We start from the raw sequence: 144,179 nt of genomic DNA, 5'->3' as shown, positions 1-144,179 counted from the left end.
ATATTTTTTAAACTACTACTAGCAGTGGCATTTTAGTAAATATTACTAACATTGAACGCAACCCCTAATTTAGTAGGTTTTTCGATTGGATTTGGCTCGAGTCCAGATTTGATTTTGACTTGATCTTCTAGTTCCATCGGCTCCTCGTGAAGCTTGATCAACTGGGTCCAAAGCTCATGTGCATTCTTGTACTTTTTTAGTTTACATAAAACATTGTTAGGTAAAATATTACAAATAATTTTACTTACATTTCTGTTTAGTTCTGAGTCCCGAGAAGGTTTTCTCAATATCAGCTAATAATCAAAATTTAGACTTCCTAAGAAACATTCCATTCTTCGCCTCCAGTAGTTGAAATCTTGATTATATGGTGGTGATTCGTGGATGCTCTGTCCTTCTTGAATAGACATTGGTATATGCAAAAAAAAAAAGACAAGAGATAATTTCCAAGACTTTGTCTTGGAGTAAGCAATGTGAGAGATAAGATAAGGAAATATGCGGAAAAAATTATTTTTTAAAATAAAATATTAATAAAAAAATATTATTACAAATTTTGAAAATACACTATTTTGCTAATATTGACGAATGGTGGAAAGATGAAAATGACTTTTTCGAAAATGATTTTGGAGGGAAAAAATGAAAGGCGTACCTGCTTTGATATATATTTTTCTAAAAAGAACCCCCCTTGCTCGATTGGTGGTTGCACTAATTCAGAGCGGTACCTGCTCTGATACCACTTGTTGGATCGTGAAAGTTGATAGAAGGGGGGGGGGGGGTACGTGAATAGCGATTTAAAAAATTTAGTAAGTACGTAGCGGAAAAACAAGAACACAACAACGCTAACACAAAATCAATTTACTTGGTTCGGAGCCTTGGTCGACTCCTACTCCAAGGCTCGCACTCGTTGAGTACTTTCGTTGGACAATCTACTAGCAATTCAAAATATTACAAGTGAAATTACAATTGCTTTAAAGGAAAAATACCGACAACAATAAGGAATGAAAAAGAAGCGCGTTGTTGGAGGACCTTCACAGCGTCGCAGGAGCGCAGCACGACAAAGCAAGCGTTGGAAGATCTTGTTGTTCGTTGTTCTTTGCTCCAGGGTGCATCCTCCTTATATAGGAGGCTCCGAGTGCCTGGAGTGTGATGTAGCTCGTCCAAACATGAAGCTCCACGTGGCGACATAACGAGGGGATAAACTTTGCATCCCGGGCGTCCGGACCTTTGTTTTTTAGCAACCTGCAAAAAACATTAGTCCGATGCAAAATGCAAAACTACCCTGCAAAACAAAGTGTTAGCATAGTTAAGTTATAGGAGTAATAAAAAGCAGTAATTAGATTCCGTCTCCTCGAGACTGGAATCTAGTCACGATCTCAATTTAGTTTTTCGAAATGAATCTAAGTTGGATCGACGCCTAATGTTCCCTTCCCGGGAACGCGTCCTCACAGTCACTCCCCTCCAGTGACTTACCTCAACTTACCTGCTAGACGTCCGATCAGCCCTTCGACCCGTCTGAACTTCGTGTCAGACGTCCAGTTAGCTCTTCGACCCGCCTAGTCTTCGTGCCAGCTATCAGGTCAGCCCGTCGACCTAGCTGGACTTCGTGCCAGACATCAGGTAAGCCCTTTGACCCGTCTGGACTTCGTGCCAGCTATCCGATCGGTTCGTCGACCTAGTTGGACTTCGTACCAGACATCTGTCCAGTCTGTCGACCTGTCTGGACTTTGTGCCAGCTATCCAGTCAGTCCGTCGACCTAGCTGGGCTTCTTCTGCACACTTTGTCAAAGTGTTTGATTACAATGAAACTAACTTAACCTACTTTGTCATTCATCAAAACTTGAGTTAGATCATTAGTGCTAACCGCGCCAACAGTATTAGTTAATGTTAAAATAGTTAGATGCTGCTACACGTTGTACTAACTATTGCAGCACGTTGTAGCAGTTTCTGACAAGTAGCTGCTACAACGTGTAGCTGCTTCTTAAGAGTAGTTGCTACACTGTGTAGTAGTTACTACGGATTAGCATACTACACATTATAGCAGCTACTCCAAAATAGTTACTACAACGTGTAGTAGCTACTGTTGATCTCCAAACAATCATTTCTGACCCATTTTTTTAATATAGTTTACAGAAAACCAAACCATTCGATAGTAACTTGTTTGAATATAAGTTGTAAATCCCTCTAATCTTAATATCTATTATCATGCAGGGGGGGGGGAGAGAATGTGAAAATCTATTGTGCAATTATCTTTTTATCCTCATTGGCCAAACTTTTAACCCCTAAACTTACTGTGTGACAAATGTTTCGAAAGAATTTCATTCATAGTATATCGGTGCCCACACGGTGTCTTCGTCAATCAACCTCATCGCGATGACTTGTTTCTCATCCAAAGCTTTGTTGGGATGTATACTATAAGCCTAACTTTTGTATGAACATCTGTCTTTTGAGATATTTTGAAATGAGAATCACTTTGGTCAAATATCTGCATTTTATATTTATATATATGTCGATGCAGTTATCCATTTAATTTATATTGTAGATAACATGGTGTGTGGTGTCACACAGAAGATCATGTTATTGGCTCCTTATAAATTATAAATAGTAGCTCACAACCTAGATGGATAGGGATAAATCATTGGAACAGTTGTAGTGTAATTTGGTATTAGTTTTTCTTAACTATATAATTACACTAGTACATTATTTGTGTATTGAGCAGGCCCATTTGAGGTTGTTCGATTTATACTAACTATATAAAAAAACAGAACCTCTATTATTATGGATGTGCATATTCTTAATCCTGATATAATAACCAACACATATACTTAGTATTTATTTCTTTAACTTATCAATGGGTGAGATTTATTCATTAAATCAATATGCCCGATAAGTTGGGAGATAGTACCATTTATATAGTGTGTTGTAGATTATAAAGGGGAACTGCGTCTTATTTATTTAGGTTGATGATATCCCCTTGAGGAGCTCATAAAGATTATCATGTAAACCCTGCAGGTGGACTTAGTTCGACATGATAATAAAGTTGAGTGGTACTACTCTTCGAGTCAGATGTTAATTAAATGAGTTGTCAGTAATTTATTTAATTAACGGACATATGATATCTTAAACACACTTATGATAAGTAGGAGCCCATATTGTAATATAGGATTGGTGCGGTAGTTCAATAATGACCCTTTAGTGGTATGAGTTATTATTGATGAACTTGAGTTGAGTGTTCGGGTCGAACACAGGAAGCTCAAGTCCATCAGGAGGCCAAAACCAATTCCTCCTCTCGGTCCCTGTTATAGCCTCTATATAAAGCCTCGCATCCACCCATCCATAATTGAGTTTGGTTTAACTTGGTTTGGTTTAACTTAACTTGGTTTGGTTTAACTTAACTTGGTTTAGTTTAACTTAACTTAGTTTGGTTTAACATAATTTGTTTAGATTTTTTCTAAATAAAATTTTGTTAATTTTTCTTTCCTTGTAACCGATGGCTAATCTATAAAAAGGAGTAGGATGTGGCCCATAAAACCTAACTTTCTATTATTCCATAACTCTCTTCTCTCCTTGTGGTTGTCGCCCCCTCTCCTCCTCCTAGGGCCGGCGGCACAACTCCCCCTCCTCCTCCTTGTGGCCGACACCCTTTCCTCTCCTAGCTTAGGGTCGGCGCCCCCTCCTCCTCCTTGCTTAGGGTCGACGCCCTTATCCCCCTCCTCCTCCTTACTTATGGTCGGCGCCCTTATCCCCTCCTCCTCCTTGGTGGCCGACACCACTTCTTCATCTTGGTGGCCGACGACTTGAAGAAAGGGAAGAAGAGAAAGAAGAGGAAGAAGAGAAAGAAGAGGAAGAAGAAGAGAAGGAAGAAGATTAGAAGGTGCCCCATCCTAGCGACTCCTTTTTGTAGCTGATGGTTTGGAAGAGAAGAAAAGAAGGGTGGTGTTATCTTGGTAGATCGTCGCTCACACGACGTCCAAGAAGAGGAGAGGAATGCGGCAGAAGATCAAGAGGTCTTCAGCTACAAAGAAAGGTACAACTAGTTCTTTAATTCCGCTGCGTATCTAGTTTTGTTTTCTTCGTATTGATTTTGAATACTAACACAAGAGGCTAGCGATCTTGTGCTTCGATCAAGGTACACTTTGATCAATCAACAACATGTGATTGATTGATCAATCAACAACATGTGATTGATTGATCAATCACATGTCTGATCGAGCATGTGAGTTGCTAGGAAAAGTTCTATGCCTGTACACATTTTTGTACAGGGGATTTACACAGAATGGAATTCCCAGCGCCAACAAGCTTCACCTCCGTCGTAAGTATTGTGTTGGGGTTTAAAGTTTTGATTCTTCTTGTTTTGTTTAGAGGTTTGAATTTTTAGGATTTTGATTCGTCTCCTAGCTGCTACAATGGTGTTTAATGATTTTAGGGCTTTGGATTGAAGATTTTTTTTTTTGAGGGAATAGAGGGTTTTAAAAAAGTTTATCTTTATTGTAGCAGCTATACGACAACAACTGCTACAACGTAGTTAAACCCTAATGATTGATACAACGTGATTAACCCCTACAGTCTATATTGGCTTCTCATTATTGTATCAGATACTTGCTCCTAACTGCTACAACGTGATCAGTAGTCATGTTGTAGCAGCTACTAATCACATTGTAGTACCTAAAAGAAATTATAGACATTGTAATGTATCATATTATGGTTAAAAAATAACAGTGTAATGTATCATATTATAGGTGAAATCTAACTGCATTGTAATGAAGGCAACTGAATATCACTAAAATCTTATGTATTTGTTTGACAGAAGGAAATGGCGAGCAAGAGAACCTCTGCTTCCCGTGCGTATCATAAGAAAGTGAATTGGAAAAGTAATCACCCTCACTTCAAGGGTTTTTTTTATCATCACTACACATAAATGACTGACAGATGGAGTTGATCAATGGAAGCCCATTTGCTTAGGTCGTAGCCTGAAAATACAAATATCTGAAGCCTTATACAAAATATGTTTGACAATTGGAGCGTTAAAGTCAGATGTTTCATCTTTCATAATAAGGAGATTAGTTTCACTAAGAAATATGTTTCATTGATTCTTAGACTCCCAGACCAAGGCAATGAAGTAAATTTACAGCAGCATGCAGCAACCCACTATTTCTTCAACACTTCAGTAATGTGGATTGTATATAAAAGGAACTAGATAACAAGATGATCAACCTCAGCAAACAACCTCCATCTGTTGAAACTGATACTCTCTTTTGCCAATTTTTAATATTATATTTCTTTGTTTGTGTTTTATTTACTACTACTAGCAGTATATTTAGATTACTAGTACAATCACTAACAGATTGCGTAGATGATTTTGCTAATTTAGGTAGGTATAATTGGTGTAAGGTTGTATATGACTATATTAGCCCACAGCTGGGGGTCATTGGTGTGATGCTTTCACAGAGACAGAAGTCAGAGGGCCTTTAGGGAAATCAAGCTCTCATGCTTAAAGGATTCGCACATCTCCTGCTGTAAGTTCTTTAATTTAATGAGTAACTCATATAATTTATGCAGAAATTTTTATATTTAACCATTTTTATTGTATTACAGGTGTGGATATGTGTGAACATGTTAGAATAATGGATCCATATAAACAACATTCCCTTCCAAGAATATGTAGATGGAAGTGGTCAGGCTCTTGTGTGGAGATAATAAAGTCTAGGATCGCAGAATTACCTACTACCAAAATAATTGTTGATTTAAGTCCATCGGATCTAGAGACACATCTGCTCTCAAATGAATCCCTAGAAGATGTTGTGGAGCATATAGATCAATAAATTGCTGAGAGGTTTATACAATTAGTTTCTGTGGAAATACATGAACAAGTTCTTGAGCAATTTCCTGAATAGGCAGTGAAGCTCAGGTAAATCCCCAACAAGTTCCTTAGAAATTTCCTGAACAGGCAGGCGAAGCTCAAGAAAATCATGAACAAGTTCCTAAGCAATTTACTGTTGAATGTATTCAGAAGAAAGAGGGTTGTATAAATTATCAAGCAAGGGAGGGCGAAATTGATCATTTGGAGTCTGTGGTTGAGGGCAAGGACCGAATCATTGCCCAGATAGAGACTAGAATTAGTGAGTTAATTGCTCAGAATAAAATCTGTACCAGTGATTTAGAAACTTCAATAGCTGCCAAGGACAAAATAATGGATCAAAAGGACAGAATTATAGATGTAAAATATAAAATTATAGCATAGCAAGAGAGAAAAATCAAAGATCTTCAAAGTCAGTTGTTTGCCAAGGATATAGTGGCATTACCTGCCAATCGGCCAATAACAAGGTCAAAGAGGAGTGCTACAAAGAGAATCACACCCCCCACCCACAAAAGAGATTAAGGGAGTGCCCTTGGCCAAAAGAATTAAAAAAAGCCACTTTCCAAGATGAGCATGAGACAGAAATGACCAACGGCAAAGGAGAGGAAAATATTGAACTTCCTGTTAAAGTTTAAGAAGCCCCTATCTCATCTACTGATGTAGCTGCCACATCTTCATCATCTAAACTCTTGTATACGCTTTTCAAACAAAAATTCAAAATCATGAAGGTATGGTTTATGCTGGTTAAATGTTTTGTCATTTATTCCTATATCACGTATAATTACTCACGCAGAAAACTTGTCTCTATGTATTTATACAACAAGTGAAGTCATATTTTAAGAAAAATAAAGATAATATGGTGGCAGAGGCATTGTTGAAACTGAGTCAGCTAAAGTGAGTCAAATGTTTATTGAGTTATACACTTACTGTAATGTAAACATACGATGAATTATGTTAATACTTCTATTGTGAACACAAGGATAAATTACATTGGAATTATCTTCTTATTGTATAGTCAAACAAACATTTCATATTGTTGAATAAATTCAACCATGGCTTATTTAGAAGTTGATATAACATATTTAATTTCCGTAACTACTCCAATTGTAGTAGCAATATGCATTATTGTTGTAAAACATAATTTATGGACATGTTTTATTTTTTGTTTATGTAGGCTATGATAAAGGCAATATGGTCCAACATAACGATTTCATTGGATATGTCATCTTTCCTTAGAGCAGTCAATTTGGGTTAGGCCCGTCGGGTTAGCTCGCCCCACCAAACAATTTAAGCGGGTTAGGTTAAAATTTTATCAACCCAAGCTCGCCGTAGGTCGACCCGCCTAGGCATGTGACCTGCGCGGGTCGACCCATGGGTTGAGAAACACATGTAAGCTACGTTTTATGCCAATTTATTATCTTTCTTTGTTATAATTTTGAAATAAAAATAGTACTTTTCATCCAACATAAGTACTAGTTTATGTTCATTTATATTTAAAATATATGTTTATGGATACATTTGATTAATGAACCTTTTCAAAGTAAAACGTTGAAGATATAAAATACTTTTTTTTAAAAAATTGATGGGCCCGCGGGTTGGCTCGCTAAATCCGCAACCTGCCTTGAATTGGGTTGGGTTGGAAATTTTTCAACCCGCCAAGTTGATGAGTCAGCCCGCCCAGCCCCGTCCCACCTTGCCAAATGGTTGGCCCGCCACGGGTTGACCCGTCTAACAACTCTATCTTTCCTGTGTGTTCTTAATTGGACTATAGCCAAAGATGGTGATTACATAAATGCATATTTTGCAATCATTGTAGAAGAAGCCAAAACCTCTAGCATACCATATTGGTCATCTATATTTTATCCTGTTGGTTTTGTTGTGAGTATAGCACCAACTCTTGCTACCAAGTTTTTTATTCTCTATATATTCCTCTAACAATGTTTGTGTGCATACACAGGATTTGTTTGAAATGGTGTCTTACGAGGCATTCAGTCTATCAGCAAGCACTAACGATAACAAGCCAATCAGATATATATTCTGTCCATTAAATAATGCAGACAATCATTGGCACCTACTGATTATAGACCTCCAATAAGCTCACTATATGCATTATAACTTCATGGGAGCCTCAGAACTCTACACATCTAAGTTTCAAAGTTCTGTAAGTACTTGTCATGTTGAAGAAATCATTATGTATTGGAATGCACAAGATTTATTTTGGTTACAAACTTCATCCTAATGCAGGTGGTTTTTTTTTTTAAATATGGACCCATCTTACTACGATATGTGCTATCCAGGGCTACATTCCTTAATGCCAAGAGACTTTGACGTATCCATAATCCCGGGTCCAATACAAGTAAAATCATAAGTATATGTTTATCCATATTTTTTATACATCTCCATATTCTTGGTCGTAATTATATTATTAACAATGTGAAATCAACTCTATCTTTCAGGTTAGATTGTGCATTTTTTATTATGCGATACGTCGAGAGTTTAATGTACCCAAGACCAACAAATTTTGGACAAGCTGGAATGAGATAATATAGTTTTAATGTTGATCATAAAATTTTTACTAGCAAACACTGATTACTAACAAGGTGGTGGTGTAAAATTACTGTAAAACTGATTGCACTTTAAGTTACCCCACCAATTTTGCCTAGGTGGTGTAAATATTTTGTAAAACTATTGTAATTATCTTGTCAAGCTACTATAGGATGTAGCAGCTAATATCGAGTAGTTGCTACATATTGTAATAGCTAATCGGTAGTAGCTACTACAATGTGCAGCAGCCAATCAGCAGTAGCTGCTATAAGGGATAAATAAAATCTATCTATTATAAATCACCTGTAAATGTATTGCCAAGTTGGCTAGTGCATGGTGTAGCAGTGAGTCAGTTGTTGTTGCTACAAACGCCTATAGCCACTTAGATAGTTAGTTGCTACAAGTTGTAGCAACTATTTTGACAGTTAACTACTATACTTTGTGGTAGCTAACTGTCCATGTAGCTGCTACAACGTGTAGTTGCCACTTGAATCTTACATTTTTTTAGCAGCTACACTTTTTAGCTGATATTACCCCTAAAAATATTTTTGTTATGTATATCAACTTGGTAAAAAATTATTTTTTAATCAGCAGTAGCTACTATAACGTTGTAGTAGCTAATCGACAGTAGCTGCTACACGTTGTAGTAGCTACAACATAAAGTAACTACTATAGAGTAACTTGTTAGAGTGTATACTAAAAGCCTAGCTTTTATTTTGAAATAAAGAATTACATTGGTAAAAAATATCTACATTTATACTAAGTGTAGTTGTTCAATTAATTTATATTGTAGATAACATGGTGTGTGGTGTCACACACAGAAGAACATGTTATCGGTTCTTTATAAATTATAAACAGTAGCTCATGACTAAGATGGAAAGGAACAAATCATTGAAATAGTCGTAGTGTAATTAGGTGTTAGTTTATCTTGACTGATAAATTACACTAGTACACTTTGAGTGTATTGAACATGATCATTTAAGGTAAGTTCTTTTTATACTGACTTGATAAAAGAACAACACCTTAGTTATTATGGAAGTATGTGCTCTTAATCATAATATAATAACAAGCACATATATTTAATATCTATTTCTTTGACTTATCAAAGGGTGAGCTTTAGCTCGATAAATTAATAGACCCGATAAGTTGGGAAATGATATTATTTATAGTGTATATTGTTGATTATAGAAGGAAACTGTGTCCTAGTAATCTAGGTTGAGAATGTCCCCAAGAGGAGCTTATAAGGATTGTCATGTTAAACCCTGCAGGTGAACTTAGTCTGACATGACAATGAGGTTGAGTGGTACTACTCTTGGACTAAGACATTAATTATAGTGAATTGTCAATAACACAATTAAATTAATGGACATTCAATATCTTAAACACAGGGAGACTAACACACTCATGATGAGAAGGAGCCCATAATATAATTTGGGATTGGTGCGGTAGTACAATAATAACTCTCTAGTGGAATGAGTTATTGTTGATGAACTTGAGTTGTGTGTTCGGGACGAACACGGGATACTCAAGCTCGTCGGGAGGCCAAAACTAATTTCTTCTCTAGGTCCCTGTCGTAGCGTCATTAATGCCTCAAGTCCACTCATGAAAAGCCCTTCTTGGTGTCCAAGAGGGGGTCGGCCCATGGTTTGGTGACCAAGCCATAAGGGTCAGTCAATTCCTTCTCAAAGGGGTCGACCCTTTGCTTGGTGTCCAAGCAAAGAGGGGTCGGCCACAATAATTCATTATAGGAGGGGTGTTTTGAATTTTTAAAATATTCTCTTTGTAGATATCTACAAGTTTTAAAAGAGAAATTTTAAAATTTAAAACTTTTCTTATTTAAATTAGGCCACATGGTTTAAAAGAAAGTTTTAAAAGTTTTAAAACTTTCCTTATATAACCATCCTCATGGTTTTTTAAAAGAGAGTTTTAAATTTAAAACTTTCCTTTTTTATAACCATGTTAAAAAAGAAAATTTTAGAAGAGAAGTTTTAAATTTTAAAACTTGGTTTTAATTTTTAAAACTTTCCTTTTTTAACATCCACTTTAGGAAATTAAAAGAGAGCTTGTAAAATTTTATAAGAGCTTTCTTTCTTTGCTTATAAAATTTTTACAAGAATTATTTTCTTCCTTTTAAGGGGTCGACCACCCTTGCTTGGTGCCCAAGCAAGGGGCCGGCCAATCAATGATTAATCCAATCAATGATTGAATCAATCAAGAGGAAAGAAAAGGAAAAATAAAAGGGGAAAAGGAAAAACAAGAGGAAGATTTTAATTTTTGTAAAAAATCTTTTCCTTATTTGCGTTGGGCAAGTAATATAAAAGAAGGGGAGCAGAGGCCTCATGATCAATTAATTCTTATTCTCTTGTTGGAGCTCTCTATTGTGGCCGACCCTCTCTCCCTTCCCTTTCCCCTTGCTTTCTTTGGTTCCTTGGTGGTGATGGTGGCCGGATTTTAGAGAAGGAGGAAGAAGGCTTTGTGTGGTGTTCATCTTGGAGGATCGTCGCTCACACGACATCCAAGGCGAGGCGAGGAATACGATAGAAGATCTCAAGGTTATTAGCATACAAAGAAAAGGTATAACTAGTTATTGTTTTCCGCATCATGCTAGTTATTTTTCTTTGTATGAATTCCAAACACAAGAGACATTAGATTCTAGTTTTTCGAATTTGTTATTCGAGTTTGTGTTTTTTTTTATTTTTTGAATTTGTGATTCGATTGTTCCTTTTGGTTAAACCTAGAATTATATAAGGAAATTAAATGTTAGCTTTCCTTAAAAGGCTTTGTCTAGGCGGTGGTGGATGCTCCCATACCCAAGAAGGTCATGTGCCTCGCCATGCAGTCCTGGAAGTCAATTTTGGAAATTAATATTTAATTGAATTTATAACATAAGTTGATTTGGATCAATACTGTTAAGTTTCGCTTGCGATCCAAATCTAAATCATTAAGAACAGATAAGTTAAGTTTGGAATCAATAATGTTAAGTTCCATTTGCGATTCTTAATTTAACTTCTAAAGAACACAATAGGTTGTTTAGGAAAGGTTCGACACTTGTACAAATTTTTATACAGTAGAACCGGTACGATCTTCCTAGGACCAACCAACATAACTGCTACATGTTGTAGTAGTTAATCGACAGTAACTGCTAAAGGGGATAAAGAAAAGCTAGATTACAATGTGTAGCAGCTTATTAGCAGTAACTGCTGCACATTGTAGCAGCTAGTCGATTGTTGTTGTACAACTTGTAGCAGCTACTGTTGCACGTGTAGCTGCTATTCAGTAGTTGCTTCTACACAGTGTATATATTACTCCCCCCTTAATTGCTAAAACATGAAAGTGATAAACTAATTACCCTTTTGTTTCATGACCATGACCACTACTAACCCATACTAAGTTTGGGAGTAGCCACTGTTGCTTCGTCTATCAACCTCATTGCGAGGCTTGGTTTTCGCCTTCAAATCTTCATCCCTATCATAAGTTATTTTAATTTGACTCTTCACCTAGGAAGTAAGCATCCTAGTCTTTCTCACTTAGAGTCTTTATCTTGTGAGTCGTGTCAATTAGGTAAGCATGTTCGTAGTTCTTTTTCTCCTCGTATTGAGAGTCGGGTTATGTCTCCTTTTGCTTTGGTTCATTCTGATGTTTGGGGTCCGAGTCGTGTTTCTTCTACAATGGGGTCAAGGTATTTTGTTACTTTTATATATGATTTTTCCCATTGTACATGGTTATATCTGATGAAGGATCGTTCAGAATTGTTTTCTATTTTTGAATCCTTTTTTCTTGAAATAAAAACTCAATTTGGTACTTCCCTTTGAACTTTACAAAGTGATAATGCACGCGAGTATTTGTCTACTCAGTTTCGTACCTTCTTGACATCTCATGGTGTGTTGCATCGCACGTCTTGCCCTCATACCCCTCAACAGAATGGGATTGCAGAACGTAAGAATCGTCATCTCCTTGAGACCACTCGGACTCTTCTTCTCCATTCTCATGTCCCTCATCAGTTTTGGGGTGATGTCGTACTTACTGCGTGTTATCTCATCAATCGCATGCCTTCATCCACTCTCCAGGGTAAAATACCTCATCAGGTACTTTATCCACATCAGTCCCTTCATCCTCTACCACCTCGGGTCTTTGGTTCTATATGTTTTGCTCATGCTCTTGATCCCGGCATTGACAAACTCTCTCCCCGGTCTCATAAGTGTGTCTTCCTTGGGTGCCCACGGTCCCAGAAAGGGTACAAGTGTTATTCCCTTACTCTTCGTCGGTACTTCATCTCGCTGATGTCACATTCTTTGAGTCGGTTTCTTTTTTTGGTCCTTCCGCTTCACAGGCCAAGGTTTCTCCCTCTCCACTTGCACCAGTGACTATTTTTTATCCTCCGGAGGCGCCTCTATCATCTCCAGCCTCGTCTCCTCCTTTGCAGGTTTATCAGCGTCGTCCTCGTTCTGCTTTGCCGCCGACCAACACTGACACTGCTGTGGGCACATCTTTGGAGCCAAGTCCTTCGCTGTTTCCTCCGGTCCCATCTCTTGACTCTGATGTTCCTATTGCACTTCGAAAGGGTATGTGTTCCACTCGTAATCCTTCTCCTCACTATGTTTCTTTAAGCTATCATCGTCTTTCCCCATCCTATTATTATTGTCTGTCTTCCTTATCGTCTGTTTCTCTTCCAAAGACTGCAGGTGATGCTTTTGCCCATCCAGGATGGAAACAGGCTATGCTTGATGAAATGAGTGCCTTACAGAGCAGTGGGACTTGGGATCTCGTTCCTTTACCTCCTGGGAAGTCAGTGGTTGGTTGTCGATGGGTGTTTACGGTGAAAGTTGGTGTAGACGGCACGGTTGATCGGCTTAAGGTTCGTCTTGTCGCTAAAGGCTATACTCAGGTATTTGGATTGGATTATGGAGATACATTTTCTCCTGTTGCCAAGATGTCTTCTGTGCGTCTTTTTCTGTCTATTGTTTAATTCGCCATTGGCCCCTTCATCAGTTGGACATCAAAAATGCATTCTTACATGGTGACCTACTCGAGGAAGTCTACATGGAGCAACCTTCGTGTTTTGTTGCTCAGGGGGAGTCTTCTGGTCTTGTATGTCGTTTGCGGAAATCTTTATATGGTCTCAAGCAATCACCCAGAGCATGGTTCAGTAGATTTAGTACTGTAATTCAACAGTTTGGCATGACTTGAAGCGAGGCTGATCATTCTATTTTTTATCGTCACTCATCTACTGGTTGCATCTATGTAGTGATTTATGTTGATGATATTGTCATCACAGGTAATGATCATCTTGGGATTTCACAAGTAAAACAACATCTTTTTAAACATTTCCAGACAAAAGATCTCGGCAAACTCAAATATTTTCTAGGGATAGAAGTGGCACAGTCTAAAGATGGGATCATTATATCCCAAAGGAAGTATGCAATGGATATTCTGGAAGAAACAGGAATGTTAAACTCAAAGACAGTTGACAATCCCATGGATCCTAATGTCAAGCTCCTACCAAATCAGGGGGAGTATTTTTTAGATCCTGAACAGTACAGGCGATTGGTAGGGAAACTAAGCTACCTTACTGTCACTCGTCCGGATATCTCATTTGCAGTGAGTGTAGTAAGTCAGTTTCTTAGCTCTCCATGCAAAGAACATTGGGATGCAGTGACTCGCATTGTTCGATATATCAGGGGTGCACCAGGAAAGAGTCTTTTATATGAAGATAAAGGACATACTCAAGTCGTAGGATATTCTGATGCAGATTGGGCAGGATCTCCCTCTGATAGAAGATCCACTTCTGGATTTTGTATATTTGTCGGAGGTAACCTTATTTCTTGGAAAAGTAAAAAAAAAAGAATGTTGTGGCAAGATCCAGTGCAGAGGCAGAATATCGAGCTATGACTATTGCTAGTCAAGAACTTATATGGTTAAAACAGTTGCTTCAGGAACTAAGGTTTGGAGAGATTACACAAATGTCACTTATATGTGACAACCAGGCCACTATGCATATTGCCTCAAATCCAGTCTTCCATGAGAGAACAAAGCATATTGAAGTTGACTGTCACTTTATTAGAGAGAAAGTCATATATGGAGAAATATCTACTAGTTTTGTCAACTCAAATGATCAGCTAGCAGATATATTCACTAAATCACTTAGAGGTCCCCGGATTGACTACATATGTAACAAGCTTGGTGTATATGATCTATATTCTCAAGCTTGAGGGGGAGTGTTAGAATAAGTAAAGGGGTATTTTTATCTTTTGGTGTATATCTTCTTTTCTATATAAAGGTCTAACTCATGGGGTTCCCAAGACACGAGATTTTAGGTTTTGCTTTGAACACTAAGAATCAATTTGATATCATGCTCGAAACCATAGATATTATTGATTTAGTAAGAAAGTACATAGAAAATAAGAAAATTTGCAGATGAATTTATTAGAAAAGCTGGATTTTGTAAAAGAAAAGAATAACTGGAAATTACATTAATGTGAAAAAAGATGGCGCTTCCTTCTTTCGGGCCGCCTGCGCTTCCTCCACGTTAATATACTCACTCACTTTTTTCAGCATGTGGTCGTAGTCGCGAGGCGGCTTCCTGATAAGTGGTCGAAAGAAGTCTCCGTCGACTAGGCCTTGTGTAAAAGCATGCATCATTGTTTCAGATGAGACCGCGAGGGATGTCCATAGCTGCTTGGTTGAAGCGTTGGATGTAGGCTCGAAGAGTTTCTCTTGCCCCTTGCTTCATGGAAAAGAGGCTGACACTGGTCTTCTGGTAACGCCGGCTGCTGGCAAAGTGATGAAGGAATGTCGTTCGGAAATCTCTGAAGCTCTTAATTGATCCGTCCGGCAACCTCCGGAATCAGCGTTGTCCCGAATCGGATAACGTAGTGAGGAAGACTCTGCATTTGACTCCGTCGGTGTATTGATGAAGAGTAGCAGCATTATTGAACTTACCGAGATGGTCGTCTAGATCGGTGGTACCGCTATACTCTCCTATCGATATGGGAGCGTAATGCTTTGGGAGAGGGTCTTGTAAGATCGCCTTAGAGAACCGACGATTGACTCGCTCGGGGGATGACTCAGCACGCGGTGCCTTCCCCTTTATGGCGTCCTGCATGGGCGCTTCATCGGACGATCCCTGGTTGGCTAGGGCCAGCTCCGACGGAGTCTGGAATAGTGCCCGATGAAAAGGAATAGCGGCGGGCGGCGCGTCCCCTGGTGTGCCAGTCTGCCCCTTGTTCTGTGCCCAGGTAGAGTATTGTTCCGGTCGGTCCTCCATCGCCGCTCGGCCACCAGAAACTGAGGCGCCCTGCTGCGCTATTCGCTCGGCTTGGACCTTCTGTTGTTGCTCGACCATCTTCGCAACTCGCGCTTGGATAAGTGCGTCGAGCTCCTCAGGAGAGAGCGTCACCATGAGTTGGCGTCCAACTTCTTCCATCTTCTCTGCTCGGATTCAGGTGCGTTCCCACAGACGACGCCAATTTGATCCTGTCCGAACGCTGAGTCGATGGAAATTGGGGGCGTGGCGCTCTCTGATGCCTCCGGATGATTTCCTCAGTGACGTGGACCCTCGGGGAACCTGCAACAAAGCCGGGCCGAGAAGGGGTTCCCGGCGATGGCCCTCCGACGGTCAAGTCAGGCAGCGGCAAGATGAAGCAAAGGCAAAATAACGAGACTGTGACTACAATAGAGGAGAAAAAAACCATACCTCCATCGAAGTCCGGAGGTCTTTATATAGGACCCCGGAGAGGCGCGTGCACACTTCCCGAGGCGTGCACGCTCCTCAAAGCATACCTCAGAATGATTGTGTCAGAAAAGCGTGTCTAACGCCATACCGTAACTGTCCGAGCATATCTCTACCACGACAGTGGAAACTTCTACCGTACGATCCTCGGTACGGCTCGGCCGCCGATCATACTGATTGTTGGCGGCGGGTGTCTCAAGAATGATATCACTAGCTGCCCTTTTTGTCCTCTTCTAAGTATTTTGTCCCTTATTGGGTCGGACGGGATGCCCGCTCGACTTCCAGGGCGCTCGGGTGCGCATGCGCATTGGACCGGGCGAGAAGGCCGCTCGGTCAAATACTCAGACGGGAGTGCGATCTGGTTGACCCACGGCTCGGTCGAGCGGATCGGCCGCTCGACACGACGGTTCCTTTATAAGGGAGCTTGTGAGCGTCGGAAGCTCGACCCGAGGTCGAGCTATCTACATGCCAACCCGGGATTTACTCCGGCCGGTCGGCCAGGTGGCTTCCCTCCCGTTCAGCCGGGACCTTGACTCCCCCTTGTCATTGATCCCTCCCCATGTGAGCCCCCGATTCTTACCACCGGATCAATAATGATATGTTTATACATCTTAAATGTAACTTAGAGTTTTTTAGTGTAATTTTAATTTTTTTAATATTTTATTTTTTTATCATATTGATCTCGTACATGCCACGAATTAACTGAATTTTTGTAATTATGATCTAAAAATTCGATTTGATTTATCAAAAATTTGGTTTCAATCTTAAAGTTAAGGTCTAAAAATTTAATTTAATCTAAAAGTTTAACTTATTCACTTTAACTAACTAATAATTTTTAAAACGGAGCTTGAACTAAATTAATTGAATTATTCAATTTTTTGGGAAAAAATTTAAAATTCTAGAAAATCCAAAAAATTTAAAATTCTAGAAAATCAAACTAAAATTTTAAATCCGATCCATTTATTTAATTTAATAAAATTTTTACTTGTACTTTTTTAAATGAAAAGTTGATTATGTTTACAGCATCTTTGGAGCTCACAGTGATGTAACTCCAACGAAGGAGGGAACGCCTTGGTGTAATTATGAAGAAGTGGCTTCGTGTTCATTGAGAATTGTTGTTTTTTTTAAAAAATTATTAAATATTTTTATTTCTGATTAAAAAAATAGAATTATTAAAATATTAAAAAAATCATTTATGATTAATATTTATTATAATTTAATTATATATAATTATAGAATAAAAAATGAGAAAAATATATATAATAAAAAGTATGAAGCTCGTGAAAGAATTATTAAAAGATTTTTTATAGTGAAAAGATATGTAAAATTTTTATTTTTAATGTAATGTATATACGGTAATGAATGAGTTTATGAAAAGGTTTCACGATTATGAATACATACTATTTTAATTTAACTCTTTTTTTTCATCGCTAGATTATTAATTAAGGAGAATGATGGTAGAATTTTAAAACAAATTAAATTTGATAATATTAATGATATTTGGATTCGATAGATTAAATTATTTAGACACTTTACGTTCGGATTAGCTGTGAGCCAAGAAACACCATTTGCGATTCGTCGGCCACACGAATTATACGCCCCAACAACGGCGGGGCAGGTGAGGCGACCAAGACAGAGATCGTAATACGCAATCTATCGAAAGATCGGGAGAGCGGGAATGGATTGGAACGGCGGCAGCGAGGAGAAGGGACTGCTGTGGCGGCTCCCAACGCTGAAGATGAAAGAGCTGGGAAAGCTGGGTCCTGGTATAGGTTTCGGCGCCGGTTGTGGCGTTGGCTTCGGCATCGGCCTCATGGGAGGTGATGAATATCTTCAGTTTCAGATTATTTTGTTTTTTTGGCTTTGGTCCTCGATTAATCTTATTGTTCGTGAAGACTTGAATCTTTATACATCTTGAAACTGTGAGCTTCGCTCATCCGAGCCACAGCTAATATTTAAAAAAAAAAAAAATTGGCAAAGGGGCTTAGAATATACGCAGCAGCATGAATTGGATTGCGTTCATGTTCTTTTGGTAGATGTCGAACTCGAGTTTGTGCATATACAAGCAAGACGAGCTCTTGGCGCACTAACTGTTTGAAATTTTGACGCAAAAGTTGTATTTTTGTGTTTTTTTGTTGCGATGTTATCTCAATTGAGTGATGCCGTCTCATGTATGTCTGCAATGAGTTCACTAACCTGCCATCTTAGGAGCATGTTGTCTAAATTACCCACCCAAAGAAGTGGGTGATTCTGACGACTAAGAACAGGACTACTATGTTTGAACCCAAGTGGTATTATCTGTTTTGCTATCAGAGTAATCCAATTTTTGCTGATACCGAAATCACACCTGGCGAATGGATTGACTGTCATGATTTTAGATTAGGTCCTTCATTGTCATACAGTTTCATCAGCCCCTGTAACTTCCATCTCATTTTACAGGTGCAGGATTGGGAGCTGGATTTCCTGGTATGCAGCTTGGATTTGGATTTGGAGCTGGATGTGGAATAGGTTTAGGTTTTGGTTATGGTGTTGGGAGAGGAGTTGCATATGACGAGTACCGAAGACATTCAAATGTTGGAAAGCTGTTTCGTGGTGTCCGAAACAATCCGTCTGAGTAAGTTACTCTTATTTCTGTTTTAGCTGGGTTTTTTTTCCCTTTACCTTGTAATTCTGTAGCTCTGCATTTGCCCTAGAAATTGAGAATGTCAAAGGAGCTATATAAACATCCCCTGCGGGCATTGTAACTAGTTCTATTGCTTTTACCTACCCAGCCCTTGACCCTGATGGCTTGACTTTCTTGTCTTCTTTCCTGGCCCTATTTTTCCTGCTTAGGACCTCAAAATGGATCAAACAGAATGCCAAAGAAAAAAGGAGTGGAGTGGGATGTGAAAAAAACTCCTAGCAAGATGAGAAACAATGAACTAGAGCGGCGAAGAGAAGAAAGTAAATGTCTTTAGCACTTTAAATGCCAAGGTTTAACTTATCAGATCAAGCAAGAAAACGCTTACTCCTATGATTCGAATACACATCAATTCTCAATCTCAACTAGTATCTGCTACATTCAGAAAGGTTTGAATGAGATGGATCTTGGAAGTCTATTTTTTACTGGATAATTGATCCCAGGAATGAATGGTTGATCTTCTCAGATTGGACGAAGGATCATTGTGGTTTGAATAATAGTTCTAGAATATCTATATTCGAAAATAGTTCAGTACCAAATTCAATAGTGTAAGAGAGCTTGAAGAAAATTTAGTTTACAATTTGCACCCGTTTTAATGTGTCTAGGTAGTTCTTGCATTGTGTTGGCACTTGGCCTCGGTTAATGCAAATCCTTTCATTTTTCATGTTAATCCTAGATTCCCAATTCTCTAATAGCCTAAGTAGAAAAAAAAGTACCTATATGGAAGGTGGGTCTTTGTGATAGTTAACAGTAAGAAGGAATTGTTTGGGGTCTGTGAGTGTTACTGGAAAAACTCACTTAGGATTCCCGTTTCTCCTTTTTCCTTGCATTATTCACAATTCCATATTACAAATAGATTCTTGACCATTGTAGTATTTACATTATACTTCCTATACTATTTATATATGGGTGGGTGTCTAATATTCCCTTTCACGTTGGATCAAATATATTGTGACAACTTAGTTTGTTATAAATATAGTCAATCTTGGGACCTCTTAAAGGATCGGTGAGTAAATTTGCTAATTGTTTATTGAAGCTAATTCATGTAGGGAAAATCTCAATAGATTTCACTTTCTCAATGATGAAGTGAGAATCAAGCTTGTTCTCTCATGAAACACTAGATTAGAAGGTATGTGCATAATAATTTGGTTATTATGAAAATTTTCATTGAATCCACAGGTCCATGGCATAAGTCAGTCAATAATGATCTAAATAAGTTCATACGTTGCTAACACCATTGCTCTATATTCTGCCTCATCATTTGATTGAGCTACTATATCTTGCTTCTCGTTTTAAATTGGAAATTAAGTTGCTAGGTAGGAGAACACAATAGGCTGGAGTAGATCATCTATCTGTAGATGAGGTTCTCATTCTACATCAATGTATCCGACAATCTGTAGGTGACTTTGATTGTGGAATAAGAGCCCTTTTCCGGAAGTACTATTAAGAAGTTGCTCTTTAATGATCAGAACAAGGAGTCTCTAAAAAGTGACTGAATACTCAAGTTCTTGACTTTTGTGACTATAAGATAATTTAGTTTTCCCATTTATGTTTTAAATTTTCCATGATAAATTAGTGACTCCCCCTATCTAATTACCATTTTGAAATTTGGATTCATAGGAGTATTAGCTGGTCTAGTACCTAATATGTCAATCTCCTCGAGCATGCTTTCCATGAGAGTTGTAGATATCTCTCCTATACGTGCCACCTTTATACCAACAAAATATTTGAGATCGCTAAGTTCTTATTTTAAAAATGCTGGCGGAGATAATCTTTCAATTATGCAATCCCAACTGCATCATCCTTGCCAATGATAATGTGGTCCACAAACAAGAAGAAGAATGCATGCATCTACTTGATTGAGAGATAAGCTGAAAAACTGAGTCATCTGTTGCGTTTATCATTGCAAAATTACGGAGAAGAGCCGAATTAAAGTTGTCAAACCAAGCTCTATTTCTTTAGCTTGTAGATCAATTTCTTTAGTTGGCACAGTTGATTTCTCTTAAGCAACAAATCTGACGGTTGCTTCATATGTACTTCCTTAGTAAGATCGTTAGAAAGAAAAATACTCTTAGTATCTAGTTGGTGAAGAGGTCAGTGAAAAATAATTGCTAATGTGAAGAAGAGTCAGATTAAAGTAATTTTGACCGTTGGAGAAAAAGTCTCTTAGTCCACCCTATATAGCTGAGTTGATACTTTAGTTGTCAAACAAGCCTTTAAGAAGTTTGCAGTACCATTGTGGGAGCATCTGATTGTGAAGACACATTTGCAACCTACTATAGATTTTCCTAAAATAAGGTGTAATTAGTTCCCAAATGTCGTTAGAGTGGTGGGCATTCATTTCCTTGAATATTGCTTGCCGCTAGTTGGGGTTTGAAAGAGCCTCTTAAACATTGCATGAAATTAACTGTAAATCTAGGAAGACAAAAGGTAGAATATTTGGGTTATAATAAATCATATGACAGGAATCGAGAAAGTGGACGTGAAGTAGAGTACTTTTAAATACTTTTACAGAAGCGATGGGTAGATCGCAGTTAGTGGGCAGATTTGAGACGACAGCAAGTGATCGGCAATTGAGTCTTTATAAGCGATTTCATGTTTTTAAGGGGTAATACTTGGAAATAGCATGAACTTAAGCAGTTCCTTGGATTCTAGCTGAAATTTTAATTTGTTTGGATTATATGCACCAGCTGTTGCTGATTACAATCATGATCACATGGAAATAGGCATGTTCGCCAACATTGCGCCACATGTCTAACCCTATCATTACACGGCCTAAACTAAGGGAAATAGGCATGTTTCCCTTCATCTCAATGGCAGAATGTTCCCTAGGCACCTCATGTCACCTGTTTGATTCCATGCCATTCAAGTTACATTAGAAATATATGAAATTTTAACCATAATTGAACCGAAACAAAAGTAGATATATACGATTGAAACTAGTTAAAATATTAGGTAGATCTTAAAACGTGCTCAAACCTTATGCTACTTTATTTGCTTAATCATACTGTCCCTTCAGCTCACATCCTTAGTTGCTTCAGGATGTATACTTTCTTTCGGAACCTTTTCTGCTAGTAATTGGGAATTATGGAAATTAAATTTCCGTAAGCTACTCGAGAATCGTCTCAAACCAATCATCAAATTCACACTTGTTTTCTTATCTTTGTTTGTAGGAATTATGTTGAGGCTCTGTTTGATGAACTTGTAGAAAGTACAAGAAAGCTGATAAAAGCAACTTCTAGAGAGATTGAGAAATGGAGATAAAATGGCAAATATGTTGCTCTTCTCCATGTAAAGGCGTACAGAACTACCCAACCTTCAATTTCTTACGTTGTTAAGAAAAATTAATTGAATATTTAAAGATTGTTAAGTCAGACTACTAGTGGCACGTTTTTTGTGTTTTTTTTCCCTTTGATTTGGTTGTGGTGCAACTTTAAATCATTCTTTTTCTCCACGTTGTATTATTGAAATGGTTGAACTGAATTTGATGGTGATGCTTCCTCAACCTCAACTGATCAGATGGAAAAAGAATTTTGATAACAAGGCTTTTCACAGTTTATGCAGATGCCTTGCTCAAGTTCTTGATATTCTGACAAGATTTCTTACTGTTTGCCATGGGCGAGATGGTCAACATTTGATTGCATCTTATAGTCTACATCTAGAGGTGTCAATAGGCTAGATTTAGGCACGACAATGGCTCCAGCGTGGGGTCGGGATTATTTAACAAGATTATGAAAGTGTAAAAAGGTTATTAATTGGTGTTCTAGAATAAATAAAGAAATATTTAAGTCCATATGATACTATAATTTTTTATTTTTTATTTTAAACTGACATGGTGAGATTCAAGAGAGTGAAAGAAACATATTAGATCAGATTGGGACTAAATTTGATTTATTTAGGTTTATTAATAAGTTTTAATTAAAATTGATGGCTTAAATATTTTTGAAATCTTAAAATTTTAGCATGGATGAGATTATAAGAGTGTAACGAAGTTATTGGTGATGTTCTAGAGTAAATAAAAAAATGTCTGAGTTCAAATATGATGTAAAATTGAAAAAAAAAAAAAACCTATTAGATAAGCTTTGGACTAAATTTGATTTATCTAAATTTATTAATAAATTTTGATCAAAATTTATTAATAATTTAAATGTTTTTAAATAATTTAGCATTGATAAAATCAGGAGAGTGCAAGCAGTTTATGCTCGATATTCAGTAAAGAAATCTTGAAACTTTTTTGAATAGTTTCTCTAGACCAATAGGATCATGAGTTATCAGTTTTGGGATATGGTGAGACTCAAGATAGGAGAGTGAGTGGGTGGGCGATCGGTGGGTGAGTCATCGATTGAGGTGAGGAGAGCCGTCAGAGATCGCATAGCATTTATAGGTGAACGAAAATAAGCATTGAATTTAGAGTCACATCCATTACTTTGTTTTTTTGTTATAGTTTTTAATTAAGAAAAATAATATGTTCAAAAAAAAAAATCTCAATGAAAAATTTAAAGATAGACACATAAATTTATAGGACCCACAAAAAATGAAATGATGAACCATGAATTTATGTGTCTATCCTTGAACTTTTTCTTGAGATTTTTTCCTTGAACATATCATTGTTATTTAATTAATCTGTCTCACTTAATTTGGTCGGTAGTATTCACTCCCACACATGCCTGTACATCAATTGTTATATCATGTATCTTTCATCAATGCCCCTACATATTTATAAGATATGGATTAATTTCTCATACATATTTGTTTCGGTAAATTTATATAGTCGTTAGCTAGAAAATTAATTAAATATTATTAATAACATTTATATATAACAAATTATTAATTAATTAATCCTTAATTCCTTTTTTTTCATGTAGAATTTAAAACTAGCTGAAAAATTTATTGAAAACTTGAAACTAGTTAGAAAATTTATTATGAACGGTTAATGACATTTACTCATAAAAAAAATTAATAATTAATTCTTAATTATAGTATCTTTTCGATGATACTTTAATTAGTTTAGAAATAAAATTAGTATATATATATATATATATATTCTTTCTAAAGAATAATAATAATATAATAAATGGAAATTTTAAAATAATAATAATAATAATAAGGAGAGAAGTACTTTAGAGTAATAACCATTAGACTTAAACATTATTATATTATATTATAATACATGAGTATACACATATTGTATATGAAAAGCTATAAATATATCATTTTATTTTTTAATTAGTATTAAATTTATTTTAAAAATTATTCTAATATGATAGTTTTAGGATAATAATAATAATAATAATAATAATAATAATAATAATAATAATAATAATAATCAATTCGTGACACCATCTCATAAAATAAGATCTACTCAATAATCATTGATCACACATCATACATCATAAAAATTACAATGTCTCTAGTAATAATCAATCTGTGATATCATCTCACGAGATGATAAACCTATTCAGTAACCATTTATCATAGAAATTACAATGTCCCTAGTAATAATCAATCCGTGACACCATCTCACGAGATAATAGATCTATTCGGTAACCATTCATCATATAAATTATAATGTTCCTAGTAATAATCGATAAAGTAATAACCATTAGACTTAAAAATCATTATATTATATTATAATACATAAGTATACACATATTGTATATGAAAAGCTATAAATATATCATTTTGTTTTTTAATTAGTATTAAATAATTTTTAAAAATTATTCTAATATGATAGTTTTATAATAATAATAATAATAATAATAAAACCGTGACATCATCTCATAAGACAAGATCTATTCAATAATCATTTATCACACGTTATAAAAATTACAATGTCCCTAGTAATAATCAATATGTGACATTATCTCACGAGATGATAAACCTATTCGGTAATCATTCATCATAGAAATTATAATGCCCCTAGTAATAATCAATCTGTGACACCATCTCATGAGATGATAGACCTATTCGGTAATCATTCATCATAAAAATTACAATATTCTTAGTAATAATTGATAAAGTGATAACCATTAGACTTAAAAATCATTATATTATATTAGAATACATAAGTATACACATATTGTATATAAAAAGCTATAAATATATCATTTTATTTTTTTAATTAGTATTAAATTTATTTTAAAAATTATTCTAATATGATAGTTTTAAGAAAATAATAATAATAATAATAATAATAATAATAATAATAATAATAATAATAATAGATCCATGACACCATCTCATAAGATAAGATCTATTTAATAATCATTGATCGCACATCATACATCATAAAAATTATAATGCCCCTAGTAATAATCAATCCATGACACCATCTTACGAGACGATAGACCTGTTGGGGCCGATGTGCCCGCTAGAGGGGGGGTGAATAGCGTTTTGTCGCGCTTGCGCCGGTTTGCTTCGTCTTGTTGTTGTTTGCTTCTTGTGATGATGTGCAGCGGAAAATACAATAAACAACACACTACAACGCTAACACGTAGATTTACTTGGTATCCACCTCAAGAAGAGGTGACTAGTCCAAGGATCCACACACTCACACACCCTCCACTATGAAAATCCTCCTTTACGGTAACTACCAAAGGCGGAGAAGCCTTACAAGCTCACAATACAATAATAAGCAAGAATGAAGCCAAATACAAATGACTCTTACACGATTTTATACAATAAAACCCTAGCTTCTTCTTCTTCTTGTCGTAACTCGCCTCTTGACTTGGATGTGCCTCCAAGAATCTTCAAGACTGGCGGGGAGAGCTGTGGAGAAGCTGTGGAAATTGCTCTTGCAAGCTCGTGTAGAAAGGAAATGAGATTCTACCGAAGAAATCGCACACCAAAGCCTTTATCTGCGCCAACGGTCGAATCCCAATCGATTGGATTGCTCCCAATCGATTGGGGAGGCTTTGGATTGATCAGCCGATCGATCCAGAGCACCTCTGTGCTCTCTAGAAATCCTCTGAATTGATTTTCCAATCAATTCACCGTGTTTCGTGTGATTTCCAGAGATATCGCACGAAAATCCAACCTCTCAATCGATCAACCGATCGATTGGAGGCTCCCAATCGATTGGTCGATCGATTGGGAGGCTTTCTGTGCGATCGACAAAGTCTCTCAATCGATCCATGGATCGATTGGGAGAACCCTTTGTCGCGGGTGCTCTCCCAATCGATCAACCGATCAATTGGGCATGAGCCAATAGATCGGTTGATCGATCCAGCTCCTGTGGACTTGCCCAATCAAGTCCAAAACCCCCTAAAACCAACATTCGGTCAATCCATGACCTTTTGGTACATCATGCCTAGCATTCGGCCATACCCGACCAACCTCAAACTAGCCTTCTAACCTCCTCCATCAGCCTTGCATCCCTCAGATATCTCACATCCTTCATGTCTTGCCTTCAGGAGCTTCCTTCGGCCTCATCCTAGTTGTCGAATTATACCACCACACTCGACCAACCTCGAGTGGCTCACCAACATCAACATCTTTCAATATATGGCTTAAAAAATACACCTTCTGTTATTCAGTGTCATTCTGTCGCACCAACGCTGAGCCAATCGCCCGTTCTGTGGATGAAAGGAACATTCAGAGTGGCTCACCAATGATAGACTTTGCTAGTACATGTAAAGAAGTTAGATAATTCTTGAGCTCCTCCAGCGCCTTATCATATAGAGCAGGGCACAGACACCACAAGGACCATGGCACAGCTGTGTGGTCTCCACACGAACTCCTTTTTCTTGCTCTCGGGCAGGGTGACATGACTATGTAGATTTATACGGTCGTGTTCTACTTTGGCACTGGATGGGCTACACGACTGTGTGGATCACACAGATGAGGTCTTCTTGCTATCTGGAAATGTTGCACGACCGTGTGGATCCATACGACCATGCTTTGGTTATTGCTGTTGGAGTGACACGACCATGTGGGTTCACATGGTTGTACCTTGCTCCTTATCCGGTGAAGCCACACGGCTGTGTTGCTTCACACAGCAAGAGTCATCCTCCTCCTTGCTTCTTTGACACGGCCATATAGAGTCATACGACTAGTGTCATTTGTCTTCATTTGCTGCTATCATGAACTCCATTTTCTCTTCAAATTTGACTCCTGCCAACAGAAAATGCACAAAAAGCAGATCTCCGAATAAAGAAGAGTAATTATGTTGAAAATAAGACAAGGGGTATAAAAATGCATAAACAAAGCATGTGTAAAGTATGTAAATGTCGTCAAAACATGTATAAAAGTGTATATAATCTATACACATCACTTGTCAGCGATAGGCTTTGCTAGTCCAGGTAAAGAAGTTAGATAATTCTTGAGCTCCTCCAGCGCCTTATCTTACTCGGCGTCCCATTGGAATTTCATCGCCCGTCGCAGAACCTTGAAGAAAGGATGACTCCGATCAGACGACTTGGATATGAATCTCGATAGGGCGGTGATCCTTCCGATCAGTCACTGCGCTTCCTTTAGGTTGTGTGGAGGTGACATGTCTTGGAGCACTTTCACTTTGCTTGGATTTGCTTCGATCCCTGCTCGATCACTATGTACCCGAGGAAACATCTACTCTTTGCTCCATAGAGGCATTTGTTTGGATTAAGCTTGATTCCGTACCACCTCAGTGTTCAGTAGGTTTCCTCAATATATGCACAGATATCAATGGCTCGAAGAGATTTTATCAAGATATCATCGACGTATACCTCTATGTTTTGGTCGATCTGCCTTCAGAATACCTTGTTCATTAGCCTCTGGTAAGTGGCTCCGACCTTCTTCAGTCTGAATGGAATCCCATTGTAGTAGAAGGTTCTGTCGGTTGTTATAAAATTGACCTTCTCCTGATCCTCTCTGGCAAGCGACACTTGGTGGTAGCCCGGTACGCATCCATCATGCAAATTAACTCGCAGCCCACCATCGAATCCACCATCTGATCAATACGTGGCAGCGGGTAGTAATCCTTTGGGCATACATTGTTTAAATCTCAGAAGTCAATGTAGACCCATCGTTTGTTACCCATCTTGGAGACTAGCACCACATTAGCTAACCAGCTCGGGAATTGTACCTCATGTATATGGTCGGCCTCTAGCAACTTTTCTACTTTCGATCGGATGATCTGATTTTACTCTGCACTAAAGTCCCTTTTCTTCTTCTTTACCGGCCTAGTGGCTGGTCAGGCGTGCGACTCATGTTGTGCGATGGTCGGTGAGATGCCTAGGAGCACGTGCATCGCCCAAGCAAACACATCATTGTTCTACCTCAGAGAGGTAACTAGCTCTGCCTTCCTTTCTGTAATCAGATTGGCCACTATGAAAATAGTTGCTTCCGATCAGCCGGGATGAATTTGGATTTCTTCATTTTATAGGATCGATATGTGATTGGGGTAAATAACACTCATGACTTTTTCATGTTGTTTGAAAAACAGAGAATAACACAACAGAAATAAGGAGATAAACAAAACAACGACACAAGTTGGTTTTACTTGGTTTGGAGTCTTTGATGACTCCTACTCTAAGGCCCGTGATCGTAGATCGCTTTTGTTGGTTAATTCACTATCAGTTTAAATATTACAAGAATATTAAATTACAATTTTGCATTAAGTAAAATATACCGACAACTTAAGGATCTAGGAAGTCGCACTTTCAATCGTCGGAGTCGCGTCGTAGAGTCGTAGGATCGTCCTTGAAGCAGTGCGCAAGAGAAGGATTGCAAGACTGAGTTGTTTTTGAGCATCTAGTTGAGGAGTCCTTTTATGGACTGTTTAAGGCACCTCTACCTAGGGTAGTTATCCCCAAATGTTTGGTGTCGATAACCTCCGTTGTATGCGCTGTTTATCCACCCGAAGGCGCCCTCAGCTCATGGAAAGCACTTTCTATCTAGCATCCAAGGTGCCTTTAAGTGTCTGGAAGACACCTTCGCACCTCTCCACGTGGGCTTTCGGCTAAGCTTTCCGTGATGCCTCCAGCACTCCGGAGGCGCCTTGAACACTGCTCATTTGAGCCTTTTTTGTCATTTTCGCTCTTTACAAGATACGTTAGTCTAAAATACCAAACATACCCTGCAAAACAAAGTTAGAACAGTACATAATGATTAATATAACTATTTGACAATCTCTAGATTGTCCAATTCTGACTTTAAGATTTCTTAAAAATCCTAAGTCGAACCGATATCTACTGTTCCCTCTTCGGAGAACGCGTCCTCACTTACTTCTCTCAGGAGAATTTTTCTTTTGCCAGACTGATCCTCTAGACCATCTAGAGTTTTGCTCGGAGTCCGAGACTTCAAGACTTCATGCTGGACGTCCACTCCATGACCGATCCAGTCTTCCACCTGGTGTCCTCGACCCCCAGGATTTTCACCTAGAATCCTCGACTCTAAAATTTCACCTGGTGTCTAGACCTGCTAAGACTTTATTGTCTAACCACAGCTAGGACTTTCCATAACCTAGGATTACCACCCCCTAGGATCTAGGATTATCTCCCCCTAGGATTTTCCACCTGCCAAAAATGCATTAGGACTTTTATGTAAGAACACTTAAGACTTTCCTGCAAACTCAATCATACTTGTTAGATCACAAGATAGCTTAACTTTGAACCCCTTTGCCATAATCAAAACATAGGTTCTATCATCTAGTGCTCCCTGCACCAACACATTTTTCTTTGTACACCAGCGCCGGAGGTTCTTCCAGGATTACATTTACCTCGAGTCGCTGAGACTTTCGAGCGGCTCGCAACTTAGTCTTCACCATCTCAACGTAGTATCACCGAGCTGCCAGTTAATCCCCTTTAACTTGGCTGACCAAGTTGTCTACGGGAAACTTGATCTTTTGACAAAATATGGAGACGACCACTCGAAACTTGTTTAGGGTCGGTTGGCCAAGTATAACATTGTAGGTGGATGGGATGTAAACCACAATGAAGTTCGTCATCCTCGTCCTTATGAGGGGCTCCTCCCCAAGAGATATGGCCAGCCTTGCTTGGCTGATCGACAAAACTTCATTACCTGTGAACTCATATAAAGGTGTTGTCATGGGCTGCAGCTCGCTACAGTTGATTTAGAGTTGCTTGAATGCCTTCTTGAAGATGATATTTACCGAGCTGCCTGTATCTACAAAAGTACGGTGAATATTGTAGTTATCAATCACCACTTTGATGATCAGGATATCGTCGTGAGGGACCTTCACTCCCTCTAAGTCTCGAGGACCGAAACTGATCTTGGGTTCTTCTGCTACTGCTTTACTACATCCGACGACATGGATTTCCAATCGTCGGCCGTGCGACTTTCGAACTTGGTTGGAGTCACCGTTAATTAGGCCTCTGCGATCATACCTATGTCGCCCCAAGTGGCATTGTTGCGGTTCTCCTCTTCCCAAGATGATGGTCATGACTGCTCAGTCGATGCCCGAGTGGGCCTATTATGGCCTCTTCGTTGGGTCGGCTAGTGGTGTGGCTCAGCTACTAGTCTTCTATCTTCATGTCACCCTCCTGATCGGCTATGATGGTGACGATCCAGATAAGGGGATCGATGGCGGGCTCTTGGTGAAAAAGTTCAGAGAGGCTTCAGTTTGAAAATATAGCAATCTCTGGTGTTATGCGTGTTGGTGCGGGAAGCATCCGACGATCAAACCTAAGTTTTGATAATGACAAAAAATTCAAAGTTAAGATGTGTGGTGATCTAACGGTCTGAATGAGATTGCAGGAAAGTCCTAAGTGTACTTAGGCAAAAGCCCTAACTGTGGTTAGGTAAAGTGAAAACCCTAGGGGGTGGTAACCCTAGGTCATAGGGGGTGGTAACTCTATGCGAAAAGTCTTGGTGGGTCGAGTGCTTTAGGCAAAAGTCCTAGGGGGTAACCCTAGGTGGAAAGTCTTGGTGTCGCGAACCAGGTGAAAGACTGGACCAGCCGGGAAGCGGAAGTCTAGCAGAAAGTCCGGAAGCATCGAGCGCCGAACAAAAGTCCAGTCGATCTGGAGGATCGCACTGGCAACAGGTAAATCTCCTGAGTGGAGTAGGTGAGGACGCGTTCCCCGTAGTGGGACACAGTAGGCGTCGGGTCGACCTAGAGTTTCCGGTTGGAAATCCGAAGTTAGACCCGGACAGTCAGGAGACTGTCAAACTTTCATATTCATACTATTATTGTGTACTAACTTTGTATTGTAGGTATTTTGGGACTAACATATTTGCAGGTACCAAAAACACAAAGTACACCTCGGATGAACAGTGTCCGAGGTGCCTCCATGGGGCTTGGAGGCGCCTCGGGTGCAAGTAGAAGCCAGCTGTCCAGAGGAGCTGGAGGCGCCTTCAGAAGGACTGAAGGCGCCTTGGACCGTGGCTTGGAGGCGCCTTGGAGTGGCGTTGGAGGCACCTTGAGGTGGATAATGAGCAGCGGTCAAAGCTTGATCGACAGTAGATTAATCGGGATAAAACCTTGGGTTGGAGGCGCCTTAAAGCTTAATGAAGGCGCCTTGAACACCCTTTATAAGGGTGTCTTGAAGCAGCAGCCAATACATCTTCTTCCAAGCGAACTTTCTGCTACAAGCTGCCTACGAAACGATCCCGAAGTGCTGCAACGACACCCCGACAACCCGGAGCTTCAGATTTAGTCTTTTGTTGTCGGTATAATCTTTTATTACTGCTTTGAATTGTACTTAGCATGTAATAGTTTTTACGAACTATAGCTGTTGCCCAACGTAAACGCTCAACGAGCGTGGGCCTTCGAGTAGGAGTCGAGATAGGCTCCGAACAAAGTAAATTCTCGTGTCTTCTGTGTGCTTGTGCATTTTACTATTTCCGCTACGTTATTACTCGTGTTTTACGATTCCGAACCGAGTGAAAGCCACGAGCGCTATTCACCCCCCTCTAACGCTTCTCGATCCAACAGTGCGTTGCTACCCAATGATAAGAACAGAAGAGCGCATCCATTGTCGACCTCTAGTGAACTTTGTCTGCTCGGCTTCCACATGCTAGACTACATGTGTACAGGGCTCTGGGTGTTATTATGTTGTTCCCGCATGGGGCCCCTTTGGCGGTTGGAGTGTATGGGTTGTTCGGTGCTCCGGAAGAGCGGCCGGTTCAAGGATCGACTCCTTCCTTCAAGCCGCCTGGGCTTTCTCGACATTAATATATTCAGTATCCCTCTCGAGCAGATGATTGAAATATCTAGGAGGCCTCCGGATGAGTGCCCGAAAAACTCACATTCTACAAGTCTCTGGGAAAAGGAACTTATCAAGATCTCCGGCGTGGCTAAGGGAACATCCATGACTACTTAGTTGAATCTTTTAATATAGGCTCGCAATGCTTCCTTGGGCCCTTGCTTAACCGCGAACAAGTTGACATTCGTCTTTTGAAGACAGCGACTGTTGGGGACATGTTGTAAGAATGCCAAACAGAAGTCTTTGAAGTTGCAAATCGATCCGACCGACAACCTCCTAAACCACCTCTGTGCTGATCTAGAGAGTGTGGTGAGAAAGATCTGACATTTGACTCCATCAATGTACTGATGGAGTGTGGACATATTGTCGAATTTGATCAGATGAACTTCGGCGTCAATCCCCCCCTGTATTCTCCAATTGTTAATGATGCGTAATGTTGCGGTAGCCGGTTATCCAAGATCTCCTAAGAGAACTTCCTGTTTATCCATTCAGGAGAGTTATGGAACCTTGGTGCTTTACCCTTTCACTCGTCCCGAGAAGGCGCATCCTCCGATGAGGATCCTTGGGCCCTATCCGCTCGACCTTGTTCCTCTGAAGGGGTGAGGAATAGCGTTCAGTGGTAGGGGATCGACGCATTCGGTGCATCTCCAAATGTGTCTATCGGCTTGTTGTTCGGCCTGCGAGCGGCAGGGTTTTCTACTCGGCCTCTATGGTCGGTCTATTGGCCTATCGTCGATGCTACGAGTTTATTTGCTTGGCGATTGACCATTGCCTACTGCTGCTTCAACATCTTTGTCGCTCGCGCTTGTATGATCAGGTCCACCTTCTCTTGAGTCAATGTCATGGTGGTGAGTAGTCCATCGTCCTCCATCTTTACATTTCAGATTCAAGTAAGATTCTCACAGACGACGCCAAATATGATCCTGTCCAGAAACGACGAAGATGGCAAGCTGGAGATGTGACTTCAAAGTTGACGTGGCGAAGACTCCACACAGTCCTGCAACATGGAGATGTCAATGCCGGGTTGGGAAGGGATTTCTAGCGTTATCCCTCTAACACTCAAGTCAGTCTCTGACAAATAAGAAAAATGGAGAGCTGTAGCAAAAGCGTGTAGAAAATAAGATTGTGTATACCTCCTTCTGTAAATGGAACCCCTTTTATAGTGTCACTGTAGTGTGAGTACATGCATCTCAAAGCGTGCACACACTTTCCCAAATATCCTATGAAAAGATAAATAAAAAAGTGTACCTGACATCATTCTTTAAGTAATCATGTAATTCTCTAATGTGACATCCTGGAAGCTTCTAAAGTATGATTACATGTCGGACATGTCCTGCTATTAGCGGCACAAACTCCCAAAAGGATATGATAGGGTATTTAATGGGGCCAAGCATAGTCGACCGGAGTCCACTCGGCTAGGCTACCCCCACTCGACAGGGCTTCCCCCACTCGGTAGCATCCTTCAGAGCTACCGGCTCGTCTTTCCTTGCTTCCTATCTACCGTCTGACCAAGCGTGAAGCTCGGTCAACGAGACCAGCTACTGCTTAACTTTCTTGGTGATTGGAGGGTCATTTTACCCGGCCAGGAAATGCCCGGCTTGCTTATCTCCTAACCTACCTTGTACATGTGTGTGTGTGTGTGTATATATATATATATATATATACTGGCAACGTCGAATCTGGAATAACCGGCTCGACCCTATAGAAATTTTCCACCGATAATTAGGTAAATTGGGAAACACATGTGGCAGACAGCCCAGAAGCCCAACATCCCTTAATTACAAGTCTTATTTGGAGGAATATGCAAATACGCCGTAGCTGAGAATTGAACCGTGGGCACCTAGGAGACATCTGAGCGTCATTTCCACTGCACCATAGCCCCGGGGGAGGGCAGACAACATATCAAGTGGCAAAAGGTGATTCGCTCGCCCCCAGCACCCCTGTCAACTCATCCCTAGGCCAACACGAAGGAGGTAAATCACTGGTGGCTACTAGCCATTAGTGCAAGTGGCCAAGACATGGGGAAGGACATGCTCGAACGCATCGAGTTTCGCCCCCAAGACCTCATATGATAATACCTCGTGTCTCAACCACCGTACCTACCCGAGTGGACGAACACATACCCTATCAAAAAGGTAGATCCGCTACCTTAGCGGCCCCCCTAGTGTCGGGGGAGGTTATGCTCGGTCACGCCGAATTTCGATCCCAAGATCTCATATGATAACACCCCAAGATCTTGTGCTACTATCAAACTTCATCATGTTGTTGTCTATATTTCATATTTTTTTAATTTACCTGCTATGAAGTTGATTAAGTCCCTTTCCTTTCCTACGGTGGATTGATTGACAAGGAAATTTTGAAGTTACAGAAACTGATTGCTCAAGCCAATGAAAAAGGTTGGCGTAGAGCTATCCTTCAAATGTGGAAATATGTACAAGCATCATATCATATGAAGTGTTTATACAATTGCTTTTATTGCTTGCTTCTTTAGTACATATAATAATCATGATGTGGAATAAATTAAAATTGAAAATTGTATTTACATTATTTCTCCTGGGTAACGGGTATATCACAATCATGCTGTGGAATAAATTAAAATTGAAAATTGTATTTACATTATTTCTCCTTGGCAATTTCTGGGTAATGAGTATTACACTATTTGAGTATATTGACAAAAGAGAAAAGCTTCTTATGGCAGAAGAGAGAAATCGTCTTCTTCAAGAAATTCTAGATGTGGTTGTCGATACCTGCCAAATTGAGGAACATAGCAATAGTCCACTAAATTCTCCTCCAGAAAAGAAACGTTGTCTGCAATAGTATCCATTCAACCTGCTACTGTTGTCAGATTGCAATCTTATTTGTCCATGATATGCATCTTTATTCAATTTATTGCCTATATTATTTTGTAGGAACAACTGTCTATTTTATTTGATCATTTCTTTTGTGAATCATAATACTCTGATCTGGCCTAATGAACCAACATCTGTTAATAACATTTCTAAATCCCTTTATATGATCTTATAACAACATTCTGTAGCAAATGATATGATGTATATGTGAAGGCAAGCAAGTTTTTTGGTTGTTACTATGTGTTTTATGTTTTCATTTATTCTTTCTGGATTATAGTATTTTCTTTGCTTCTAAATACTTAGTCTATTTTTCATGCATATCATTTTTCTTTGCTACACAAATTTCTACAATGATGAATACTTGGATCGCTCAAGGAACCAAGTTGATCCTTCCTAAATGCTCTGATCACTCTCACCAACCTCCTTTTGATGTTGTGATAATTTTTCATTGGCCAATTCAAATGAGGACTCCGCGTGCCTATTCCTCCTGTTTACACCTACTTCCTCGTCTTTTTCAAAAGAGCAATGATATGCACAAGGAAAAAAACTCAACGAAAATCTCAAGGATAGACACATAAAGTCATGGCCCACCATTTCACTTTTTGTGGGCCCCATCACTTTATGTGTCTATCATTGAGGTTTTCATTGAGTTTTTTTCCTTGTGCATATCATTTTTCTTTTCCAAAATCCCCTTAAACCAATTCGCTCCCAACTCCTTTGTTATCTTTCCCAAACCAAAGGAATCAGACGATATACAATAATCAGATGATATACAAGAGAGTGTGAGTCTTAAAATTCTAGAACGTCTTCGATTCCATCGACAGGGAAAGGAATGTCGCAAATGGTGACGGCTGTAGGGCATTTTGACAAAACCACAAAAGAGATATTAGGACCTACTATTGCAATATCTTATATAGAGTTTGTTTGTGTGCATAAATTAAGATATTATTTTATTCTATTTTTACACGATTTTTTGGATATAGATCATGTCTGAAATTTTAGCCGAGTCTATTAACTCTACTTCAGTTAACAACATTTTGTGCTTAATAATCGGTTACTATAACTTAACAAGTATAACAACTTTTATACTTTACTGCAGCCTACAAGTAAATTTTATCAAGGAACAAAATAAATATAAATTATTAAAGAGACTATTAGAAAATGTTAATAATAAATAATAAGTGTTTGATAGAATTGCTAAAAGTTGGCAAAAAAAATAATAATAAAAATGCCACCAAGATTCGAATAAATATAATAAACACCACATGATAACTATTTTTTTTTTATTCAATGTTTTGTTGAAGCCTTAGCAACCACAGTTCAATCTGCTTTAGAATTTCCAGCTGTTGTCTGAGATTCTTTGCTTCGTAGTCTTTCGCAGCAAGTTCGATTGCATAGAATAAGAGGCTGATGCAGACGACCTTCACAGGGTCAATATTAAGGGATTTGGCAACGTCTCTATAAAACATCACAATAGGTGCAGTAAAATGGTTGTGAAGGATATAGATGAATAGAAGCGGGAAAAAAAATCAATGCACGATAACTAATTGATAACTAGAATTAAGAAAATGATAGGAATTCATAAATACAATCGAGCCAGCCATTGCATTAAGATAGACAATTTTGGTACTACTGTATAAAACATCATACATTCATACGGTTCATGTAATTAGATACAGTTACAAAAGCTCCCATATCTGTGTGAAAGTGAAAGTAGTTGACTGTATCATGACTTGTTAATCCACATTTTCTAGAGTCTATCTAAACATGGTTAGCTAAAAAAAAAAGATAAATCATAATTATTACATGTCAAACCATTCTAAAAAACCAAAATGAGAAAATCCTTTTCCTACAAAAAGAGCCATTACGAAAATTATAATTCGCAAATAAGATGATATATTTTACTATATTAAATCCACCACAACTATTGAAATCATGATGCACGAATAAATGTATTCATTGCATGCCATTGCCGTATTTCTTGCCTAGTCTAAAGACCAATACAAACGTTTTAGGCAAAAAGTAAATCATGATAGACGACAACAACAACAACCAAACATTTTCCCATAAGATAGAATCGATTGTATGAATCTTTTTACGTCATTGAGCTCGATCTCCTATTATATCATCATCTATATTTAAATAAATTTTATCTTGTTTTATTGTTGCTAACCAAGTCTTTTTTGGTCTTCCTCTTCCTCGTTTGATATGCATGTTTATCATATTTTCACATCGTCTAACTGGAGCATTTATTGGTCGTCTAAATACATATCCGTATCATCTTAAACGTGTCTCACAGAGTTTTCCCTCAATAGATGCAACTCCGACTTTCTCTCTAATGCTCTCATTTCTTATTTTATCTATCCTCGTATGACCACACATCCACCTTAACATCCTTATCTCTGCAACTCTCATCTTCTGCTCATGTGCTCGAGTTATAGCCCAACATTCAGCTTCATATAACATAGCAGGTCTAACTGCGGTTTTATAGAACTTACCTTTAAGTTTAAGAGGTACTTTACGGTCACATAAAACACTCGACGCTCCCTTCCATTTCACTCATTCTGCTTGTATTCTATGTAAGACATCTTTCTCAATCCCTCCATCGTTTTGCAAAAATGATCCTAAATATTTAAATCTCTCGGTTCACAACTCGTCCTCTCCTATCTTAACAATTGTTTCATTACTTCTAATATTGCTAAACTTAAATTGCATATATTCTGTCTTTAATCTACTAAGTTTAAAACTTTTCCCTTCTAGTGTTTCCCTCCAAGATTCTAGTTTAGCATTTACTCTTTCACGTGTTTCATCTACCAAAATAATATCATCTACAAACAGCATGCACCACGGTACTGTGTCTTGAATGTGCGCAGTGAATTCGTCCATAATTAGTATAAAAAGATAGAGACTTAGAACTGATCCTTGATGTAACCCTATCTTTATTGGAAATGCGTCAGTTACTCCGCCTAAAGTCTTTACTCTGGTCGTTACATCCTCATACATATCCTTAATTAGTTTAATATATGTTACGCTAACACCTCTCTTTTCTAGAATTCTCCATATAATTTCTCTTAGGACTCTATCATAAGCTTTTTCTAAGTCAATGAATACCATATGTAGATCTTGTTTTTACTCCAGATATTTTTCAATTAATTGTCTAAGAAGATGTATAGCTTCTATTGTCGACCTGCCAGACATGAACCCAAATTAATTTTCTGTCACTGTGATCTCCTTCCTTAATCTTTTTTCTATTATTTTTTCTCAAAGTTTCATAGTATGACTCATTAGTTTAATACCCCTATAGTTTGCACAATTTTGTACGTCTCCCTTGTTCTTATATAAAGGAACTAGAGTACTTATCCTCCATTAATCAGGCATTTTTTTTAGTTTTCAATATCATGTTAAATAATTTTGTAAGTCATTCAATACCTTGTTTCTCTAGGCACTTCCATACCTCTATCGGAATATCATCTGGCCCAATGGTTTTTCCATTGTGCATTTCATTTAAAGTTTGTTTTACTTCTGAAGTTTGAATTATACGATAAAAGTTAAAATTTCTATGCTCATTTGACCTACTTAAATTACCTAAGTTAAGTTGGTCACATAAACCTTTATTAAAAAGTTGATGAAAATACCTCTTCCACCGTTCTTTTATTTCTCCATCATTTACTAATACCCTATTACATTCATCTTTAATACATTTTATTTGGCTAAGATCTCTTGTTTTCCTTTCTCTCGCTTTAGCTATTCTATAAATGTCTCTTTCCCCTTCTTTTGTATCCAATTTTTGATATAATCGTTCAAAAGTTTCATTTTTCGCTTCACTCACTACTTTCTCAGCTTCTTTCTTGGCTATTGTATATTTTTTAAAGTTTGTCTCATTCTTATAAATATATAATTCCTTATACGCTATTCGTTTTTCCTTCACTTTCTCTTGTACTTTCTCATTCCACCACCAAGATTCTTTACTTAGTGGTGCATGTCCCTTTGACTCACCGAGTACACTCTTAGCTACTATTTTCAACTTTGATACCATCTTATCCCATGTTGTATTAGAGTCATCGTATATTTCACCTAATGCTTGTACCTCTACCTTCTCCTTAAATATATTTTGCTTCTCATCCTTTAACTTCTACCATTTAATTCTAGGAATTATATATTGTTTCTTTCTATTAATACTATACTTGAGGCGTATATCCAACACCACTAACCTATGTTAGGTAGTTAAGCTTTCTCCAGGGATAACTTTGCAATCTTTACAACTCTTTCTATCCTTTTTCCTAACCATAAGAAAGTTAATTTGTGATTTATTATTCCCACTTTTGAATGTGACTAAGTGCTCTTCTCTTTTCTTAAAAAAACGTATTAATTAATATAAGGTCATATGCTATTGCAAAAATCTAATATAGTTCTAGTGTGCCTAAAACTAGATAGACAAACAAACATAATCCTAGTGTGCCTAAAACAACTCTCCCTCACTATATGCATCGAGAGAAGACATACACAAGGAAAATTCAATAGGAATCCCATGTTCAATATGCTTAAAATATTAGTGAAGTGTTCTTGGCTGTTCAACATCTTAATTATGATGGAAAGATCTTGTATATTAACAATTATTTGAATGGTACACTTACTTGTAATACAATGACAGCACTTCGTCCACATGTTTCCCCTTCACCCATTCTATAACTGAGGTTGATTATAAAAATTGTTACGACGACTCACATTACATTAGTGAATAAAATGTTTGTATCATATTTGTAGTCAAACACACAGAAAAAGTGGATAAATTGATAACTTGTTGTGATTATAATATTCTTATATACAAATACAAATGATAATACGAATATGACTTTTTGACTACCTATCATTGTTCAAAATTTTAATTTTCTACAGCTTAATCTTTGTTTTTTTATATGCTTTCGTCTTCTTGGCAGCAAATGGATGGTAGGCAGCATTATAAGTAAGAAAATATTCTGGCATTCATATAATTAATCACGAAATATTAAAAAGAAACACCGTACAAAATTGTTCAATCTTATCTCTTTGTAAGGTTAAGAAATAGAAGATGAAGTTAGCTATTATTATTTTCTTGCTCAGAATGTTAATTTAGGTACTGGCTATTCTACTAAGCTTCTTAGAACTTCTTTAAGTCATTTTTATATTTTTTAGTTTTTGATTTTAATCAATATAAATACATGTTGTTTCAATCACGAGATAGATAGGGTATCTTATATGGATCTGGTGTGGATCCAATTATGTCATTCCGGCCATGCACAGTTATAGTGGTCAACTCTATTCTTCTTATTTTGTCTGACTTTTTATTGTTTTTTTAACTATCATAAGAATAGTAGTGAATTCTTGCTTCTCAAATACTACTCTCGAGTTTTGACTACCAAAGGATAGTGTAGCGGGTTTGGGTCTCTCAAATCCTAGTCTTAGATCTCGATTACCAGAAGAATAGTAGTGGGTTCAGACCTCCTAAATTCTAGTCATAGTTTTCGACTATCATAAAAATAGTAGTAGGATTACCTCCTAAGGACTCGAGTGACTCTTTCTTCCCGGACTGATATGCCTAGGCACTTAGTATTTGGCCTTGAACCCAAGGATCGGGGTGCATACAAGTGACTGGGCGCTCGAGAGTATAGTTGGGGCTTATAAGGCATCAGGAGGTGTTATAATTTAGGGCATGAGCGGAATGTAGGGAGGTGAAGGGTCTAGACGAGGAGGACCCAGTGGGATAAACTTTTTGGGCTGCTACATTAATGGGATGATGGCAAGAGAACCACGTTGGTACTTGGTATGGACTGATAGTGAAAGAAAAGAACATAAAGCGACCATCAGAGAAGATTCGCTTGATCACTTCAGCGACCTTTTGACTTGTATTAAATTTGGACAGATATCTCCACTTGAGGAGACTCCAGGATGTGGTCGATAAAAAGATGAAGTACAGAATTCGACTACGACATTCAGATATTCAAAAACCATTATAGTATCGGTCAAAATATAAAAGGAATTCAGAGCTAACTGATTTAAAGGAACCTAGTAGAAAGACAAAAGATCAATCCAAGCAGAGTACTGTGATAAGCCATAAACTTCAGAGTTTGCGACTGATAGACTCTAAAATCTCTAGGAAATATGTTGGAGTCCGCTGAATTGGTGCCATGTCCTTCAGGTGGTGCCGACAAGTATAATTTTTTACAACAGCTCTTATAGTTTCTTTCACAACCACTCGTTTGTACGATGGTAATTCAAGATATTCTCTAATCTCCCTATTTAAACAAACAAAACAAAAAATAGATTAATAAATTTTAATAAAAAAATAATTGATATATTAATAAATTTATTTACTTGTTTTTTTATCTGTAATGTAAAATCTATGATTTTGTCTTGCATCCATTGACAAGCTGCATGAATTCAAATAAAATGTTATATATATAATAATAATAATAACTGAATTTGATAATAGATATCGTGCTTATTTCTAGTGAAGCAACAGTGATTTGATCACTTAATGCTAGGTGGCAACATTTTGTAATCCATTGAGGTGCTTTTATCTGCATTTGTAAATATATACTTGTCAATATAGGCTCTGTTTTGGTCGCTGGAATGATAAGTCTTCCTATCCCAATCGTTGGATCATCTTTATCCAAAATCCCTGTGTGCCTAGCATTTTCCAAAATATTGTAAACTTTTTCATTGTAATGGCGTGCCAGAATTGTTGGACAGATGTTGGTAGTTGGATGAACCCTAGCTGGAATCGCCGGACAGATACCGGCCGAAATCGCTGGGCGAATGATGGCTGGAATCACCGAGGGTCGTCGTCCAAATCAGAAAATGATCCATCTGCTCATCATGGTATTTTCCCTGTTCCATGAGAATAATTAATCAATTCAAACTGTTTTAAACATAAAATAAGAACAAAGCTGAACATAGATAAATTGGGTTGGTTGCAAAATAATTCAAACAAGTAAGAAAAAAATCCCTAAAAACAACATAAATCTGTAAGAATGTCACAACAATGAACATTGATAAAAAAATTATGAAAACCACTTCTAGCCGGATCACAAGAAATGCAACCACCGGTCATGAGAAGAAATGCAATAGATAAGAAATGTAATAGCAGTCACCTCACCTAATTAACTGAAGATAACTCACTTCTGTGGTAGTAATGGAGCAATTTTTTTCTTGCATAGAGAAGCTTCATAATATTGAGGATCCTCAACAAGATTTCCTCACTAAGATATGTGGACATCGTGCATTTCAATATTGCAACATTTTATGATTTTGATATGTCAGATCAACAATTAATAGGCCTATAGGAGTCCACTTTGTAGTTTTATATTCTGATGAAAACAACTTACTTATATAAAAGAGCAATAACAAAGAATTGTAGCCCACTCTCATGCTAAAAAAAATTATAAAGCTATGAGAACTTGTGAGATGATGTGGATCAAGTCCTTATTAGCACATCTTGAGTTTTCAGATCCTTAAAAAATAAATGTGTAGCAATAATCAAGCTATTAATCACATTCCAAGCACTCCAGTATATGGTGTCGTTAATTGCCATTTCATTTGAAAGACTACTATGTCCAAGTATATCAACATGTCATACACTTCTTTGAAGAATAGACTAATTATATTTTACAAAGCCACTTAGTCCACCAATGAACAGGTTGCGGTACAATTAATAAAAAAAACCCTTAAACAAAAATGCAACCACTGGCGAACGTATTCGCCTTCTTAGGCAATAGACTAGAAATGTAATAGCAGTCACCTCACCTAATTAACTGAAGATAACTCACTTCTGTGGTGGTAATGGAGTAATTTTTTTCTTGCATAGAGAAGCTTCATAATATTGAGGATCCTCAACAAGATTTCCTCACTAAAATATGTGGACATCGTGCATTTCAATATTGCAACATTCTATGACGTTGATATGTCAGATCAACAATTAATAGGACTATAGGAGTCCACTTTGTAGTTTTACATTATGATGAAAACAACTTACTTATATAAAAGAGCAATAACAAAGAATTGTAGCCCACTCTCATGCTAAAAAAAATTATAAAGCTATGAGAACTTGTGAGATGATGTGGATCAAGTCCTTATTAGCACATCTTGAGTTTTCAGATACTTAAAAAATAAATGTGTAGAAACAATCAAGCTATTAATCACATTCCAAGCACTCCAGTATATGGTGTCGTTAATTGTCATTTCATTTGAAAGGCTACTATGTCCAAGTATATCAATATGTCATACACTTCTTTGAAGAATAGACTAATTATATTTTACAAAGCCACTTAGTCCACCAATGAACAGGTTGCGGGACAATTAATAAAAAAAAACCCTTAAACAAAAATGCAACCACTGGCGAACGTATTCGCCTTCTTAGACAATAGACAAGAAATGTAATAGCAGTCACCTCAACTAATTAACTGAAGATAACTCACTTCTGTGGTGGTAATGGAACAATTTTTTTCTTGCATAGAGAAGTTTCATAATATTGAGGATCCTCAACAAGATTTCCTCACTAAGATATGTGGACATCGTCCATTTCAATATTGCAACATTCTATGATGTTGATATGTCAGATCAACAATTAATAGGACTATAGGAGTCCACTTTGTAGTTTTACATTATGATGAAAACAACTTACTTATATAAAAGAGCAATAACAAAGAATTGTAGCCCACTCTCATGCTAAAAAAAATTATAAAGCTATGAGAACTTGTGAGATGATGTGGATCAAGTCCTTATTAGCACATCTTGAGTTTTCAGATACTTAAAAAATAAATGTGAAGCAACAATCAAGCTATTAATCACATTCCAAGCACTCCAGTATATGGTGTCGTTAATTGTCATTTCATTTGAAAGGCTACTATGTCCAAGTATATCAACATGTCATACACTTCTTTGAAGAATAGACTAATTATATTTTACAAAGCCACTTAGTCCACCAATGAACAGGTTACAGGACAATTAATAAAAAAAACCCTTAAACAAAAATGCAACCACTGGCGAACGTATTCGCCTTCTTAGGCAATAGACTAGAAATGTAATAGCAGTCACCTCACCTAATTAACTGGAGATAACTCACTTCTGTGGTGGTAATGGAGCAATTTTTTTCTTGTATAGAGAAGTTTCATAATATTGAGAATCCTCAACAAGATTTCCTCACTAAGATATGTGTACATCGTGCATTTCAATATTGCAACATTCTATGATGTTGATATGTCAGATCAACAATTAATAGGACTATAGGAGTCCACTTTGTAGTTTTACATTATGATGAAATAACTTACTTATATAAAAGAGCAATAACAAAGAATTGTAGCCCACTCTCATGCTAAAAAAAATTATAAAGCTATGAGAACTTGTGAGATGATGTGGATCAAGTCCTTATTAGCACATCTTGAGTTTTCAGATACTTAAAAAATAAATGTGTAGCAACAATCAAGCTATTAATCACATTCCAAACACTCCAGTATATGGTGTCGTTAATTGTCATTTCATTTGAAAGGCTACTATGTCCAAGTATATCAACATATCATACACATCTTTGAAAAATAGACTAATTATATTTTACAAAGCCACTTAGTCCACCAATGAACAAGTTGCGGGACAATTAATAAAAAAAAACCCTTAAACAAAAATGCAACCACTGGCGAACGTATTCGCCTTCTTAGGCAATAGACAAGAAATGTAATAGCAGTCACCTCACCTAATTAACTGGAGATAACTCACTTCTGTGATGGTAATGGAGCAATTTTTTTCTTGCATAGAGAAGATTCATAATATTGAGGATCCTCAACAAAATTTCCTCACTAAGATATGTGGACATCGTGCATTTCAATATTGCAACATTCTATGATGTTGATATGTCAGATCAACAATTAATAGGACTATAGGAGTCCACTTTGTAGTTTTACATTCTGATCAAAACAACTTACTTATATAAATGAGCAATAACAAAGAATTGTAGCCCACTCTCATACTAAAAAAAATTATAAAGCTATGAGAACTTGTGTGATGATGTGGATCAAGTCCTTATTAGCACATCTTGAGTTTTCAGATACTTAAAAAATAAATGTGTAGCAAAAATAAAGTTAATAATCACATTCCAAGCACTCCAGTATATGGTGTCGTTAATTGCCATTTCATTTGAAAAGCTACTATGTCCAAGTATATCAACATGTCATACACTTCTTTGAAAAATAGACTAATTATATTTTACAAAGCCACTTAGTCCACCAATGAACAGGTTGCGGTACAATTAATAAAAAAAACCCTTAAACAAAAATGCAACCACTGGAGAACGTATTCGCCTTCTTAGGCAATAGATAAGAAATGTAATAGCAGTCACCTCACCTAATTAACTGAAGATAACTCACTTCTGTTGTGGTAATGGAGCAATTTTTTTATTGCATAGAGAAGCTTCATAATATTGAGGATCCTCAACAAGATTTCCTCACTAAAATATGTAGACATTATGCATTTCAATATTGCAACATTCTATGATGTTGATATGTCAGATCAACAATTAATAGGACTATAGGAGTCCACTTTGTAGTTTTACATTCTAATGAAAACAACTTACATATATAAAAGATCAATAACAAAGAATTGTAGCCCACTCTCATGCTAAAAAAAATTATAAAGCTATGAGAACTTGTGAGATGATGTGGATCAAGTCCTTATTAGCACATCTTGAGTTTTCAGATACTTAAAAAATAAATGTGTAGCAACAATCAAGCTATTAATCACATTCCAAGCACTCCAGTATATGGTGTCGTTAATTGTCATTTCATTTGAAAGACTACTATGTCCAAGTATATCAACATGTCATACACTTCTTTGAATAATAGACTAATTATATTTTACAAAGCCACTTAGTCCACCAATGAACAGGTTGCGGGACAATTAATTAAAAAAAATCCTTAAACAAAAATGCAACCACTGGCGAACGTATTCGCCTTCTTAGGCAATAGACAAGAAATGTAATAGCAGTCACCTCACCTAATTAACTGGAGATAACTCACTTCTGTGGTGGTAATGGAACAATTTTTTTCTTGCATAGAGAAGTTTCATAATATTGAGGATCCTCAACAAGATTTCCTCACTAAGATATGTGGGCATCGTGCATTTCAATATTGCAACATTCTATGATGTTGATATGTCAGATCAACAATTAATAGGACTATAGAAGTCCACTTTGTAGTTTTACATTATGATGAAAATAACTTACTTATATAAAAGAGCAATAACAAAGAATTGTAGCCCACTCTCATGCTAAAAAAAATTATAAAGCTATGAGAACTTGTGAGATGATGTGGATTAAGTCCTTATTAGCACATCTTGAGTTTTCAAATACTTAAAAAATAAATGTGTAGCAACAATCAAGTTATTAATCACATTCCAAGCACTCCAGTATATGGTGTCGTTAATTGCCATTTCATTTGAAAGGCTACTATGTCCAAGTATATCAACATGTCATACACTTCTTTGAATAATAGACTAATTATATTTTACAAAGTCACTTAGTCCACCAATGAACATGTTGCGGGATAATTAATAAAAAAAAACCCTTAAACAAAAATGCAACCACTGGCGAACGTATTCGCCTTCTTAGGCAATAGACAAGAAATGTAATAGCAGTCACCTCAACTAATTAACTGAAGATAACTCACTTCTGTGGTGGTAATGGAGCAATTTTTTTCTTGCATAGAGAAGCTTCATAATATTGAGGATCCTCAACAAGATTTCCTCACTAAGATATGTGGACATCGTCCATTTCAATATTGCAACATTCTATGATGTTGATATGTCAGATCAACAATTAATAGGACTATAGGAGTCCACTTTGTAGTTTTACATTATGATGAAACAACTTACTTATATAAAAGAGCAATAACAAAGAATTGTAGCCCACTCTCATGCTAAAAAAAATTATAAAGCTACGAGAACTTGTGAGATGATGTGGATCAATTCCTTATTAGCACATCTTGAGTTTTCAGATACTTAAAAAATAAATGTGTAGCAACAATCAAGCTATTAATCACATTCCAAGCACTCCAGTATATGGTGTCGTTAATTGTCATTTCATTTGAAAGGCTACTATGTTCAAGTATATCAACATGTCATACACTTCTTTGAAGATTAGACTAATTATATTTTACAAATCCACTTAGTCCACCAATGAACAGGTTGCGGGACAATTAATAAAAAAAACCCTTAAACAAAAATGCAACCACTGGCGAACGTATTCGCCTTCTTAGGCAATAGACAAGAAATGTAATAGCAGTCACCTCACCTAATTAACTGGAGATAACTCACTTCTATGGTGGTAATGGAACAATTTTTTTCTTGCATAGAGAAGTTTCATAATATTGAGGATCCTCAACAAGAGTTCCTCAATAAGATATGTGGGCATCGTGCATTTCAATATTGCAACATTCTATGATGTTGATATGTCAGATCAACAATTAATAGGACTATAGGAGTCCACTTTGTAGTTTTACATTATGATGAAAACAACTTACTTATATAAAAGAGCAATAACAAAGAATTGTAGCCCACTCTCATGCTAAAAAAAATTATAAAGCTATGAGAACTTGTGAGATGATGTGGATCAAGTCCTTATTAGCACATCTTGAGTTTTCAGATACTTAAAAAATAAATGTGTAGCAACAATCAAGCTATTAATCACATTCCAAGCACTCCAGTATATGGTGTCGTTAATTGCCATTTCATTTGAAAGGCTACTATGTCCATGTATATCAACATGTCATACACTTCTTTGAAGAATAGACATAATTATATTTTACAAAGCCACTTAGTCCACCAATGAACAGGTTGCGGGACAATTAATAAAAAAAACTCTTAAACAAAAATGCAACCACTGGCGAACGTATTCGCCTTCTTAGGCAATAGACAAGAAATGTAATAGCAGTCACCTCACCTAATTAATTGGAGATAACTCACTTCTGTGGTGGTAATGGAACAATTTTTTTCTTGCATAGAGAAGTTTCATAATATTGAGGATCCTCAACAAGATTTCCTCACTAAGATATGTGGGCATCGTGCATTTCAATATTGCAACATTCTATGATGTTGATATGTCAGATCAACAATTAATAGGACTATAGGAGTCCACTTTGTAGTTTTACATTATGATGAAAACAACTTACTTATATAAAAGAGCAATAACAAAGAATTGTAGCCCACTCTCATGCTAAAAAAAATTATAAAGCTATGAGAACTTGTGAGATGATGTGGATCAAGTCCTTATTAGCACATCTTGAGTTTTCAGATACTTAAAAAATAAATGTGTAGCAACAATCAAGCTATTAATCACATTCCAAGCACTCCAGTATATGGTGTCGTTAATTGTCATTTCATTTGAAAGGCTACTATGTCCAAGTATATCAACATGTCATACACTTATTTGAAAAATAGACTAATTATATTTTACAAGGCACTTAGTCCACCAATGAACAGGTTGCGGGACTATTAATAAAAAAAACCCTTAAACAAAAATGCAACCACTGGCGAACGTATTCGCCTTCTTAGGCAATAGACAAGAAATGTAATAGCAGTCACCTCACCTAATTAACTGGAGATAACTCACTTCTGTGGTGGTAATGGAACAATTTTTTTCTTGCATAGAGAAGTTTCATAATATTGAGGATCCTTAACAAGATTTCCTCACTAAGATATGTGGGCATCGTGCATTTCAATATTGCAACATTCTATGATGTTGATATGTCAGATCAACAATTAATAGGACTATAGGAGTTCACTTTGTAGTTTTACATTATGATGAAAATAACTTACTTATATAAAAGAGCAATAACAAAGAATTGTAGCCCACTCTCATGCTAAAAAAAATTATAAAGCTATGAGAACTTGTGAGATGATGTGGATCAAGTCCTTATTAGCACATCTTGAGTTTTCAGATACTTAAAAAATAAATGTGTAGCAACAATCAAGCTATTAATCACATTCAAGCACTCCAGTATATGGTGTCGTTAATTGCCATTTCATTTGAAAGGCTACTTTGTCCAAGTATATCAACATGTCATACACTTCTTTGAATAATAGACTAATTATATTTTACAAAGCCACTTAGTCCACCAATGAACAGGTTGCGGGACAATTAATAAAAAAAACCCTTAAACAAAAATGCAACCACTGGCGAACGTATTCGCCTTCTTAGGCAATAGACAAGAAATGTAATAGCAGTCACCTCACCTAATTAATTGGAGATAACTCACTTCTGTGGTGGTAATGGAACAATTTTTTTCTTGCATAGAGAAGTTTCATAATATTGAGGATCCTCAACAAGATTTCCTCACTAAGATATGTGGGCATCGTGCATTTCAATATTGCAACATTCTATGATGTTGATATGTCAGATCAACAATTAATAGGACTATAGGAGTCCACTTTGTAGTTTTACATTATGATGAAAACAACTTACTTATATAAAAGAGCAATAACAAAGAATTGTAGCCCACTCTCATGCTAAAAAAAATTATAAAGCTATGAGAACTTGTGAGATGATGTGGATCAAGTCCTTATTAGCACATCTTGAGTTTTCAGATACTTAAAAAATAAATGTGTAGCAACAATCAAGCTATTAATCACATTCCAAGCACTCCAGTATATGGTGTCGTTAATTGCCATTTCATTTGAAAGGCTACTATGTCCATGTATATCAACATGTCATACACTTCTTTGAAGAATAGACTAATTATATTTTACAAAGCCACTTAGTCCACCAATGAACAGGTTGCGGGACAATTAATAAAAAAAACCCTTAAACAAAAATGCAACCACTGGCGAACGTATTCGCCTTCTTAGGCAATAGACAAGAAATGTAATAGCAGTCACCTCACCTAATTAATTGGAGATAACTCACTTCTGTGGTGGTAATGGAACAATTTTTTTCTTGCATAGAGAAGTTTCATAATATTGAGGATCCTCAACAAGATTTCCTCACTAAGATATGTGGGCATCGTGCATTTCAATATTGCAACATTCTATGATGTTGATATGTCAGATCAACAATTAATAGGACTATAGGAGTCCACTTTGTAGTTTTACATTATGATGAAAACAACTTACTTATATAAAAGAGCAATAACAAAGAATTGTAGCCCACTCTCATGCTAAAAAAAATTATAAAGCTATGAGAACTTGTGAGATGATGTGGATTAAGTCCTTATTAGCACATCTTGAGTTTTCAGATACTTAAAAAATAAATGTGTAGCAACAATCAAGCTATTAATCACATTCCAAGCACTCCAGTATATGGTGTCGTTAATTGCCATTTCATTTGAAAGGCTACTATGTCCAAGTATATCAACATGTCATACACTTCTTTGAAGAATAGACTAATTATATTTTATAAAGCCACTTAGTCCACCAATGAACAGGTTGCGGGACAATTAATAAAAAAAACCCTTAAACAAAAATGCAACCACTGGCGAACGTATTCGCCTTCTTAGGCAATAGACTAGAAATGTAATAGCAGTCACCTCACCTAATTAACTAAAGATTACTCACTTTTGTGGTGGTAATGGAGCAATTTTTTTCTTGCATAGAGAAGTTTCATAATATTGAGGATACTCAATATGATTTCTCACTAAGATATGTGGACATCGTGCATTTCAATATTGTAACATTCTATGATATTGATATGTCAGATCAACAATTAATAGGACTATAGGAGTCCACTTTGTAGTTTTACATTTTGATGAAAACAACTTACTTATATAAAAGAGCAATAACAAAGAATTGTAGCCCACTTTCATGCTAAAAAAAATTATAAAGCTATGAGAACTTGTGAGATGATGTGGATCAAGTCCTTATTAGCACATCTTGAGTTTTCAGATACTTAAAAAATAAATGTGTAGCAACAATAAAGCTATTAATCACATTCCAAGCACTCCAGTATATGGTGTCGTTAATTGTCATTTCATTTGAAAGGCTACTATGTTCAAGTATATCAACATGTCATACATTTTTTTGAAGAATAGACTAATTATATTTTACAAAGTCACTTAGTCCACCAATGAACAGGTTGCGGGACAATTAATAAAAAAAAATCTTTAAACAAAAATGTAACCACCGGTGAACGTATTCGCCTTCTTAGGCGAGCGTACAAGAAATGCAACACCTGGTGTGAAGAAATCATAAGAAATGCAAAAAGAAAGATCGACATACCACTTACCTCAGTTTCCACAGGGCACCTCAGTTTCCACAGGACCAAGCGAAGGAAGACCGAAGACGACCTAGAGGGTTTGATCCTTCGAAGGGATTTGTTGGGAGACTATAGCCTTGGTTATGGGGCCTTGGGCTTTGGGCCTTGGGCCTTGGGAATTTGAAAATATGATGCGCTTTTTGTTGGGAGAAATATTTTGGAAAAAAAAATAATGTGTTAGTTTTTATCGCCAAGAGGCAGGGTAAATTCGACCGGAGGCTCAGGGAAAGGCTTCCTTCCTCTTGTCTCGTTCCGTTGTTTCTATCGAGATGGCGTCGAGGCAGATGGAGGCGATCCAGAGGAAGTTAGAGCTTCTAAACTACCCTTGATGTAACGCCCCGTCCCATTCGCTCCTCTTCGCCGGCGTCGAGCGATACGCCCTGCTCGAATGGCTCTTCTTCAGGTACCCGTCGTAGATCTTCTTCTGCTCCCTTCACGCAAATTTCGAACCCTAGCGTCCTCCTTCTTCTATTGGTTTGCTGTGCACCTACTTTTATGGGATCTGAATCTGGTGTTGAGCAAATGTCTGGCTTGATTTACAAGAGTTGGAGGTTTAATGTTCAATTCTGGAAACAATGCTGACTTTGGTTTCGCCTTTTTTTTTACTGTACTAGAATCCTGAAGTTGATATTGTTCCTGATCTATCTTATATTTTGGGTCTGAATATCTTTCTCTTCTTTTGCTTCTCTTTCCCTGGAAATCTCTCCTTTTTCATTCTGAATGCTATATTTGTAGGCATCAGATTCGATTCTTTCTTTCTTTCTTGGTAGGCTATTAGGTGACAAGTCTCCGTTTACTCAGCAGAATTGGCAAGGAGATAGCATGGACCGTGATGAGGAAAATACTCGAATTCAACGTGAGTTTCCTGTCGACTGCTGGTTGATGACTTATTCTTATCTAACTTATCCAATTTATTTTATGAAATTTATGAAGTCCTCCTCATTCCTTTTTTTGCCTTTGATGGTTGTTATGAGTGTCTATAGGCATTGAAACCCCTACTTTCAAGTTGATCCATTTTTTCCCCATAACTTTGCATAATTTTCTGGAACCTAACAATCTCTACAAACATTCATGGTCCCGTAGGATCATATATGCCAATTGTGAAATCAAAGCATTTGGAGCCATCGTATAATAGTGCTTTTACTAATTTATCATAAAGAGTTTACTTTTCATGTCTTTCTTCTCTCTTCTTCTACTTGTCTATTTTCTTTATCATACTCAGAATATGAACAATGATATCATGTGAAGTGATTACAAGAATTTGCATATCAACTGCATAATTGTTTTTTTGTTAGTGCAATGATGCCCTTCGCAATCAAGATCCATCATGAGTTTTGATGTTTGGACAAAGAGTTCAAGTTAATATCATATTTATATTTGATATGTATAATGTCGTACAAGACTTGATCAAGACTTAATCTAATTGGATCAGCTAGCGAACAAAATGATTTTTAGTGGCTATGTACGTGTTGACTGATGAATTATTCTAGTTGATTGATGGTGGTTGAGTCAACTAGGCAGCGGACTCAAGCTAATTAGCCAACGGATATAATGTTTTTGTTTGTGGCTAAGTTGATTGGACAGACAATTGATTTCTTATCAGTGACTAATGAACAATGATAGTCGACTAATGCTACAACAAAAAAGGTAAAGGGAGTCTTTTATCTTTGACCTAATAACTATAGTACATCGATTTACCATTGGTGGATTCCACTTGACTAATTGACATCAATGCAGCAGTAACAAAGAGAAGTTGAAGAAATGAAGCCTATAAAAGGACCGAGGGGAGCATTTAAATGCTAACATCCTTGAGATATTCTTTTGATCATTTGCTCCTTATTCTGCACTCTTCCTTCTCATCTTTGAGCTTCAATTATAATCACTTAAATAACTTCTAAGAGGTTTCTCCGCCTTCAAAAGAAGTCCGAGAAGGAGACAAGCTGGTAGTGTATTCGGGAGTGACTTGCTGATGTGTCATAGGTCATGGAGTAGGAATCAGAGTTTTGAACTATGTTAAATCCAAATGTTAGCGTGTTTGCTTTTGTGTATTTCATTTCAATTGCATATTGTATTTGGATTATCCTTGCTAATCTTAATTGTCACTTGCAAGAATATTTGGTATCTCCCCCCTCTAGCTTATCCAGCATCCATCATACTTGTCTTAATATCTTTGTCATGTAAACACACCTAATATATAGTATAATGCCTTTTTTCCTTGAAAAGGGAAAAAACAAATGGCAGTATACATTAGTTAGGAAAAATTGTGGCTAGGATGTAATGACAATTTGAAGTATTCTTCCCTTGGTATTCACCAACCAATATGTTGACTAGCTGACATCTTTACTTGATATTCAAGGTAAAAGAATGGAAGACCATTAAATGTTGTAAACTAGATAAGATCATCACTAGTAGGCATAATTATCTGAATAGTAACAATTAGTATATTGTGTTCCTAAGGGAGCATTACCTTTGAGTTAGCGCTATTATTTCTTTTCCAATATCAAATGACTTACAAACACAAGGATTGGACATTTAATTCAATAGCTGAATGTGAATCAAGAAAAAGTTTGAGATTATAAAATTATTCAAAATATTAATTATAATGTTTTATTTTTATTTTCATAGTATTTCACTACCTTTAATAAGGGCAACCAGTGCATGGAGCCCCGTCAATGCAGGGTCCGTAAAGGGTCAAATCATATTGGGTATATGGTGTGCATTCTTATCCTACACTGTAAGAGGTTGTTTCTACGACTCGAAGCCGTGACCACAAGATCACACAACAATAACTTTACCGTTGCCACGTCTCCCTTTCATCTCACTATCTTTGTTATTATACAATATTATTGTATGTCTCTATGTCCACTCTCTTTGCCCAAGTAACATTTGGATATGTTTCTTGACAGTTTCCCATATCCCTTTGCAATTGGTTTTGATCTAGAATAATTGAAAGTGGTTAGGTGTTATTTGATTGCTTCATTTTGATGACATAAAGGGTAGTCCAGTGCATGAAGCTCCTGCTAATGCAGATCCCAGGGGAGAGTTTATTGTATGCAACCATATCCTACTTTGCAAGAGATTGTTTCCAAGATTTGAACCTGACCTCCAAGTTACACGGCAACAACTTTATCATTATGCTAAGTTCATCTTGATGACATGTTTGATGATAAAGATTGATGATAAAGATTGCTATTTAGAATATATAAAGCTGCATAGAAACATTTTCTATTTGTTTATAATATGTTATCTAACGATGTTCATTTATATTCAAGATATAACAACTTTAATATATCATAACTAATTTTGCAAGTAATATGCTGCTTTAATTGCAAATAATGTGTCTGTCCTGTTTTCATGTCTTCTTTTGGTGCATGCATTGTCCTTTTCAGTGAATCAGAAAATTGTTTTTTTTTTTTAATTTTGCAAACTTAGCGGAGATAGCAAATTTTTTGGGCATTACATGCTCAGTTGACATTGAAGCAATACAAGTGAGTGAATACACCATTTAGCAATCAAAGTCGCTTTGATATGTTAGCTGACAAAAACTGTTAGCAGCATGCAAATAAGAAGTGTCATTATCATCAGGCAAAAAAATTTCTTTCCTGTTTACATCTAGTTTTGTATACACTTTCTGACTTACATGCTCACATAAGTTACCATGTATGATGCTCCTGGCTCAATTGACATGAAGAATACTAATGCTTTCAACCTATCATCAATTTAACTACATGACATAGAAATTTTTTTTTCATGTTGATTTAGGTCTCACACTCTCACATAGTATGTTAATTACATGGTGGCTAATTTACTTCTTGGAACAGTTTCACTATAATGACAGTAACATGATTTCCTTCATAGAGTTATTCCTTTTAACAGGACCCCTTTGCATATACTTCCTACTAGTTTTTTCTTTCTAAAATCTACCTTTTGTATGGGACATAGTTGCTCTATCAACAAATGGGAACTTAATGCAATTTCAAAATTTTAATAGTTGATGAGGATAATGTCTCCATAGGATGGGTGTATGATAGATACCTATTCCGTCAGGCTATTATTATGGTGTTGTATATGCTCATATTCCTATTTACTTATATTCATTGATGAGATTTTTAATTTTTAATTATGGCTATTTTGTAGCTTAGGAATGGAAATTAGGCCCTTAGAAAAAACATCACTTTCTTTATAATTCCTTTCTTCTTTTGAGCTATTAAAGAAAATGTTAGCATTTGTACAATTAAATAAAATATGATGAGCTCCAAATTTGAGTTAGTTACATTATTTAAAAAAAAAAAGAAAAAGGAAAAAAAAAAATCAACTATGTAATGATTCAGGCAAGGTATTGATTCAAGTGATATTTATTTTGTTCTTCAATAACATCCTTATTCCTTGAGCAGTAAAGAGTGATAATGCGAATTGGAGAAGTATGAATCTACTCAACTTTCCTCATCTCCTATGTGGTAGTAGATGAAAAAACTTGTAATTACAGTGAAAGATGACAGAAAGTAGAATTGTAGTGAATGCAACTGTTTCTCACTCTCCTCCACTTCCTTTGATTCCTCCTCTCGGCCTCTCCTATGGCTGCCACCTATTGTGCCTGCTTGTTTTGTCCACTTCTTATCCTCCTTCGTTTATAGGCATCAAAATGGCTAGGATTTCTGTGTCATTGTCCTCAAACATTTTCTATAACTTCTGGCAGTGTCCACTTGTTTGTTGGTAGTAAGCCAGAAAAGTCCATGGATCTGTCTAGGATGGTAGATCTATGGAATTTTGACGTGCTTAATATTAATCTAATCTTTTGTTAATGAGAGTGAAAATGTTGAACTTCTATAGTGGTTTTGCCAGAAGTGTTTGGGGATTTATTGTTTCATCTGGTTGCATTGAGACCATGCTACTTTGCTTTGTTTCAGGGAAAAGGTAGCTATGAGGAACGTGTTGAAATGCTTCATCTGATTGTAGATCTTGTTGAAGCAAGCCAATATACTGATAATCCTGAATGGAGGTCAGCAGTATAGTACCTTAGTGTTCTCAAAATTTCAGTCTTCATAATGGTTCATCTATTTTCTGTTTCATCCTCAAGGAATAGGAACACAACATGCAAACAAACTAGACCTTACAAATTCTGAACACTAATAGATTTGTCTTTTTTTGGCAGTGTTGATGAACAATTAGCTAAGGATGTACAGTTAGTAGATTCAATTGCAGAAAAACAAGCTCAAATATTTGCAGAAGAGTTGAAACTTTTTCCAGCAGATGTACAGATTCAGTCTGTCTACCCCTTGTAAGCAATATAAGATTTTGATCTGAATCCATAATACTAGAGTACAGAACTGTCAGTAGCATGTTTATAAGCAAAACAAATGAGTATATTAAACTACGAGCATATCCCAAACAGTTTGTTTCATTTTGTCTGTTCTTGTTTAGGTATGTAATAGGATATACAGAGAACTGTGCTGTAAATATTTAACTTTTAAATATTTCACATACTAATGTGGATTGCTATGTATGTAACATGTTTTTGTATATTCATTCAAGCTCTTGGTTTTTTCTCATGTATTATTGAAATATTCAGATGAGCATATATAAATGTAAGCCCAGAAGATATGCTCATAATACAAAACTTCTGGCTGTCTTTTGGGTCATAAAAAAGTGGGCTTTGAAACATCTAGTCTGGTTAACAGCCTTGTGTGCTGCACTATTCTAATTAGTTACTAACATCTCAAGTAGATATCCTAGTCCATTGTCCATTACAGATTAAATTTTCCCCCCCTGTAGCACATATTTTTCCCCCTGAACTCATATTTTTAATTTTATGAGTTCTAGTAATGAATAAGAAGTGCCTCTTTTTCAGGCCTGATATATCTGAACTGGAACTAAAGCTTAGTGAACATTCAAATAAACTCTTAAATCTGCAGCAGATGGTTCAGAAATTAGCATCTAAGGTACTTGAATCTGTTCTCTCTACAATCAAGTCTTCTGGAGGAAGTGAAACAAGTAGTTATACAAGCAAAATTTCTGCAATTTCCATTTAACTTCACTCAGATCCTATTGAACCTAAACTTCGAAGTAATGCACTGGTGATTGTTTTCTTGGATTATCAACCATATTTCCATTAGTGATTCATCTAAAAGGAACCTAATCCTATCTGGTTTTATCTCTTTGTTAGTGTATGCTAAAGTTTGTTATTGGTGGTGTTAACCAGTATGATTACAATCCTAATGAAGACTATACGGAGGTAGAGCTAAAGCTGAGGTCACATTTGGAGTCTTTTCTTGAAACTGTGAAGTCTTTCAATTTGATTTATACAAAGGTAATATGCTGCTTTAACTTCTCTTCAATTATTTTTGTTTTTAAGTATGTATAGCTTGAAGAACGAAAGGGCATTCATATATCAGAAGTCCATTTAAACAAATTTGATGATTGAGGAAAACCTGCTGAAATTCAGACCGCTTATTGCTTGGTTTCTTGGACATGTCCATGAGATTTACATGCCCCCATGTCAGTTTCTTCTCATGTTTCTTAATTTATTTTGCCTAATGTATTACAGGAAATTCGCCCATGGACTCACATGATGGAAGTGCCACAATTACATGGGTTTGGTCCCGCTTCTAATCGTCTGTTGGAGGCTTATGATACACTTCTAAAGGTATACTTAGTATGTGGGTTTTGAGTTTTCCAAAAATTGTTAGTTGATCCACTTTACACAATCATTTTTCCAAAGAAGTGTCATTTTCCTGAGTCCATTATGTACTCATCCTCTCAGAGATGCAAACTTCATACTGATACTCAGAAAATAAATATGCAAAATAAATCAGAGATTCCATAGTTGGAAAAATAGGAAAAAAGGAAGGCATAATTTGAGTAAGAAAATATTAATCTTTAGGAGAAATCCTACCTATTAGTATTTTGTCTCTAGATATAAAGGTTTTATGCCATAATTTTTTAGGAGGCCGTCTTTATCCCTACGGTAGCTTGGAGAGTGTCTTAAACTCTTTTTTATTCATTACAGTTGAAAATTAATTTGTCTAACAGGGACACAAGTACTATGTTATCTTTTATTCCTTTTCTTCTTTTGTGAGTATCTAACAGCGCAAGTGTCATCATACATGTTCAGTTGTCTTCTTACTGAATATGTTCAAACCTTAAGCTTCCTGAAAATATTTGTCCTAACATCAGACAAATGATAATGTAGTTCTTGAATTGGAACAATTATTTGCATACTGTGTAACATGTCTTACATCGTGCATTGCAGTTTTTGGGAAAACTTGAGAAGTGTTCGGGAGTCATATGCGGCTATGTCTATTGGATCTGTATCGACGACCCAAAGAACCATCCTCAATCACCAAAATAATTTTGGATTGTGGATCTGCTCTGACATTTTTGAACCGTAGTCTCTCCATCCTCTCGACTTCTGTGGCCAGGGAGCAAGGGAAGGCCCTATGAATTGGAACATATCATGGAGTTAGAGAAATAGCTTCAATTTAACTATGCTACACGCACATGAAAATCACTCATAAGTGAAGGTTGTTGTGACATTCATAAAAATATAAATCAGTTGTTGGAAACAATAGTGTATCGATATAATTACCAGCCCATCAGTTACTTTGGCCGCTGTGCGCCATATTGGACATGATAACCGTGATGTAAGCTGATTTCCATGTTCTTCCTGTAGCAAAAAAAAAAAGTTGCATTTGATGCATTACAGTTATCTTTGGTGCATTCCAACAATGTTTGGCCACTAAGACTGCCAGAGTAGAGTCTATCATCGACGACACGACGATGCCACATCAGAATGTAACTATTTCTCAAAATACTTCAATTTACTAGACGATATCTTCTCACAGGTCTACACTTTTCCCTCTCTGAATCGTGGCTTGTGTCAGCGACCTCGCTATAATTAAGAACAGCAACAGCTTCTCTAATCTCAAAGATCTTGCATGTTGGACCATGCAGGTTTTGTGTTTCTTAAACCGTGTACAGAGATGCATACAAAGAGTTAAACTGCATAAAATAACAAAATATAGACTCGTAGCAGTTTCACCTCCCTTAAAACCTTAGGATTTCACTAATTTGTAATTTACAGATTAAAAGAAGCCTTTTCCATTTTTTTTTTTTTAACTCTTTAAACACCTGACCTCCCCTGGATCCCCCACCTTACTGCCTGAACCTAAATTTGAGATGATGTTGCATTTTGCCTGACTCAATTCCCTCAGTTGAAGGAGTTGCCCTAGTCTCTTCTTCCACCTTACTGCCTGAACCATATGCTTGTTCTTGCTTGATTCACTTCTGATGTTGGTGACAGTATGAATCTATCATATAAATTCTTGCTCTTTTATATATTGTTTCAGTTGAAATGACGAATAGAGTGGTAGATTTACCTTCATTGCTCCCCACTGAACTTTCATCTTGCCAATACAACAAGTCTCCGGCGAGAGCAAAGACTTTAAGAATCTTGACGATGTGTTTCCTCCTCATGGCTTTCTTGGGCACACTGGGATGTTGGCCTTGCTTCCATCAAACAATGGGCACACACCCATACAACCATTTCCTCGGGATGTAAACCACACTAAGATCATTCATGGCTACTGAAGAAGTATTCAACAGTAAACATGATATGAATCTAACTTAAATTTTTTATTAACCATATCAAAATAACTTAGCTGAATTTGACTATTTAGTGCGTGAATGCACATAGAAAAGGTCTAGTGCAAAAATGGTAAAAAAAAAACTTTGTAAATCTTTAAATGAAATTGACCACTGATCCGGTGGTAAGGATGGGGGACCCGCACCGGCGAGGATCAACGACGCGTGGAGGTCAAAGGTCAAGAGGGACGACCCTAAGGTCCTACCGAGCGGACAGGTCATCCGACCGGCTGGCCGGAGATCTTCCAGGCCGAACGAAAGACAACTCGACCATGAGTCGAGTTTCCTACGCTTAAAGGTAAAAGAGCTTATGTGCCGAGCGGACAGGCCGCTCAGCTAGGTCACAGATCAATGTGGCGCAATCTCATCCGAGCACATGACCGGGGGTCTTCCCGCTCGGTCCAATACACCCACATTCCTGGATGCCAGGAGCGCCGAGCGGCCGGCCCGCCCGGCCTGTGAATAGACGAACGACACAAAAGGATAAAAGGGACAGCTGGTAACATCATCCTCGAGACACTTGCCGCCGACAAACAGTATGGTTGTCGGCCGGACCGGATAGAGTATCGTACGGTGGAAGTTTCCACTGTCACGTCAGAGATATGCTCGGACGATTGCGGAATGACGTCAGACATGCTTTTCTGACACACCCATTCTATGTATGTTTGGGGAAGCGCGCACGCATCGAGAAGCGTGCCCGTGCCTCCCCGAGGTCCTATATAAGGACCCCCAGACTTCGACAGAGAGAGACATTTCTCATTACTGTAGCCACAGTAGTGTTATTATGCTCCTCTTCTTCTTCGCTGCCTAACTTGAGCGTTGGAGGGTCGTCGCCGGGAAACCCCTCTCGACTCGGCTTCTTTGCAGGTTCGTCGGAGGTCCACACCGTCAGCAGAAGACAGCGGAGAGCGCCATGTCCCCAGCGTCCATCGACTCAGTGTTCGGACAGGATCAACCACTTTACCTCTTACTTGTAAATCTTGTTTGCATGAATACCCAAAATTTGTTTTCCATAGGGCATATGCATTTTTATTTGCAATGTAAATTTGATTTGCTTGCATCTATTAATTCATATATTCATCATGAGAAACACCATCCAAATTGAGGGGACTTGAGCTAGGTAGCACTTAGAGTATTCATATCAATTTTTTTAAATACAAAATTTACCTTAAATTTTATATTTTACGTAAAAAATCTTTACATCAACTACTTATCAATACCCTAAATTTAGATTTCAGGTACAATACTTCTCCTAATTTAGTAAATGAAATTCATTTTTTTAATATTAAAATATTATTTAATTTGGGAGAGAGAAAAAAATAAATGGAATAAATTGAGTAATGGTAGATATTAAATAGGGAGAGAAAATAATAATAAAAAAATAGAAAAGAGAGAAAAAATAATAACAATATAAAGATAATGAAAATTTTAGGATAGCTAATTTAGTATATAGTAAAAAATATTATCTAAATTTAATAAAGTTGATGATTTACCTAAATTTTACTCTACTCATCTACTTTCCCTAATTTGAATTTTGAGCCACTTAACCCCAATCTAGCGTACTTTAACATTTAAAATACACAAAATGATCCCAATAAATAATATAAATATTTTAATGAGCTTATTATTAAAAATAAATTAATTTGATAAAATAAATAAAAAAATTTATTCAAGTTTCCGGGCCGTCATATTGATCATCCCCCTGATAAAAAAACACCTTTATTAAAAACTTATATTTATTATATTTTTAATTAATCTAATTTTATTAGGGCCATATACGTTGGGCTTCCAAGTTCCAACCATCTTACCCTTCCGTGCTGCGCTCGCCATCGCAATCGCAATCGCAATCGCAATCGCATCCCTCTCCAGTCTGACGCTCGCTCGAACTTCCCAGTTCCGACGCCTCTTGCCGCGCTCATCCCATTCCTCTCTTTCGTTGCCTCCCGATCGATCTCTTCTGAGCCCTGATGGGTGACCAGATCAGGCATCAGCTGTGATGATTTGCCTTCGTCGAATCCGATTCCAGCCCGACCGACGACTTAGAGCGCCCCCTCACCTTGTTCTCCTCGTGCCGCCTCCTAGGTCATCATCGCCACCCTGTCCTCGTGCCGCCTCCTAGGCCACCATCGCCACCCTGTCCTCGTCGTCATACGCTCTGAAGGAGGCGGCGGCGGCGGCGGCTGGAAGTTAGCAGACATCGATTCAGGTTTTGCCGTCCAACTCTGGCTATATTTAATGCACTGATTCACTCTTCTTGAATTTTATCCCTCCTTTTGCATCCCGTTTCCTAACAGGCGCGGCGCAGGAGAGAATTTGTTCTTGGCTTCTCAAGGCACGGACACTGCTCGCCGAGGTGGCTTCGCCTCTCATGAAGCCTGGACAGCGGGGGAAGCATGCTACCGATAAGGATCCTGGGGACATAGCCGTCGAAGAAGAGATCTTTATGGCCTCAGAGATAACGGTGAATCGGGACACTCCAGATGGGTATCTTTCGTTTTGCTGCTACCATCTCCATCGAGCAATTTGGGAGGTGAGGAGGATGCTTTCCTTGTGACCTCAGGATGCAAATGATTAGTGGCATCCTCCTCGTCGTTTATGGTGCTATCGGGTTGCTGATTTTTAATCCGTTGCATTCAAGGAGTGTGCAGGATGAGCGGTTTGATGGGGCGGAAGATGCAGAAGATATTCGAAGCGCTTGCCCCATCTACCACTAGGAATTACGGTAGGAGCTTGCTAGAGTATTGCTGCTTTAGGTACTTATCCCAGGATAGCTCCAACGTCCATCCAAATTTAAAGGTCTGTGAATATATTTTTCCTTGAAAAGTGTTTCTTCTTGTCAGTGATATATGGTAGACCAGCTTATTGGCATTACTTAATGATCGGGTTGAGATTTGCAAATGGTCATCAGTTTAGAGACTCTTTCTTGAGAATACATATCTACATTTTATGACTCAAGCTGATATACAGAATATTGTCAGTATCTTTTCCCTTTGGTGTTTTTGTGATTACTTCAGTTATTGCTACTACTTCCAGCTATGTGCATGTGGTGCTTATCACGGGCATTTTGCATGCTGTAGAAAATGTTGAAGTTTCTCGGTGAAGAAATGTTGAACCATTATTATGAGATGTGGTGGAGTGACCCCAAAATTCCTTGTCTCAAGCCTTCGCCATTGATGATTCTTTTAGTTTTTCTAATACCAGATTCTCCGAACAAAATAGATATAAAAACTTTTCTTAAAAGGAAAGATCTGGTTAGGTAGTTGTCAGTAAACAGATGTTCAAATATAGTAAAGATAGTGAATAATTATGAGTTGGAAAAATGAACAGAAAAACTGAAGTACTTGCTTAAACATGAATTATATGACATGAATGAGAGATCAACACAATATTAATTAGAAACAAGAACTCCAACAAGAGATATAGGAAATTTTCTCGTTGGAATTGAAAGATTTGGAGACAAAGAATCAATTTGTTGATGTTGGTGGTTGTTGAAGTGATGGAACAATAAGGAGAAATAGTAACTTTTAGCCATGAGCCTCAGACTCACCTTGAATTGCCTTAGGTTGCATTTGGTTCACACAAATCACTCTTGAATGTTGATTATCAATCCAATCAATTCCATTGTTTGGTTTGTATTTATTAAGGTGGAATGAAATTAATAAATCCCTCAAGAATCAGAATCAACATTCTGCACCTAATTTCTCAAATTTACTCATCCAAATCCAACTCATGCCCTCCTTGTGTACCTCCCCCATAGTTGCCGTTGAATGCCACCCTCTTGTACTCCCCCCACTACCTCCATTGGTCATGGAACCCACCTTGTGTATTTCTCCATCTCTTCCTACACCTTCCTTATTGAGCTTGAATCCGCATCCTCACCAAGTGTTAGGATGTATACTAAAAGCCTAGCTTTTGGTATAAACATTTATTAGAAATAAAGAATCACATTTGTCAGATGTCTATATTTATGATAAATGTAGTTGCCCATTTTAGTTTATATTGTAGATAACATGGTGTGTGGTGTTACACACAGAAGATCATGTTATCAAGTGCTTTATAAATCATAAATAGTAGCTCACGACCAAAAATGAAAAGGGACAAACCATTAGTACGGTCGTAGTGTAATTAGGTATTAGTTTATCTTGACTATATAATTATACTAGTACACTTAAAGTATTGAGCAAGACCATTGAGGTAGTTTCTTTTTATACTGACTAAATAAAAGAACACGACCTCAGTTATTATGGAAGTGTGTGCTCTTAATCCTAATATAATGACAAGCACATATATTTAATATTTATTTTTTTAATTTATCAAAGGGTGAGATTTAGTTCGATAAATCAATAGGCTCGATAAATTGGAAATGATATTATTTATAGTGTGTGTTGTTGATTATAAAAGGAAACTGTGTCCTAGTAATTTAGGTTGATAATGTCCCCAAGAAGAGCTTATAAAGATTGTCATGCAAATCCTGCAGGTGGACTTGGTCCGACATGACGATAAGGTTGAGTGGTACTACTCTTGGAACTAGATATTAATTAAGTGAGTTGTCAGTAACTCATTTAATTAATGGACATCCGATATCTTAAACACAGGGAGACTATCACACTCATGATAAGAAGGAGCCCAAAATGTAATATGAGATTGATGCGGTAGTGCAATAATAACTCTCTAGTGGAATGAGTTATTATTGATGAACTTGAGTTGTGTGTTCGGGGCGAACACGGGATACTCAAGCTCGTCGGGAGGTCAAAACCAATTTCTCCTCTAGGTCCCTGTCGTAATTTCATTAGAGCCTCAAGTCCATCCAATAAAAGCCCATCTTGGTGTCCAAGAGGGGGCCAACCTAAGGCTTGGTGACCAAGCCTAGGGCCGGCCATATACTTCTCTAAAGGGGACGACCCCTTTGCTTGGTGACCAAGCAAGAGGGGGCCAACCACATTATCCAAATAAGAGGGTTGTTTTGAATTTTTTAAATCTTCTCAGAAAGTTACAATTTGTAAAAGAGAGATTTAAAATAAAACTTTCCTTATTTGAATTAGGCCACATGTTTTAAAAGAGAGTTGTAAATTTTATTAAACTTTCCTTTTATGTAACCTTCATGGTTTTAAAAAGAGTGTAATAAAATTTATATAACTTTCTTTTTATATAACCATGTTAAAAAAGGAAATTTTATTAGAGATGCTTTAAATTTTAAAACTTGGTTTTAAATTTTAAAACTTTTCTTTTTTTAACATTAGGAATTTAAAAGAGAGAGTTTGTAAAATTTTATAAGAGCTTTCCTTCTTTGTTTATAAATTTTACAAAATTATTTTCTTCCTTTTAAGTGGCCGGCCACCCTTGCTTGGTGCCCAAGCAAGCGGCCGGCCAATCAAGTCATTGATTGATGATTGAATCAATCAAGAGAAAGGAAAAGGAAAATTAAAAGGGAAAAGGAAAAATAAGAGGAAGATTTTAATTTTTTATAAAAGTCTTTCCTTATTTGTCTTGGGCAAGTAATATAAAAAGGGGAGGAGAGGCCTCATGTAATAACAATTCATATTGTATTGTTGGAGATCTCTCTTGTGGCCGGCCCTCCTTTCCTCTTGCTCTCTTTTGTCTTTTGTGGTGGTGGCTGAATATTAGAGAAGGAGAAGAAGTTCTTTGGGTGGTGTTCATCTTGGAGGATTGTCGCCCACACGACGTCCAAGGTGAGACGAGGGATACGACAGAAGATCTCGAGGTTATTAGCATACAAGGAAGAGATATAACTAGTATTTAATTTCCGCATCATGCTAGTTATTTTTCCTTTGTATAAATACCAAATACAAGAGGCATGCGATTCTTATTTTTCGAATTTAGTTTCGATATTATGTTCTTTTGTTTTCTTTTCCTTGTGATTCGATTGTTCTTTGTGGTTAACCTAGGGTTACTATGGGAAGGTTAAATATCTAATTTCCTTAAAAGGCTTTGTCTAGTCAGTGGTGATTGCTCCCATATCCAAGAAGGCCAAGTGCCTCGTCACGCAGTACTGGAAGCCAATTTTGGAAATAAATATTGAATCGACTTTGTGACCTAGGTGATTTGGATCAAACGTGTTAAGTTTCGCAGGAGATCCAAATCTAAACCTAAAAGAACATATAAGTTAAACTTGGAATCAAACGTGTTAAGTTCCGCAGACGATACAAGTTTAATTTAAAAGAGCACATGGTAGCTAGGAAAAGTTCAGACCTTGTACAAAATTTTTATACAGTGGAACCATTAGGTTTTCCGAGTAGCAACCAACAATTGGTATCAGAGCTAGGGCTTGTCTCTGTGTATTTGGAATTTAGGTTAATTATGCACATGTCATACATAATTTAGGCAGGATAATAGTAGGATGTGCTAATTCTGTGGTTGAAGGCTCCAACTATTATGACTTATGTGTATTGTGTGTGATTGGACCCTCGGACATGTCGAGGGCATATTTATGTGTGTGTGCATGATTGTAATTAAAAATACAGCAGGAGCTGTATTTAGTTTTATTAGGATTTTATTTTTGATCTAGATAACATGTACATTCCATTTATGGAATATAGGATTGATGGATGTAAATTTATTTTTATGATTGATCTAGATTACATGTACATTCCCTCGTGGAATATAGGATCAAAATATAAAATTTAATTTCTGTCGCGGATCGTTTTCTTGCGAGGCGTGGGATTTTTTGAGGACCAGAGGCGCAGCGGAACAAGGAGCTATTATTTGTGTGACCAAAGGAATATCATCTATTAATTTTATTTGTCAAAAAGTTAGGTTGACAAGATAATAAAATTAATGGGTAAAACCTCCTCTTACAAATGCTTGATTTTGTATACGTTCACACTAACGTGACATGCAAAATTCTCGGTATTTGAGGTGTTGGTAAATTTAAATAATATTGTTTGAGGAATCAATATTATTCTAAATTTAGAGTTTTTGACCAAATATAATCATTGATAAAAATCTCTTTTGCAAATGTTTGAATTTGTATACGTTCACACTAACGTGACATACAAAATTCACGGTGTCTAGAGGGATTGATGAATTTAATATCATTTTAAATTCTGACCAAGTATTTTGTGATTCTTAGGATCCCCTTGTTATAATAGACAATAGACTTAGTGGTCCCAATTATGAAACAAAACTTGGACATTGTCAAACTTCTTGAGGTCTGTCTTAGCGTGCTAGATAATGATTCTAGTGAAGAGGAGATTAAGTTTCATAGGAAATGGGTTAGGGCAGATGTGATGATGCGGAGTTACATTTTGACTTCTATGTCAAAAGTGCTGCAACATCAGCATCAGGCCATACCGACTGCCTATGACATGATACTCAATCTCTCTTCGGACACCAGAATCAGGCTGCTAGGCAAGAGGCCATGAGAAACTTAATAATGACCATCATACCTGAGGGGAGTATCTTCAAAATAATGGTTCATTTAAGTAAAGTAGACTGTCCTCATAGGAAAAAGAACGATAGAGGTATATCTTATTCTCTAGTAGTCGAAACATGTTTAGTGGTGTTATCTACCGGTACCTGGTATGTAGATACGGAAGCCACTGATCATGTCTGTAATTCATTGCAGAGGTTCCAGGAAACTTGACGACTACATGAAAAGGAAATTGCCATCTACATGGGCAAAACTATGAAAGTAACGGCTGTTGTAGTGAGAGAAACTTATTTAGGAATAAAATATTATTTTAGAAATTATCATTATGTACTAAGTTTTAGAAAGAATATTGTTTTCAGTTTCTAAAACTTTTATGAATGAATATTCTATTTCTTTTGATGACAAAGTTGTTGTCAAGAAAAACAAGGAAGTTATCCATTCTTGTACATTGGTGGACAATTTAAAATACTCTTAATCCAATAACTCCCACGATGCAATAAATGATAATTAAGAACTCATCTTCTAAAAATTAATAAGAGAAATGAACTTTCAGAAATGAACCAAACATATCTTTGGCATCTAAGGGTAGGTCATATTAACTTAAGTAAGATTCAAATGTTATTAACCAATGGATCTTTGGGTTCATTGGTGGTTCATGTTGGTTGCTACTCGGAAAATCTAATGGTTCCACTGTACACAAATTTTGTACATGATCTGAACCTTTCCTAGCTATCGTGTGTTCTTTTAAATTAAACTTGTATCTCCTGCGGAACTTAACACGTTTGATTCCAAGTTTAACTTATATGTTTTTTTAGATTTAGATTTGGATCTCCTACGGAACTTAACACGTTCGATCCAAATCACCTAGGTTATAAATTCAATTAAATATTAATTTCTAAAATTGGCTTCCAGTACTGCATGGCGAGGCACTTGACCTTCTTGGATATGGGAGCAACCACCACGGACTAGATAAAGCCTTTTAAGGAAAGTTAATATTTAATTTCCTTATATAACTCTAAATTAACCAAAAGGAACAATCAAATCACAAGAAAAAAGAAAAAGAACATAACATCGAAACTAAATTCGAAAAACACGAATCGAATGTCTCTTGTATTTGGTATTTATACAAAGGAAAATAACTAGCATGATGCGGAAATAAAATACTAGTTATACCTCTTCCTTGTATGCCAAAAACCTCGAGATCTTCTGCTGTATATCCTCGCCTCCTCTTGGACGTCGTGTGGGCGACGATCCTCCAAGATAACACCACCCAAAAGAGCTTCCTCCTTCTTTGTTATTCGGCCACCACCACCACAACTTAAGAAAAGAGAGCAAAGGGAAAAGTAAGGGAAGAGAACCGACCATCAAGAGAACAATGATGCAATCCATCTTCTTCTTCTTCTTCTTCTTCTCCTTCTTGTATCCGGCCACCATGAGAAACCACAAGAGGTGTGGCCGGCCCTAGCATAAAGAAAAGCTAGGGGCCGACCCTTAGGAGGAGAATAGAGAGAAGAGAAAAGGATTCATTAATTCATAAGGCCTCTCCTCCCCTTCTTTTATATTACTTGTCCAAGGCAAATAAGGAAAGATTTTCACAAGAAATTAAATTTATTCTTAAGTTTTTCCTTTTCCCTTTTATTTTCCTTTTTTCTTTCCTCTTAATTAAATCAATCATCAATCAATTAAACATTGATTGGATGATAATTTAATCCTATTGGCCGACCCCTTGCTTGGGCACCAAGCAAAGGTGGCCGGCCACTTATAGGAAAGAATAAAAACTTTTTATAAAAAATTTACAAGAAGAAATCTTCTTATAAAATTTTACAAGCTCTCTTTTCTAAAGTGGATGTTAAAAAAGGAAAGTTCTAAAAATTAAAATCATGTTTTAAAACTTCTCTTATAAAATTTCCTTTTTTAACTTGATAATAGAAAATTTAAAATTTAAAACTTATCTTCCCTTTTTTCTTAAACCATGAGGATGGTTAAAAAAGGAAAGTTTTAAAACTTTTAAAACTCTCTATTAAAACATGTGACCTAATTCAAATAAGGAAAGTTTTAAAAAATTAAAATATCTCTTTTAAAACATATAGTTTTCTACAAAGAGAAGATTTTAAAAATTCAAAACAACCCTCTTTGTTTGAATTATTGTGGTCGGCTTCTACATACTTGGGCACCAAGCAAAGGGCTGGCCCTTTAAGAGGAGATGTGGCCGACCATTGCTTGGTCACCAAGCAATGGGCCTACCCCCTTCTTGGACACCAAGATGGGCCTTTCTTTGAATGAACTTGAGGCTTTTAATAAGGCTACGACAGAGACCTAGAGGAGAAATTGATTTTGTCCTCTCGATGAATTTGAGTATCCCATGTTCGCCCCGAACACACAACTCAAATTCATCAATAATAATTCATTCCATTAAAGAGTTATTATTGCACTACCGCATCAATCCCATATTACATTATTGGGCTCCTTCTTACTATAAGTGTGTTAGTCTCCCTGTGTTTAAGATAACGAATGCCCACTAATTAAGTAAGTTACTGACAACTCACTTAATTAATATCTAGCTCCATGAGTAGTACCACTCAACCTTATTGTCATGTCGGACTAAGTCCACCTGCAGGGTTTAACATGACAAACCTTTTGAGTTCCTCTTGGGGACATTCTCAACCTAGTTTCACTAGGACATAGTTTCCTTTTATAATCAACAAGACACCATATAAATAATATTATTTCTCAACTTATCGGGCCTATTGATTTATCGAGCTAAACCTCACCCATTGATAAATCAAAGAAATAAATATTAAGTATACGTGCTTGTTATTATATCAGGATTAAGAGCACACACTTCTATAATAACTAAGGTCTAGTTCTTTTATAAGTCAGTATAAAAAAAACTTACCTAAAATGGTCCTACTCAATACACTCTAAGTGTACTAGTGTAATTTTATAGTCAAGATAAACTAAAACCAAATTACACTACGACTATACAAATGGTTTGTCCCTTTCCATTTTTGGTTGTGAGCTACTTTTTATAATTTATAAAGAGCTGATAACATGATCTTCTGTGTGTGACACCACACACCATGTTATCTACGATATAAACTAAATGGACAACTACATTTAGCATAAATGTAGTCATTTGACTAATGTGATTCTTATTTCCTACATAAATGTTTATACCAAAAGCTAGGCTTTTAGTATACAACTTAACAATCTCCCACTTATACTAAAAGACTATGTTGTCAACAATGCTGCCATACATCTGATTCCCATCCCTTCAACATGCCGATCAAAAGCTCCCGCTAGAAGGGCCTTAGTGAAAGGATCTACCCGGGGCACCTACTGATGCATTCTTGGCGACAACATCTTAATCTCACTTTACGATGTCTCGTATCGGGTGGTTCTTACGCTCAATGTGATTACTTGCCTTATGGTCTTGTGGTTCTTTCGAGTTTGCTACTGCACTACTATTATCACAAGAAATTGTAATAATCTTGGACAAACCAAGAATCACATCTAAGTCCATCTTGAAGTTTCTGAGTCATATAACTTATTTAGCTGCCACAAAAGCTGCTAAATACTCAGCCATCATGGTGGAGTCCGAAAAGCATCTATGCTTAATACTCCTCCATTGTTATGACTCCACTTCCTAAAGTTAACACAATACCCTAAGGTTGACTTCCTATGGTCCCTTTCTTACTGGAAATCCGAATCCTTGTAACCCACAGGGAATAAATTATCTGCTTGGTAAACTTAGCATATAAACTCTAGTCCTTCTCAGGTACTTATATATGTTTTACCGTAATCTAATATCCCTGTCCTAGATTACTTTGATATCTGCTGACTATGCCCTCGGCAAAACAAATATCCTTTCTTATACAGAGCATTGAATATATTAGACTTCCTACAGCCGAAGCATTAGGAACTGCCTACATCTCATTTATCTCCTTTGATGTCTTCGGAGATATCTCTTTAGATAAAGGTACTCCGTACTGAAAAGGCAAGAATCCTTTTCTTGGAGTTTTAATGCTAAAACGAGTTAGGATTTATTCAATGTATGAAGCTTGGGATAAGTGCAACATCTTTTTCTTGCGATCCCTTATTACTTTGATCCCAAGAATATTTTCGCATTTTCCTAAGTCCTTCATATTGAATTTCTTGGACAACTTTACCCTTACGACTGACAATATTTTAATATTGTTGCCAACTAGCAAAATATTATCCACGTATAGTATAAGAAATATCACCACGTTTCCGTCACAAGACTCATCCAAACACTGAATAAATTCATGATACTGGATTTCCTTATTAATCCGGATGTTCCAAGATCTTTGAAGCTTGCTTCAGTCCATTGACCAATTGAGCTTTCAAACTAGATGCTCTTTGCCTTTTTCAATAAATCCCTTTGGATGCTGCATATGAATGTTTTCTTCAAGACTTCCTATAAAGGAATACTGTCTTGACATCCATTTACCAAACCTCATAATCCATATGAGCAGCAAAGAATCCAGATAGACTTAAGTATGACTACTGGTGAAAAAGTTTTCCTTTTGCAACTAGCCTTGCTTTGAAGGTTTTCACCTTCCCATCTATCCTTCTTTCTTTTTCATAGATCCACTCATATCCTAATGGATTTTACACCATTTGGTGGTTCTACCTGCTCCCAGACCTAATTAGAATACAAAAATTCTATTTTGGAGTTTATTGTACTTTGCCAAGATACTGCATCTTTATCTTGGAATGCTTCGTCATATGTCGAGGGATCATGTTCATATTTACCATGGATCAAGTCTGAAGACTCTCCTACTAACATGAATTTAATAGGTTGCCTTACAACTCTCCCACTACGACAAGACATTTCCTATAATTGTGTATTATTTATGACACGTGTTGCAGTTTCTTGTGGTATCTCATCTTGTACTGTTGGTACTAAGTTAGACGTGTCCTCTCTTATTTTCTTGAGAACAATTTTATTTATGGGCTTGTGGTTTTAATACATAGTCCTCTTCTAAAAATCATGCATTGATGTTAACTATGACCTTCTGATCTTTTAAGGACTAAAATTAAACCACCTTTCGTTCTTATAGGATATTTCATAAACATGTGAACTTCTATACGTTATTCTAACTTGTCAGTATCTCTTTTGTACTGAACAACCCTAAATCTGAATATGTTTCAGACTTAGACTTATGCCCATTCCATAATTGTATGGAAGTAGAGGATACTGACTTTAGAAGATACTAAGTCCACTACCGTTTTTAGAGTATATCCCTAAAACGAATTTGGTAATTTTTAGAATAACTCATCATCTATCTAATTATTTCCATAAGAGTCTTATACCTTTGTTTTGTCACACCATTCTGTTGGGGTGTACCAGGTGCAAACAAATTTTGATTGAATCCCGACCTTTCCTAAACTCTCCTAAGAGGTACTCGCCACTACTATCAGACCGTAGTGACTTGATACTTTTACCATGATGTTTCTCCACATCAGCCTTGTACTCTTTGATTTCATCAAAGCACTCAAACTTGTGATGCATCAGGTAAATGTATTCATATTTCAAATAGTCATAAAAAAAATGAAATATTTGAAACAACCTCTTTCCTGGATAGTCATAGGTCCATACAAATCAGGATGAACCAATTCCAACAAATCTTTAGTACTATACCCCTGTGTTTTAAAAGCTCTCTTGGTCATTTTATCTTCTAAGCAAGATTAATAGGTTTGAAACACTAATGAACCCAAAGATTCATTAGCTACTAACCTTTGAATCTTACTCAAGTTAATATGACCTAGCCTTAGATGCCAAAGATATGTTTAGTTCATTTCTAAAGGTTCCTTTCTCTTATTAAATTTTAGAAGATGAGTTCTTAATTACCATTTATTGCATCGTGGGAGTTATTGGTTTAAGAATGTTTTAAATTATCCACTAATGTACAAGAATGAATAACTTTCCTGTTTTTCTTGACAACAACTTTGTCATCAACAGAATATCCATTCATAAAAGTTTAGAAACTGAAAACAATTTCTTTCTAAAACATAGTACACAAAGACAATTTCTTAAAACAAAATCTTATTCCTAAATAAACTTCTCCCACTGCAATAGCTGCTACTTTTGTAGCATTGCCCATATAAACGGTAATCTCTTCTTCGTGTAGTTGTCGAGTTTCCTGGAACCCCTGCAATAAATTGCAGACATGATCAGCGGCTCCTGTATCTACACACCAGGTACCGGTAGATAGCACCACTAAACATGTTTCGACTACTAAAGAATAAGATATACCTCTATCGTTCTTTTTCCTATGAAGACAGTCTACTTCACTTAAATGATCCATCATTTTTGAAGATACAATCCCTCACGGGTGTCCCCTTAGTTATGATGGTCATTATTAAGTTTCTTATGGCCTCTTGCCTAGCAGCCTGATTCTGATGTCTGAAGAGAGATTGAGTATCATGTTATAAGTAGTCGGTATGGCCTGATGCTGATGTTGCAGCATTTTTGATATAGAAATCAAAATGTAACTCCGCGCCATCTTATCTGTCCTAATCAATTTCTTATGACATTTAATCTCTTTTTTACTAGAATCATTATCTAGCATGCTAAGATAGACCTCAAGAAGTTCGACAATGTCCAAGTTTTGTTTCCTAATTGGGACCATTAAGTCTATTGTCTATTATAGCAAAGAGATCCTAAGAATCACAAAATACTTGGTCAGAATTTAAAATGACATTAAATTCATCAATCCCTCTAGACACTGTGAACTTTGTATGCCACGTTAGTGTGGACGTATACAAATTCAAATATTTGTAAGAGGGATTTTTTTTACCAAGGATTATATTCGGTCAAGACTCTAAATTTAAAATAATATTGATTCCTCAAAACAATATTATTTTAAATTAACCAACACCTCAAACACCGGTAATTTTGCATGCCACGTTAGTGTGGACGTATACAAAATTAAGCATTTGTAAGAGGAGGTTTTACCCATTAATTTTATTATCTTGTCATCCTAACTTTATGACAAATAAAATTAATAGTTGGTTTTCCTTCGGTTACACAAATAATAGCAGTGACTCCGTTGGGGAGGATACTATTAAATGTGCCTAAGTGTATACCATTACTTGGTACTTAGTCCATTAAATAGGATTGTGCCCCTTCAGTTGGAGAAGATCACACACTCCTAAATAATTTCCTATAACCATCCATTTAGGAAGTTTGTTCTAGTGATCTGCAAGCAAGCTCATCCGTTGTGGAGGAAGACACTCAGAGCCGACACGCAAGTTTATTTGCATCACTTACAAACCAGTAATGGAGACCGTGGAATTTATTTAAATCCTTCTCCCACTTAGTTATTTAAAGTGAGGAATTTTAACTATGCTAGTCATGTAAACTAACAAACACACACATCACAGCATAAAAGACAATAAATAAGAAAACAGATTCCCAACTATTATGGCCTTTATCCACAGCTGTCTCTGTGTGTCGCCAACCCTAGCTGCTGCCATCTTTGGCCACCGCCATCGGGTCTAGTTGTCGTATCCATCTTGCTCCTTGTTCTGCTGCGCCTCTGGTCTTCAAAAAGTCCCACGCCTCGCAAGAATCGATTCGCGACAAAAATAGAATTTTACATTTTCCGATCCTATATTCCATGAAGGAATGTACATGTAGCCTAGATCGAACATAAAATAAAATTTACATCCATCGATCCTATATTCCATAAAAGGAATGTACATGTATCTAGATCAAAAATAAAATCCTAATAAAACTAAATACAGCTCCTGCTGTATTTTAATTACAATCATGCACACACATATAAATATGCCCTCGACATGTCCGAGGGTCCAATCACACACAACACACAATAGGCCATAATAGTCGGAGTCTGCAACCAAAGAGTTAGCACATCCTACCATTGTCCTGCCTAAATTATGTATGACATGTATGCATAATTAAACTAATACCAAATACATAGAGGCAAATCCTAGCTCTGATACCAATTGTTGGTTGCTACTCGGAAAACCTAATGGTTCCACTGTACAAAAATTTTGTACATGATCTGAATCTTTCCTAGCTACCGTGTGTTCTTTTAAATTAAACTTGTATCTCCTGTGGAACTTAACACGTTTGATTCCAAGTTTAACTTATATGTTCTTTTAGGTTTAGATTTGGATCTCCTGCGGAACTTAACACGTTCGATCCAAATTACCTAGGTTATAAATTCAATTAAATATTAATTTCCAAAATTGGTTTCCAGTACTGCATGGCGAAGCACTTGACCTTCTTGGATATGGGAGCAACCACCACCGACTAGACAAAGCCTTTTAAGGAAAGTTAATATTTAATTTCCTTATATAACTCTAAGTTAACCAAAAGGAACAATCAAATCACAAGGAAAAAGAAAAAGAACACAACATCGAAACTAAATTCGAAAAACACGAATCGAATGCCTCTTGTATTTGGTATTTATACAAAGGAAAATAACTAGCATGATGCGGAAATAAAATACTAGTTATACCTCTTCCTTGTATGCTAAAAACCTCGAGATCTTCTGCCATATATCCTCGCCTCCTCTTGGACGTCATGTGGGCGACGATCCTCCAAGATAACACCACCCAAAAGAGCCTCCTCCTTCTTTGTTATTCGGCCACCACCACCACAACTTAAGAAAAGAGAGCAAAGGGAAAAGTAAGGGAAGAGAACCGACCATCAAGAGAACAATGATGCAATCCATCTTCTTCTTCTTCTTCTCCTCCTTCTTGTATCCGGCCACCATGAGAAACCACAAGAGGTGTGGCCGGCCCTAGCATAAAGAAAAGCTAGGGGCCGACCCTTAGGAGGAGAATAGAGAGAAGAGAAAAGGATTCATTAATTCATAAGGCCTCTCCTCCCCTTCTTTTATATTACTTGTCCAAGGCAAATAAGGAAAGACTTTCACAAAAAATAAATTTATTCTTAAGTTTTTCCTTTTCCCTTTTATTTTCCTTTTTTCTTTCCTCTTAATTAAATCAATCATCAATCAATTAAACATTGATTGGATGATAATTTAATCTTATTGGCCGGCCCCTTGCTTGGGCACCAAGCAAAGGTGGCCGACCACTTATAGGAAAGAATAAAATTTTTTTATAAAAAATTTACAAGAAGAAATCTTCTTATAAAATTTTACAAACTCTCTTTCCTAAAATGAATGTTAAAAAAGGAAAGTTCTAAAAATTAAAACCATATTTTAAAACTTCTCTTATAAAATTTCCTTTTTTAACTTGATAATAGAAAATTTAAAATTTAAAACTTATCTTCCTTTTTTTCTTAAACCATGAGGATGGTTAAAAAAGGAAAGTTTTAAAACTTTTAAAACTCTCTATTAAAACATGTAACCTAATTCAAATAAGGAAAGTTTTAAAAAATTAAAATATCTCTTTTAAAACATATAGTTTTCTACAAAGAGAAGATTTTAAAAATTCAAAACAACCCTCCTTGTTTGAGTTATTGTGGCCGACCCCAACATGCTTGGGCACCAAGCAAAGGGCCGACCCTTTAAGAGGAGATGTGGCCGGCTATTGCTTGGTCACCAAGCAATGGGCCGACCCCCTTCTTGGACACCAAGATGGGCCTTTCTTTGAATGAACTTGAGGCTTTTAATGAGGCTACGACAGGGACCTAGAGGAGAAATTGGTTTTGGCCTTCCGATGAATTTGAGTATCTCATGTTCACCCCGAACACACAACTCAAGTTTATCAATAATAACTCATTCCACTAGAGAGTTATTATTGCACTACCGCACCAATCCCATATTGCATTATTGGGCTCCTTCTTACTATAAGTGTGTTAGTCTCCCTGTGTTTAAGATAACGAATGCCCACTAATTAAGTAAGTTACTGACAACTCACTTAATTAATATCTAGCTCCATGAGTAGTACCACTCAACCTTATTGTCATGTCGGACTAAGTCCACCTGCAGGGTTTAACATGACAAACCTTTTGAGTTCCTCTTGGGGACATTCTCAACCTAGTTTCACTAGGACATAGTTTCCTTTTATAATCAACAAGACACCATATAAATAATATTATTTCTCAACTTATCGGGCCTATTGATTTATCGAGCTAAACCTCACCCATTGATAAATCAAAGAAATAAATATTAAGTATACGTGCTTGTTATTATATCAGGATTAAGAGCACACACTTCTATAATAACTAAGGTCTAGTTCTTTTATAAGTCAGTATAAAAAAAACTTACCTAAAATGGTCCTACTCAATACACTCTAAGTGTACTAGTGTAATTTTATAGTCAAGATAAACTAAAACCAAATTACACTACGACTATACAAATGGTTTGTCCCTTTCCATTTTTGGTTGTGAGCTACTTTTTATAATTTATAAAGAGCTGATAACATGATCTTCTGTGTGTGACACCACACACCATGTTATCTACGATATAAACTAAATGGACAACTACATTTAGCATAAATGTAGTCATTTGACCAATGTGATTCTTATTTCCTACATAAATGTTTATACCAAAAGCTAAGCTTTTAGTATACAACCTAACAGTTCAAACCTGTGAATCTTGCTCGGAAGGTAAAATGACTAAGAGACCTTTTAAAGCACAGGGGTATAGAGCCAAAAATATGTTAGAATTGGTTCATTTTGATATGTATGGTCCTATGACTATCCAGACAAGAGGTAGTTTCGAATAGATGACTATTCGAGATACGGGTATATTTACTAGATGCGCCGCAAGCCTGAGTGCTTAGAGTACAAGGGTGATGTGGAGAAATATCATGGTAAAAGTATCAAGACACTACGGTCTGATCGTAGTGGCGAATACCTCTTAGGAAAGTTTAGGAGCTACTTATCAGAGGTCAGGATTAATTCTTAACTGTCTACACCTGGTACACCCCAACAGAATAGTGTGGCAGAACGAAAGAATAAGACTCTTATGGAAATAGATCGATGATGAGTTATTACCAAATTCATTTTAGGGATATACTCTGAAAACGGTAGTGAACTTAGTATTTTCTAAAGACAGTACTCTCTACTTCCATAGAATTTTGGAATGAGCATAAACCTAGTCTGAATTTTATTCAGATTTATGGTAGTCCAGCACAAAGGAGATACTGACAAGTTGGAATCACATACAGAAATTCGCATGTTTGTAGAATATCCTATAGGAACGAAAGGTGATTTATTTTATAGTTCTAAAAAGATCAGAAGGTCATTGTTAGCATCAATGTCCGATCTTTAGAAAAGACTATGTATTAAAACCACAAGCCCATAAAATTGTTCTCGAGAAAATTAGAGAGGACACGTCTAACTTAGTACCAACAGTGCAAGATGAAATACCACAAAAAACTGCAACACGTGTCACTAATGATACACAACAGACAGTACTTCGTCGTAGTGGGAGGGTTGTGAGGCAACCTGATAAGATTCATGTTTTTGGGAGGGTCTTTGGACTTGATCCCTGGTAAACATGAACCTAATCCCTCGACATATAACGAAGCACTCCAAGATAAAGATGCAGTATCTTGGCAAAGTACAATGAACTTTGAAAAAGAATCTTTATAATTTAGGAGCTAGTAGAACCACCAAATGGTGAAGTTATTAGGATGTAAATGGATCCACGAAAGAGAAAGAAGGATAAACGGGAAGGTGAAAACCTTCAAAGCAAGGCCTGTTGTAAAAGGGAAATATTTTGCTTAAGTCTATCCGGATTCTTTGCTGCTCATACGGATTATGAGTTTTGGCAAATGGATGTCAAAACAGCATTCCTTGACGGAAGTCTTGAAGAAAACATCCATATATAGCAACTAAAGGAGTTCATTGAAAAAGGCAAAGAGCATCTAGTTTGGAAGCTCAATCGGTCTATGGACTGAAGCAAGCTTCAAGGTCTTGGAACATCCGGTTTGATGAGGAAATCCAGACTTATGAATTTATTTAGTGTCCGGATAAGTCTTGTGTATAGAAAAAGAGTAACAGAAACATGGTGGTATTTCTTGTACTATACGTAGATAATATTTTGCTAGTTAGCAACAATATCAAAGTATTGTCAGTCGTAAGGGTATGGTTGTTCAAGCAATTCGATATGAAGGACTTGGGAAAATGTGGACATATTCTTAGGATCAAAGTAATAAGGGATCGCAAGAAAGAGATGTTGCGTTTATCCCAAGCTTTATACATTAAATAAATCCTAACTCATTTTAGCATTTAAAACTCCAAGAAAGGTTTTTTGCCTTTTCGGTACAGAGTACCTTTATCTAAAAGAGATGTCTCCGAAAACATCAAAGGAGATAAAGGAGATGTAGGCAGTTCCTTATGCTTCGGCTGAAGGAAGTCTAATGTATTCGATGCTATGCATGAGACAAGATATTTGTTTTGCCGAGGGCATAGTTAGCAGATATCAAAGTAATCTAGGATAGGGATATTGAACTGCGGTAAAATATATATAAGTACCTGAGAAGGACTAAAGTTTACATGCTAAGTTTACCAAGCAGATAATTTGTTCCCTGTGGGTTATAAGGAATCGGATTTCCAATTAGAAAGGGACCATAGGAAGTCAACCTTAGGGCTTTGTGTTTACTTTAGGAAGTGAAGTCATAACAATGGAGGAGTGTTAAACATAGATGTTTTTCAGACTCCACCATAAAAGCTAAGTATTTAGCAGCCTCTGTGGCAGCCGAATAAGTTGTATGACTTAGAAACTTCAAGATGAACTTTCAAGTGATTCCTGGTTTGTCCAAATTTATCACAATTTATTGTGATAATAGTGATGCAGTAGCAAATTCGAAGGAACCACTAGCTGATAAAGCAAGTAAACACATTGAGCGCAAGTACCACCCGATACGAGACATCATAAAAAGAGGTGAAAATGTTGTCGCCAAGATTGCATCAGTAGATTACCCGGCAGATCCTTTCACTAAGGTCCTTCTGGCAAGAGCTTTTTGATAGACATGATGAGGGGATGAGAATCAAATGTATGACAGTACATATGAAAGCATAGTCTTTTAGTATAAGTGAGAGATTGTTAGGATGTATACTAAAAGCCTAGCTTTTGGTATAAATATTTATTAGAAATAAAGAATCACATTGGTCAAATGTCTACATTTATGATAAATGTAGTTGTCCATTTTAGTTTATATTGTAGATAACATGGTGTGTGGTGTCACACACAGAAGATCATGTTATCAAGTGCTTTATAAATCATAAATAATAGCTCACGGCCAAAAATGGAAAGGGACAAACCATTAGTACGGTCGTAGTGTAATTAGGTATTAGTTTATCTTGACTATATAATTATACTAGTACACTTAGAGTGTATTGAGCAGGACTATTGAGGTAGTTTCTTTTTATACTGACTAAATAAAAGAACATGACCTCAGTTATTATGGAAGTGTGTGCTCTTAATCCTAATATAATGACAAGCACATATATTTAATATTTATTTCTTTAATTTATCAAAAGGTGAGATTTAGTTCGATAAATCAATAGGCCCGATAAATTGGGAAATGATATTATTTATAGTGTGTGTTGTTGATTATAAAAGGAAACTGTGTCCTAGTAATTTAGATTGATAATGCCTTCAAGAAGAGCTCATAAACATTGTCATGCAAACCCTGCAGGTGGACTTGGTCCGGCATGACGATAAGGTTGAGTGGTACTACTCTGGGAACTAGATATTAATTAAGTGAGTTGTCAGTAACTCATTTAATTAATGGACATCCGATATCTTAAACACAGGGAGACTATCACACTCATGATAAGAAGGAGCCCAAAATGTAATATGGGATTGATGTGGTAGTGCAATAATAGCTCTCTAGTGGAATGAGTTATTATTGATGAACTTGAGTTGTGTGTTTGGGGCGAACACGGGATACTCAAGCTCGTCGGGAGGCCAAAACCAATTTCTCCTCTAGGTCCCTGTCGTAATTTCATTAGAGCCTCAAGTCCATCTAATAAAAGTCCATCTTAGTGTCCAAGAGGGGGCTGGCCCAAGGCTTGGTGACCAAGCCTAGGGCCGGCCATATACTTCTCTAAAGGGGCCGACCCCTTTGCTTGGTGACCAAGCAAGAGGGGGCCGGCCACATTATCCAAATAAGAGGGGTTATTTTGAATTTTTAAAATCTTCTCATAAAGTTATAATTTGTAAAAGAGAGATTTTAAAATAAAACTTTCCTTATTTGAATTAGGCCACATGTTTTTAAAGAGAGTTGTAAATTTTATTAAACTTTCCTTTTATGTAACCTTTATGGTTTTAAAAAGAGAGTAATAAAATTTATATAACTTTCTTTTTATGTAACCATGTTAAAAAAGGAAATTTTATTTGAGATGTTTTAAATTTTAAAACTTTCCTTTTTTTAACATTAGGAATTTAAAAGAGAGAGTTTGTAAAATTTTATAAAAGCTTTCCTTCTTTGCTTATAAATTTTACAAAATTATTTTCTTCCTTTTAAGTGGCCGGCCACCCTTGCTTGGTGCCCAAGCAAGGGGCCGGCCAATTAAGTCATTGATTGATGATTGAATCAATCAAGAGAAAGGAAAAGAAAAATTAAAAAGGAAAAGGAAAAACAAGAGGAAGATTTTAATTTTTTATAAAAGTCTTTCCTTATTTGCCTTGGGCAAGTAATATAAAAAGGGGAGGAGAGGCCTCATGTAATAACAATTCTTATTCTAAGGTTGGATCTCTCTCTTGTGGCCGACCCTCTCCCTCTCCTTTTCTCCTTGCTCTCTTTTGTTCCTTGGTGGTGGTGGTGGTGGTGGTGGCCGAATATTAGAGAAGGAGGAGAAGTTCTTTGTGTGGTGTTCATCTTGGAGGATCGTCGCCCACACGACGTCCAAGGCAAGGCGAAGGATACGATAGAAGATCTCGAAGTTATTAGCATACAAGGAAGAGGTATAACTAGTATTTAATTTCCGCATCATGCTAGTTATTTTTCCTTTGTATAAATACCAAATACAAGAGGCATGCGATTCTTATTTTTCGAATTTAGTTTCGATGTTATGTTCTTTTGCTTTCTTTTCCTTGTGATTCGATTATTCTTTGTGGTTAACCTTGGGTTATTATGGGAAGGTTAAATATCCAATTTCCTTAAAAGGCTTTGTCTAGTCGGTGGTGGTTGCTCTCATATCCAATAAGGCCAAATGCCTCGCTACGCAGTACTGGAAGTCAATTTTGGAAATAAATATTTAATCGACTTTGTGACCTAGGTGATTTGGATCGAACGTATTAAGTTTCGCAGGAGATCCAAATCTAAACCTAAAAGAACATATAAGTTAAATTTGGAATCAAACGTGTTAAATTCCGCAGGCGATACAAGTTTAATTTAAAAGAACACATGGTAGCTAGGAAAGGTTCAGATCTTGTACAAAATTTTTGTACAGTGGAATCATTAGATTTTCCGAGTAGCAATTAACACCAAGTTCTCCTCGCTCCTTAGCTAGTGCCCCATCTGCTTCGGTCCTTCCCTTATCCAATCAAAGTCATCATTGCCCACTGTTGTTGCTGCTACAACCTTGCGAAGATCTTCTCCTTCCTCATCATCCTTGGACGTGCATTACTTGTCCCCATAAACTCGTCCTCCTTTGCTTCAGCTCCACTCTCACTAGACCACTTCTCCCTAACTCTCGTGGCCATAGTGGTGGCGGCAAATGCTACGACAAGGTTGTTCCCCTCTCATCAAGAAAAAACATCATTTTAGACTTGGTGATGTGCTAGGTGTGCCCTTGACTGAGTGGTGATGGTCAAACGACAACCACGATGCCTACATCCTTCAACTGAAGAACACACTCTAGGTGATGCCCTTCTTCAACAGTCTTGGCAAGCAGAAGCTCTCCAAGGTGACCAAAGTTCTTCCAAATTGTGGTTAATTTACTTTCTTTTTTCTCTTCCATTTCATTTTATAGTCCAACCAAAAAATAGGAATGGATTGTTAATGTTTTCAAGGAAGGGGATAAAACCTTTGGGCACTACACACAACAAGAATGAAGAATTTTTTCCTCAAATGCTATTAACCAGTAATTGTTTAATGGACATTCTTATTAGTTATCACACATATATATATATAGCATACTTATTAACACGTTCATCTAATGACACAATAAACATTCAACTAAAATGACTTGATTCATGAAAATGTATCAAAAAATAGAATTATTCTAGTGTACTATGGTCAGTTTGTTTGACCGAATGATCCTATTTCACCATTCTCTGCCTTACTATGTATCCTATGCCTGCATCAATTAGTCAATTGGGCTTAATTCCTTCTATGTTATTCTTTCTTATGAAAGATTCACTTCAACCAAACCACATGATCCATGGGAATCAATTGAAATTTTGTGACTAATTTCATGTGATCAAGTCAACCAGCTTTGACTTATCGCTTCGACTATTTGATCTAATTTGATGGTTCCTATGAGAAGATATCCGCATCAGCATCAACAGGTTGATTGGTTCACTCAGTTCCACATCACAATCACACAATTAGTAAAAGGATAATTCACATCAAGGTGACAAGGTTTATTGAAGAAATAATAAGGTGGAGTGACAAAGACTCTTTGAAGTCTTTCAAACATTAGGTTTAGTGGGAAAATATATGAAGAAATATAATTACTGATCCTATTGTGGAAAAAGATATTCTGTGACACTGAAGATTACATTTGACTCTTTATGGATTTTTAGATATCCATTAAAAAGTCCTTCCTTACTAATTTTACTGAAGAAAATCACCACAAGCAAGAAGTTGCTGGATATTTATTGTCTGTATAAAATATCACTTTGTCCAATATTATTTTTTGATATATAATTCTGTAACTCCATGTGAATTATTGAGAATCTTTTTTTTACTGGAGACTTATTGATTAACAAATGCCAGGAACTAGTATTTCAGAGGCTTATTTTTGTGACTATGCTTGCATGGGAGGAGCCATATACTAAGGAAAATTCACAATTTTTGCAAGATAACTCTTCCTTCCAGGTTAGTTTATCACTGTGTAAATATATTGATCTATAGCATTTTAAAACAATATGATGTGGAGTTTCAGTATATTGATCTATGGCATGTTTAACACAACACACTGTAATAACAAATAAGGCGTATGTTTTACACCTTATTTATGAACAAGAGTTATTTCTTTCAACCGTTATCAACATACATATATTATTGTTCTTTTTCTACATTTTGATGATTAAACAAGGTTGAGGATGTTATGCAGCTTATGCTATTTTTGTACAAGGTTACTTATCTTGGGACAACATATGACTTGAGTGCATAATGTTGAAATATGTTGCAGTAGCTGGCTCTAGATGGTTGATGCTTTGCATAATCAGGATGATTTGTTAAACATCAGAAAATAATCAAACCTTTATTTTATATTATATCCTTTGCATCTAAAACGGGGAGATTTGACGCAATGGTAAAGTTGCTGTCATGACTTGGAGGTCACGAGTTCGAGTCTCGGAAACAACCTCTTGCAAAATAGGGTAAGGCTGCGTACAATAGATCCTTCCCTAAGACACCGCATTGGCGGGAGCTTCGTGCACCAGGCTACTTTTTATCCTTTCCATCTAGGAATTAAGAATCAGAAAAGTATATAACACTAAAAATGTAGAGACTTAGTGATTGTAGATGCTAGAAAAAGAAAATTTAAAGACCGGGTAATGTTAGATGTATAAAAAAAATGAAAATTCAAAGTATCTTGTTAATGATAATGCAATTAAGGAATTTTTTTGTAAAAAAATATTTCATGACAATTTCTATAAAAAAATTTGGCTTTAGAGATTGAAAATTGTGATAGATTTATGAATTTTAGATTTGTTTGTAATTTTAGATACACTTAATAGAGTAAAGACAAAATATGATGATGAGTTACCAATAACTGAGAGCTTTAAGCATCTAGAATCGTTTTTGCAAAATGATGGTTGAAATAGAGGAGGGTACCTGATGCTCTTTGTGATAATAAGGTACTTGTAAAACAAAGGGAAAATTTATAAAGTGATGATATACTTATGTTATATAAAGTTGAATATTGGGTTATGAATCAGACAGAAGATAAAGAGTCGCAGAAATGAGGATATTAAGGTGGATGTGCAGACATAAGAGGATGGATAGATAAGAAATGAGAACATTAGAGAGAGTCAGTGTCGCACCTACCGAGAGAAAGTGATGGCAAAGAACTTTTTTTAAAGAATTGAAGGTAAATAAAGAGTAGTTCCGAATGATGATCCCATTGAGGTTTAAAAGAATTTAAGAGTTTTAAAGTATAATTTAGTAACTAAGTTATTTATCTAATTTTGGGGAATTAATAAGATATCTAAGGAATGGAGAAATAGCCTTTTTGTCCATATTTATGAGAATAAAGGTGATATACAATGTTCTAATTATAGAAGGGTCAAGTTGATGAGTCCATGAAACTTTGGGAAAGAGTTATTTCAAAGTGAACAAAAAATGGAAACTAAATATTTCTAAGTGTTAGAATAAGTAAAGGGGTATTTTTGTCTTTTGGTGTATATCTTCTTTTCTATATAAAGGCCTAACTCGTGGGGTTCCCAAGACACGAGATTTTAGGTTTTGCTTTGAACATGGTATCAGAGCCAAAATCCTAATTTCTTTCCTCTTCCCCGCCGTCTTTCCTTACTGTGCCCTAGTTTTTCCTTTTCTCCACAAGATCGCCGCGACGCCATCCCCCGGATGATCTTGGATGCCGGTGATATTCCACACGAGCCGTCAACTCTGATGTCGTCCACACAGTGCCCTAATTTCTTTTCGCCTCCCTCTCGCGCTTGTGGAGCACGCCGCACCACCCACTGCTCGTAGCCGTCGAGCTTCCGCCTCCCTCTCGTGCCTGTGGAGCACGCCGCACCACCTACTACTTGTAGCCGCCGAGCTTGCACCACCCTCTTCGGTGTTTTTCATCTCCTGATGTCGCCATCTTCATCAACTCTCGGACAACAGAAGCTTTATCTCCTGATGTCGCCATCTTCATCAACTCTCGGACAACAGAAGCTTGCCGCCGCCGTTCCCATGAGCTAAAGCTTCTCCTCTCGCGCCGATCTTCCGCCGCTCTCTTCCCTCTTGCGACGCCGAGCTTCCTTTCTTCCAAGCAACCTCTGCCGCTGTTGGTTTTTTCTTCTGCCCTGTCACCAGCAGCCAACAAGCTTTATTCATGGCTACGTCCGGCGCCCCAAAACCAGATGCCTCAATCTTTACTAACCATATCACTACACCATTTTCTTCCGAGCAGTTGGACGGTAAAAATTATATCTCCTGGGCATCTCACATTGAGCTTTGGCTTGTTGGACAGGGTTATGAGACACATCTCACTCAAACTGAAGAAGATATTCAAGTCGCCGATCGTCCTCTGTGGAAGAAAGTTGATGCTCAGTTGTGTTGTATTATCCGAGCCACCATCTATCCATCTCTTAGGAATGTCTTCCGTACTCACAAAACCTGCAAATCTGTTTGGACACAGGCTCAACAACTCTTTACAAACACCTCTCGGCGCCTCTATCAAGTTTGTGAAGATCTCATGACCATCCTCAGCACGCATCAGATTAAGGATTCAATGTCAACTTATCTGGGTTCAGTCTCTAGCCTTCTTTGTGACTTCAATGAACTGCTCTCACTTGCGGCCAATCCTGTTGAAGAGCTTGAAAATCGGAAGAAATTTTTTGTCTTTGGCTTTATATGGTCTGCCCACAAATTATTCTCATGTCCGTGATCAGATCCTGGGCAGCCCCACAGAAGCTACCATGGACAATACCTGAGCGACTCTTCTCCGTGTCCCGGCCAAAGTCTTGACGATGCCTTCTTCTGTTCCTGTCGACTCGTCAGCTTTGGTCTCTCGACACAAAGGACCTCCACCTCGCAAGGGTGGCAAAGGACGTCCTTGGTGTGATCATTGCCACCAACCGGGACACACGATTGATAAGTGCTGGAGTCTACATGGTCGTCCTCCTCATGCTGCTCATATTGTTCAGAGTTCTGTTGCTCCTTCAGCTTCCACTTCACAGTTAACACCTGATTCGACTTCAACACCTTCCTATACTGACTTTCTGAAATGGTTTGAGGATCGATAGGCTTCGGGTTCCACTGCTACCATTGCAGGCGCTGGTACTTCCTTTGCTGGCATATCTCGTTTTTCGGGTCCTTGGGTTCTTGATTCTGGGGCCACCAATATATCACTGGTAATAAATCCCTTTTTTCCTCTCTCACTACTTCTGGTAATTTACCAATGGTCACCATGGCCAATGGTTCCCAAACTCAATCTCAGGGTATTGGTATTGTTCATCCTTCTTCATCTCTTTCAATTCATAATGTTCTTTATGTTCCCGGAGCTCCCTTTAATTTATTGTCGATAAGTCAACTTACTCGATCTCTTGATTGTGCCATTTCTTTTACTAACACGTCTGTTTCCTTACAGGACCGGAGTACGGGGAGGATGATTGGCTTCGGATGTGAATCTCATGGCCTATATCGGCTTCAACAACCCTCTTTTGTTGGTTCGGCGGCGGCATCTCCACTTCTTATTCATGCTCAGTTGGGACATCCAGGTCTTAATTGTTGGTGCAATCGATCTCCAAGGTTTTAATGTCAGACAAATATGTTTAAGTATGTTTAAGTATGGTGCTTGATCAAGGGAAGTCTTAGTTGTAGGCTAGGCAAGGAGGGAAATCTCGGTATATCGTGGAAGCCAGGTGGATAGGTCTGGAGGACTTGATCCCTGGATAACCGAATACTGAGTCCTAGTTGTAGGCTAAGCAAGGGGAGAAATCTCTGTATATCGTGGAAGCCAGGTGGATAGGTCTGGAGGACTTGATCCCTGGGTAGCCGAATACTGAGTCCTGGTGAGTGAAGCCAGGTTGAGAAAATCCTAGGGGGTGGTAACCTTAGGTAATGAGAAGTCTTGGAGGAGTGAACTCCAAGCAAGGTTGATCGGATGGTTTCCGGTCGACTGCGCGCGGTCAACCGGACCAGCGGATCTCGATAAATCTAGGTTTAGGTTTACCATTGTTTTCTGTATTACTATTATTGCTGTTGGCTAATATGGTATTGCAGGAAAAGTTTTAGTGGATCAGGTGATCAGACACTGAGCAGGCAAAAGTCCAAACATGTCTGGAGGATCATGTTTGGCAGGTAAGTTAAGGTAAGCAACTGGAGGAGCGACAGTGAGGTCGAGTTTCCGAAGGGAACAACCTAAGGTCGCTGATCCAACTGAAGAAACCGGGAAAGTTTCCAAGTTGAGATCAAGACAGTCCTACTGTCTTTTATATTACTCATGCATTATATTACTGTTCTAACCATTGTGTTGCAGGGATACTTTGCTTAACTCTGTGTTGCAGGTTTAGCAGGATCGGTCGACCGAACAGAGGGATCGGTCGACCGAACCAAGTTGACTCAGCACAGATCAGTTCTGTTAGCAACGATCAAAAGCAAAAGGAATTTAAGCTGATCGGTCGACCGAACAATCAGTATTAATGATGCAGTAAATGCAGAACACGACAAATCTTGACGAACAGGGAAGGATCCTGTTCGGTCGACCGAACATAGGGATCGGTCGACCGAACCCTTAAAGACCATTTATTGCCAGAGGATTGAGCCAGCGTCAGACTCCAGCTGGAGGGGATCGGAGCTGGTTCGGCCGACCGAATAGAGGGATCAGTCGACCGAACCTACAGTACTCCTATAAAAACAGGCTCGAGGTCAGAAGCAATAGATAACTTTCTGATCAAAAACTCCTGCTCTAAAAACGACTCGTCTTCATCTGTGCAGCAAGCTACATTGTGCAGAAGTGCCGACCTAAGCTACATCTTTAATTCACTTGTCGGTAAACTTTATTTTACGCTTGTATTTGTAATTCATTTAAGCAAGATAGTAGGTTATTACTATCTTGCTCCATTGTACGATCTACTTTTTTCCGAAGAATTTCGGAAAGAAGAGTTTTAGTGCTTTGTCCATCGGTGCGGTCAAGGACCGCGGACCTTCGAGTAGGAGTCGAGCTAGGCTCCGAACGAAGTAAACAAATGTGTCCCTTTTCTTATTTCCGCTGCACGACTTTGATTTAAAAGAAAAGAATAGTTTTTAAAAGCGCGCGATATTCACCCCCCCTCTATCGCTCCAAATGATCTATCATTAATAAGTTGACAAAGACACAATGAGTTAGTTGCTGACCATATTGATATTATCGAGCATCCAAAGATTAAGATAAACTGGCCTATGGAAACTAAAATAATTAAGGTGTACACAAAAAAAAATGGTTGGGTTTTTAAAGTAAAATGAGTTTAATGGTTATTATATGTACAAGCATCTACAGGTGATGAATTAGTTGGTTATCATGTCATGAATTTTCAAAGTGGTTCATCCTCAAAACCAAGGGCCATCACATATGACAAACATACAGAGTATATATCCTGTAGTTATAGAAAATTTGAATTCGAGGGCATTCCATATAAGCATATGTTAGCTTTTTTCTATATCAACCAAGTGTTTCTACTGCCTAATAAGTACATACTCAACAGATGAACAAAAAATGAGAAAGTTGGGGCAATTTATGCTTTTGGTGAACAAACTTTCATTGGCAGTTCAGATGCGAATTTGATGTCAAGACACTGGAGGTTATCCTATAAAGCTTCAGTAGTGATCGATGATGCATCTTTGACTGATGAGGGGACAAACTTCTTGGATGAACAATTTGATTGTATATACAATAAAATTCAAGAGATGAACATTAGTAGAAAATGTGACAATCAAAGTCAAAGGAAGAAAGCTATCGATGGGGCCCCCTCTATTGTTGATCCTTCTTTAGTAAGGGCAAAAGACTGTGGGAAAAGATTGAAATCTTTAAAAGAGATGTCTACCTCAAAGTCCAGGCTATGTCATGGATATGGTCACCAAGGTGTCTCACACGACAAGCTCAACTATCCATTATTGCAGCAAGGGTATGCACCCATTAATTATGCATTTGTAGTACAATGTTATTCTTGAATCAATGATTTTTATTCATTAATAGTAAATTTGATGACGAGTCGATTGTCAGATCAACTGCTACAGATAAAGATAATACCAACGATGATGAATCATATGAAGAAGATTTGACATCAATAGCTGGTACTTTCAAAGTTTTATTTAACTATATTACTGTATCCTAATAAATTTTATCTTAAAATTATCTGTGTTATTATAGGTTCTAACAACTTGCCCTTTGAGTTATAAAGCTAGGTTGACCAAACTCTTGGTGAGTGGTTATTACTTATTACAGATGGTTTTCCTTCTACTCTAAATCTTACATTGTTATTCCTTCACTGAATTAATGACAAGTTGGTGGTGTAAAATTATTGTAAAACTGATTGCAATTCAAGTTATCCCATCAATTTTGCCTAGGTGGTGTAAATATTTTGTAAAATTATTGTAAATATCTTATCAAGCTATTACAAGGTGTAGCAGCTAATATCGAGTAGCTACTATACGTTGTAATAACTAATCGGTAGTAGCTGCTATAAGGGACAAATAAAAGCTGGATTAATCTATTATAAATCACCTGTCAATGTATTTTCAAGCTGGCTAGTGCACATTGTAGCAACGAGTCGATTGTTGCTGCTACAAACACCTGCAACCACTTGGACAGTTAGCCGCTACAAGTTGTAGCAGCTACTTCGACAGTTAGCTGCTACATCTTGTAGCAGCTAACTATCCATGTAGCTGCTACAACGTGTAGCTGCCACTTGATAACTTGTTTTTGTAGCAGCTACATTTTCTAGCTAATATTACCCCTAAAAATATTTTTGTTATGTATATCAACTTGGGAAAAATTATTTAAATTGTTTTTAATTTGCAGTAGCTATTATAACGTTGTAGCAGCTAATCGGCAGTAGCTGCTACTACAATGTATAGCAGCTACAACATAAAGTTACTACTATAGAGTAACTGCTACACGTTGTAGCAGCTAATCGGCACTAGCTGCTACAACGTGTAGCAGCTTATTGATAGTAGTTGCTAAAGGGGACAACATACTATCTTATAATCTTAATTATTTTTTTGATAATATTTAATTTTATTGGTTATATAATTTGTAGCAAACTTGCCAATTTATGGAGCTTCAATTTTCCATATTCCATTAGATGATAAGTCATTTCAATTATATGATTTATGCTAAAAGGTTTAGCAGTTACTTTGATAACTAGTTGCTACACGTTGTAGCAGCTACTTATACATTTAACTGTTGCACGTTATAACAACTAGTTAAAGACTTCAATAAACCTTTTATTACTATTTTTTGTTATAAATTTGCAGGAAATTTGCCAAATATTATTTTCCACAAACCATTTGATGGCAAGTCGTTTTAAAATATGTTGTAATTTCCTCTAATCCTGTTATATATTAATATGATTTATAATATGTACAAACCCTAGAATTTTATGTTTTCTAATAGATCGATGGTCGCTTTAATAGTTGTTTCGGTGCTTCATGAAGGTGTCGGATTATTCCTCCTCCCCAAATAGGAGTGTGTGGTTGAATAACAGCTTGGACAAAGATGAGACGCTTGCTCCATCCTCCGATGTTTATGAGACTGACTTTACAGGTCTGTGAAAGGGAGACTATCTTCGAGTTGGCTCGATTTAATTCAGCTTGTAAGGACCTCAATTTATTTGCTTGCTGCTGTTGTGATATAAGTCGTCCATTTGCTTGGGTCTTCTTTGTCAGGATGGTGATAGCGGAAGCATGCTTCAATCCCAAGTCATCCAATTCGGCGGTCCTTTGCTCTAAGTTCAAATAGCTTTTTCCCTTAAGGCAACCTCGGCTCAAATTTGGGAATGAGCAGCAGATAGACGCACTTCAAGTTCTAGTTGTTATGAGTGATGAAGATCCAGAGCTTGCATCACCTCTGCTAGGGATCACTCTTTCTCAAATAATAGATGAGCCCAAGGAGGAAAATATAAATTCATAGCTCTCGATAATATACCCAGGAGAAGATGGAGAAAGAAAAGGTAAGATCAGTGTAGCGAGAACGAACCAAGGTCAAATCCCCCTTTTTAATCAGGTCATGAGACACAGGATGGGGGTCACATGATGACTGTAGCCGATATGAAGTTTCGGGAACGATCAATGTTTATCAACTGGATGGAGAGGATGACACGGTAGTCAAAGTCAAAGTAATGTGACGGTCAAAAATCTGGGTCAAAGTTAAATTAAAGGAATATTCCTTACATAAGACGGGGGTTCCCCAGCAACAAAGTTCCTGAGTCTAGCCCACATGGTCCCAGAGTAGGATGCTCGGATAAGGTCGGCCGGCCACAAGCTCGAACAGATCTAAGAAAGCAACAGTACTTTAAGACTAAGGAAAAATTCAGGGAGGCTCGACCGGTTAGGAGGTCGTTTGGGCTCGAGATACTTAAACCTTAGCAGACTCCTAATATACGATTGGCCAAACAGAGGTTGATCGAACATAAGGCTTCCTGAATGTGCTCGATCAGTTAAGGGAGGCTCGACTGGTTAAGAGGTCGTCCGAGCTCGAGATAGTTAAACCTTAGCAAACTCCTAATCTACAATCGGCCAGATAGAGGCCGATCGAATATAACGCTTCTTGAATGCGCTCGATCGGTTCAAGGAAGCTTGACCGGTTAGGAGGTCGTCCAGGCTCGAGGTACTTAAACCTTAGCAGACTCCTAATATACAATTAGTCGGACAGAGGCCAATCGAACATAAGGCCTCCTAAATACGCTTCGATCAAAGCTTAGGCGAACCTAGGAATACTTAGCATCATACAAAGATCCTAATATACGATCGGTTGGACAAAAGCCGACGACTAGATGCTATAACGGTGCAACAGCTAATTTGATAGATAACTGCTACAACTTATAGCAGTTACTTCGACGGCTAGCTGCTACAATGTTGTTGTAGCTACTTCGACAGGTAACTGCTATAATGGTGTAGCAGTAACTTGGACGGCTAACTACTACAACGTTGTAGCAGCTAATTGAAAAGTTAACTGCTAGAACGGTGTAGTAGTTACTTCGACAGGTAGCTGCTACAATATTGTAGCAGCTACTTCAATAGGTAACTACTACAACGGTGTTGCAGCTACATCGACGGCTAGCTGTTACAACATTGTAGCAACAACTTCGAAGGTGTAGCAACTACAATGATGTAGTAGCTACTTCGATGGTTAGCCTACTATATCATTGTAACATCATTGTAGCTTCTTCGTAGTTTTAATTTCCTCTATTTATAATATGTATTGTTTATACATGATTCTAAGTGATATATATAATACAGGGCAAAACATATTTAGCTTTATTGGTTAGTAGCCAGGTGTTTATGACACATGGATAGAAGCATCTACATAAGTTAATCATTTTAAGGACGTTATACACTAGTTCTTCGAGAGTAGATGCTACTCATGAGTCCACTTTAAAGATATTCCTTTACGAATATGGAAGCTTATGTTAGAACTTAAGGAATGTCCTAAGGCAATCCCTTTAAGATTTTTTTTCTATTTATTTGATAAGTATAAATTCACTATTTGAGTGCATATTATATGTTTGATTGTCTTAAACTCATTTACTGAATGTTCGTAATATAATTCATAGCATGAGAGAATTTTTTATTGGATCGCAACTAGTGATTATCTCTACATGTGCAATTATGAATATATTAAAATTTTCCTAGTTGTCGAATTGATGTATTCGGACACCATCAATTCTGTAAGACTAGCATGAGTTATACTTCTTGGTTCGACTAAGTAGCTATTTCTCACTAGTTGGAGATATTGGTTATGGTAACTAGTTCATTGGAGTGATTTGTTATAAGACTTTATATGGTTCTCTACATATATATAGATATATCTGTGAAGTTCTTACTACAGCACGAGTGCAAGTTTCCTTCGACTTAAGGTTTATAAGTCATCTTGGTTATGGAGACTTATGCTTTGACATTTTAAGCAAGCATCTCATTGAGATATGGACCCGGGATGATTGGGTATAATTTGAAGTGTCTGAAGGTGTTTGGATAGCCCACATAGGATTCACCGCTCCTTGCGAGGAGATGTATACCCTATAGGCACTCATTGGATTATTACTCACAGTCTTTGGCCAAAACATCACATGTTAAGAGTGCAAGACTCTTGTATATATATAAAGTAATTTGAATCCGCAGAACGAGAAAGTATTACTTGGGCTAGGTGTGAAGTAGTTAGCTAGTGGGAATAAGATACATAGACAATGTCCTGAACCAAGTGGGTATAAGACGAGTGAAAAGAACGAGGCACGACTCACTGTAGCTGCTGAAGGATTTAGAATTAATTTTAAGATCAATTATGATTTTTTGGCTAATTGGGGATCATGATGTACTACTAGGTGCCACTCATGATCGTTCTATAATTAATTAGTTAATTATAGATGACCAAGATAAACCGGGAACCTATTAGGTCACATGCACTAACGAGTCTCTAAAAGACATTAAACAAGTTAAAGAATAGGATTCTTAGATCAATAGATAAATGTTTGGTTGGACCATACATAAAACAAATATAGAAATATTTGTCACAATGGAAGCGTGGATGAGCCACATCTATTATGGAAGAGTTGGACCATATTTGATTTAATCATGAATTAGTCATAAACTAACTTGGTTTAGTTGTCAACCAAACCAAGGAGTTAATAGGCTAATTTTTTTGTTAAGAGATAATAGGTTGGATTTGGGCTTTCTAATCCAACTCATTAATGAGGGATATATATTAATATGGTTAAGAGAAAATTAGACACATGAGATCATTAATTAACTTGTAAATTTTTTATCTAACAATCCTTTTTGATTCGGTCTAAGAGATATATACAATTATACATACAAACAGATAAGTAAAACTTATATTTCCAGGTGGTGCGGTGCTGATATTTGTCTTTGTTTAGATGATAATGCCTCATACCTTAGAAATGGGTTTTAGATAATAGGAATATTAATCAGTGCACATTAGGAGTGCCAGTGCTAAACAAGAATGGGAATGACCATAACCCTGGTTTTCTTGAACCAAATCCAGTGAGTGCCTGGATATATTTGAATCAAAAATGACATAACTAGAGTTGTTATTCTCCTAGCGAGTATGCCTCAAATTTCATGACTCTATGTACTGGATTTGATGAGAAAGTACAAGGATACTAGCAAAGTTCCATAAATTTGAACCAAGTGATTTTTTTTATTACCAAACTGCAAGAATGAGTCCCTGCCTAAACCCAGTGTAAGTGGATAAGGTAAAGCACATAGGAAAATTCAGTCTTCCTATTCTAATGGTGAATAAAGCAAGAGATAAGGTTAATTATATATGGACAAAACACAACCACAAGAATATATATAATTAGCCAAGTAAATGTGGCATTCAAAGATTCAATTATTACTTTACACATTATTTTACTTGGACATTAATTGAGCTGGCATGATGGTAATTTCAACATGCTTAAGGATCTGATCCTCTGAATATGTATTACATTTCATGCTTTATCTAAGGCACGATGATTAATTGTCTTATTTAGCTCCACATGCTCATTATGTTTATTCATATGACACACACTATAGCACTTCATAAGGTAGAAGCTTAGTCAGTGTAAAACACAGATTTTCTACCAGTAAAACCATTAAAGAGTTCATAGATGGAGAAATTAATACCTTGAAAAGATCAATATTGCTTGGGATTCCTTTGATCATAGCTGCATCAATTGTTGCTCGAGTCTTCTCCACTATTCGACTTTTCACTTTGCATGTCAATGCTGCCCTCTCAACAAAACTTAGATCACCTACAACAAGGTTTTTTGCCAACACAATCCCACGTTTAACTAAAGAATTCCTCCAGAAGGTGACCGACATGTTATCTGACCAACTTGGTGATTTCATCCACTTGCGCAAGTACACACTTCCATCTATGTCAAACACATGAATACTAACATCAGAAAGGTCTTCAACAGATCTACTCCACTCAACTCGTTGATAATTTGTTCGCTCAAACTTTGTTATCAGTGGCCCACCCCAAAAACTTAAAGCTAAAGTCTGCAAAACCACTTCACCATTAGGAAAAGTCCGTAAATATGAGAACTGCGCCAGTTTAGCTGGATCCTCTGACAGTCTTCTTATAAACTGAAGACATTGTAAGTTTGTAACCTTGCTACACTGTTTGCTGTACTTCTAATAACTCGTCTCCTTCCTTTATGAGAACCATATACATAATGGATTAATGGGTCATCATCACTTGGTCCATAATCACGTACAAACTCATACATTGAGATAATTTCATTAATGGAAGCATGCAAAACGTCTTGTCTAATTTCACCACCCAAATCAATAAATTCAAGGATCCAACTGAACTGATATAATATGATGTCAGAACTATGATAAAGTCAGGTGTATAGAAAGCAAAACTTTAATAACCTGTAAGGCTATCACAATTCAATGTGAAGCTAAAAGAGAAATCTAAATGTCCAAAATTTATATTTTGAGTTAATACTAATCACGTTCAAAATACTTATTGATGTTTTTATGTTCATGACAATGTACTGTAAGCTACATTATGGCCGAACATGGATTAGAATCTAAAACAAGTTTATGCACTTTATATCATAATGCATCAAGGGAGAATGGAAATAGATGTGTAAGCATATAAAATTTACTCACTTGAGGCCACTAGTAACAGATACAGCAGAATCAAAATTTTTTGACTCAAGTGGTCCAACTTTTGTTTTATCAACCCGTGAACCATGATGCATGAGTTCCAATCTCACTGATTTTTTAGTACCTGTCAGTCCAATGGCCTGCCAATATCAATGGAATTGAAAAGACAGTTGGGCTAATATCTCAATAAGTTGGCTAAAAAATGACTGTCAAATATACTAGAGTTGTCTATTTTCATCCAAATCAAATTACATTATAATTATAGAAAAAAGACATACACATATGCAAGTGTTCGCAATGAGAAGAGTTCAGCAGGCAAATAAGCATGACAGCATACTACAACCTTGAGAAAGTAACATATATGTGCAACCTAATGTCACAAATGTAATTACTTAGCAGACAATAACCAGGTCTAAAGTCTCATTCCCAGCCAGGGTATTGGTCCTCAGCAAGAATGAGAAATGTCAACCATGCTGGTCCTTGGAAAAAGACAGTTGATTCATCCAAAAAGAAAGGTTGTTTACCTCAAAATATAATGCCCTATCAGTTAGAGTCAGATTTCCAGGCCATGCAATGTTATCCTCCCATTTTAAAACAGGCCGCCTCCTGCTTGAGCCAATGCACAAAAGTTGCTCATTGGGCAGCACATTGTCTCTGTTTTCGTATGATTGTCTTGCCTGATGTACCCTTTTTACAAAGTACAAGCAAGTGTTTAGTGAAAAGAGAACTAAAAAAACATAGATTGTTTAGTTAAAAGAGAATTACAAAGTACAGAGAAAACAAACTTGGATGAAATGAAACATAATAGGGAAAGAATACAAGTCTTCCCCATCGAAATAAACATCAGCAAGCTATATATCCAGAGCAATATGGCTGACAGAATGATGTATTATGAACTAGATGCAGTCATGCAAATAGACTGTTAATAAATGTATTTGCACACAAATTAAAAGTTCAGACATACTTCAAAAGTTCAGAAAGATATGTTGTCCATAAACTATAAGAGATGCCTTCTTCATCTCCGACCAGTGCCTTAAAGAGATGGTGTGCTGTTGATATGTCTGCCACGCCTGCAATAGTTGGAGCTATTCGAACAAAAGCTTCTTCTCCAATTACTTAGCCCTAAGTTAAACAATTCCAGTTATCAAAAATAATCTTTCATTTGACAAATTTAAACATATAAATTTGCAGTGAGATAAGGAAATTACTCACTAAATTAGCAGGACAAATGATCAACAGAATTTCCTTGAAAATACAGAACGTTGCAAACTTGCAGCACCAATGAACAAAAAAATGCATAGTCGGAAAATAGCTTTCTCAAAGTCCTCAACAATAAACTTCATCATGGACCATGTGGAAGGTACAATAAGTTGTGAAATAATGAGTCTCTACCTCCACTACCAGATAAACAGCTTTTAGTTAACAAATAAGAGCAGGGGCTAACAGAATAATCAAGAGCACATCATCAAAATCAACTCTTCATATTTGTTCCAATTATATGTTGTCTGCTACATGTATCTTATTCCTTCATGAAGCTCCATTAATTATTAAGATTCAAATCAATGAAATAATATTTTTAATAGATTAATATGTTCTTTAGCCTTCCTCTATCCATTATATATTACAGCTTTCTCTCTAATAGATTTAACTCTTCTAACTATACAATCTATTCACCTTTGAACACATCCATACCATCTCAACCTATTTTTCATTTTCTCATTTATTAAATTATGCCTAATTATTCTCGATATTGATATTTCTTATTATATACTTTCTAGTAACTCGACACATCCATCTTAGTGTTTTTCATCTTTGCTACTTGTTTATGTGTTGCTTCCTAATAGCCTAACATTCAATCCATAAAGTATGATACCACAATCTTATAAAAAATTTCTTGTAGTCCAAGTGGCACTCAGCAATCACGCAAGACTCAAGAAGGCTTCTCTTAAATTCAACCACTCATTTTTCATCCAGCTAATAATGCCTTTACTAATCCTCATTTCTTGCTGAATTAGATCCTAATAATTTCAAATACATCTTAACTATTATATCTATTCTTTTCTTATTACTAAAATTATATTTAATACATTGCAATTTTTGTTCTACTTATCATAAAACATTTTTACCTTGAAGTTTTTCTCCATGACTTGATCTTTGAATTTAATTTAATTACACTCCCATCAAGTAACACTCTCATTTCCAAAAAACATACATCAAGGAGGTTTCTCTTGGGTATGATTGATTTGATTAGTTCATCTAGTATTGACGAAAACAAATAGAGACACAGTGAGATGACCCTTAATGTAATCTATAGGAAAATCATCTACCACACTCTCAATCTCAAACACCAGTACCAATATTATTATACATGCCCTCCTTGATACATGATCCACCCAAAAACACCTAGTGAATCTTTCAGTTGAATCAGTCTCATAATCATAGAAAAACATTGAATTCTTCTCTTTCTCAATTATAAATAACTCGATCGGTGTTTCGACATCAATACCCTTTTGTTTATCCCTTAGCTCTTTCTCAAAGTTTCTAATATCTCTTTTTGTGCAACCTAGATGCTCATACCCTCTATAATTTATCTCTAATATTCGAATTTGTTGACAAGTTGACACATTAGCCTCTGAAAACTGTTGAGTTAATACTTTCTTGGCTGCAGAAATATGCCGATATGAGCGTAGCAAATGCACATTTGAAGGAGTGGAGAGTAGATGATTATGACTTTCCATAAATTTTGTGATAATCCAAATTGGCCCGGTCTGTTCTTTAACAAATGAAAGTTTTGACCTACATCCAGTGCTTACTTCGCCACGTGCTCTTTCCTTTATACTGTCAACTTGTGCTTCTTTTTTTCGTTTATCATCTGTATGTCCTTCTTTAAACCATACAAATTATTTCCATCCAACTTCATTTGTCCTCTTATTTTTCTTGTTGTTGCCTAATCTTGTACTAAATCTAGCTTCATGTGCATATTAGTTATAGAATGAATATGTCTCCTCCAATGATGCAAATTCCATCCCAATTCATGGTTTTCGATCTTCAGCCACTTGGGGAATGTATAGCTGATTAGCATCACAGGTTTCTTCCATTACTAGAGAATGACATAGTTAGCTTAAAATAAATTTAAAAATTTCAATCGTATATGAAGATTAATTAGGAGAAAATATATTATAGAGGAAATATTTAAATACTCGTAGAGGTAACTACGCTAGAAGGCTATTTAAAACCATATAAACCCTAAAATTCTAAACCTTACCCAATATCTCTTATCCTCTCCCTCTCCCCTCTCTCTTTGCCACTGCTAACAAGGGGAAGCCCTTCCCCTTGTTGTCGTGACCACCACAAGGAAGAAATCTCTTCCTTGTGTGCTTCTCTTCCTCTTCCTCTTAATCTCTCTTCTTCGCTCATGGCTAGTAAGTTCTGAAGGAGAGGCTTGTACTCAAGGAGTTGTCTTGAGGAGCTCGACATAGATACAAATAGAGGCGATGTTCGACAATGTCGCTATGGTTGATGTCCTTCTCATTACAGGTCATCTGTAAGGTACACCTAGCGTAAATTTACTTTTTGCAAAAAATTAATTATGCAATCATGTTTGACATTATGCGTGTGGTGCGTGCGATGTAATAATTTAGGAATTATTATTGTTGTATTTTCCGCTGCGCATATTTACGAAACATGTTTTAGCACACACTGCATCAGACATATCCCAACACCTTGCACGTTGTAGCATAAATCCTTCGTTCCTTCTAATATTCCTTTAGGATCACGATCGGGAATTACAACTTACAATGAAATGATTTACCATTGGTTATGAAATGCAGATGGAAATGATGTTTGGCAAGTTACCTGCAAATTATATAAGCAAAAAATGGTAGCATAGCAAGTATGGCTTGTGCTTGGTAGTGTGTGTGTGTGTAAAACAGACAGTGAAGGGGAAAGACTTTCGATCAAGAATGGAGAAAGGGGGGCTTTTACACCAGCGTCATCTTTGTGTTTAATGTGCGGTTTGGGGAACTTCAGTCAGCAGCGACGGAAGACAGCGGTGAAGGAAGAGACGAAAGCAAGAGAAAGAGCGGCGAGGGAAATTTAGAATTTGGGAAAATTCGTACGCTATTGTTTTGAATAAAAGGCAGAAGTGGAGAGAGAGTAAAAGGAACATTTTTTCCCAAAGAAATCGAGTATATATATATATATATATATATATATATAGAGAGAGAGAGAGAGAGAGAGAGAGAGAGAGAGAGAGTCATCACCGGATGTAGTAATAGTTTGTAAAATCATGATTTTAAATCATATGATCCTATAGTAGAAAGTACATATTGATTCTGGTTCGTGCATAATTGATTTTTGTAGTAGAATTGGAGTAAAATTGGTAGATCAGAATAGGATCGATAGAATCGTAATATGATCGGAGCATGATCTATAGAAGTTTTGAGAGTGTATAACTTTTGACTTATGTTGAACTATGAGATCTATAATTTATCAAATCGAAACTCATTCAAATATTTATAATTAATTTCAATATTTATCCTTAACCGTCCAATTTAGAATAAAAAAATATCATTTAAAGTATTTTCGATTAATCTTTTTTTATTATCTTTTCTTCGTTTGTAGACTTAGGTCATGACTTTGAGACTATTTAAATATTTATTTAATTATTTTGAATTAATTTTTATCAATAATATTATGTCGAGTCTTTATAAAATTATTTTCAACACTTTGTTGGCCTTTACATTATTTTATATTATAAACCAAGGGACATTCTTAATGTTTATTATTATTATTATTATTATTATTATTATTATTATTATTATGTTAATAGGTATTTTATATTTATTTTATGATATGAAAATTACTAATTAATTTAAATTTGTACATATAATATATAATATATATATATGTAATTGAATTTTTTAGATACTTTTTAAATTATTAATTATATATCATAAAATAATTTTAAAGGTTTTGGTAACATCATACAATTCTACACGATCTAATTTCGACATTCTAATCTACAATTGACTCTACGGATCATAATTCTACCATCTATGGATGTCACAAATCAACACAAACAATAAGTTTATAAAAGCCTAGATGAAATATCAAAATAGATAGATAATTATAATATATAATTATTTTATTATTGAACTGATGGTTTATGTGGAACTGATGTTAAGGAGCTAGACAAATCCCCTGATCAGTAGTCCCTTCCATCCTGCCTGCTACTTCCCTGAACCACATCTCATATCGCATGCCCGTCGGCCCGGAGGAAAAATGGTCCAATTTGTTTGCCTTTGCCATCAGCCCATTCGCTTCTGTTCAAAAGGATGCATTTATTTTAATTAATAATAAAATAAATTGTTAAATTTAATCTATCAAAATTCAATTTAATTGGGTCTGAATGGTAAATCGAGTTGGACTCTAATAAATCAAAAAACATTATAATTTATTAAAATTATAATAAAAATGTAAATGTATTAGATTAATATTGATAGGTGCATTATACATACTAGCACTAGCAATTGTGTACACACGTCTTAGAGAAAAGAAGAATTATCTTATAAAAAATGTATTGCCCCTACTTTTATTTATTTTAGTGGAGGTAAAATTCTAATATTTTTATAATTTTATATACCTCTAGGGGTACTTGTAAAAAATTGAGATGGGGCATCTCTCCCACCAAAGCTATATACGTAGCTCCGTCCTTGGTTGCATGTATAATATAATACATGAACACGTGTGAATAATAGACTCTCCTTCATACAAAATTAATTTAATTCTTTATATCAGATATTAAACTGATAAGAATAAATACTACACTTAATTTTAGCAAAAATGTCGCCTATAAATTTGATAAGGGTGCGCTAGACCTATGCAATAGTGCAATGTTAGGGTAACACTCTAAAATGTAAACAACAAGCTACTGTAACAGAAAAAAGCCAAGAAAAGTATGTTTTATAACATCGTCGACCCAAGGTATTTATAGAAGTTGCTCGCAGTGTTACCAATTCTAAGATATGGAACTAAAGATAACTCTAGATTTCTAATTGATTAATAAGAAAAATCTCAATAATACGCAGTAACTGAGTCTCGAACTTTAGATTCCTGGTTAATTAATGAGAAAAAAATCCCAATAATACGTCGCAGTTGAGTTTCGAACTCTAGATTACTGATTGATGCATTTGTAAAAATTACTAATAAATCTTAGAATTATTTTTGATGTGAATAGAAAAAAAGACATTAATGTAATTTTATTTTGGGCAAGACTAATATTTTTATAATTTTATACACCTCTTGAGGTACTTATAGGGCTGTAAGCAAGCCGAGCCGAGCCGAGCCGAGCTTTAGGGTGTTCAAGCTTGTTTGATAAGATAACCGAGCCGAGCCGAGCCGAGCTTAAAATGAACCAAGCTTTTGAAATGAGTGTTCAAGCTTGGCTTGGTTTATTTTTTATGAGCTTGAGCTTGTTTGAAACTTGGCTTGAGCTTGGTTCGTTTAGATGTTATCAAGCTCTCAATTCAAGCTTGGCTTGAGCTTGGTTCGAGCTTGGTTTGTTTAGATGTTATCAAGCTCTCAATTCAAGCTTGTTTGATTGTTTGAAACTTTTAATTGTTTGATTGGTTATTAAGATTGATAATTTAAATTTATTTATTTATTTTATTTTATTTTATTTAGCATATTGAAAAGAATTTTATTAAATATTATGAACATTGTTCACGAACGTTGTTCACGAACATTGTTCACGAACGTTAACGAGCTGAACACATATGTGTTCAAGCTTGTTTGTTTAGCTTAACGAGCTGTTCAAGCTTGTTTGTTTAATTAATCTAATGTATATTGAACGAACATAAACAAACTCTTACCAAGCCGAACACCAAGCTTGTTCACGAACACTTGGTTCATTTACAGCCCTAGGTACTTATAAAAAATTGACTATGCATGGCTCCACCCCTGGTTGCATGTGTAATATAATATATGAATACGCGCGGGTAACAAACTCTCCTTCATAAAAAATTAATTTTATTATTTATATCAGATATTAAACTGATAAGAACAAATACTCACTTAATCTTATCCAAAAGGTCCAACTCAATCCAAGGGGGATTGTGGGTTTGGCGGGTCAACTCGCAGGCCCATCAATTTTTTAAACAAAATTAAAAAATATTTCATATCTTCAACGTTTTACTTTGGAAAGGTTTCATTAGTCAAATGTATCCATAAACATGTATTTTAAGTATAAATGAACATACACAAGTACTTATGTGGGATGAAAAGTACTATTTTTATTTCAAAATTATAACAAAGAAAGATAATAAATTGGCATAAAACTTAGCTTACATGTGATTTTCAACCCGCGGGCCAACCCAAGCCCGTCTCGGGCTGACCCGCACGGGTCGCGGGCCTAAGCGGGTTAGCTCGCGACAAACTTGGGTTGATAAAATTTCAAATTAACTCGCTTAAATTATTTGGCGGGGCAAGCCAATCTGATATGCACAACCTAAATTGACGGCTCTAGGTGTGTCAGACCCATGCAATAGTGCAATGCTAGGGTGACACTCGAGAATCTAAGCAGAAAGCTAATGTAACAGACTCCTACTTATTAAAAATTAATTTAATATCATACTTGATTTTAGCCAAAAAGTCAAGAAAAGTATGTTTCTAACATCGCCGATAGAAGATATTTATAGAAGATTCTCTGCTCGTAATGTTACTAATTCTAAGAGGGCATTTGGTTTAGGGGAATAAAAGTGGGGAATGGGAATGAGAATTATTGATTGACATTGTTAATGTTTGGATTATAGGAATAAGAATACAAATAAGGGAATGAATCCTTGAAATTGAGTAATAACTCATTCCCATGTACCTCCCCTTCAATGAGTCGTTATCATATTTTCATCAATCAAAATATTCTCTTAATCCAAAAATACCCTTGACCTAAAACTAAATTTTCTCCCTTAATATCAAATATCAAAATATATTTATTTATTTTTTCTTTCATATCACTTCTCTCCTTGTTCTCTCTCATCATATTTTCTCTCTCATCATTTTATCACACACTTTCTCTCTCCTTAATCTCTCCTATCACACTCTCTTTCTCTTTTTTCTCATTACACTTTCTCTCTCCTCAATCTCTTCCATCGCACTATCTTCCTTCTTTTTTCTCATCATACTTTCTCTCTCCTCAATCTCTCCCATCACTCTATTTTCTCTTTTTTTCCCATCACACTTTTGCACTCATCACACTTTCTCTCTCCTCAATCTCTCTTGTCACACTCCCTCCTTTTTTTTCCTCAAGACACTTTCTCTCTCATCATACTTTCTTCCTCATCATATTTTCTCTTTCTTCAATCTCTCCCATCACACTCACTGTTCTATTTTTTTCTCATCACACTTTCTCTCTCACCATACTTTCTCTCTCCTCAATCTCTCTCATCACACTCTCTCTCCTCATTTTTTCTCATTACATTTTCTCTCTCTTCATCCTCTCCCATCATACTTTCTCTCACATCATATTTTCTCTCTCATCATGCTCTCTCCTATCACACTCTCTTTTCTCATTTTCTCTCATTACACTTTCTCTCTCTTAATTCTTTCTCATCATACTTTCTCTCTCATCATTCTCTTTCATCATATTTTTCTCTCACATTCATCTTTCTCTCACATCTAAATTTTTCTCTTATTTTCCTTTAAGGGTAAAAAAGGAAATTTTGATTTATTCCGATAGAAAATATATAACTAACCAAACATTACTTTTCAGAGTGATATTCATGCTCATACTCATTCTCATTCCACAATACAATGATTCTCTTTCATTCCTATTCCTAAGAAAGAACCAAACGCCCCCTAAGATGTTGGACTAAAGAGAACTCAATTTTTAATTGATTAATAAGAAAAATTCTCAATAATATGCAACGCAGCTGATTCTCATTCATTCCTATTCCTAGGAAAGAACCAAACACCCCCTAAGATGTTGGACTAAAGAGAACTCGATTTTTAATTGATTAATAAGAAAAATTCTCAATAATATGCAACGCAACTGAGTTTCAAATTCTAGATCACTGATTGATGCGTTTGTGAAAATTATTAATAAACCTTAGAATTATTTTCGATGTGACTAGAAAAAAAGACATTAACGTAATTTTATTTTGGGCAAGACTCTAATATTTTTATAATTTTATACACCTCTAGGGGTACTTACAAAAATTTGAGGTGAGGCAACTACCCCACTAAAGCTATACTTGGCTCCACCCCTCATTACGTGTGTGATATAATACATGAACGCATGCATGTAATAGACTCTCCTTCATAAAAATTTAATTGATAAGAATAAATACTATACTTAATCATAGCCAAAAGGTCGCTCATAAATTTAGTAAGGATGCGCCAGTAGACCCATGCAATAGTATAATGCTAGAATCTCAACAATAAGTTATTGTAACGAACTCCCATTTATTAAAAATTAATTTAATATCATACTTCATCTTATCCAAAAAGGCAAGAAAAGTATGTTTTCTAATATTGCCGACCCAAGGTATTTATAGAAGTTTCTCTACTCGCAGTTTGTCAATTTTAAGATATGAGATTAAAGATAACTCTAAATTTCTAATTGATTAATGAGAAAAATTCTCAATAATACGCAGTAACTGACTCTTGAACTTTAGATCCTTGATTGATTAATGAGAAAATTACTAATAACATGTCGTAGTTGAATTTTAAACTCTAGATCACTTTGATAGATTTATTGAAATACTAATAAATCTTAAAATTATTTTCGGTATTAATAAAAAAAGATATTAATATTAAATAATAGAAAAAAAGATATTAATATAATTTAATTTTTGGGTTCATCAAAATTAGTTAGTAAAAGTTACAATTCTTTATAAAATAGTAAATAATAAAAGTTGGATAGTAATGATAAATAATCAACCAATCTAAAATATATATAGATATATAAAAATTACTACAGTCATGAGAAAATATCAAAAAAAAAAAAAGTTTAGAGATTTGGAACGTAGAGCAATTAAATCATACCGATAATCATCAAAACAATACATTGTTTATGGTACGACGTGCATGATTGCCATCAACTAAAGCATTATATTTGTGGTCTGCTCCTAATTAACTCAAATTAATCCAAATAGCTAGCATATAAATTAATCTACTAGATATAATTATAATTAGCATGTGCGCACATGATCCTCTATATCCCATTATATATCCCCTCCCTGCGCTTCGGATGAATGAATCCCACCCACTCTCGATCTGTTTCGCACGGAATCCATTAAACAACGTGCATGTACAGCCATGGATTTCCTGCCATGATATCTAATTTCTTTCCCACACATTTCCTGTCAATTTAACTTCTTCTTCAATCTGTTGTTGTTTTGTTGTTTCTCTAGTTCTTTTGACCATTTTAAGTTATAACTTATAATAGCATTCCCAGTCAGATCAATAGCATGCCCGAGCAGTTCGATTCACCCAACTACTTAACCTACCTCGATTAGCTCCACCGACTTGTCTAGCTCAACCTATTTGCCAACTTATAAGTCAACTAACCCAACTTGCCCGTTATCGCTCAACCAACTTGCTCGACTTGACCAACTTGCATTGCTTATTTGGTTGATTTACTTGATTCGATCAACTTGACTAATGCATCCAAGCAATCCACAAACAATTCACTTAGTTTGAATTGACCCATCTCGTGCATCCTGGCTAACCCAACCAACCCATTTGGCTCGATCCATTTGCTCGATCTGCCTTGTTGCAAAAAATCACTATTCATCCCCCTAACGATGTCACGGATCTCAACATGCACTACTCATCACATCTTGTTTGTTTAACTCACTTAACCTTAATGGTTTATTTGGCTCAGCCAGTTGCCTCAACCTAGCTATTTGATTCGACTTAATCAATCCCCTCAGCTCGATTGATCCATCAAGCCCAAATGACTGTTTTAGTCCAACTAGCCTAACTTAATTATTTGCTCAACATGGCTGCTTTGTCAAACCTAGTCAGTCCGCCCAAATGCAACCTTAGCAGCTACCTAATATCTAAACCGCCTCAACAACCATAGATAATATGCTTGGAGCCTCCACGGAAATAGCCGAGTTGGTATTCGGATGGTAGATTTGCACCACAAGAGTAAGAGTTATTCCCATGGAATTCATTCTCATAGATTTAAATGATCCTCCCACCTAAGATGGATACTCCAATTTATCTCTTTTCATTTAGTTGTGGAGTCAACGATAAAGGACTCACCTTTTACACCACAGATGATATGCTTGAATCAAAGACTTTAGTGAAAAACTTTGCTGCGTTCCATTATTATAGATCATACATAGGGATAATATAATTAAGCATGAAAAGTTCCACCACTTGTATTAAGAACATATTCTAATACATCTTGTCAGAGCTAAAAGATATGTTTAGTTGTAAAAGAGATGTGCAACTTGGGATGCAAGTTGAAAGTTTGTATCTGACAATTCTGACTAACAAAGTTCTAAACCCATCTGTTCATTTGATGTTTAAAGATATAAGGACAATTAATCAAGGGCGCATTTAAAGGTATGAAATTCTCAAAAGACTTATTTAATTTTTAAATATTTGGCACACTTATTTCTGATTTTATTCCTTCCGGCAAAATTGTATTTGAATTTCATAATTTTACATGCTTAACTCAGTTGACTTTATTGAGGCAAACGGTTAATGCTAGTTAATTAAGATCGGATGAAAACTGAAGGGGAAAGTGTTTTCTTACCATGATCTGTGAAGAGATACGAGGTCACATTTAATAAGGCTAATATGATTCATGCATGCATTAAACAAGTAGCTCTGGGTTTCTATAATACTAGTAAACTGAAGTCTTACATTCAAATAATTGCGTTGCAGTTTTCAGCAAGCTATATATATAAAATTAACTTCTTCATATATTAGGATTTTTTGTTGAAGTTTGTGTCATATTAAATAAATAGAGCTAAAAGGTAAACTTAGTTTTACAATCAATTATTGTATCTATTGTTGAGACATTAATATGGAAATCTATCAAAAGGTTTTTCAATGCTAAACACCATATACAATAATATAATATGGAAAATAAGAAAGGAAAATAATGCGAGGAGGAAGACATTGGAGATGTCCCAACTCATCCAACTTGTTCAAATTTTGAATGCTAAACCCCTATGAAATTGTTCTTTATTTATAAAGAATAGGTGTCCTTGTCAACTTTGGATTTCTTTTCGAAGAGTAGACTATAAGATCTTATGACATTTGACTTCATCCTCCATTATATCCTTATCATATTCTATCATTATTAATTAAATATCTAAAATTTAAATTCTACGATGCATTGTAAGGATTTTTTCTAATAGGATGATAAACCTAAGAACGTTTATCATTTGGATGGACATCCGCGAGTACTTCTCAATTTACCATGATAATCTATGAAAAATTTTCATAGGACTAAATCAGTCACCTCAAGGATTAATCGGTTCAAATAATTAAATCCTTAAATTATCAAAATATTTATTAATATTTATTGATCGTCTAAATATATCTTAATTCATCTCTTAGAGTTTTTATTATTAAGTATAATTCTTACTGATCCTGTCCGAACGAAGGAATTCTGGAAAGTCGTGGATGGGGTGACTATTCAAGGGCGGAGCCACATTCTAAGCTACCCGGGTTGTAGCTCGGGTAACTAACGACCGTCAATAAGAAAAAAAAAACTTAAGTTTATCTTGAGAGAAAGAAAGCAAACGAAAGAGAAGGAGAGAGCAGCTCGGGTGATGGTATAAGCGTAGCCCACAGCCCGGGTAGATTACCCGGGCTGGCTCCGCCAGTGTGACTATTGACGGGATGAAGATCTCAATCCTACAAAACAAAACCAAACTAGGGAAGGAGTCCCTAACGTTGGCCCTCCGATGCTCAAGTTAGAATCAGGAAGAGAACGAGTATTTGAGAAATAGATGAATCTTGCCCTTCTTTATACCTGGAGTATCATTTTATACATTTCTTTGTGATCGTTCATCTGCCCTTATTTAATGATATTAATTGCCAAAGTAAGGTTTTTTTGTCTTGACTTCTGCGCATTAATGATAAATGGAGTGTTCTTCTTGGTCTTGGCTTCTTCATATTTAATGATAGTAGACGGAGTATTCTTTTTTGTTTTATCGTCTCCTCCTGTGTAATGTCATTCTCAGCTAGACGAGCAGTTCGAGCGGCTCGCTTTCTATCGACGGGCGATCCGAGCGGCTCGTTTTTCTGCCGACCGAAACAACCGGCTACGGATTTGTCCATTCGTCCGATCGGCCAGGTGATCCACTCAACCACTTCTTTTCCGACCGGGCAAACCAAATAGCCACCTTTGGCCGAGACTCTTTCTATAAGCCCTGATATTTACCGTCTTGATTTTGATCGACACGGTGTCAATTGACCCGTGACATGTGGTCGTGGACTCCCATTTATCGCCGCATCACTTACTTTCTCTATTATACTGACTAAATTATATTCTTTATTTTTTATTATTTTTATATTTACTTCTGTCATAATTAAATATTCAATTTCATATAATATAATCATTTTTTTATTGATCTTTTTATCTTTCTAAAATATGTTGGATGGAATAACGATTATCTTACTTTCTATATTAATTCTATTGATTCATACATAAATACTGGGAGTAATATTTAAAATATATTGATTCCAAAAAATTACTAAGAAATAAAAAAGTAAACGACATTATCAAAAAAATATTATTAATTTAAAATTTTTTCTCTAACATTAATTAAATAATTATTTAAATAATCCAAAATCCTAAGATCCAAAGAACATAAACAAAAAATTCTTAACCAACTCAAAATTTAAAAAAAAATTATCCTAAAGGGATTTACAATTTTCAGATCCTCCTATATCAAATACTTAGAACTCTTACCAAAATTATAAAATTAAATTAAAATAAAAAATATTGTTAATTTTGAGCTTTTAAAACATAGAAATACCAAAAGAAATTGGGCTTAAGAATATTTTTCATATTACTGCAGAAACAAGTCGATCGTTCTTGTTGCTCCCTGCAAACTGGACGGCGCCGCGGCGGAGTCATTGCTCTTATTGGGACCGTACTTATCTTACATTTGTTTCAAATTCCGGCGAGAAGTCTGACGAACAAAGCCTTCAAAATTTAGAATTTCATTTTACATCACGCAGTCAACGATCAACAGCTTGCACAAAAAGCTCTATAGAACAGGCAAGGAAGGGGGGAGGGAGAGAGAGAGAGATCAACTATTCAAGCACCACCAACTGCAATATAATTGTAGCTTTCCTAAATTTAAGGACCAGGGACTGGACTGGGACAGCCCACGTCGCTGATATAGACACCTTGCTAGCTTGGTTGCCTACGCGGGCACTGATTCTGATGGCCGATGAAGCTCAATGATGCGAGCGTTTGGTGGCTGCCTACAATTCAGGCAGCTAGCTCACCTAACTGCGTCTGTCCCCAGTATACCGGAGTTGGTCAGGCCTGTGACAGAAGCAGTGAGATAAGCCAGCGGATGAATGGAAAAAGTTCTCCGAGTCAAGCACACAATGCGAATCCTAAGGGCGTTGGGGAGCGAGCAAAGAGGATCGATTGACTTGGATTCCAGCCAAAAAGGTTGTCCATTGTTTATGCTCGATAGCGTGGTAGGCGTACGTGCAAGCGAAGCGGAGGGCAATAGAATACTGCAACTTAGCTTTTGGGAATCAAAGCAATGGAGGGAGAGAGTGCAGGCGTGGCCTCGGGAGAAGGTGGCCAGGTTAGCCTTGATAATAATGGAGGCAAACCTCCCTCCCATTTATAAGTAGCAGTTGCTTTGGCAAGGCAAGTCAAATTTGCCACCTCTCCTTCTTCTTCTCCTTCTTCTTCAGCTGAGGTATTCTGCTCTGTTTTAAAACGGATAGTCTGCGTCGACTGATTTCATCCGCCTCCAGGTTCGTGATTTCCTTGGTGATTAGATTGTGGAAATCTTTCTGTTCTTCTGGCGAGTGTCGCGGAGATTTAGCGTGAGAATTTTGATATTTGGCGTCCATTTTGTGGAGGTTTCGAGAGTCTTTCTTCTCCCTTCCATTTTGAGCAGTTTGCAGGGGAGAGAGAAAATCCAGAGCTTTTAATGCATTATTCTCTCTGCAAATCCTTCGTTGAATTTATATCTTTTGCAGTTTATTGGACACTTTCTTTCTTATTTTATCCAAGAAATTTCCTAACTTTGTTTCTCCTTTGACAATGCGCCGCAGATTTTACACTAGGAAAATTAAACAGAAACTCGAGAAGACAGAGAGGTCGAACATCGAAAATGTCGCCTCGTGATCAAATTTCCATTAGAGATTTCGAGCTTCATGATGGCAGAGAAGACATCTTCTTCGACTCATTCGACTTCCTCGAGACTTCTTTGGACTCTGAACCATCCACATCTTACCTGGACGAGAAGATTTCTAAGGAATTTTGGGCAACAGAATTGTCGGCTGTTCATGAAAGATGTCAGAAATTCTTACGCGAAACAGGCTTCGACAAACTATTCTCGACGGAAACAGGATGCCCCGAAGAACCAAAAGTAGGAACGAATGTTTCACTGCAGCAAATGGAGATCCCTGTCGACAGTGGAGAGGATCATTCCATTTCTATGAAGACTGAAGGAACAGAAACGACGATGCTGGCTGAACTTGGCTCAAATAGGGCATGCATGCCTGGTGGCGTGCACACTGATAAAGCTGTGAAAGGAAACACAAACCGAAGAAAAAGATGGTGGGCGAGCTTGTCGACAAAGAAGAAAGTAAGCTTCCATGATAGCACAGAGATCACAGGATTTCGCATGGTACAGGAAATTGCTGCACACAAAGGTCTGATCAGGACCATGAAGTTGAGCCCCTGTGGGATGTATCTGGCCACTGGTGGTGAAGACTCTGTTGTTCGGGTATGGCGGGTCAGAGAACTCGATGATCTTAACGTTGAGGGAGTTCCACTGCATGAATATTTTGGGCATACCAGCGACATCTTGGACCTGTCATGGTCTAGGTCTAATGTAAGCTTGCCGTCCTTAAAAATCATATTACTTTGTTCCTAGGTTGAAGATAAACACGCACAACTTTCATGCAGTATCTTCTTTCAACATCCAAGGACAAAACTGTTCGAATGTGGAAAACTGGCTGCAAGAGCTGCGTTAAAGTGTTCTACCACAACGATTATGGTACGTTCCTGAGAAAAGGGCTATTATTATTACAGTATGAACTGATTTAATATGAAGAGGAATTGCATGGAACAGTGACCTGCATTCAGTTCCATCCTCTGGACGATGCGTACTTCATCACTGGCTCAGTGGATAGAAAAGTGCGCATATGGAGCGTCGACGAGAATATAGTGGTTGATTGGGTTGACACAAGGAACATTATAACAGCCATATCTTACCAAGCTGATGGAAAGGTATATATATATATATGCTCGATAGACTACGACTGTTTATTCTCAACAAGTTTTTTTTCTCATCTTATCCACTATTTCTTTTTACTCGAGCAGGGTTTTGCTGTTGGAACTCTTTCTGGAAACTGCCTCTTCTATGTCTGTTCAGGTACTTCAGCCACCAGCACTAATCTTTCATCACCAGCCATGGCCGATCTGGAGTTGGACAGACAACTCTATGTGTGGGGTAAAAGCAAGTCGCCTGGCAAACAAATAACTGGTTTGCAGGTACAATATACATCTAATTTTTAGCGTTGTATTTTGAAAATCAATACCACATTAGTGTTGTATAAATCATAAAATCAGCACAATTGTGGTGTTAATTTTTATCAATGGTCGATTCTGTAGATATCTTAATTTGTCGAACTTGTTCTTCCAACAGTTCTGCCCTGGAGACTCTGACAGGATCATGATCACATCACTCGACTCTAAAGTTCGTATTTTTGATGGATCTAAAATTGTACAGAAATTTGGAGGTGAGGAAGCACTGCTTTAATTTGTTTTGTTCTTCTTCTTTTCTTACTTATGATCTTCTTATTAGTCTGCTTGGTCATGCAGGAACCTGGAAATCTAGAAAGAACCATGCAACCGCATCCTTCACGGCTGATGGCCGGCACATCGTTTCAGTCGGCGAGAAATCGAACATCTGCATCAGGGAATACTGCAGTAGCATGGGCATTCGGTTCAAAAAGGCCACCAAGGCCGAGCATTTCTTTTCTGAAGGTGTGACAGTGGCTGTTCCATGGGTTACTGCTTCGCACGAGAGCAACACGCCTTCTAATTCCATTCCACTCGCTAAATGCCGGAACCAAAGTTTGTTTTCTCTCGGATCCTGTTTACGTTCCAGTGCTGCCGGCGCTGCGAGTGCTTCGGCGACATGGCCGGAGGAGAAACTCGCTGCAGTCACTGAACACTGTCTGGCCGTTGCTACCGGAGGCTGCGATGGAATGATCAGATTGTTCAGCTACCGCAGATTGCCGCAGATTGTTTAGATAACGAAGGCAGTACTGCTTGGCATGGTTGTTTATTTCCAGATTTGGGTTCGTTTTTCCCTGCCGAACAATGGATTCTTCGTCGTCTTTCTCGGCTCTAGTCGACAGTTTTCCAGTGCCATGGATGGTACTGAGTGAGGTCGGGCAAGAAGTTCTACTTTTGTCGTCATCTGTGGAATGGTAAACTTCGTTAGATTATCTTGGCAGGATTCTTTTTCTTTTTTTTTTTTATTTTTTGCCCGTTGTTAAGGGAACTGATTTGTATACCGTGTAATTAAGGCCGTGATTATCGTGGTCGATTTAGATATATATTTTTTCTCTGTCCAAGTAAACATAATCACAATCAATAGCAAGATTTATGTTTGTTATAACGAAATATATAGGGAAAAATTAAATAGACACCTTAAATTATGTAAATAAGTTTCATTTGATGCTTTATTTTAAAAATAATCCTTATTTTAGTGTTGAAGTAGAAACTACAACTAAGTACTACACCATGTAGATATTAAGTTTCCGGGTCTATGGTGTCATAGTAGAATATTTATATTATCTTTCAGACACTCACGATTCGATCTTCAGATATAGTATATTTATAGAATTTTTTTTTTAAATGAGGCACGCGACTAAAAGATGTTGGGTTTCTGGACTGCCTACCGTGAGCACTTTTCGATTTACCCTGATAGCAAGTGGAAAAATTCTATAGGACCATACTGATCACCCTAGAGATAGTCAATGAGATATTAAAATTATCATTTTTTTACACCATGTAGATTTACCCCTAGAGCGTAACTGAGTCGGTATTCAAATGGTAGAACTTACATCAATAGATTTTAGTCGTAGCTATGATAAATAATCCTCCTATTTAAGGGATACTTAGTACCTAATTTATCTCTCTTTATTTTACTGTGGGATCGATGATGAAAAGTATTTGACATGAGCGTTATAATGTTTTAGCTTGTAGGTGTGGAAATTAATTTTTTAGCTGCTATAATACATAACATAATATAATATAATGATATTGTAGTATTATAACAACTGCTACTCTATCAAATTCTTGAATTCTAAATACCACTATATTAACCTACTCTTTATCAACTTAATTAAAATGATTTAATTTTAAAATAGTCATAGGAGCTATTAAATAAATGCTACAACACTACAGAGTATTTAATTAACTGTTACGTATTGTAATAGTTAAGTAGAAACTTCTACAAATTATAGTAGTTAATCATGAGAAAGTAAGGAATAATATCTTAACAATTACTTGATAGTTATTAGACGTTATAATAACTATCGAATATTACTTTTGAAAATCTATGCAATATGTCGCTCGTCTAAGTATCTATCTATTTTTCAGGCAATAATGTACTTGGCTAGGGATGAAGGGGGATACAAATTGAGGGATTTATGGTCCTAGAATTCTACACTATTTTCCAAGTCTTTATGGAACATTTATAGAAAGAAAGACTCCATGTGGGCGAAGTGAGTTCATCACCAATACTTTCAAAGTGTTGGTGTGTGGAAATGGATGGTGAAGCCGGCGGACAACCACCCTCTTCTTAAGCGACTGAGCCAAATCCGTGTTCAGATCTGAATTTCAATAGACTCTACACAATAGGTTAGGTGTCTTCTACAATCGTGGTTTGATATAGAAAATGTGCGTAACCATAGTGTAAATGAGGCTTATGACTATATGATACCAAGATGCATAATGAAGACTTGGGCACCTGTGACTTGGAAATCATACATACTACCAAAGCATTATTTCTTTTCTTGATAACTTGCAAATAACAAAGTGCGAACAAAAGACAGATTGACTTATGTGGAACGCAAACTTTGTGTATTGTGCCAACAAGTAGAAGAGAATGCAACACATTTGTTTTGGGAATGTTTGATGATTAGGCCTTTATGGGGTAAAGTACTACCATGTTTGTGCATAAATATCATGTTGGATCGAAAGTATAAGAGAGGTAGATAGTGTTCATGATTTTTTTTATATTTTTCGTAAAAACTGAGAGCAATAAAAAGTAAAGAAATAAAGAGTCAAACAAATAATCGTTAACATTTTATTTTTTACTTAATTAGAAGTTTGTGACGATTCCTACTCTAACGTCCGTACTCGTTGAGTGTTTTCGATAGATAATCTACTAAATCTTCGAATGATTACAAATGTATGAAATTGAAAGTATAATAAACAAAATGATTATACTGACAACTTAGAATAGTATTTTAGGCGTTGTCGTTGGAGCCGTGTGTGAGCGTCGTTGAGAGCTTTTCGAAGTACCGCGCAAGCACGTAAGCCGTAGACGAACATTGTGTTTAGCTAATGGTCGAATCATCTTTTTATAGCCAAATTGAATTTGATCCGATCCTCCTTGATTTGTCGACTGATCCTTCTGAATCAACCAACTTCCTGTCCAAATGCTGTCGTTTCGGATAAAATCTTCGTTTGGTAGACTAATCCCATACCGTTCGGTCAATCAATCCTCTGATCCTCTCAGACTTATCTGATCCGATCAACTTGCTATTTATCCATCATTCGATTGACCAAATCTCCATGTTCGATGGACCGCACGGTCCCTCAGTTGAATCTTCACCGTGAGCTGAAATGAAGACTTGGGCACCTGTGCATAATGAGACTTGGGCACCTGTGATCTGGAAATCATACATACGACATCATTTCTTTTCTTGATAACTTGCAAACAACAAAGTGAGATTATGTGGAGTGCAAACTTTGTATATTATGTCAATAAGAAGAGGAGAATGCAACACATTTGTTTTTGTACTGTTTGATGGTTAGGCCTTTACGGGATGAAAGTACTGGCATGATTGTGCATAAATATCACATTTAGCACCACGCTGGAGATGATAAACAGCTTTAAGTTAATGATACTTGGCTAAATAATGCTAGACTACTCAGTCGAACTTATTTGTTATATCTTAGTTGATAAACTAGGAATCAGAAGCAGTACGAAGGACAGGAATCAGATATTAAGAGATTGTTTAAAAAAATTTAAACGCATGTATTTAGATTTCTATATAATTCTCTCGTAAAATTTTGACATGCTCAATATATTTTTACCTTCATTCAAAAATAACTATCGCATAATACTAATAGTTTTTATAATAATAATAATAATAATATATGATAAAATGGTTAAAAAAATAAAAAAAGAGTAGCGTCTTTTTATCACTGGCACAATTTAGGACACCCTTTATTGTTGCCCACATAGAACAAATTATAAATAAATCGTGACAAAATCTCCTCCACGTGATGGTTTGCCCGCATAGAACAAATTATAAATAAATCGCGACATGCTCTCCCCCTCCACGTGACGGCGCACTGCCAGCTCTCTCGTGCCTCCCAATCAACGCCCGCCGCATGCGGCGGTCAAAATTGGCCTAATTTATTATTTATTTCTTTCAGTGTGAACTAATTTTTTTCATTTATAATTTGAAGTTTTATTATGAATTAAAATTCATTTTTAATATTTATTTTATTGCAGATTAATAAATATAACGGAATGTATTGATTACACAGAATGAATTGAGTACTTGCCCCAACCAATTGGTCATCATCAGGCATCATGTCCGAAGGACACGACAGGCTGGATGGAGTTCATGACCCTGCCCCAACCGTATAATTACCAAACTGCCACTCCGCCCTATCATTCTGTCGGTGGACGCGTAATGATCTTTTTGTTAATTTAAGAGCAATTGCATTTTAGCATATCTAATTCCACCGTTTCTCATTTTGCTCCTCGCTGTCGCCGTTGTTTTTCCCTTCCCTTTACCGTTGTAGTTCCATTGGGCTCCTTATTTTCAAAATTATTAGATGCGACACTGAAAGACAAATTGAAATGACGTGACGTGATTAATCATTTCAGCCCGCCGACTAAGCTATTCATCGAGGACATTTTATCAAAATACGCCCCTTGAGTAGGAATTAAGAGGAGTTATTTTATCCTCTCAGTACGGTACGATACGATAATTAAATCATGAGATATTGTTACATGAGATATTGGGGTCAAAATTTAATGTGACTGAACATAACCTTCTTTATGTCTTGACCATTTACACTAATGGCTAGTAGCCACCCGTAATTTACATCTTCCGTGTGGCTATCCGTGATTTACATCCTCCGTGTTGGCCTAAAAACGGATTGACGAGGGTGCTGAGGACGAGCGAATCGTCTTTTACCATACAAAAGGAGTTATTTTAGTACTTATCTCGTTTCTTACCTAATAATAATAATAATAATAATAATAATAATAATAATAATAATAATAAGTCTATCCTTTAATCAATTGACGATATTATTTTAACAATTCTCATATCCTTATAAAAGTGCTGAAATTAATTTTTTATTATTATTATTTATATTAATCGTCATTTTAATAATCTTTATTATTATTATTATTTATATTAATCGTCATTTTAATAATCCCTTCGGAGCGACTCTATAAACTCTAGAGAGAGTTAAATCACATTTTAATCGAAAAATCTTTCTAAATGAGGGGCACGAGACCAAGCAATTTATCATAAATTAAACTGTCTTTTTATTAACAAGCCATGCATGAGTGCTAACTCAGTTATGACAGTAAAAGGTAGAATCTGTCGTCCCAATGACTAACATGGTCGGCACCATGAGGCTAGTATTCTTAGGTCCGTTATGAGAAAATAATAATTCTCAATACTGATCTATCACTAGAGGACTTAATCATGACACCTTGTCCTCGGTTGAGTACCAACTCAATTATGTAGCAAAATGCGACTCGCTCATTTCAGTGCCCCGTTAATCCATCCTTAGGCAAATATGGAGGAGGTGGCCTGTTACAGACGACTACTAACTATTGGTGCAGGTGGCCAAAGCATGAGGAAAGATATGCTCGAACGCATCGGAATACCAACTCAATTATGTGGCAAAATGCAATTCGCTGACCTCCAACATCCTCGCCAACATAGAGGATAATACAATTTAATTATGTGGCAAAAGGCGATTCGCTCACTCAACGCCTTTGCCAGCCTATCTGGAGGCCATCACGGAGGAGGTAAATCATAGATAATTATTAGTCATTAGTGCAAGTGGCTAAGACTTAGGAAGGACATGCTCGAACACATCAAATTTCGATTCCAAGACCCCATGTGATAATATTCCATGCCTTAATTATTGCACCAGCTCGAGGGAACGAATACAACTCAATTATGGTTCATATGGAGGAGAGGATGTCTTCTCGGAACGGTCTAGTGACTAGCGCATGAGGTGTTGCCACCATAAGGTATGGAGTTCAAATCTCGATAAAGTTGAGGTAAATGCTTTCCTTATGTGGTAGGCACTATTCCAAAAGTTAGTAGTCGTCCGTGATTTAACTTCTCCGTATTGACCCTGGGACGGATTAGTGGGGACGCTGGGAGTGAGCGTACTCGCCTTTACTCCTTCGTGTTAGCTCTGAGACGGATTAGTGGAGACGCTGAGGGTGAATGTATTCATCTTTTGACACCATATTGAGGAGTGGGGTTGGTAGATGAAATGTGTTTATAAGAGTTTTAGAATATTTATCCTTAATAAAATCCTAAACAAAATGGAATGCACTCAGATGCAGATTTAGGAAACTCCTGATTTAGTAAATTGATCTAAATATTTCTTCTGGCCAACTTTTATTATTTTTTATTATGGTAAGATGTGCAATAAAATAAATGATAAAGCGATAATTTATGAATTCCAGCTTTTAAAATGAGAAGTTAATAATTCTCTGTATCTTTTCAGAATATAACTTGCAACATAATTGGCATTTATGCGGACTAATAAATTGAAAGAGTATGAATGCCACTTTTTTAATATGTTCTTTTTAGACCTTATACTTTTGATAAATCTCACGAAATTTGATTTTATAGCCATAACAAACCGTTTGTTTTTGACAATGATGGCATTGTGGAGGATTAGGGATGTGCTATTTTGATTTCCATTTGATGAGTAATGTAATTGGAAAAAAGTAGAATAAGAACAATATAATTAGGTCGGGAAGGAAAATTGAATGCCATCCGCCATTTTTGTTGTTCGTCGGGATCGAAATCTAAATGCGGCATGCTCCATCGATGCTTCTTGCCTTCTTCGATCTCGGCGCCTGCGCCTCGGCCCTTCGCCAGGGATTCGTTGATTGAATTCGCCGCGAATCCCTGGGGAAACCAAATCCCCACTTTGATGTGGTTTTAGGCTACGGGAGGCGATCAAAACCCTTCTTTTACTGCCGCAATCCCTTTCCTTTGGCTTTGGAGATCTCGGCGATGCCTTCTGCCCCCTCTTTCGATGGCGCGAAAGCCGAGGAGGCCCAGGAATCCCAGTTGTAAAGCGTCATTTGGATCATGTGCTGTTGAGGGTAAGTTGCAGTGTGGAGATTAGGGCCTTACATTTTTTTTCTTTTTCTTTTTTTTTCCCCTTTTTGCTGGTTCTTGTTCTGGAAGCTTTGTGTTTGTTTGTTATTTTGATTTGGGATTTGGGGGATCGGTTCTATCTAGGCTCTGAATGTTGCGAATGACGCGGGAGAGCTTGATCAGAATCGCATGTTTGTGCTTGGTTTGCATGAAATCCTTGGTCTGGAGCGCCACAGACCCGGGAGATTATGCGATTCTCGACGAATTCAGGAAAGGGTTATCTAACGCGGAGCTGCTTGGATGGCCGACGAACAATAAGGATCCGTGCGGCACTCCTAAATGGCCTCACGTCTTCTGCTCTGGCTCTCGGGTCGCTCAGATTCAGGTCCAGAACATGGGGTTGAGCGGGCCTCTACCTAAGGACTTCAACAAGCTCTCTATGCTGAGCAATATCGGCCTTCAAAGGAACAATTTCAACGGACAGTTGCCGTCTTTCAGAGGTTTGTCCAATCTGCAGTATGCCTACCTTGGAGGCAACCAGTTCGACACTATTCCTTCGGATTTCTTTGTCGGCCTCACTGCTTTGCAGGTTCTGTCCTTGGATAAGAACCCCCTGAATCAGAGCACCGGATGGGTTTTACCCTCAGATTTGGCGAATTCAGCGCAGCTGGTGAATCTGTCACTCATTCAATGTAACCTTGCTGGTGAAATACCAGAGTTCCTCGGAAGCATGAGCTCTTTATCTGCCCTGAAACTTTCTTATAACAATCTAATCGGCAGCATTCCAGCAAGCTTCTCGGGTTTGCCTCTGCAAATTCTGTGGCTTAATAATCAGAATGACCCAGGGTTGTCTGGTCCAATTGATGTCATTGCACAAATGACAATGTTGAATGATGTTTGGCTCCATGGGAACCAGTTTTCAGGATCTATCCCCAATTCAATTGGTGCGTTAACTTCCTTGTCACGACTTTGGCTTAACAACAACCGATTTGTTGGTCTTGTTCCTGAAAATTTGACAAACCTGCCACAGCTCAAGTCATTACAATTGGATAATAATATGTTGATGGGAGCAATTCCAAAAGCGAGCTTCACTAACTGCACATATGCTGAGAACTCATTTTGCCAATCTAAACCAGGAGTGCCTTGCTCACCAGATGTGACTGCACTTTTGTATTTCCTTGATGGAGTAAACTTTCCACCAAAGCTTGCAGATTCTTGGTCCGGTAATGATCCTTGCACTGGATCTTGGTTAGGCGTTTCTTGTTCCAATGAAAAGGTTTCAGTTATAAATTTGCCAAACAGTGAGTTAAATGGCACCATCAGTAAAACTCTGGGCGAATTGGATTCTCTAGTGAATGTTTTTCTAGAGGGAAACAATCTTATTGGCTTAATACCTAATAGCTTGGCGAGTTTGAAATCTTTAAGAGTGCTGAACCTCTCTTCCAATGATCTCTCACCTCCGGTGCCAAAATTCGCTAGCAATGTAAAGGTCCTACTAGATGGAAATAAGTTACTGATAAATCCTTCGCCACCAGGATCTCCCAGCATTGTTTCTCCTAGCAACTCTCCTCCAAGTGCTGATACCCCATCAACAGACTCACCAAAGGCTCCTGGAGCGCCATCTTCCTCATCCAGTTCAAGTGATATTGCAGGAAGTTCTAGAAAGCCAAATGTTTTATTTATCATCATTCCAATTGTGCTTGGAATTTTAATAATAGTCCTTGTCATGCTACTTTGTTACCGGCGTTGGAAGGGCAAAACCTCTGTAACAGCATCAACAGGCTCCGCCACAACTCAACCTAGTAACTCTTTAGGTCCAGCTAATTTAGATAAGTCGGTGGCAAAAGATAATGCCAATAATAGCATAGCCACCAGCATCACTGACCGTTACAGCCAAAACAGCAGCAATACTACTAATACCTATGCCATAGATTCAGGAAACTTGATAATATCAGTTCAAGTTCTTCGAAGTGCTACAAAAAACTTTGCTTCTGAAAATGTGCTTGGTCGTGGTGGATTTGGTGTGGTCTACAAGGGAGAATTGCACGATGGGACGATGATAGCAGTTAAGAGAATGGAGTGTGTTGTTTTAAGTAACAAGGGTTTAGATGAGTTCCATTCAGAGATTGCTGTTCTTTCAAAGGTCCGACACCGTAATTTGGTCTATATTTTGGGTTACTCTGCAGAAGACAATGAGAGACTTTTAGTATATGAATACATGCATCAGGGAGCTTTAAGTAGGCATCTTTTCCAATGGAAAGAGCTGGGGTTGGAGCCTTTATCTTGGAAAAAGAGACTGAACATTGCATTGGATATTGCTCATGGGTTAGAGTATCTTCATAACTTGGCTCACCAGTCCTTTATCCACAGAGATCTGAAGTCCTCGAATATACTATTAGGAGATGATTTCAGAGCAAAAATTTCAGATTTTGGATTAGTGAAGCTTGCACCTGATGGGAAACAATCTGTTGCAACGAGACTTGCTGGGACCTTTGGATACTTAGCTCCAGAATATGCTGGTAAATTCATGAACTATTTTAACACTATCATTAGATCATGCTATGACCATTGTCAATTTATGATTTATGGCACTTTGCTTACTTGAATTTAAGTTATTGGCATATTTGGTGTGTTATTCACAAACGAATAAAGTTTTGTTGCAAACAATATGTGCCACACTTGATGCACTCAGGAAACAATTAAAGTATCCTGATTGAAAATTTGTCACTCCTTTTCTATTTGCACTTTGCATTAGGATGTAGGTGAGCGTTGAAAACTGTGATGCTGGAAGTTGATAACGATTTCTCATTTTGTAACACTGCAACATCCTTTTTTATCTTGGTTAATCTAGGTATCCACTTTGAACCGACAAATTTGGGAGGCGACCAGCCCAATCCCATGAAAGTTTTCCACTTGCCACCAAGGTAAATTTGGGAAGTGTAGGTGGTCTTGATGTATGGCCCATCATTACAAGCGGTTTAAACACCGCGGGAGTATAATATGCCTTGCGAGAGAATCGAACCCTCGTTGTGTTCTAGCTCGTACCGGGGGCAACAATATATACATACTTGCTCCTATTTGAACTGAATATCTATACAAGCATATCCCATGAGATTAGAAAATTGGACATTTGTTTTTTTAATATAATATATATTTCATGAGATTATAATTTTTTTTTTCAAACTGAATGGAAATTAATACATTATTTTCTGCACATTGTTGTGTTATCTCTTAGTTATATTTAGAAAAGAGAGTAAGATTTTGGATATATGCTACTGATTAGTTCATCATCTAGATTTTTTTTTTTGGGGATCCTTTTGATTTTCCAAGTTGTTTGCTTTGGTTCATGTACTGGCTTACTCCCCAATCTGAAATTTCAACTCGTATTGCATTTTAATGTTCTAGGGCCTCTAGCTACCTTTGACAAATAAATATTTCATTGAGTGCAATACTATTGTTGAATTTTGGAAATTTAGTACTTTAAATTCAAATATTGCACTTTTGTCTCTCCAAGGCTAAGTCACACATTTATCCAAATCTTCTATTGTGTTTTCTCAGTGACCGGAAAAGTGACGACAAAAGTTGACGTCTTCAGTTTTGGTGTTGTTCTCATGGAGCTATTGACTGGTATGATGGCTCTAGATGAAGAAAGGCCTGAAGAAAGCCATTACTTGGCTTCCTGGTTCTGTCGCATGAAGACAAGTAAAGATAAGTTAAGGAGCATCATCGACGCATCTCTTTCTGTTACAGATGAAACTTTTGAAAGTTTTGTTGTCATTGCTGATCTAGCAGGCCATTGTGCTGCTCGAGAGCCTTACCAGCGACCTGAGATGGGGCATGCTGTTAATGTGCTTGCTCCACTCGTCGACAACTGGAAGCCTGTGAATGACGACCAGGAGGAAAATTTAGGTATTGATTTTGGTAAACCCCTTCTTCAGATGGTTAAGGGATGGCAAGCTGCTGATGCTACAGATGTTAGTTCTGCTAGCCTTGATGATAGTAAAGGAAGCATCCCTGCAAGGCCTGCTGGATTTGCAGAGTCTTTCACTTCTGCCGATGGCCGATGATTAAACCTTCAAATGATAGTTTCCTTGCTTTTGTTTCTACTTCTTTTGGTATTTGTTCTTAAATATCTTGCAAGTTCTTTCAGATAGGTGTCTTTCAAGTCCTTAAGGCGATCAATTAGAGTTTTATGATTGTTGTTATGTTCAGTCAGTAAGAACTGTGGGGTTTGTTTCTACAAGGTATAATCGACTGTCTGGATTTGTTGTAAATAGAAAGAGAAAGTCCTAAACTCTTATTATATAATCAACAAGTATATGCATATCTTGTTTCGGGCAAATGAAGAGCAATCTGATTCATGCACTGGTTTAATGATGCACTTCTAGCTATTGTTGGTTCTTGTGATACTATGTCTGCATCCTCACAATAATTCATGCACTGCTTCATGTTCTTGAGCATCCCTAATAATCTTTATTTGAATGCTGATCAAAATAGTGGTAGTTCTTTGTGCACTCTCTTCGATTATTTGATTTGATTTCTCCTCAGGTTGAAACCTTTTCTTGTACCAGTATATTTCTTCTCCAGATTATATTTCATCATTGATTGTTCAATATATAGATGATTATTGGAGATCTAATGTCTTGCAGCTTAGTGAAGACCCAAATTCGCCATCACACATGGAACTAGATGAGTATAATTGAACCCATTGGGTAGACGCGATTCTATTGGGGCTAGGATGAGCATTGATTCATGCAGAGAGGAGGGTTTGCAGTGTCTAGGTGTATTTGATGGAGACAATTAATGGGAGCTTTAGTTGAGCATAAGGAAGCGAGGGAATCAAGCTCTAAGAGGCATATTTGAAAGAGAAGAAAAATATTGTGATGGGATTTTTCTTAAGACCTTGAGGGAGATGGCACATGGATGATCTACTAAGTTATCCATCGGATAAGATTGGAAAATTTGAAGAGCTTATTCAAAGATTTGGATCTTTTCTACGAGGAGTTATTGTCTGGATTTGTGAAAATATTAACTTGTAAAAGTCCTCAATCTGAATACAAGGAGCCTTTAGGGTAAAAATCAAATGAACATCTTTATATTGGAATTGTTAAAAGGGCAATTTTTTTATTTATTACCAAAACAATACTTTATTCTATTTCAACCATTTTTATTTTCAAAAATATGTTTGATGATAGTATTGTAGCAACTATGATTCATAACTTTTTTTTATTTGATAATTTAGATGTTGAAATTTTGTCCAACTGATTTTGAAAGTAAGATCCTCCTAATTCACCTATCAGTAACACAATTTATATAAAAAAATCTTATTAAAATCGTAAAAGAATTTTTATTTTGTTTATTATCAAAATAACACTATTAAAATATGTTGGGAAAAGATAATAAGTGCACAATGGCAGGCTTAAGGTGGTGGAATTTTTCTTGGCAATAAATAAAAAGAGTGTCATTATTTTTGGAATCATAATATGAGCGCCTCTCTTTTATTTTTTATTTTTTTAATCAAAGAACGTCTCATCCCATCAACCCCTTATAAAATGATATAGGTACTCTCTAGTAACTGCTTGACATTTTTATCTTCTATCACACATATTACATCCTGAATTGGTAAGTCAATTATATGAACATGACAAGTCCGCATTGTAACAGCTATGAAATTATAACTGCTACAAATGTTATAGTAGTTATAACAGCTATAGTTTTGTATCAGTTACAACATGAATGTTATTGAGCAAGAGTGCTGTTAGGCGAAGCGATGAAATTAATGTTACACTTTAGATGGTGAAAGTCCAGTAGCCGAAAGAATCACTAGTTTACGTTTTGACCCGAGTAGCATGGGGCACGTGGAATCCCGTGTGAATCAGTAAGGACCACCTTGCAAGGCTAAATACTCCTGGGTGACCGATAGCGAAATAGTACCATGAGGGAAAGGTGAAAAGAACCACCCCCATCGGAGAGTGAAATAGAACATGAATCTACATGGTAGCAATTATGAAATCGTTGTTGCTATAACGTTAATGTTAGGTAAACAAGTCAAGTCTAGGTTCTGGCAGCTACAGTTTTGCAGCTGTTACAATATAAATTGAAGTAAATATGAAACTATAGGTACTACAATATGAATGTTGTTGAATAGGTTAAGTTCACTCAATCGGTTCAGGATTTAAACTTAAAACCGGCCTATCAAAAAACCAAAAATCAGTTGAATATTATACTTGAGGGCAAATGTAGCATTATAGGGGGCTGGTGGAACTAAACACTCTTTTAATAAATAAATGAAAGAGGAGGGTGCTCAGACCTTCCCTTTGATTTTTGTCCATTTTTCTTAATACCTCAAGGGAGATGATACATAGATGATTTACTAAGTTATCAATGGGATGAAATTGGAAAATTTAAAGAGATTAAAGAGCTTATTCAATAATATTTTATTAAACGACGTAAACAGGTTTCATTATTACCTATTTCGCGTGTGTAACTTTCGTAATTCCAAAAACACAACACATTTCTGTTATAGCCCTCCTTTTTTCCCATGTGAGTTTGCATGCGTGTGCCTCCAAAACTTTACAAAAACCTTTGTAAAATTTTAAAATTTAATCTCTCTCAATTTATGTTTTCGAATTCAAATTTAAGAGCATAAATATATTAAGGAGGTTTTCAAGAGTATATTAGTTTTGGTTTGATATGATTTGGAATCCAAAACTAGTTAATGAACTTACATCATTTGAAAATTTAAAAGTTTGATATTTTTTGAACCAAAAGAGTCATAGAAACCCACTAGTGGTGTTGGTTAGTAAGTGTTAGTGTTCTAGCCTTATAATGAGTTTGCAATAAATTTTCTCTAGTCTTCATAAGTTTTAAAAAATTTATTAATCTCAATTTATGTTATCAAATTCAGGTATGAGGGCATAAATGCATTAAGGAGATTTCTAGGTGTAGTAATTAAGAAAAAAAAATCATCATATTATTGAATCTAAAATTGATACTTAGAAATACAGAGTATAAAGTCTTATATAGTTAAGTTACGAAACTCTAAACCCTAATTATAAAGGGGAAAAGACTAAATTTTCCTAAAAGTTATAAATAAATAAATATATATAATCTAACATCCTCCTCAAAATCATGATGTTACAGCTAAAATCATTGAGAGTTTATCTAACAAGAAATGAAAGCATGAAGCAGAATGTACTTTGGTAAACATATCAGTAATATGTAGATTTGAAAGAATAAAAGGCAATGTGATGATGTCAATGTGAGGATGATGGCGAGTAATGTGACAATCAATTTTAATATGTTTCATCCGCTCATGAAAAACTAAATTGCGTGTAATTTGCATAGTACTTTGATTATCACAATATAGTGGAGTAGGTTGATGAAGAGATATACCCATATCCGCAAGCAACCAATGCAACCAAATTATTTCACAAGTAGTTGTAACCATGACATGATACTCAGCTTCTGTGGAAGATCTAGAAATAACATCTTATTTCTTACTCTTCCAAAAAATGAGGGAATCATCAAGAAAAATATAGAAGCTAGTGGTAGATTTGCGATCTATAGGATCACCAGCCCAATCAACATCAAAGTATGCACACAACTCTAGAGATGATGTAGAAGGAAATAAAAGGCTTTAAAATTGAGTGCCTTAAAAATACTTGAGAATATAAAGAATAGCAGTCCAATGAATTGTAGTTGGTGCAGTGATAAGTTGACTAACCATATGAATAGCATATGCAATATCTGGACGAGTCACAGTGAGATAAACCAACCTTCTAACAATTATTCTATACAAACTAGGATCCGACAAAGAAGAGCCATCATATGGAGAATATCGAGCATTAGTCTCAATAGAAGTATCAACGACTCTATTATTAGTAAATCAAGCACGCTCAAACAGATCAGATATATATACTTTGACTCGGATAAAAGATAACCTTTTAGGGAATAAGCAACCTTAATGCCCAGAAAATAGCGTAGTATACCCAAATCTTTCATAGCAAAACAATGAGCTAACTAAAACTTCAAGGAAGCAATTTCATCAGAATCATCACTAGTAATAATCAAGTCATTAACATATAATGATAAAAGAATATGACCTACACTCATACATCTAACAAACAATACTAAATCATGATTACTAAAATGAAAATCAAGCGAAGTAATCACTGTTGAAAACTTCTCAAACCAAGCACGAGGTCCTTGTTTGAGACCATAAAGTGTTTTATAAAGCTTGCAAACTTTACTAGGTTAGTGTGAAATACTAAGAGGAGGTGTCATATAAACTTCTTCATGAAGATCACCATTTAAAAGTGCACTCTTGACATCCATCTGAGATATTCTCCATTGACAAATAGAAGCAACAACAATTAGAATATGAACAGTCATCATTTTTGCAACATGAGCAAATGTTTCTTCATAATCCATGTCATACTCCTGAGAATAACATTTAACAATAAGACGAGCTTTGTATCATTCAATAGATCCATCAGATTTAGTTTTGATCTTATATACCTAACGAGAACCTATAGTGTGTTTTCCTGATAGCAACGATACCAAATCCCATATATGAGTCTGATATAAAGCAGTTAATTTCTCAGCCATAGCACTCTGCCAAAGTGGGTTACAAACAACTTCTCTATATGATGCAGGTTCAGAAAGACAATGAACAGATGCAACAAATGAAGTAAAAGAATAAGAATAATAAGAGTAAGTAAAATCTAATAGTTTCATAGACTTACAAACATGAGTAGATTGACGAACATGGAGAGAAGGATCATCCGCAACCTCGGGAGATGATTGGCTAGTGTTGGTCCCAGTAGGTTAGCAAGAGGGGGTAAATTGCCTAAAATCAGAGTTGAAAAAAATCTTTTGCTTTGCTTAGCAAGGACACACAATTAATTTAAACAAAAATGAAGTGCATAAAAATGAATAACTAAAGAAAGAAAGTAAGAAGACTTGATTTACTTGGTTATAACTTAGGTGATTGTTAATCCAAGGCGTTAAAAAAGTTCTATTAGAAATACTCTTTTGTTGAAAGCGGAGTAGCCTCTTACAGACGTTGACAGCGCAAGAAAAAGACTAGGAAAGATTACTGTAGTTGTTATTTAATTCCTAGCTCTGAGGGACTTTTTATAGCTCCTCGAAAATCTTATCCATGGTTTGAAGGCGCTTCCAAGATAGTCCAAGGTGACTACAATGTGACAATTTTTATCGCCGAAGATAAAACTTTATCATCGGCTAACGATCATTGAATGCGCCTTCAACATGTTTGAAGGCGCCTTCCATGAGGGTTCAAAGGGCCCTTCCATGAGCTTAAAGGCGCCTTCCCCTAGCAGTTGCTGGTAGATTCTAGCAGCTTCGTGTGGGTGATTTCGGTCATCCGAAATTGGGCTCACCTAAACCTATCTTCCGGTCTTCTTCTCGAGCAGACTTCCGCTCCGGCTTCTCATCCCTCGGAAGTGTCATGCGCGTCCTTCTTGTCTGCCAGTGTACTCTTCCGTAGCTTCTCATCTCTCAGATGCACCGAGCTTGTCGGCTCCTTTCCCATGCCATCCTTCTTGTTCACTAAATCTTCCACTCGACTTCTTGTGTTCCTAAGTTTCTGCACACTTAGACACAAGATATCAAACACAAACAGAACTTAACTTAACTTGGTTGACCACATCAAAACTACCATGGAATAACAATCTCCCCCATTTTTGATGCGCATCAACCCAAATTAAAGTTAGGGTTAAAAATACAATACAATAATTAAGTGAAGAAAAATGCAATGATACTAATTATTTTGCAAATTAGTGTAAAAAATAAATTTTTAATTTTCCAACTCCCCTTAACTTATATCTATTTTCTTCCTTTTGATCACATAAAAAAAAATTAGGAAAAATAAAATAAACAATTAGAAAAATTTTAAAAATTTAAAAATAATTTTTAGGATACCCTATTTTTACTAATTAATCTTTTGTTTTGATGAAAATAATTTTAAAATTATTTTTCAATTTCAAAAATCCTAAAATTTTTTGTCAAACTTAAATAGTGTAAGTTAGATCAGTAGAAAAATTTACACAGAAAGATATTAAATGATCTAGCAGAAATGATTTATTTCAGTAAAGTAACATAATTTTCAAAAATAAATCTTAAAAATATATTTTCAACTTTAAAATTTTTACTAATTTTCTTAGATGTGTAAAACATATTGTTTAATGCCAGAAAATTTAAATTTTCTTAAATTATTAATATTAAAAATTAAAATTTTAGAAAATAATTCATAATAATTCAGATAATATTTGAAAATATTAAAAAAAATTATTATGATAGAGAACATCATGTTTTATCACAAAAAATAAAATTTTTTAAATATAAGTCTAAAAAATATTTTTAATTTTAAAAATATCATTTTCATTAATAAATTTATAGAAAATAACTTAAGGGTAAAAAAATTAAAATTTTATTGTTTGTAGATAATATTTTCATTTTATATAGATAAAATTTTGAGTAAAAAATTTGACTAGAAAGTTGACAAAATAATTGTATTTACTAAAAAAATAAATCAAGCAAATTAATTTTTTAACATGTATAGAAATTAATTTATTGATCTAAGTATGATTTTGATATCCAAAATAAATTCTTTCATACTAGATTAATCAAAAAATTTTATGGTATATAATTTCTAGAAAATTTTCTAATTTGGTCCTTGTGAAATTTGAAATGTCAATTAAGCCATTTAAATTTTAAATTTTGAAGTAGATATTACTTGGGAGTCTAGAAAAGCCATGAAATGTGCCAAAGGGTTTTGGAGATGGACTTGAGTCTAAAACCTAGGGAATTGGCACAATTGAGGGGGCATTTGGTTTAGGAGAATAAGAGTGGGGAATGGGAATGAGAATCATTGATTCTCATTGTTAATGTTTGGATTATAGGAATAGGAATACAAATAAGGGAATGAATCCTTGAAATTGGGTAATAACTCATTCCCATGTACCTCCTCTTCAATGAGTCATTACCCTATTTTCATCAATCAAAATATTCTCTTATTCCAAAAATACCCTTGATCTAAAACTAAAATTTTCTCCCTTAATATCAAATATCAAAATTTATTTATTTATTTTTTCTTCATATCACTTCTCTCTCCTTGTTCTCTCTCATCATTTTATCACACACTTTCTCTCTCCTATCACACTCTCTTTCCTCTTTTTTCTCATTACACTTTCTCTCTCCTCAATCTCTTCCATCACACTCTCTTCCTTCTTTTGTTCATCATACTTTCTCTCTTATCATACTTTCTCTCTCCTCAATCTCTCCCATCACACTCTTTTCTCTTTTTTTCTCATCACACTTTCGCTCTCATCACACTTTCTCTCTCCTCAATCTCTCTTGTCACACTCCCTCCTTTTTTTTCCTCAATACACTTGCTCTCTCATCATACTTTCTCTCTCATCATACTTTCTCTCTTCTCAATTTCTCCCATCACACTCACTGTTCTCTTTTTTCCTCATCACACTTTCTCTCTCATCATACTTTCTCTCTCCTCAATCTCTCTCATCACACACTCTCTCTACCCTCATTTGTTCTCATTACATTTTCTATCTCTTCATCCTCTCCTATCATAATTTCTCTCACATCATATTTTATCTCTCATCTTCTCTCATCATGCTCTCTTCTATCACACTCTCTTTTCTCATTTTCTCTCATCACACTTTCTCTCTCTTCATTCTTTTTCATCACACTTTCTCTCTCATCATACTTTCTCTCTCATCATTCTCTTTCATCATATTTTTCTCTCACATTTATCTTTCTCTCACATCTAATTTTTTTCTCTTATTTTCCTTTAAGGGTAAAAAAGGAAATATTGATTTATTCCGATAGAAAGTATGCAACTAACCAAACATTGCTTTTAAGAGTGATATCCATGCTCATACCCATTCCCATTCCACAATACAATGATTCCCATTCCGATTCCCATTCCCATGCTCATACCAAACGCCCCCTGAGTTGAGTTTCATGCATGAAAATATGATTTAGATTCATATTGCATAAAAATTGATTTTTGATGTATAGATATCATATAAACTAATGCTATGAATGCATTATGGTTTAGTATGAGCAAATACATCAAAAGGAAACTAAAACTAGGATTTTATGTCAAGATTTAATTAAATTATTTAGCTAGTTTTGAATTTTATATCAATCTTAAGATCTGTGATAGATATATTTTTATATATATTTATATATATATATATTTATATATATTTTTCTCAAGTAGACATTAGTAAAATAGACCTCTCCACAAAATTTGTGGATTTTTGAAAGTCTGTAAAATTTTTGGTGCATTTCTGAAGTTGGATCAGAAATGTTAATTTTTTTTGCCAAAATAGAGTACTAGTAGACTGGTGCAGATACTAGTCGACTGATAACAATATTTTTTAGCACAGAATATCTTTGTAAGCTCATTTTGATGAGGATAATCGACTGGTAACAATATTTTTTAGTACAGAATGTCTCTGTAAGCTCATTTTGATGAGGGCAGTCGATTGGAGCCTATATCAGTCGACTGATACAATCTGAAACTATTTTTCAACATTAGAAATTGATCAAAAATATGATAAACATGTATGTAATCTTATGGGGAATTAATGCACAATGTTTATGGTCACTGGAGGTTAAAGAGTCCAATAATTGGGATATTATTGGAGCTCTTTTTGATGTATGACAAAGGGGGAGAATTTTAGGTTTAAGTAGGAAACCTACATATCTTTACAAGAAATCCTAGTTTAAGGGGGAGCTTAGTTGTGTTGGAGCAATATCCCTTAGGTCAAGGTTGACCTGGTTGACTAAGCTTGAGTCTTGGTCATGGTTTCGATGTTTGCCAATACATGCAGATGACACATGAACAATGCAGGTGCAGTTGTTCATGTGGGGAGATGTTTGGTGCAATTCCCCTCTGATCAGGGTCTGATCAGGTTGGTTGAAGAAGAGTCAAGTAGGTCAAGGTTGACCAGATACTTGACTGGGAAGTCCTAACTGGGATGTTAGGCAGAAAGAAAATCCTGGTGAGTGAAGCCAGGTGAAAGACTTAGTGAGTGAAGCTAGGCAGAAGAAAATCCTAGTGAGTGAAGCTAGGTGAAAGTCCTGGTGAGTGAAGCTAGGTAGAAGAAAATCCTAGTGAGTGAAGCTAGGTGAAAGACCTGGTGAGTGAAACCAGGCAAAATAGAAATCCTAGTGAGTGAAGCTAGGTGAAAGACCTGGTGAGTGAAGCCAGGCAGAAGAGAAGTCCTAGTGAGTGAAACTAGGCAAAGGGAAGTCCTGGTGAGTGAAGCCAGGCACGGGGAAATCCATATGGGTCAAGGTTGACCAGACATCTGGTGAAAGTCCAAGTAGGTCAAAGGGATTGACCGGATACTTGGCACGAAGAGAAAAAGTCCAAGTGGGTCAAAGGGATTGACCAGACACTTGGTGAGAGAGTCCTAGCAGGTCAAGGGTGACCTGATGCTAGGCATGACGAACCAACAGGTCAAAGGTGACCGGATGTTGGTTTGGGAGGCTTGGGACTTGGTTTTGGGCAAAAATCATCAGCTGGATCGATTGGCTGGAGCCTAATCGATCGACCGTCGATTGGGGTGTCCCTGCAAGAAGCTTTCGTCCCAATCAATAAGTGGATCGATTGGGAGGAAGTCGCGAGCGCACAGTAGCCTTCTGGATCAATCAGTGGATCGATCCATAGGTCTCAATCGATCAGTGGATCGATTGGGAAGGTGCTGTGTGTCGCGACAAGCCTTGGATCGATCCACTGATCGATCCAGGCGAATTTCCAGAGCACAGAGGCGCTCTGAATCGATTCGTGGATCGATCCAAAGCCTCCCCGATCGATTGGGAGCATTCCAATCGATCGGGATCTGACCGTTGGCGTCGTATTTAGCTGCAGGCGAGTGCTTCTTTCAGCAAAACTTCACCGATTCATCTCAGATCACTTCAGCGCTTCCACAGCTTCTCCACAAAGATCAGATTGCCAGTTCTTGAAGGTTCTTGGAGGTTTTTCAAGTCAAGAGGCGGATCTACAGCTGAAGAAGAAAGCTAGGGTTAGAGTTTCTATACTCATTGTAAGCTTTTGCTTGTATTTGTGTATCCTTTCGTTTTCTTCTTGTAGTGTGAACTTGTAGGGCTTCTCCGCCTTCGGTAGTTACTGAAAAGGAGTGTTTATTAGTGGAGGTGTGTGTGCGTGCGTGGATCCTTGGACTAGTCACCTCTTGTGAGGTGGATACCAAGTAAAATTCCAAGTGTTAGCGTTGTATGTTTTTGTTTCTTGTATTTCTTTTCGGTCCCAACAAGTGGTATTAGAGCAAGGTTGCTCTTCACCGGAATCATCGCCGGAAGGGGCAAACAAAACAAGCAAAGCTAGAGGGTGAAGAAGTTGGAGCAAATTCATCAAAGTCGAAGAATTCAAGAAGCTCAACTTCAAGATGCAATTCCAAGATGGACTTGGATTTGACACAAGGGTGGCTCCACCATACACATCCACAAGCTTCGATTCTTGGAAATCAAGAATCGAAAATTTTCTTATGATGGAGATAGAGCAATGGTTTGCTCTAATGGAAGGCTTCAAAGCTCCAACAAATTCCAAGGGCAAGCTTCTCAAGAAAAGCAAATGGAGCTCGGAGCAAATTCAAAGGAGCGAGGCAAATGATAAAGTGACCAAGCTTTTGGTCAACTTATTTCCTAGCCACATTTTGGCTCAAATCAGAGAATTCAATGATGCCAAGGAGCTTTGGAGCAAATTGGCAACAATCCATGAAGAATCCTCCACATCCGGGTCAAGAGAAGATGAGGATGAAGAAGCTTCCACCTCCACAAGTCAAGCAAAATCGAATGGAGGAATATCTTCGGATCAAGAGGAAGCTTCTACCTCCGGATCAAAAGGAGAAGATGTCACCCCTACAAGCAAAGGTATAAACATTTCAATTAATGATAAAAATTATATCATATGCTTTGAATGTAGGGAACATGGGCATTACAAAAGTAAATGCCCTAAATTGGCCAAGAAGAAGGGCCAAGTGACACAAAAGGGCAAGGTGAAGCCCAAGGAGACCATCCCCAATACAAAGAAGAGCAAGGAGCATATTATATGCTTCTCTTGCAATCAAAAGGGGCATTACCGAAGTCAATGCCCCAAGGGGAAGAAGATGGTCAAGGCTCAAGTAGAAAGCTCAATTCAAGGGGGAGCCTCTAAGGTAAAAAGAAAAGTAACTTTCATTGAGCCTATTCCCTTGCATAATGGTAAAAAGCATGCTAATTCAAGTTTATATCATTTTAATGCTATTTATCATGAAAATAGGAGGCATGATAAAATTAAAGAAAATCATGTAGCTTATCATGCTAAGACTACCACACCTAGGATTAGGAAGATAGATAAAAATCTAGGCAATCACACTAAGGACCATAGTTATAAGCCTAGAAACAAAAATGCTCATGGGTGTAATGAAAAATCAAAATATAAGGATTTAATGATAGAAAATCAAGTCTTGAGGTCAAGACTTGATAAAATGGAAAAGACCCTAAAAAGGATGGAAAATATCCTAAAAGGGCAAAATGAGCATAACCTAGGTCTAGGAGCACAAAGGTCATCTAATGACCATAGAGATTTGGGATACAAACCCAAGGCTAAGAAGGATGTGCCCTCTTACCATAGAGTTCCATATAGTTATGGAACCAACCCTAGGTTTAGTGGTCAAGTCAAAAATACTAGGAAGGTTATTCCTAAGAGTATTTTTGCAATAAATGTGACTAAGACTTCTAAGAAGTCCAAGAAAGTCACAAAGAAGGTCACAAGGGAAGCAATCCCTAGGGTTGACCTAGAAAAAATGACCAAGGCTTCTAAGAAGCCAAACAAGGTCACTAGGAAGGTATGTAGGGAAGTTATCCCTAGTGAATACCTAGAGCATCCAAGGAGCACCAATAGGTTTTGGGTTCCTAGGAGCATCTTCTCTACCCCATAGATGGGTTAGAGAGTGTCAACTCTAAGAAGAAGGGTAGTTAACCCAACTTTGAAGAAATTGACACTCAAGGAGCATTTTCAAGGTTATTATTAACCTTTGAAAATGAAATAGATTTATGATTTACTCTTTGAAAGAGTAAAATGTGCCAAATTTGAGAAGTTTTGGTTCTATTTTAAAATGGCACATATTGGAAAATCATAAGAACTATCAAGTTGGGATTTTGGTATGTTCTTAGGAAATTAAAGGCAATTTGAGCCTTAATTTAAAGTGCTACTCTTGTGGAAAAATGAAATATGCCAACATTTGAGGAATAACTTAATTTCAATTGGCATAAATTAATCAAGAGAATTAGAAATGCCAAGTTAGGTTTTGGCACTTTCTGGAAGCACTTTGGACAATCTAGGTTTAATTTTTAAGTTTAGCTAAGGTTTTAGGATACTTAGATAGGTAATCTAGGTATCTCATTAATGCTAAACCTTGCCATGATTGTTTGCCCATTATATGCCATGACATCATATCTAGTTTTGTATTTTGCATTCATGATTTATTATGAAAAATACAAAGATATCATGTCATGTCATACATACATCATGTAGCTACAGGAATCTTTCTTTTGAAAGTTATTTCTTTTTGATGTATGCCATAACATCATCATGCATCGCTTTATTTCCCTAAAATTAAGGATAAAAGGCATTTATCAACATTTGGTTACCAACAAGTGGTACCAACAATTGATCATCAACAAGTAACATCCTTGGTGGATGTTCACCACTCAAAATGCCTAGATAGATATGCATGATCCCTAGTTTAGGGCAAAACCAAAGTTTACATCTCACAAAGACCTATAAGGTGACTTGTATGTGTTTTAGTATACATTAGATACAAGTGAGATGTTAGGATGATGAACAAAACTCAAAATGTTGATTTAGTGCATTATTTTGAGTTTTAAGTTCATCAAAACACATAGTTATGTGTTTTCTCATCATTGGGAAAGCTAATGTACAAGTCATGTACATTAAGCCCAAGGAACATAATGGGATATTGGTTTTGAAAATATTTTTAAAATGATTTTGGAAAACCTTGGTGAAGGCTATCTTTTGATAGTAATCACCATTGAATAGTTAGACACAAACTTGAAGAAAACACTAAAGTTTTTTGTAAGTTTTCAAGTTTGTGTCAATATTTGAAAATATGATGTATTTTCATAGGAAACTATTTTTCCATGATAAAGAATACCCTAAATAATGTCTACACAAATTTTCATGATTTTTGGATTTTTATAGAATTTTCTAAGGGTTTCTGAAGTTGACTGAAATGGAATTTCAGCGATTATCAGAGATCCAATTGATCGGGCGATCGATTGGAGTGCCCCAATCGATCAGCCGATCGATTGAGGAAGGTTCTTCCGCGAGCAGAAGCTCGCTGGATCGATCAGCCGATCGATCCAGGAAGCCTGAATCGATCAGTGGATCAATTCAGCATGGTCCGATCAATTGGAACCCAACTCCAATCGATCCAAGTTGCTGATTTTGGCTGAGAAAGCCTGATTTCAGCATTTTTGAACCATGTTTAGTCTAGGGAACCTTTCCAAACCCTCCAAATACATTTGTATACATAAAAAGGGTGTTTTCATGTTGAAAACAAGGATGGATCAGTTAAGGGAGACTAAGTTGAAGTTTAAGTGAGGTTTGTTTCAAATTTTGAATATTTGAACCTCAAAACTTCTAAATTTGGGTTTCCTAAAGTTTTAGGGATTTTAAGTCATTGTTGGTGCAATGACAGAAGTTACCACCATGTCTTTAGGGGGAGTTACTCTTTAAGGACATGAAAATTATTTTTCATACACCTTGGAAGGTGGTTAACCTTCTGTCGTAGAAATGCTTAAGGTTGAGCATTTGTTTACAATGGAGAGTGGATATCTTCATTGTTTAAGATTAAGAATGCTCAAGGTTGGGCATTTGCCTACATTGGGGGAAGAATGTAGGGTTAAAGGAAAATGAAAGGTATGAGACTTTCATTATCGGGTTGATCACAACGAGTGAAGTTGTGAACAACGGTGAGTAACTCTTCAGGGGGAGAGTTTGCCTTGATGTGTGCCCAAAGATGGGAAATGTTTGTGATGTGTGCCAATAGGGGGAGAATGTAGGGTTTAAGTTAGACCTTCATTATCTAAGAGGGAGTCTGCCTTCTTAGAGGAAGAATGTAGGTTGTAACTTACGCTCTCATTACCTAGTGGCATGAGAAAGAAGTTTTAGGCTATGGGACTAGCCTAACTTAAAGGTATTGTCAAACATCAAAAAGGGGGAGATTGTTGGAGCAATATCCCTTAGGTCAAGGTTGACCTGGTTGACCAAGCTTGAGTCTTGGTCATGGTTTCGATGTTTGCCAATACATGCAGACGACACATGAACAATGCAGGTGCAGTTGTTCATGTGGAGAGATGTTTGGTGCAATTCCCCTCTGATCAGGGTCTGATCAGGTTGGTTGAAGAAGAGTCAAGTAGGTCAAGGTTGATCATATACTTGACTGGGAAGTCCTAACGGGATGTTAGGCAGAAAGAAAATCCTGGTAAGTGAAACCAGGTGAAAGACCTAGTGAGTGAAGCTAGGCAGAAGAAAATCCTAGTGAGTGAAGCTAGGTGAAAGTCCTGGTGAGTGAAGTCAGGTAGAAGAAAATTCTAGTGAGTGAAGCTAGGTGAAAGACCTGGTGAGTGAAGCCAGGCAAAATAGAAATCCTAGTGAGTGAAGCTAGGTGAAAGACCTGGTGAGTGAAGCCAGGCAGAAGAGAAGTCCTAGTGAGTGAAACTAGGCAAAGGGAAGTCCTGGTGAGTGAAGCCAGGCACAGGGAAATCCATATGGGTCAAGGTTGACCAGATATCTGGTGAAAGTCCAAGTAGGTTAAAGGGATTGACCGGATACTTGGCACGAAGAGAAAAAGTCCAAGTGGGTCAAAGGGATTGACCAGACACTTGGTGAGAGAGTCCTAGCAGGTCAAGGGTGACCTGATGCTAGGAATGACGAACCAATAGGTCAAAGGTGACCGGATGTTGGTTTGGGAGGCTTGGGACTTGGTTTTGGGCAAAAACCATCAGCTGGATCGATCAGCCGATCGATTGGTTAGAGCCTAATCGATCGGCCGATCGATTGGGGTGTCCCTGCAAGAAGCTTTCATCCCAATCGATCAGTGGATCGATTGGGAGGAAGTCGCGAGCGCATAGTAGCCTTCTGGATCAATCAGTGGATCGATCCATAGGTCCCAATCGATCAGTGGATCGATTGGGAAGGTGTTGTGTGTCGCGACAAGCCTTTGATCGATCCACTGATCGATCCAGGTGAATTTCCAGAGCACAGAGGCGCTCTGGATCGATCCGTGGATCGATCCAAAGCCTCCCCGATCGATTGGGAACATTCCAATCGATCGGGATCCGACCGTTGGCGTCGTATTTAGCTGCAGGCGAGCGCTTCTTTCAGCAAAACTTCACCGATTCATCTCAGATCACTTCAGCGCTTCCACAACTTCTCCACAAAGATCATATCACCAGTTCTTGAAGGTTCTTGGAGGTTTTCCAAGTCAAGAGGCGGATCTACAGCTGAAGAAGAAAGCTAGGGTTAGGGTTTCTATACTCATTGTAAGCTTTTGCTTGTATTTGTGTATCCTTTTCCTTTCTTCTTGTAGTGTGAACTTGTAGGATTTCTCCACCTTCGGTAGTTACCGAAAAGGAGTGTTTATTAGTGGAGGTGTGTGTGTGTGCGTGGATCCTTGGACTAGTCACCTCTTGTGAGGTGGATACCAAGTAAAATCCCAAGTGTTAGCGTTGTATGTTTTTGTTTCTTGTATTTCCGCTGCACATCTTCGAAGAAACAAGCAACGTCAAGCACCGAGCACTCGCCAAGCTATTCACCCCCCTCTAGCTACTTTTCGGTCCTAACAAGTTGAAGGGGGAGTGATTGCTCATTTATTGGCAAAGGAGGAGAATTTTACCTTTGCAAGAAATCCTAACTTAAGGAGCAGCTTAGGTGAAGGGGAAGCATAGAGTTAGGTTCCATGGCTTATGCATGTGTAGATTGCATGTCTATTTACATTATTATTACATTTATGTTTCCCTATTTAAACAGGTTATAACATCAAAAATGAGGAGATTATTATTACATTTATGTAGGTGCCCTACGTTTTGATGTTTGAGCAAAAGTTTAAGTTAGGTTTATTGTTATATTTGATATGTATTGTGAGTGTGCATGATACAGGTACAACAAGAAAATTCCAAACATGTAATCTTGGCAACGTAAGTCCAAGTGTGACTTGGCAATATATGAAGTCCTGGAGGCGTGATTTCTTGGCAAAGGAAGATCTGACAACAATGACAAGGCTGATAGAAGCTCCAGAAGGTAAGACGTGAAGGATGGAGAGACATCCGAGGGGCACGAGGCTAATGGAGGAGGCTAGAAGGCTAGGTCTAGGTTGTGCATGTAAGGATGAGTGCATGAGAGACTGTACTCATGGTAAAATTCCATTGTTATTGTAGCATTACTGTACCAGTCGACTGGTAGCTGACCATTAGCTTGTAATGATCGAATTTCACTTAGGACCAATCGATTGATGGTTGTACCAATTGACTGGTGGCAGGAAACACAGCTAGGTGTTTTCTCCTGAGCTCTATTAAAGAGAGCTTGGGGTGCTTGTCCATGGTTGATGAAATAGACTTGGTTAAAGTCTATTAGAAGTCTCCTAAGTGCTCCCAGCTTCTCTTGTGATCTAAGAGTGTTTGGATCAAGGTTGTGGTGAGGTTTTTTCACCGAGAAGGAGGTTTGAGCTAACTGAAAGTTCTTAGGGGAATCATCCACCGATGGATCGGGATCGTCCACCTTACGGATAGTCGTGGAGTAGGAGCTTTTATCTCCGAATCATATAAACGAGCGTGTCTTTATAGTTTGCTTATCTTCATTCTTCTTGTTTTAGTTTAGCTTTCTATTTATTAGTTTGTTTTGTATTCCGTTGTGCACTGACATTATAGGAAGCAAACGATTTGGGTGAGACGCTATTCATCCCCATTTTAGTGGTGTCAAGGTCCCAACACTTACCTCGAAGTTCTTAAAGATGTAATATGCATCTACTAAGGATGACCATTCAGGATTTCTCGAAAAAACATTGAGCGCGTACCAGATAGAATCATGGTTTGTTACCGATTCTTCGAGATTGTTGAGTTGAGTGATGAGTTCTTTAATCCTTACTTAGAGTTGAGCTACCTTCTCTACCTTGTTCATCCAGAGGTTTGTTAGCTAGGTTCAGAGGATGTGTCATCTTGCTAACTTGGCTTCTGAAGTACCTTCATGTAGTTCCAGAAATTTCTCCCAAAGTTCTTTGGTGGAGTCGTAGTTGCTAATCCGATTGACCTCTTAGGGTGGAAGAACGCTCAATAGATTGGAACTTTGCTTTGTCGTTCGCCATGAAGTCGGCTTGTTCTTTTTTTTTTTTATCCATGAGTACTCTTCTTTTCCAGCTCCTTGTTGGTCCATGTGGGGTTACAAAACCATATTTCATTATTAAAAATATTTCAAAGTCTATTTTAAAAAATACTTCCATTACGCGAAATCTCTCTTGAACTTCGATGGATGAATACTTGAACTGACCATCGTCTTGTTGCTTTAGAGCGATTAGTCCTTCTGAAATTATTTGACTCTGATACCAATTGTTGGTCCCAGTAAGTCGACAAGAGGGGGGTAAATTGCCTAAAATCAGAGTTAGAAAAAAAATCTCTTGATTTTCTTAGCAAGGATGCACAATTAATTTAAACAAAAATGAAGTGCATAAAAATGAACAACTAAAGAAAGAAAGTAAGAAGACTGGATTTACTTGGTTACAACCTAGGTGGTTGTTAATCCAAGGCATTAAAAAAGCTCTATTAGAAATACTCTTTTGTTGAAGGTGGAGTAGCCTCTTACAGATGTTGACAGCTCAAAATAAAGACTAGGAATGATTACAGTAGTTGTTATTCAAGTTGTTTAATTCCTAACTCTAGGGGCCTTTTTATAACTCTTGGAAAATCTTATCCGTGACTTGAAGGTACCTCCAAGGTGGTCTAAGGCGCCTTTAACATGACAAGTTTTATCACCAAAGATAAAACTTTATCTTTGGCTAATGGTCATTGAAGACACCTTCAACATGCTTGAAGGCCCCTTCCATGAGGGCTCGAAGGTGTTAGGACCAAAAGTAGCTAGAGGGGGGGGGTGAATAGCTCGTCGCGTTCGCTCGATGCGCTTCGTTGCTTGGCGTTGCTTGTTGCTTCTTGGATGTGCAGCGGAAAATACAGAAACAAACACAAGCACGCTAACACTAGGATTTTACTTGGTATCCACCTCACAAGAGGTGACTAATCCAAGGATCCACACCAACGCACACACCCTCCACTATGAATAACACTCCTTTATGGTAACTACCAAAGGCGGAGAAGCCCTACAACACTCTCAATACAAGAAGAAGAAAGGGAAATACAAGTTAAGCAAAAGCTTACAAGATGTGCAGTAAAAACCCTAACCCTAACTTCTTCCTCTTGCAATAGATCCGCCTCTTGACTTGGAAAGCCTCCAAGAACCTTCAAGAACTGGCGATCACGTGCTTGTAGAGAGCTGTGGAGGAGCTGGAATGAATCTGAGAAGAGCTCGTGAAGAGATTTTTCGAAGACCACGCTCGCCTGCGGCTTTAAACCCGACGCAACGGTCGGATCCCGATCGATTCAATAATCGATCGAGGCTGGATCGATCCACGGATCGATCCGGCGCCTATCGCTCGAGAAGCGCTGGATCGATCCACGGATCGATCCGGCGCTTATCGCGCTGAACATCGTCCGATCGATCGGTGATCGATCGGGACCTCGATCGATCCACGGATCGATCTAGAAGCTTTCTTGAAAGAATCGGATCGATCCACCGATCGATCCACGGCTGATCGATCCACGGATCGATCCGGCGCTATTTTGCCCAAAACCAAGTCCCAAACCTCTAACCAACATCCGGTCAACCTTGACTGTTGGTACATCATGCCTCGCATCCGTCACCCTTGACTGCTAGGACTCCCCACCAAGTGTCCGGTCAATCCCTTTGACCCACTTGGACTTTTACTCGTCGTGCCAAGTATCCGGTCACTCCATTGACCTACTTGGACTTCCACCAGATGTCTGGTCAACCTTGACCCATCTGGACTTCCTTCCTTGCCAAGTATCCAGTCAATCATTTGACCTACTTGGACTTCCCAACACCAGATGTCCGATCATCCTTGATCCATCTGGATTTCCTTCCTTGCCAAGTATCCAGTCAATCCTTTGACCTACTTGGACTTCCCAACACCAGATGTCCGATCATCCTTGATCCATCTGGATTTCCTTCCTTGCCTGGCTTCACTCACCAGGACTTTCACCTAGCTTCACTCACTAGGGTTTTCCATCTGCCTAGTTTCACTCACTAGGACTTTCACCTGGCTTCACTCACCAGGACTTTCACCTAGCTTCACTCACTAGGATTTTCTTCTGCCTAGCTTCACTCACTAGGACTTTCACCTGGCTTCACTCACCAGGACTTTCACCTAGCTTCACTCACTAGG

At 36.9% G+C, this 144,179-nt stretch overlaps 5 protein-coding genes, 1 non-coding gene and 4 pseudogenes across 9 annotated transcripts; 6 read left to right on the top strand and 4 right to left on the bottom strand.

Moving 5' to 3' along the window:
* The first annotated feature begins 17,680 nt into the window (after positions 1–17,680).
* Positions 17,681–22,309, top strand: LOC122046393 (protein TRIGALACTOSYLDIACYLGLYCEROL 5, chloroplastic-like). Its single transcript, XM_042607076.1, has 3 exons — positions 17,681–17,944; positions 18,564–18,738; positions 21,978–22,309. Exons 1-3 carry the CDS (start codon positions 17,803–17,805, stop codon positions 22,066–22,068), a joined length of 408 nt encoding a protein of 135 aa, XP_042463010.1. The 5' UTR covers positions 17,681–17,802; the 3' UTR covers positions 22,069–22,309.
* A 28,981-nt stretch (positions 22,310–51,290) lies between these two features.
* LOC122046392 lies at positions 51,291–58,770 on the top strand (annotated as a pseudogene).
* A 2,715-nt stretch (positions 58,771–61,485) lies between these two features.
* Positions 61,486–84,204, top strand: LOC122046390. 3 transcript variants are annotated; one of them, XR_006130272.1, is made up of 5 exons: positions 61,486–61,911; positions 62,000–62,235; positions 62,344–62,458; positions 62,546–62,678; positions 62,783–63,644. XR_006130272.1 is itself a non-coding variant. In XM_042607075.1 (4 exons), the coding sequence occupies exons 2-4, from the start codon at positions 62,186–62,188 to the stop codon at positions 84,094–84,096; spliced, it is 336 nt and encodes a 111-aa protein (XP_042463009.1). In that variant the 5' UTR covers positions 61,486–61,911; positions 62,000–62,185; the 3' UTR covers positions 84,097–84,204. The 3 variants fall into 3 exon arrangements, 1 of the variants encoding a protein (XP_042463009.1); XR_006130271.1 differs by lacking the exons at positions 62,546–62,678; positions 62,783–63,644 and adding an exon at positions 83,959–84,204 and having other exon boundaries at positions 62,344–62,501; XM_042607075.1 differs by lacking the exons at positions 62,546–62,678; positions 62,783–63,644 and adding an exon at positions 83,959–84,204 and having other exon boundaries at positions 62,354–62,501.
* Positions 84,205–89,132: 4,928 nt separating this feature from the next.
* Positions 89,133–90,375, top strand: LOC122049290. Its single transcript, XM_042610692.1, has 3 exons — positions 89,133–90,020; positions 90,119–90,189; positions 90,266–90,375. The coding sequence occupies exons 1-3, from the start codon at positions 89,680–89,682 to the stop codon at positions 90,292–90,294; spliced, it is 441 nt and encodes a 146-aa protein (XP_042466626.1). The 5' UTR covers positions 89,133–89,679; the 3' UTR covers positions 90,295–90,375.
* Positions 90,376–95,640: 5,265 nt separating this feature from the next.
* LOC122048455 lies at positions 95,641–98,078 on the bottom strand (annotated as a pseudogene).
* A 4,323-nt stretch (positions 98,079–102,401) lies between these two features.
* LOC122049766 lies at positions 102,402–102,591 on the bottom strand. The gene has a single exon (XR_006131031.1). It is a non-coding gene; the product is annotated as a U2 spliceosomal RNA (small nuclear RNA).
* A 1,078-nt stretch (positions 102,592–103,669) lies between these two features.
* LOC122049771 lies at positions 103,670–103,835 on the bottom strand (annotated as a pseudogene).
* Positions 103,836–104,252: 417 nt separating this feature from the next.
* LOC122049757 lies at positions 104,253–104,396 on the bottom strand (annotated as a pseudogene).
* Positions 104,397–111,143: 6,747 nt separating this feature from the next.
* On the top strand, positions 111,144–114,501 carry LOC122046389 (uncharacterized WD repeat-containing protein C3H5.08c-like). 2 transcript variants are annotated; one of them, XM_042607073.1, is made up of 7 exons: positions 111,144–111,705; positions 112,009–112,793; positions 112,868–112,958; positions 113,034–113,191; positions 113,285–113,455; positions 113,610–113,703; positions 113,786–114,501. In XM_042607073.1, exons 2-7 carry the CDS (start codon positions 112,068–112,070, stop codon positions 114,217–114,219), a joined length of 1,674 nt encoding a protein of 557 aa, XP_042463007.1. In that variant the 5' UTR covers positions 111,144–111,705; positions 112,009–112,067; the 3' UTR covers positions 114,220–114,501. The 2 variants fall into 2 exon arrangements, with proteins under 2 accessions (XP_042463007.1, XP_042463008.1); XM_042607074.1 differs by lacking the exon at positions 111,144–111,705 and having other exon boundaries at positions 111,791–112,793.
* A 5,636-nt stretch (positions 114,502–120,137) lies between these two features.
* On the top strand, positions 120,138–124,933 carry LOC122046388 (receptor protein kinase TMK1-like). Its single transcript, XM_042607072.1, has 3 exons — positions 120,138–120,596; positions 120,736–123,110; positions 124,150–124,933. The coding sequence occupies exons 2-3, from the start codon at positions 120,743–120,745 to the stop codon at positions 124,656–124,658; spliced, it is 2,877 nt and encodes a 958-aa protein (XP_042463006.1). The 5' UTR covers positions 120,138–120,596; positions 120,736–120,742; the 3' UTR covers positions 124,659–124,933.
* Positions 124,934–144,179: the final 19,246 nt, after the last annotated feature.

The sequence above is a fragment of the Zingiber officinale genome, chromosome 2B (genome assembly GCF_018446385.1).
Source record: "Zingiber officinale cultivar Zhangliang chromosome 2B, Zo_v1.1, whole genome shotgun sequence".
NCBI classification, from domain to species: Eukaryota; Viridiplantae; Streptophyta; class Magnoliopsida; order Zingiberales; family Zingiberaceae; genus Zingiber; species Zingiber officinale.
The sequence above is the reverse complement of the archived record's forward strand: the minus strand, read 5'-3'. Positions and strand labels throughout refer to the sequence as shown.

Excerpts from the sequence above, each read along its gene's own strand:
- LOC122046393 (XM_042607076.1), top strand. The coding sequence starts at position 17,803 with ATGGATTGGAACGGCGGCAGCGAGGAGAAGGGACTGCTGTGGCGGCTC. Across the intron at positions 17,945-18,563 it reads CGGCATCGGCCTCATGGGAG|GTGCAGGATTGGGAGCTGGA; the intron begins GTGATGAATATC and ends CTCATTTTACAG. Across the intron at positions 18,739-21,977 it reads GTCCGAAACAATCCGTCTGA|GAATTATGTTGAGGCTCTGT; the intron begins GTAAGTTACTCT and ends CTTTGTTTGTAG.
- LOC122046390 (XM_042607075.1), top strand. The coding sequence starts at position 62,186 with ATGGGTATCTTTCGTTTTGCTGCTACCATCTCCATCGAGCAATTTGGG. Across the intron at positions 62,236-62,353 it reads TCCATCGAGCAATTTGGGAG|GATGAGCGGTTTGATGGGGC; the intron begins GTGAGGAGGATG and ends AGGAGTGTGCAG. Across the intron at positions 62,502-83,958 it reads ACGTCCATCCAAATTTAAAG|GAACTAGTATTTCAGAGGCT; the intron begins GTCTGTGAATAT and ends AACAAATGCCAG.
- LOC122049290 (XM_042610692.1), top strand. The coding sequence starts at position 89,680 with ATGTCAAGACACTGGAGGTTATCCTATAAAGCTTCAGTAGTGATCGAT. Across the intron at positions 90,021-90,118 it reads TATCCATTATTGCAGCAAGG|ATCAACTGCTACAGATAAAG; the intron begins GTATGCACCCAT and ends GTCGATTGTCAG. Across the intron at positions 90,190-90,265 it reads AGATTTGACATCAATAGCTG|GTTCTAACAACTTGCCCTTT; the intron begins GTACTTTCAAAG and ends GTGTTATTATAG.
- LOC122046389 (XM_042607073.1), top strand. The coding sequence starts at position 112,068 with ATGTCGCCTCGTGATCAAATTTCCATTAGAGATTTCGAGCTTCATGAT. Across the intron at positions 112,794-112,867 it reads TGTCATGGTCTAGGTCTAAT|TATCTTCTTTCAACATCCAA; the intron begins GTAAGCTTGCCG and ends ACTTTCATGCAG. Across the intron at positions 112,959-113,033 it reads GTTCTACCACAACGATTATG|TGACCTGCATTCAGTTCCAT; the intron begins GTACGTTCCTGA and ends TGCATGGAACAG.
- LOC122046388 (XM_042607072.1), top strand. The coding sequence starts at position 120,743 with ATGTTGCGAATGACGCGGGAGAGCTTGATCAGAATCGCATGTTTGTGC. Across the intron at positions 123,111-124,149 it reads CTTAGCTCCAGAATATGCTG|TGACCGGAAAAGTGACGACA; the intron begins GTAAATTCATGA and ends GTGTTTTCTCAG.